This window comes from Sorex fumeus, unplaced genomic scaffold (genome assembly GCF_029834395.1).
Source record: "Sorex fumeus unplaced genomic scaffold, SorFum_2.1 ptg000098l, whole genome shotgun sequence".
NCBI lineage: Eukaryota > Metazoa > Chordata > Mammalia > Eulipotyphla > Soricidae > Sorex > Sorex fumeus.
The window spans coordinates 18,398,077-18,538,160 of NW_026606155.1; the positions used below are offsets into that span (position 1 = coordinate 18,398,077).

General features: G+C 51.7%; 2 protein-coding genes and 1 non-coding gene across 3 annotated transcripts; 2 read left to right on the forward strand and 1 right to left on the reverse strand.

Moving 5' to 3' along the window:
• The first annotated feature begins 317 nt into the window (after positions 1 to 317).
• LOC130042132 (U6 spliceosomal RNA) lies at positions 318 to 424 on the forward strand. The gene has a single exon (XR_008795107.1). It is a non-coding gene; the product is annotated as a U6 spliceosomal RNA (small nuclear RNA).
• Positions 425 to 7,122: 6,698 nt separating this feature from the next.
• On the reverse strand, positions 7,123 to 101,150 carry ADCK1 (aarF domain containing kinase 1). Its single transcript, XM_056133723.1, has 11 exons — positions 101,036 to 101,150; positions 96,217 to 96,362; positions 93,724 to 93,807; positions 64,553 to 64,756; positions 40,757 to 40,915; positions 25,499 to 25,657; positions 23,361 to 23,477; positions 13,075 to 13,224; positions 12,222 to 12,419; positions 10,269 to 10,462; positions 7,123 to 8,621 (listed from the first exon to the last, which is right to left on the reverse strand). The coding sequence occupies exons 2-11, from the start codon at positions 96,349 to 96,351 to the stop codon at positions 8,450 to 8,452; spliced, it is 1,572 nt and encodes a 523-aa protein (XP_055989698.1). The 5' UTR covers positions 96,352 to 96,362; positions 101,036 to 101,150; the 3' UTR covers positions 7,123 to 8,449.
• A 36,232-nt stretch (positions 101,151 to 137,382) lies between these two features.
• Positions 137,383 to 137,617, forward strand: LOC130042044 (ubiquitin-like protein 5). Its single transcript, XM_056134388.1, has one exon. The coding sequence runs from the start codon at positions 137,396 to 137,398 to the stop codon at positions 137,615 to 137,617; it is 222 nt and encodes a 73-aa protein (XP_055990363.1). The 5' UTR covers positions 137,383 to 137,395.
• Positions 137,618 to 140,084: the final 2,467 nt, after the last annotated feature.

Consider the following 140,084-nt stretch of genomic DNA (forward strand, 5'->3'; position numbering starts at 1 on the left):
ATCACGTAAACCCAATGGGCAGATGCCCTATGACAGACAAAGCCAATCAGTACTTTCCAAAGTGTCAAGATCTGGGCAAATAAGGAATGTCTGAGCCTCCTTCCGGAGCCCAGTTGACTCAGGGGCTGTGTAGAGTGGGATACAGCCCCTGGAGAACAGGAAGGACATGGGGGTAGGGAGGGAGCAGACACAGGCAGTGGGGAAATGTGCAGTTAACAGAATTGGATATAACAGGGAGGAGCACGAGATGTACTCTCCATGGGAGAGCACGCACCTTGCATGTGTGTGCCTTAAAGTCTTAAAAATAAACAGCACTAGTGCTAGCTTCGGCAGCACATATACTAAAATTGGAACGATACAGAGAAGATTAGCATGGCCCCTGCACAAGTATGACACGCAAATTCGTGAAGCGTTCCATATTTTTTAACAAAGTAGAAGACTAACACCCAAGAATAGCCAAGATAAGTACCAGGAGGATTACTCTATGGCTTGAAGGCCAGCCGTACACGCTAGGGGAAAAGGCAGCTCAGATAGAGAAGGAAGCACCAAATACAAGGTGTTGGGAGGTTCCTCCCAGGATGGGAGATGCGTGATGAGAGTAGACCATAGACTGAACATGATTGCCACTCAATGCCTCTTTTGCAAACCACAGCACCCAAAAGGAGAGAGAGAACAAAAAGGAATGCCCTGCCACAGAGGCAGGGTGGGATGGGGGGGATGGGGGTGGGAGGGCTACTGGGATCCATAGTGGTGAAAAATGGGCACTGGTGGAGGGATGGGTATTTGATCATTGTATAACTGAAATCCAAGCACAAAAATTTGTAAGTCTACAACTGTACCTCATAGTGTTTCACTAATAAAAATCTAAAAATAAATAAAAAGAAAACAATTTAACAAAAAATTTAAAAAAAATAAACAGCATTGTGCTAATGTTGCTTTTGAGTATAGGCAAGGTCCCACCATCACATAAGATATAAACGTTAGAAAAAGACAGGCTGAAGCGATAGCACATCAGGTGGGCGTTTGCCTTGCACGCAGCCGACCCGGGTTCAATTCCCAGTATCCCATATGGTTCCCCAAGCACTGCCAGGAGTAATTCCTGAGTACAGAGCCAGGAGTTAACCCCTGTGCATTGCCAGTATGACCAAAAAGAAAAAACAAATTAGAAAAAGTGAGATAAAGGGTGTTTGGGCGACTCCCCATATACTACCTTTGCAACTCAAATACAAATCTAAAGCCATGTCAAAATAAACCGTTCAAAATGAAACAAAAATAACTATTTCAGGATCAAAGAGAGTATGGTTAAGTAAGCACTTGCTATGCACAAGGCTGGCCTGAGTCTGATCCCCGGCCCCACATATGGTCCTCCGAGCATCACTAGGAGTGATCTCTGAGTACCAAGTAGGGCCCCAACACCCTGGTCCTTAAGAAGACCCCAAGAATTTCCCATGCCAGCACTCACTCACTGGAACCCTGAGGTCAGACTCTGGCATCAGAAGCGCTCCTGGTGATTACCGCGTGCAGGAAGGGTCAGAAGCAGAAGGCAGGGATGTCAGCTGCAAGGGAGACACTGCAGGGCTCATCCAAACCGGTCCTCTGCCCCCCAACTGCCGAGACTACAGAGCTTCAGGAAGCCTGGGGCCAGGCACAGCCCATGGTGCTCAGAGCTTCCTCCTGGCTGGGCTCCAGGGCCCATATGGGAAGTGATGCTGGAGATCTAATTTAGGTCAGATGTGTGCAAGGCAAGTGCCCCACCTGCTAAACTATCTCCCTGTCCTGAGATCTGCATTTATTATTATTATTATTATTATTATTTGCTTTCTGGGTCACACCCGGCGATGCACAGGGGTTACTCCTGGCTCTGCACTCAGGAGTTACTCCTGGCGGTGCCCAGGGGGCCATATGGGATGCTGGGAATTGAACCCGGATCGGCCGCGTACAAGGCAAATGCCCTACCCGCTGTGCTATTGCTCCAGCCCCGATCTGCATTTTTTAAAGATAATTTTTAAATTGTATTCTATTGAATCACAGTGAGATAGTTACAAATCTTTCCTGATCGCGTTTCAGTCATACAATGATTGAACACCCATCCCTCCACCAGTGCAGCTTTCCCAACACCAATGTCCCCAGTATCCCTTCTACCACCCCCACCCTCGCCAACTCCCTGCCTCTGTGGCAGGCAGTTTCCTTCTTTCTACTTTGAGACGTTATGGTTTACATACTGTGAGACCATCATGTTTGGTCCTTTGTCTACTTTCATCAAACATCTCCCATCCCAAGCAGAGATGTGCATTTCTAACCAGGTGCTGAGTGATGGCTCATGAAGCACCCTTCTAGACCCTTGCAGACCCCCAACACCGGCACTCCCTGGGGGCTTGTGAGAGGAAGAATCTCTGAGACCCTGAGTCTGTGTGGGGGTCTGACTCGCACCCAGGTTATTCCCTGAGACAGGAAAGGTTGAGAAGCGCTCTCCTGGAGTGTGAGAGCTGAACTGGGAGGGAGGGGGGGCTGGGCAGGGGGCTTCACACCCACCTCTTCATCCCTGCTCCAGCCCTGCCCGCCCTCTCCCACGGGGAAGGAAAACCCCAGGAGAAGCAACAGAAGATGCTTCTATGAATGTGCTGGGAAACTCTTGAGCTGGCAGCAGAACTGGGCACAGAGAGTCCTGGCCTGGCAGGGCTGGCCAGGGAAGGGGGGAGCAGCCTGGAAGTGCAGCCAACAGCAGACGCGCAGCCAACCGGGTCCCGGTGGGGGGGACCACAGCGGGGACCAGCTCCAGAGGTTTCAGATTCACGCTGCTGCAGGCCTGGGGCCAAGCCAGTCTGGGCAGCTCCACAACACATTCTACGGGAAGGAGGGAAGCGAGAAGGGGGGGGCGAGATGGGACCCGTGAGACAGTACAGCGGGTAGGCACTTGCCATGCACACGGCGGGCTTGGCACCCCACAGGGTACCCCCAGCCCTGCCAGGAGTTATCCCTAAGCACAGAGCTAGGAGAAAGCCCTGAGCACTGTGGGGTGTGGCTCTCCCGCAACGAAAAAAAAAAAAAAAAAAAAGAGGGGAAAAAAGGCAAGTCTTTCTAAACCAGCTATCTTCTGTAAAAATGTGTGCAGGCTTGGGGCTGGAGAGATAGCACACCAGGTAGGGCGTTTGCCTTGCACACGGCCAACCTGGGTTCGATTCCCAGCATCCCATATTCCCAGTTATCCCCTGAGCACCGCCAGGAGTAACTCCTGAGTGCAGAGCCAGGAGTAACCCCTGTGCATCGCCAGGTGTGACCCAAAAAAGTCTGCAGGCTTAAACTTAGACTTTAAAATGTCTGCAGGCTTAAACTTAGACTTTAGCTAGCACTGTTCCAGGGAGTCAGTTTCCTCGGGGGCCCGTGGGAGACCCCTCATTAACTGCAAGCCCTCCCCTCTTTTTTTTTAATTTTCAGAAAGTTGTTCACAATAATGGATTATATTCAGTATTTCACCACGAGTCCCACCACCATTACACCTTCCTTCCCACCGCCATGATTTTGAATTTTCCCATCACTACCCAAACCTGCAGAAAAGGCAGATGCTAGATAATTTATTTTCTATTGCTTGTTATGACTAGCATAAGACATAGCTCTTGCAGCCACGCACTCTCAGAATTCTAAAATTTTAGATAATTACGGTCTGGAGACATCTCTGCAGCAAGCTGCTCGGTTTGGAGATTCTTTTGTGTGTCTCTGGATCGTGGCCATTAAGGAGCAGTTTGTGGGCATGACCTCCAGGGTCCCATGGGGATGGGGGGCGGGGGCTTGAGAGGGACCAGCCCATCCCCTATCGCTTGAGGCCTGGAGTTTGTCGTCGCTGAACCCACGTACTGGCGTTTCTCATTGGGTTCTGGAAGTTGGCGGCTGCCAGGATTTTTTGGGGGAGGTAGAGGAATAAAGCCTGCTCCCGTCTGAGGCACCCTGGTGAAGGCGGCCTAGGCCCTCCCCTTCCAATCCAACACACAGCCCAGCTGCCCACCAGTGCCAGGAACATGCCATCTCTGTAGCCCACTAGGACACGCCAACACCAGGCCAGATGGGGACTCTGGACTCATAGGCTCGGTGTGTTTCACCCAAGCCCCACCCTGAGGCTGTGTGGGTGCCTTGTGGAGTCACACCTGTTTCCAGAGATGCACTGAGGTGCTCACCTGTGGGAGGAGGGTCTGGGATCTCTGCTGACACTTACCTAGCAGATCAGGTGGTCGTCCTTGCTAGAACACCAGGGCTAGCCTTAAAAACTCAGATTTCAATACCCCATTGAAGACACCTGACAGGATAGATAGATAGATAGATAGATAGATAGATAGATAGATAGATAGATAGACAGATAGATATATAGATATATATGTGTGTGTGGATGCTCACTGAGCACTTATCACATGGCCAAGGCAACTCCCAGGGAGCGGAACAGGCCCCTGGCACAATTTGGACTCTTCCTTCTCCCTCCCTCAGCACTGTAGCACTGTCCTCCCACTGTTCATCGATTTGCTCGAGCGGGCCCAGTAATGTCTCCATAGTGAGACTTGTTGTTACTGTGTTTGGCATATTGAATACGTCATGAGGAGCTTGCCAGGTTTTGGCATGCGGGCAAGATACTCTCGGTAGCTTGCTGGGCTCTCTGAGAGGGGTGGAAGAATCGAACCCGGCTCGGCCGGGTCGGCCACGCGCAAGGCAAATACCTTACCTGCTGTGCTATCTCTCCAGAGGGAAAAAAATTGATCACAGCACCCAAAGAACCAACTGAGTAAGTATGCAAGTGCTATATGAAGAAACCATCTTCAGGATATGGTGGGGCACCTTCTGGACACACAGCTACAAGCGGGATTTTAAAAAGGCCCAGGATTCTCTGGGGAGTGGGTGTGACAACACACTGAGGTTCTCAGGAGTGGCCCCCAGGGGTGCCCCCAGGAGCACAGGGCCTCTGCACCCAGGCCTTCGGCCTCTCCTGGCCCAGGGCCAGAGTTTGATGGAGAAGCACAAGCCCAGAGCAGAAAAGGGGCCGGAGGCGGAGGCTGGATCACGGCTAAGGCTGTGGAGACACTCAACAGAGCAACCACTTCCCAGGGGTGTGTGTGTGTGTGTGTGTGTGTGTGTGTGTGTGTGTGTGTGTGTGTGTGTGTGTGTGTGTTGGGTGTTTCTCCAGTGGAAATCAGAGAGGAGAGGAAAGAGGCAAATACGGCTTCAAATAAAGCTCCGGTTCCCCATGCCGGATGGAGGAAGCTCTCCTGCTGCACCCCTCCAGGAAGCACAGAAGGAGGAGGATCAGGAGCAGAGAAGGGAGGGGAGGGGGGATACGGTATCTTCTTTCCACACAAGCTCAGGACAAATTCACACCCTGCCATGGGTCACCGGTTCCATCAGAGGTAAAAGCTTCATCCTTGGGTGTGGTTTCCAGTATTACAGTGAGAATACATATGTGGGATACAAAGAAACTTTGTAGAGGAATATCGAGGACCTGATGGCAACAGAAATGAGGAGCTGGAAAGGAGTCTTCAGCAGGAAGCCTGGCGCTGAGGCAGGGGTGAGGGGGTAAGTCAGGGAAACAGACACCAGGACAATGAGGGAGAGGGGGGGTGGGAGGGAAAGTGGGGACACTGGTGGAGGGTAGTGGGCACTGGTGAAGAGACTGGTGTTGGAACAATGTACACTCTAAAAACCAATCATAAATATCTTTGTAACTTTGTAATTCAGTGACTCAATTAAATAATAAGAATGGAACAAATGAAAAAAATGTTTTAGAGAGGTCAACATGAGATCGGTGGAGGCATAAGCTGGTTCCGTCAGGTTTCTTTCCTGAACTCCCTCTCACTAGGAGCAACCCCACCACCACCCCAGTCTGTGAGACCCACCCCCCAGGGGTACAGGTTATTGGTGTTTCGCGGATAAGAAGGGGCTGGTTCACTTTCCCCAGCAGCTGGGAGGGAAGGGTGTCTCCAACCCAGATGGCTGCACTTGGGGTGCCGCCCAGGTCAAGGACAGGTACAGGTCAGTGGCAGGAGTTAGGACACACCTTCTGGTGTGACTGAGAAGACCCCAGGGCAACTGTCGTACCATAAAGAATCTGTCTGGTCACTGTGGACATTCCAGGGGGAGCTGAGCATCTCGGTGACTCCTGAGCTGCACCTGAGTTCACCACGACTCAGGACAGCCTGACATCCGGCCCACTTTCCCCGGGGATGGGGATGCTCCTGGAGCCGGACTTCAAGCATACGGTCCCTGTGTCCGTAGACCAAGATCTATCCAAGCTGGTACTGGGACAGTGGGGGTCCTGGCGGACCCGAGGACCCTGGAGCTCAGGCCTGACCCTGCGTCGCTCCTCTTGGTGAGATCTGATCTGTGTCCTTTACAATGAATAACTGTCATGGGGAGAGTAGTGGCCCCCTGAGTTCTGGGACAATGTTATCATAGCAAATGAATCTACGGGAACTGCAAACTCCCCCCCATCCCACATACACCACCAAATCTGGAATTGGTTAGTGAGAAATGCAATGGGCCCGGGGACCCCCTGCATTGAGAACTGCATGCCTATACAATGATGTTGCGTCTACACCATCTCCGGCCTATGGCCCTGCACTCCCCAGGGCTTTCCATCTCCTTTACCTGGCCTCTCCCCATGTCCACTTACAGCCCAATTTCCTCTAAAGTCAGGGGGGTGGTGACAGCCAATCCAGGCACACAGAAACTGCCCAAGGAACATACTCAATCTGGAGCTACAGCCCTGCGAAATCGAGGCAAAGCAGGACCACTCTCTGGTGGGTGTGTGGCTTCAGGCAAGTTCCCACTCCTCTCTGAGTGCCCATCACTTGGGGGAAGGGCACTGCCTGGCCCCCTAGAGCCCACAGGACAATTCACTTATGTGACCCTATTTTATTTACAAATAGCCTCGTGTGGCCTCTTGCTTCGGGCAGGCATCAGGACACAGCCTACACCCTCCCGTCATCACACTTCCCTGGTACCCCCTCCCCAATCTCTGTTCTCCCTGGGGAACTGCTCTGGGTGCTGACCACCTCCCCCCCGACCCCCGCTGGCGACATGCTGATGATCCCAGAGAGGCAGGAAATCAACCGTTACACCCCAAGTGAAAAGCACGCAACCATTACCTTGAACCAAAAGGACATTTATATTTACTCTGTTGGCTATAAAAGACACCATAAAATAGAATATGCAGCAGGCATTTTCATGATTAATAACAGATCTTGAAAATCACTCTCTCGGGTCCCCGGGTGCCTCTGACTGGTCACTAAGAACCAAGAATTCTTTCAGGAAATAACGGAAGTGCAAATCATCTCTGGGCAGTGGGAAATCTGCCTCCTGTGTTAGGAACAGGTGTGGGGGGGGGAGGGGAGGGAGGAGTGCGGAGGGGGGACACAGGAAGATCAGAGAGACTCAAATATAATGACTGCCTGCGAGCACAAGGCGAGTGCCGGAACCTGCCAAATCTAGGGTGTGGGGGACCTGGAGAGGGCACGGGCACAGGAGTGTCCCGAGTCAGGAGCAGATGACGAAGTGGAAAGGGGCGGTGTGGGCAGGGGAAGGACAGTCAGTAAGAAGCCAGACTCAGATCCCTGAACCAACAACAACCACAGTCTCCTGGGTTGGGGTCACCAGCTAACCCTGGGAGCAAGGAGTAGAACAAGGCGGGTGCCAGATCATTCCCAAGATGAGCACCGGGCGTTAGCGCTCAGGGTCTTTGGCGCCGCATCACTGAATTCCTGGTCTCGGGCTCCCTGACTCCTCCAACCCAGGTCGGAGCCTTTGGAAGCAGGAAGCGGCTGCCCCGTGGAAAGGGGCGAGGTTTAGGGCACAAGAAGTCAGGCAGATGACAGTGGCAAACGGCAATCAGGTCCCTTTGCAGCTAGTAGCCAAAGGAAGGCTCCTGCCAAGAACAAAAATTCCACCAACCAAGCTCTGCTCGGCGACCCAGAAGGAGTTTCCATTAAAACACAGAACAAGTAACATCAATGGGGTCACCGTGATTGCAGTGATGGCGCAGCTGCTGCCCCTGTTGCCAAATCAGCCCTGCGGGTGGTGAGGGAGGGACACTGCCAGGGAGGGACAGAGCAAGTGGAGGCGCAGGTCATCAGTGAAAGTTACACCATGCTCCCCCGCAAGAGAACCAAACTTTTGATCCTTCCAAAGTACCTACAAAGGGGCTTGTGGATGGTTCTTGGTGCTGGGGGGGGGGGGGGTCACCCAGCCCAAAGGCACACCTGGGAGTGAGCAAACCCATCTCGCCTTCTCCCCCAGTGAGGGGAGAAACCAAGGGCTTGGGAAGACTGGTGGGGTGAGACCCCAGCTGTCCTGTGGGAGGGGAGTCTTGGGGGTGCAGCTTCAGAGCACCACCTGGCCCCAGGCCTCCAGGTCACCGGGGGAGAGTTGGGGACGCAGGAGTGAGGCGAGGAAAGAATCCGGGGGCCAGCAAGCCCACTCAGTGGGGTGCAGGACGTAGCCAGGAAAGCAGAGCCCGGAGGCAGCTGGCCAGCCTCAGCCCCTTCACATGCAGGACGAGTTCGTGGAGGCTGATCTGCCACAGGTGGAAGGCCTCGCTGAGGGAGATCTGGGCCCGCCTGAGGAGGGAACGGGCAGTCTTCATCCTGTGTCTACAGCAGGGGCAGGAAGGAGAGAAAGAGACAAGAAACGCTCAGCATCATTTAGGGAAGACGGAGAAAGTAGACACAAGCCACGTTACCCGGCCACACCACGGCCCCATCGGGGACCACGGATCTCAACTGTGACCGAGGAATTCTCCAAGGACGTGGGAAAGGCTGAGGGTCCCACTGGGCAGAATGTTCCAATGTTTCTCTTCTTCCCAAAGCCTAGGGTGTCTATACCAGTCCTACCAGTCCCAGTCCGGGATCCACAGAACTTTACATAGGGAAAGCCATCTCCAAACGTTGAGAGAGACAGTCACCCAGAAACCTGGCCAGGGGGTTCCAGGAGTTCAGTTCAGCTCAATCCCTCTTTTTTTTTTTGTAAATTTTTGCCTTTTGGGTCACACCCAGCTATGCACAGGGCTTACTCCTGGCTCATGCACTCAGGAATTATTCCTGGCAGTGCACAGGGGACCATATATGGGATGCTGGGAATCAAACCCGGGTTGGCCACATGCAAGGCAAATGCCCTACCTGCTGTGCTATCGCTCCAGCCCCTCAATTCCTCTTGCACCAACAAAAGGCCATGATGAAAGATGGTGTCTTGGTTTCTTGGGCCAGAACAACAGTACAGAAGGTAGGACACTTGTCTAGTATGTGGCTGACCTGGGTTCAATCCCCATTTACCCCATATGGTCCCCTAAGCCAGCCTGGAGTGATCCCTGAGCACAGAACCTAGGGTAAGCCCTGAGCACAGCTGGGCTGCTTTCTTTCATGTTGAACTGTTTGAAACTTCACTTCCTGCCCCCACCAGGGAAGAAGCAATCGTGCTGCATCCTGTCTGGGAGAGTGGAGGCCTGCCATATATACAGAATCGAACCTATTCAGAATCAAATGGGGAAGTGCCCGTTCCCTGTCTAGGACGGATGGGCCCAGTCCAGGGCAGAAGTCCCCAAACCTGATTTGACCTACCATCCCCTTCTGAAGGAAAATCCTTCGGTGCTCTGGAAATCTACCTTCTTTCAAAGAACAGAGACAAAGGACCCCCATTTGCACCGAGGGTACTCTGACCCCTGCTCATTCCCGTGTTCCTCCGAGGGGGCAGCATCGCCCCCTTTGAGGATGCCAGTGTGGGAGGAGAGTGTGCGTGCAGAGTGTGTGTCTGCCATGCAGGAGTCACCCTCAGGCTGAAGGGCCTAGAACCCTGCTCCTCCGTCCTACCTCCACGCATAGGGGCGACCTTGCCTTCCTCACCACCACCCAGGGGTGCAGAGGCAGCAAGAAGAGACCTGACCCCCTTTTTCGGCACTTGTCCTGAGGTCAGAGAGAAGACAGGCATCGGTTCCCGGCCTGGCCCTGAGACACGGGCGTACAGATGACTGTGCTGGGGGTCTCCGGGGACCTCTGAGACAGGGCTGAGACTCTAAGAAACATCTCAGACTTCACTGAGGCTCAGAAGGCCCGGATGGGGCACAGAGGACCGAGAATCCACTGTTTGACCAAACAGAGGTAACTCGTGGGAAGGCCCCACCACACTGTCCCAAAGCCCCCAGTGGCCCCAAGCATCAGAGTCCAGGATGCGTTCTGCCCTAAACTTCCTGCAGAGGCGCTAGTGCCCCTGGGAACTGGAGGGAGAGGGCGGAGGCCCACACTCACCTGGTCAACGCCCTCACGCAGCAGCGCGACATGTTCAGGAAGGAGCTGGCACTGGCACGGGTGCCCAGAGAGGCCTCAATGCCACGCAGCAAGTCGTTGGTCTTGAAGATGAGCAGCATCTGGCGTGGCACGTGGTTGAGCAGCTGGCTGATCTGGGGGAGGTAGTTGGCCGCGTGGCTGCGGATCTCCAAGTCCTGGAGCACAAGGAAGGAGAGAAGCGGGTGGTGGGTGCAGAGGGAAGGCTGGGGGTGTCCAGGCTGCCTGTGACCTGGGTGGGGGGAGCCTGCAAGGAACCCTGGGGGTGGGGGAGATCCTGGCTTGGCTGCCTCAATGCTACCAAAAAGAAGGGGGGTACCCGAGGTTTTGTAAAACCAAGTGTAGGACCAAAGCACATCCGCGGGGACCGGGACCGCCCCTGCCATCCCAGCTCAAGTTCAAGGACACCCAAAGCGGGACGACTGGGGCACACAGTGTCCCTCCCACCTGCCCACTACTGAGGCTAGTGCCCACCGGTACCTTAGCCCAGGGGTCTGCCCTCGTGTTACTCTCCAAAGCTTTTCATCCTCTGCCCACTCCCGGGCAGAAGCAGCTGAGGGCCTGGGAGCTCATGCTCGTTCCTGCATCCCTTCAGCCAAGCTCAGAGGGGTAAGAGACAGGTCAGAGCTCCTGAGACTCACCCAGCCTCAAAGTCCAGACCCTATTCCCACCAGGGTTAGCTATAGCCCCTGCTGAGTGGAAAACATCCTCCCTGAGACACAGCGGGCAGGTGAAGGACGAGGGCTGAGAATGGGTGGGCCTGGAGGGGCTAATTTATCCAGCTTGTTCAAGATGACCACATCATTTAGGGCCTCCAGAACCTAGTGAGAAAGCCTCTTCCTGGGTCCAGTCCTAGAACAGCGATGAGCCTTATAGAAAAGATGCACAGGAAGGCAGGAGCCGGAGCAGGTAGGGCGTTTGCCTTGCATGCAGCCGACCCACGTTCCGTCTCCAGCATCCTATACAGTCCCAAGCACCGTACAGAGCCAAGAGTAACCCTCTGAGCGTTGCTAGGTGTAGCCCCCCAAAAACAACAACAACAACAACAAAAAGATGAATAGGGTAGGCCCTGCCCAGGCATCACCATCCAGTGACGCAATGAAGACCACAGGCTGGGTCACCAAGAACTCTGGGCCCAGCCACTCTGCTGGAACAGCCCAGGAGGTAGGGAAGCCGAGTAGGAAAGAAGGGAAGGTTCGTTCATGCTTTTTTTTTTTCTGTCACACTCAGCGATGCACAGAGGTTACTCCTGGCTCTGCACTCAGGATTATCTCTGGTGGTGCTCAGGGGACTATATGGGATGCTGGGAATCGAACCCGGGTTGGCCGCAGACAAGGCAAACGCCCTACCCACTGTGCTATTGCTCCAGCCCCAGGTTCCTTCTTTCTTGGTGTGGGTGACCAGGGGCCCTCCCACTGATTTCTCGGCAAACCAGGTGAAAGGTGCACTGCAGTTCGGGTCCTGCAGTACCGGGGGTTACTCAGAACGTCTTCCAGGACCACCCCAGTGGCGCTCAGGGATCAAACCAGGACCGGCGCATGCAAGGCAAGCACCTCCATCCTGGGGCTATCTCTAGCCCTGGAAGTTGAGTGTTCTTTAGTTGAACGTTCTTTTGAGTCAAGGGAAACAGTTTCTCTGCCAGGCTGGTAAGGCTAGCCCAAGCAGTGGGATGGGGTTGACCAGGCTTCTCCTCAGAACAGTGCCGGCCAGAAGGGGCCCGGTGGGGTACGCCTCCCACTTTTCCTCCTTCCTTCTGGCGACACAGTTTCTCCTCCCTCCCAGCTTTCATCTCCTTTCCAGTTCTGCCTTCTAGCCCACCCACAGCCCACCTGTCACGCCTCTCAAACCCAGACCGTCATCCCTGGCCTGGTCCTTTGCACCTGGGAGCCAACGGGGTCCAGGAGGAGGAGCACCTACCTCCGAGGCAGTGACCGGAGCTTGGCCGATGCCCCTCTTGACCGAGTGCCAGGAGCGGGCCGTCAGCATGCAGGCGAAGAGCGGGTAGAGGTCACCGGCGCCCAGGCGCTGGCTGTACTCCTTCACCCCCTTCATGTCCCTCCAGATGAGCGCCTGCCATAGGTGGCAGTAATCGAGGCGGAACTCCTCGGAGAGCACCTAGGACGGGCGGCCACAGCACCACTGAGCCTCCTCTCCAAAGGGAAGGCCCGGCCCAGGGTGCGGCTGGGGGGTTCCTGCACAGCCGACCTGGGAGGGCCAAGTTCAAGCCACTCACCGGTCAGCCTGAGGCCCGAGGTGCAGAGGTCACCCAGCTGCCCACCAACATCTCCCGTGGCCTCTCCCCATCCAGACCCTTTCCAGGCCTCCCTCCTCACGCGATGCAGCCCTTGGTCCACTCTCAGGCTGGCCCAAGATGTATGCTCCCAGCCCCCACCAGAGCTGGCAGAGGGCGCGACTCTTCCCCCCCACCCAGAGGGGTCAGAGAACAGAACCTGGTCAGCCCCCAGCCTATGGACTCTGGGTCCACCTTCTACCTGAGAACTCAGACTGTGCCAGAGTCTCGGCCACTGTCCCCCCTGGGGTGCTGCAGACGACAGCAGTGAGCCGACCTTCCAGTTCACTGAGGTGCCCAAGGGAAGCCGAGGTTTGGGGGCGTGGGGTCAGAGAGCTGAGAAGGGGCCACTGTGGAAACCTCAGGAGGGGAGGTCCTGCAGCCCGGGTGCCTATGTCTGCAACCCGTGGGGGAGTTGCACGGCTCTGTGCCCAGCAGGATCCGACCCCGGGGCTGGCTCCCGGGAAAGGCCTCTCCTACCTGGTAGAGTCCGTGGTCCAGCAGGACCACTTCGGCCTTCCCCGTGTCGGGGCACTTCCGCACCAGCACGTTGCCCGGGTGGGGGTCGCAGTGCACAAAGCCGTTGACGAAGATCATCTCGCTGTAGATCCTGCCCAGGTGCCGTGAGATCTGTAGGGCCAAGAGGTGCCTGTGAGGTCTGGTGTGGAGACTGGGGCTCTGGGGACTCCAGCGGGAAGGCTCAAGGGACCAGGGGTCATGGCCTGAGATGTTCAGCCCCCACTCCAACCCCGTGCTCTATCTTTCCTTTCTGAGGGAGCATGGCCTGTGGTGCTCAGGGATTACTCTTGGTATGGTGCTCAGGGGACCATGTGATGCTGGGAATTTTTTTTTCCTCTGCTTTTTGGATCACACCTGGCGATGTGCAGGGGTTACTCCTGGCTCTGCACTCAGGAGTTACTCCTGGCAGTGCTCAAGGGACCATATGGGATGCTGGAAATCGAACCCGGGTTGGCCACATGCAAGGCAAATGCCCTACCTGCTGTACTATAGCTCTGGTCCCCAATTCTGGGGGTTTTTAAATCAGGATTCTGCCCAGCGCAGATGCCCCAACCCCATGAGGCGTCTTCTCAGCCCTCTCATCCGGTCTTCAGGGATTCTGATTTTTTCATTTGGAGGTTTTATGTTTTCAGGCTCAGGGAACCATGTATGGTGCTGGGTATCACACCGGGGAGAGCTGCACGCAAGGCAACAGCCTTAGCCACTCATCTTACCTGGTTCTTAATCTGAGCTGCAGGTGAGAGTCACCTGGGACTCAGGTGAGGCGGGACCCAGGTGTCCTGAGGTGGTTTTACTCCCACACAGGAGGCTGGGACCAGCTCAGCCACCAGCTTTCCCCAACCCTTCCCCCACTTCTCGCTCCTAGTTTCTTTATGGCTCCCTCTTGGGTCCCTGCCCCCCCCCAAAGCAGATGATGAGCTGGAAAGCAGAGGTGGCAGTAGGGATCCCACAGCCCACCCCAAGGAGGCCCCTGCAGCTCCAGACCAGTCCTGGGGGGGGTACACAAGAGTCACAGTCCTTTCTCCTGGCCCTGCAGGCCGGCCACTATCCCGACTCCCGGCCTGCCAGCGCCCAGTACTAATCTGATTTATGATGTCTGCGCGGAGAAATGACACTGGAGAGGCCGCTTAAATCACCCTGTCAGGGAGCCTCTCCCCGTCTTATCGCGCCTGTTTATTAAAGCTAAACGCCTCTGCCTGGCTCGGGTGCAGCTGCTGCAGCACAGACCTTGGACTGTCAAAGGGAGGCTTCCGGGGGACAGCGGACACCCCAGGACACACTCTCCCCTCAGCCTTCCCCCCAGCACAGCAGCAGAGCTGCCCCCCGGGGGGTCAGGTGCAGGGCTCCTGGGGTGGGGAACACAGAATTGGGACCTGGAGAGAAAGCTCCAACTCCAGGGGCTAGAGAGAGGGTCCAGCAGGCAGGGCGCTTGCTTTGCATGGGACCAACCCATCGAGTCTGATCCCTGACACCCCACCAACCCCAGGCCAGAAGAGATTCCATTATTCCCGGCAGGGGACCATATGGGATGCCTGGGTAGGCCGCGTGCAAGGCAAACGCCCTATCCACTGTGCTATCACTCCAGCCCAGCCAGGAGAGATTCTTCAGCCAGAGTCCGGAGTAAACCCTGAGCATCGCCGGGGGTCGCACAAAAAGCAAACAAAAACACCCAACTCTAGGGGCTGGAGCTATAGCACAGCGGGTAGGGTGTTTGCCTTGCACGCAGCTGACCCAGGTTCGATTCCCAGCATCCCATATGGTCCTCCCGAGAATTGCCAGGAGTAAGTCCTGAGTGAAGAGCCAGGAGTAATCCCTGTGCATCACCGGGTGTGACCCAAAAAGCAAAAATAAATTAAAAAAAAATAAAAAACAAAAAACCTAACTCATTTCTGGGGACTGGGGATAAGGTGCTGGCCTTGCCTGCTACAGGCCCTGGTTCAATTCCCAGCCTCACATATGGCCCCCCAAACACAGGGCTAGGAGTAGCCCTTGAGCACGCCTGGGTATAATCTCAAATCAAACAAACAAATCAATTCCTTCCTGCGTGCCCCTGCAGGGCTGGGCCCCAGCCTGGAGAGGCGCTGGTTCCCACCGGTGCTAACTCTCAACCCGTCTACCCCTCTGGACCCCCACCTGCACCCTTCATTGAGGCCTCCTGGTCAATCATCAGTAGGCAACGGAATTCCTAATCCCAGCTCCGAGAGCGGGTCCAACTCGGATGCCCACTGTACAGAGGAGGAAGCGGGACTCGAGGAGGTTAACCTGCTTGGAGCGGTCTGTTGGGAAGGGATGGAGGCAGGATTCGGACCCCGTGTGCCCCCTACAGCCGCTCTCCTCTGCTCTGCCCACGGCAGTGCCTCTGTGGTAGCTGATGGGCCCAGCTCCAAAGACAAGAACTAACGCCAGGGACATGCTTAAGGGACCGAGGGTAGGCACGGGTCACAACTCTTCCAATAGGCCACAGAGATTCTGCTGCACCTGGCAAAGAGGCGAAGACACAGGGGCCAGGGCGGGGATAGGGGGGTGGGGGAGCTGTGGAAACCTGTGTTCCTCAACCCTCTCACGCCGGCTGTCCGGCACCTATGGTTAAAGAATGCTGTCCCTGGGGCTGGAGCAATAGCACTGCGGGTAGGGCATTTGCCTTGCATGCAGCCAACCTGGGTTCGATTCTCAGCATCCCATATGGTCCCCGCAGCACCGCCAGGAGTGACTCCTGAGTGCATGAGCCAGGAGGAACCCCTGTGCATCGCCAGGTGTGGCCCAAAAAAAAAAAAAAAGCTGTCCGTGCTCCACTCCACTCTTGCCTCTGGGAAACAGTGCTCAGCGTCAGCATGAGGAGCCCGTGTCCAGCTCTGATTCAGGCGGGGAGGTCCAGGGTCCCCACTGTTTCCCATTTCCTTGGACAGGGTCCCCGACGGGAGCTATTTCTGAGTGAGCCAGCAAGTCCTCATCCCTGTGCCACCACGAACCCCTTTCATGAGGTTCCCGGGTGCTCCCAGGGTTGGGGGGAGGGGGAGGATGGGCAATGCTCCGCAGACCGGTGTTTGCCCAGCCAATTGCCTTTATTAAGCAATAACTCATTGTTATTTGTCAAGGAGGCTTATCGGGGCCAATCAGGGTCCCCCCGATCGGCCTACGATAAGCAGAGCGGCCAGACAGAGCCGACAGAATTCCAGGCCGAAGCAGAGAAATGACATTTCATTTAGTCTGGGCAGACCTGTCAGGGGGAGATGGATGGTCTCCTGGAAGCTTTCTGAAATATTGCTGATTGCTCTGGGCCCCCGTGACTCCGCTGAAAGATGGCCCCCCGGGGGCCCGGGCACTCGGGACAGGGGAGCCCTTGCCCACGGAAGCGAGCAGCTGCCGTCAGAAGAGGAAGGTGGAGGTGGCGGTGCTGCCCACAACCAGACAGAGACTTCAGCAAAGCCACGAGCAAGCTCTCAGTTCCCCGGCCTGCTGCCCCTCCTTGGGGGTCCTGGCAGCTGGGGACTCTCCTGTCACCAGCCTTAACTAGATTTCACCCTGACAGGTAAGGGAGGCAGAGATAGGAGAGAGAAGCAGCCTCTGCCACCAGTTCTGGACGGGTACTACCTGGTACTGCCACATGGAGTAAGACAAGGCAGATGACAGGTACCCACTTGCCTCTGCCCGGTTCTAAGTTCCTTCTGCTGTCGAGGACAATCCCCACCCACTCGTCTTTCTCACAGAGCCACATCACAGAGACTCAAGGGCAGAAAGGAATCCCCCTGTGGCAAGTTCTTATGCATCAGACAAGACCCACAGATGTGGTCAGTGACTGTACGTGCCATGGTTGCTCACGGCATCATGTGCCTCTTTCCCACACTTCTGGGGAATACTCCTGTTATCACCGTCAAAGGAAAGTGTTAGCAAAGTTAAACGCACAATCCTCAAGCCAGTATAGAATGGTCACACATCAAAAACTGTCAAAACCATCAGTGGAGGAGCAAGAGAAAAAAAGGGTGGGCTGGCTCAAAGGGAACTTTCAATTTTTGAGGGGCAGCATATATACGATATTTAAAAAAAAAAAAAGATTCCTGGATTAGCGGGCCAGAGCAATAGTACAGCAGGTAGGGCAGTTTTGCTTTCACATGGCTGACTCAGGTTTCATCCCCAGCATCCCATTCGTTCCTCCGAGCATCACTAGGAGTAATTTCTGAGTGCAGAGCCAGGAGTAACCCCTGAGCATCACCTGGTGTGACCCAAAAATTTTTTTAAAAAAAATCCTGGATTAAATACCAAACTGACTGTTGTGATGACTGGTTAAAGAAACATTGGTACGTCTACACAATGGAATACTATGCAGCTATCAGGAGAGATGAAGTCATGAACTTTTCTTAAAAATGGATAGACATGGAGAGTATCATGCTCAACGAAATGAGTCAGAAAGAGAGAGACAGACATAGAAGGACTGCACTCATTTGTGGAATATAAAACAACAAACCATGAGGCTGACACCTAAGGATAGTAGTTATACAGGACAGATAGATTACTCTATAACTGGAAGCCTGCCTCATGAGCAAAGGTGAAAAGGCATCTGGAATAGAGAAGGGATCACTAAGAAAAAGATGGCTGGAGGAATCGGTCGGGATGGGAGATGTGTGCAGAAAGTGGATAAAGGACCAAACATGATAACCTCTCAGGGTCTGTATTGCAAACCATAATGCCCAAAAGTAGAGAGAGATTATGGGCAATCATGTCTGCCATGGAGGCAGGAGGAGGGTGGGAAGGGGGGGGCAGTTACCGGGGATATTGGTGGTGGGGAATGTGCACTGGTGGAGGGGTGTGTGTTTGATCATTGTGTGATTGTAATTCAAACATGAAAGCTTGTAACTATCTCACGGTGATTCAATAAAATTTAAAAAAAAAACTGACTGTTGACTGCTGTCCTACGGGGCCAGAAGGAAAGCATAACCATAGGGTTATTTTTCCCTCTGGGAAGAAACTATTTGCCTGCCAGATGAGATGTACAGGCTGACCCATGATATACCTGTGTTAATGACAAAATCCAAGAAAAGTGCATTTCCCCAGATGCTGACACATCCTCAGTGGGCCCAGCCCAACAGTGCCCAAAGAGGGCTTTGAAAGGGCACACTGGATACTACCGGCCTTATGTCTTACGTCTAATTTGGGTCATTTTTCTTGCTTATCATCAGAGGGGAATTAAATAGCATCTGGGAAGCTATTTCATTGAGGGAGAGGGTGCAAACTCAGTTGTTCTCAGGGATTACTCCTGGCTCTGCACTAAGAGATCATTCCTGGTGGGCTCAGGGGACCCTGTAGGGTGCTGGGGGTTGAACCTGGCAGGCTCAGAAGGCAGCCGTCAGACCCCCTTACTCCCGGAGGAAAAGAGAGCCCAGAAAAAAAACAAACCAGCACTAGGCACACCCCAGCTCTTCCCTGCCCTCCACCCCCACATTGGAGCTATGCCCCTGCTTAGGAATAAATGTTCAACAGAGGGCTAAGTAAACACATGGGAGCAGGTATCCCTTTGAATATTGGTTCCATTTCCCTTGGATAAATACCCAGAAGTGGAATTACAGGATCACATGAAAACTTACATTAAAAAAAAAAAATTGTGGGGGAGGGTACAAACTCAGTTGTGTTCAGGGCTTCCTCCTGGGCTCTGCACTAAGAGATCACTCCCTGGTGGGCTCAGGGGACCCTGTGGAGTGCTGTGGGTTGAACCCGGGTGGGCTGCATGCAAGAAAAGCACCCCACCTACTGTATTATTTCTCCAGCCTGGGAGTTTTATTCTTAGTTGGGGGGGGGGGGGGGGAGCTGGGGGAAAGGGGTTAGGATACACCCAGAGGTACACAGGGGTGACTCCTGGCTCAACGCTCAGGAATGACCCCTGGCGGTGCTCAGGGGACCATCTATGGGTGCCAGGGATCTGAGCCAGGGTCAGGGCAGCTGCAGCGCATGCAAAGCCAGGGCCTCTCCCGTCCTGTCTCTCCCACCCTGTTACTCAGCACCCCGTGAGGAGGCACCAACTGTTGGCCACACTCAGTTATGCTGATTTCCTGTACTGCGTTACATCGCCAGCGGCAGTGCACAAGGGAGTCCTTCGTGGTTGTCATCTCCTGCCTTCTGGACCACAGCTGTCCTCTGGGCACACAGGGGAATTGCCACATGGTTCTTGACAGGCTAGGGCCCAGTGACCTGGGATGGCTGACTGCTGGTCATCTATATGGGAGGAAGAGCAAAAGTCTCCTGGGGGCGAAATAGTCAGTTCCTCTATGGCTACCCCTAGCCCCACTGGCTCTGGCACCTGCCTGAAGACAGGAAGTGCCAATTTCTGGGAAGGGCAAGTGCAGGGACCATCCCAGGTAACTCAGAGGCATCCAGGATTCTGCAAGGAGCAAGTTGGGAGACAGGAAGAGGCAGCTCACCAGGCTGGGAGTAAGGGAGCAGGGCCCAGCCTGCAGGCCTCCACGGCTGTCAGCCTGTCTCTGGGCAGGGCCGGGCTGGAGAGTCCCCGGGGCACCCAGAAACTGTTGCACTGGGAGAAATGTTCCTGGACAGGCCAGCGCCATCCCAGCTGGGGACCAGGTGCGCCGGCAGCAAGGTCAGTAGTCACACCAGGCCTCGGCGCTATCCCGGGAGGGAAGGGGAGCGAGGACCAGCCAACTATCGAAAGGCTGGGGAGAGAATTAATTTGGTAAATAATATTTAAATCAAGGCGTTATTTTTAGATTTTTTTTCCTCCAAACTCAAATTGGCTGAAAGTACTTTAATTATTCCATAATTGCCTGGATTCGTGTAGTCCTGTCCCTAAGGGAAAGCCTATTTATATGTTCTGGTGGGTGGGGCGGGCGATTTTAGGGAAGGCCAAGATCCCGCAGAAGCGGGAGATGGGCATGGCCAGGTACTAAGAACCAGGTAAGTGAGGCTGGAGTGACAGTACCAAGGGCGTGGCCTCTGCCTCGAATGCAACCGACCGGGGTTCAATCCCCGGCATCCCATATGGTCCATGAGCACTGCCAGGAGGGATTCCTGTGTGCAGAGTCAGGAGTAACACCTGAGCATCACTGGATATAGCCCCCCACCAAACAAACAACAACATCAACAAAAAGAATCACTTAAGTGGCCCGCCAGGAAGACTAAAAAGGGTTAAGGATTCACACTCTCTTCAGCCTTCCCGGTTCCCACCCAGGCTTCTGCAGGCAAAACAACAATCTGGAAGACAGACAGGCACCAAAGCGAGCTCCTCCAGTAGACACAAGGGCCAGGAATATTGCCCCATAGCTGGAAGCCTGCCTCATGAACTGGGAGAGAAGGCAGCTAGAATAGAGAAGGGATCACTAAGACAATGATGGTTGGAGGAATCTTTCAGGATGGGAGATGTGTGCTGAAAGTAGATAAAGGACCAAACGTGATAGCCTCTCAGTATCTGTATTGCAAACCATGATGCCCCAAAGTAGAGAGAGAGTATGGGGGAAACTATCTGCCATAGAGTCAGGGGGAGGGTTGGGAAGGATGGGGGGGAGGGAGATATTGGTCACATTGGTGGTGGAGAACGTGCACTGGTGGAGGGATGGGTGTTTGATCATTGTATGAATTAAACCCAAACATAAAAGCTTGTAACTGCATCTCATGGTGATTCAAAAAAAAAAAAAGAAGAAAAGAAAATTTAAGTGAAGCTGGAAAAAAAAACCAATTAAGTAGACTCCTCACATACCCCCAAACCAGGAGCTGCGTGAGGGGTGCAGCCAGCTGAGCAGGAAGGAGCAAGTGCTGAACTCCAACCCCAGGAGGGCTGGGGGAGGAGGGAGAGAGGGAGAGAGAGAATGAGAGAGAGAGAGAGAGAGAGAGAGAGAGGGAAAGGGAGAGAGGAGAGAGGGAGGGAGAGAGGGAGAGGGAGAGAGGAGAGGAGAGAAGAAAAGAGAGAGGGAGAGAGAGGGATGGAGGAGAGGGAGAGAGGGAAAGGGAGAGGGAGAGAGGAAGAGGGAGAGAGAGAGGAGAGAGGGAGAGAGGGAGTGAGGGACAGAGGGACAGAGAGGGAGAGAGGGAGGAAGGGAGAGAGGGAGGGAAGGAGAGAGGGAGGGAGAGAGGGAGAGAAGGAGAGAGGGAGGAAAGAGGGGCTGGACTAAGTCCCGGATGCAGCAGGGAGCATGCTGGCTGCAGTGCTCCTGGGCCCTCGGAGTAAGTGTCTCCAGCTTTGTCCGGCTTCAACTATTCATCCCCACGAGAGCCGGGACAGGGGCACAGCCAAGGTCCCTGGGGAATGAGCGGGTCCAGGAGGCCAGCTGTGGGACCTTCTCCACCGGGCCTGTCACCGTCCCGCCTCCCTGAACCGGACAGCCTCTGTCACCTTTCTCCCAGTTAATTTCACGCAAATTCAATTGGGCCTGGGCGCGGGCGGGGTCCGAGACACACACTCGCCAGAATCCAATTAACCTCCGAGAAAGGTCCCGAGTCACGGGGAGGCGTGCGGCTGGCGGGCTGCCCAAGCCACATGACCTTTCCCGCTAATGAAATCAATGGCCGTCACTGCTGCTGCCAGCTCGACAGCGACTGGCAAACACACCCGCCTGCCGAGGCCATTGGTTTGGTCGTTAAAGTCCAAGCCCGGTAGGGAGGAGCAGCCCTGGGCAGGCCCCCTGGGCAGGTGGCTGCTGGGAATGTCTGTGCCCCTCTGTGCATTGTTTGAAATGCAGAGTCGCACACCCACACACCGGCCTCCAGGGGTCCCACAGGCTACTCCCAGCATCACCAAGGCAGCACAGCAGAGCCTCTGTCCCTGGCCCACTGTCCAGCCTGGAGTCCCCACAGCGGGAACCCAAAGAGCTTCCTGTGCAGGCTGACCCTGGAAGTCAACAGCCAGGAACCAAGCAAGGGGTTAAAGAATTTAGACTGGGGCCAAGCAATAGTGCAGCGGGGAGGGGGCCTGCCTTGCACACAGCCGACCTGGGTTCGATCTCCAGCATCTCATGTGGTCCCCTGAGTCAGGAGTGATCCCTGACCACTGCTGGGTATGGATCCCCCCAAAAACAAACAAAAATAGAATGACTGGACTCATTTGTGGGATATAAAAGACAGCATAGTATGAGACTAATACCCAAGGGCAGTACAAAGAGGCGCGAAGAGAACTGGTCCATGGTTGGAAACTTGCCACGGGGCGGGGCGGGGGGGTTAGCTAGGATAGAAAAGGGACCACTATGACAATGATAGCTGGAAATGATCACTTTGGACAAGAACTGAGTGCTGAAAGTGATAAAGGGACAAACAACATTTCAGTACCTGTATTGCAAAGCCTAATGCCCAAAAGGAGAGAGACAGAGACACAGAGACAGAGACAGAGAGAGAGAAGGAAAATGCCTGCCATAGAGGCAGGCAGCAGGCAGGAAGGGGACATTGGTGGTGGGAAATGTGCACTAGTGAAGAGACAGGTTGGGGAACATTATAGGACTGAAACCCAACCATGAACAGCTTTATAACTGTGTTTCTCATGGCGATTCAATTAAAAAAAAAAAAACAGAAGAGAACTCTGTGTGGAGCCCCCCAATCTCCCACGGCGAGTGGACACAGAACTACAAACACGGTGAGTATGGGACTGCAGCCCCAAGGCCGAGCCACACGCTTTGCCTGTGGGAGGCTCAGATTCGACCCCCAACACCACACGGTGCCCTGAGCACTGCCACAAGTGACCCCGAAACCAGCAAATGGACTTGGCTTTTAAAAAAAAAAGTACAAATCCACCTCTATCTGTGAGGCCCTGGGAATGAAAATGGGGTTCAGGTAGCCCCCCGTGACAGGTTTTCTCCATGACCACTGGGGTGGGAACCCCGAGACAGGAGCTGCCCCCCCTTCCCCATCTGTGTGAACTCGATGGTGGGCAACAATGGCTGGAACCCCCGCATTCTGCAGAGTGACCAAGACAGAGGGGAGCAGGCAGGAGGCCACATCCCTACCCTGCAGGGCAGGACAAGTTTCCCACTGTGGCACCACCAACCCCGTGGCAGCTCTGCACGATGGGGCTAGGAGGATGTAGAAGGCGACGGCCGTGGCCCCCTACTTGCCAGGAGGAGCTGCGGGGAGACAGTCTGCATTTGTCTCCTAGGTAAGCTCAGACCCACTGTCCAAGAGGGGACAGACGGTCATGCTAGCCTGGGCAGGACCCTCTGTGTCGGAGACTGGAGGAGTCTCTGGTTGGGGCTGGGTGGGTGGGTGGACAGCAGGACCCCTGCCTGTGCGGGCAGCACCGGCCGGCCTAGGCTGGCCCTCACCTCGTTGACGTCGATCTTGTTCCTCTCCATGTAGTCCCGGTCGTTGACCTGCCCGCCATCCACAAACTCCATCAGCAGTACCCGCTTGGTGGACAGCTCCCAGTAGATCCGGGGCACCTGTGGTGGGACAGTGGGGTGGACGTGGGGAGGTAGGATGGGGACAGAGAGCAGCATACACCCTCTCCAGCAAGGGAGGTGCACGGCCCAGGGCCCCTCTTGCTCACCAGCCAGAGGCGAGCTCCCTGCGCCGAGTGCTGCCTCCACATACAGTGAAGGGGGCGGCGGGGGGGGGGGGGGGGGGGGGGGGAGGGTGCGGGAATCAGGACTAGGGGGTGAAGTGCACAGAACCACTTTGAAAGGCATCCCCTACCCTGAGAAGCAGACCCTTCGCTGAGGCTTAATCACGCACAGGCACTGGAAGTGGCACCGGTGTGCAGAGACGGTAACTCCATTTCCAGAGTTACGAGCGCAACTGGGTGCATGGTGCAAAATTCGCTTGCCACATGGTCTGTGTTCGGGCAGAATTACTTACTCGGGAGCCTGAACCCCACCGTTGTCTAGGGAAACGGTGCGTGGGCTTGTGAGCAACGGGTCAAATCGTTCCATTAATTATTTACCCATTTGGCATCCTCATTTCCAAATCGTGTCTGGTTATTATTACTATTACATGTCTTGGTCTGGCAGATGCTAGCTGGCCCCAGCCAGGGGACCATTCTGCTGTTGCCATGGGAACGAACAGTGGAGATGCTGGTTCTGTTTGCCTGGCTCATGGCTCTGGCTCGAGGAGCACCCCAGCCTGGGAAGAGGCAGCAGAACCTTCGCAGACGAGCGTCGGGTGTCACGAAAAGTCTGGGTGCCAAAACCAGGGCCCACACAGAAGGTACCAGGGGAGACAGAGCATGACTGTGGCATTCGACATGTGTAGGGAGGGCTTGACCCCAACAGGAAGGGAAACGAAAGCAGAGATAAACAAGAGAGACCTACATTAAATTGAAATGCCTTTAGCTTAGCTCAAGAAAATATCTAAAGAATGGAACGACAGCTGACTGAATGGAAGTAAATATATGCACACCCTAGATCCAGGAAGGGGTTAACAACCAAAGTATATAAAGAACTCATAAAAGTTAATAAGAAAACACACCAATCCACCTTCCCCCCAAAATGGGCAAAAGTTCTCTCTCTCTCTCTCTCTCTCTCTTTCTCTCTCTCTCATATACCCTGGTGATGTAATTAAAAGTCTTGGGAGCTTAACCCCATTTCCCCACATTCCCTGTCATGTCTACTGCACACAGGTACACACGGTGACGATTTCTCAGACACGGCAGAACCAACTGCATATTAATTGAGCTGACAGAGTGGGAGGAGCCAGAGTAACAGCCGTGTTAGCTGTTTGTGCTGGCGTCCAGGCGTCAGAGCCAGAGACCTTGGCATGATGCTGTTGGGGAGGGCCCAGTGTCCTGCGACTGGAGATCATTTAATAAACCTCCACTCAGTTGAATGGACGGAGAAACTGTGGTATGTATGCACAAGGGAATTCTACGCAGCCTTAACAGATGATAATGTCATGCAATTTGCTGCAACATGGACGGCTCTGGAGAGTGTCATGTTGACTGAAAGTAGTCAGAGGGAGAGGAACAGGCTCAGAAGGATCGCTCTCGTGTGTGGGATGGAAAGAAACCTCCTAAGGGAGTATGAGATGCCCAATGGCAATAGAAACAAAGAGCTGGAGAACTGGTCTCCAGTAGGAAGCTTGGCACTGGGGCAGGGGTGATGGGGGTAGGGGGCGGATAAGTTAGGGAAGGGAACAATGGGGGAGGGGAAAGTGCCTGCCACAGAGGCAGGCTGGGGAGTGGAAGGGAAACTGAGGACACTGGACACTGGCAAGGGGTAGTGGGTACTGGTGAAGGGACTGGTGTTGAAACAATATACACCTAAAACTAGAAAAAAAAAAAAAAACAGAAAACCTCTGCCCAGTTTGACTGTCAGGCCAACCATAACACCCGCATTTCTTTATAACTCACACTGACCGGTCACGTGACCTCAGAAAGCAGATCCAGGAAGTCACTGGCCTCGTGGGTGCTGAGGGGGTCCTGTACTCCTGCACCCAGCGCCCAGCGCCAGCACCCTGCCCCGCTTACCTTCAAGAAGTCGAAGTGCTTGAGCATCTGGGCCACTTTCTCTGCATTCCTCCCTTCGTTGAGGAAGTCCAGCTCCAAAGGCAGGTTCTTCTTAGCTTCGTCCACCAGCCACATGAACTCAAAGTCGGGGAATAGCTTCTTCACAGCCAGGACGAGCATCTGCAAACCCACCAAGTCCCCTATTCTGTTGGTTCATCCGACATCCCCAGCACCCCACCACCAAGGCAGGGAGTACGAACCCCACCGTCCCACCCACGGCTCCCCGGGAGTGGGCTGGGTGGGAAGCAACACTCGCAGGGCCCGTGTCTGTAGTCAGGTTCAAGGGTGACAAATGCTGCCCACCAACTGCAGAAGGAACAGTGACCACCTTTGAGCACGCCCAGGGTCCAGCACCTCTTCAGCTTCCCAGCTGGTCCTCACAGAACCTCAATTTCCTGATGGTCATGTTGGAAGAACGCGAACGATCAATGCACACCTGGCAGGGTCCACGGTCTATTTGGGGTCTGCGGGTGTCAGCCTACTGCCCACCAAAGTGCCAAAACTGTCCACAGGGGGCAAGCATGGATGTGACTACAAAGTGAGGCCAGCAATGGAAGGACAACCGGGTCCCAGCTGTCCCCCGCCTCGTACCCTCCCTGCCAGGGCAGACTCTGGCGTTGGGCCCTATTCTGGAAACGAATGAACAGACACCAAGTGTCAAGTTTGGGGTCCTTAGAAGTCCGGTGAGGTGCCTGGGCGCACAGGCATACCGCAGGGACCTCGCTCTTGCTTATTCCAATCTGTACCTGGTCAAGCCGGTTCTCTCCTCCCATTTCATGGGAACTGGAAGTTCCCTGTCCGCTAGTTTGGTGAGGACTTGGATCAGCCCCCTGTCCTTCCAGCAAGTTCCATCTGACAGATGTGGCAGTGGAGACGCTAACACAGTGTGTGAAGTCCCTGACTTTGCCCGGCAAGGCAGCACTGAGCTGGAACCCCGAGACCTTGGCTCTGCAGCGCCAGGTTGAGAAACTAGAGGCGGGCAGGAGGGCACTGCCCCACAACAGCTTCCCAGAAGCTATTTCTTTTTTAGGGAGTACATCTGGCAGTGCTCAAGTCTTACTCCTGGCTCTACATTCAGGGAGTCACTTCCTGGCATGGCTCTGGGGACCAAATGGGGTGCTGGAAATCGAACCTGAATTGGCCGTGTGCAAAGCAAGCCCCCCGTCCACCGAACCATCCCTCTGGCCTCTCCGATGGCTAAGTGCTAAGCTGTGTACTTAGCACCTGAACATTCACGACACTTATGCTATTCCCCACACATTTTTGTACTTCTGGAATCTTCCAGGATGGGAGAACTCTAATGAGAGGACAAAGCAAAGTTGGAGAAGAGAACTGGCATCAGGCCTGGGGCATTTACACAGCTGCACAAGAAGCTCAGACACTCCACAGACTCATTGAGTGAGGCCGAGAGAAGGGCTGTTTTGAAGACTTTTCTGGTCGTTTAGGGTCAGTTTCATGGTGAGAGATCAGGGACATCAGAGCTAGTGTTGGGAGGTAAAGGTGTCTCTCTTCCATGGGGTTGCTTCAGTCAAACCTTAGTTCAATTCCCATATATAGCCTGGAGTGGTCCCTGAGCACCCCTGGGTGTGGCCCCCCCAAAAAAACAAATAATTAATAATTACTATTTGCCTTGTATGCAGCCGACCCAGGTTCAATTCCTTTCCTCCCTCTCAGAGAGCCCGGCAAGCTACTGAGAGTATCCTGCCCGCATGGCAGAGCCTGGCAAGCTCCCCATGCGTATTCAATATGCCAAAAACAGTAACAGCAAATCTCACAATGGAGACGTTACTGGTGCCTGCTCGAGCAAATTGATGAACAACAGGAGGACAGTGCTACTATAATAATTAACAATTGGTGTGAGACCCTACATGGGAGCAGAGAGCAGGAGCCCTGTGGCATCTGCAGAGCACGTTGCAGAGCCCTCAGAGGCCAAAGACTCAGGGCGCAGCTGGGTGCAGGTTCCAAGTCAGTGGTCAGGGGCTCAGGAGGGGGAGCAAGGCGGACATGGGCCACGGAACAGCATCCTCGCAGGGGAGCACAGAAGGCAGCGCCCCCCCCCCCCCCCGAAAGTGCTGGTGCTGGTCTGTCCCAGGGGGAACCAACCTGCCCCGCAGTTGTTCTCTGTAATATGCATAGTCCCAGAGCTCCACGAACCACCACTCCCACCCGTGCCAACAGCAGCAGAGCAATCTGCAAGAGTTCAAGAAGCGGGAGGCTGCTGATGCCGGGAGACAGTCACCCCCTCCTATGATGGACTGAGCCCCTGCTGCCTCCTCACCGACTCTTCCGCTGCAGGGTGGGGTCTTCAGAAGGGACTGGGGGTGGCAATGAGATTTATATGAGGTCAGGGAGGGCTGGGGATACAGTCCAGTGGCAGGGCACTTGCCTTGTGAGATCTTCAGTTCAGCCCAAACATGGAAAACCATGAAAGAATGAATGAATGAGTGAATGAATGAATGGGATCGGGCCCAGAGACATAGTACCATGGGTAGGGCACCTGCCTTGTATGCTGTTGACCCAGATTCCATCCCCAGCACCAGCGCCCCTTATGGGGTGCCCTGAGCACAGTCAGGGGTGATCCCAGGGAATAGAAATAAGCCCTGAGCACCTCCGTGTGTCACTCGACCCCCCCAAAAAATAAACAAATATAGGACTGGAACAACAATGCAGTGGGTAGGGTGCTTGCCTTGCACACTGGGTCACAGCTGACCCAGATTCAGTCCTCCACATCCCCAGCCCAACACAAGAGACCCCTGAGTGCAGAGTCAGGAGGAAGCCCTGAGCACTGCCAAGTGTGGCCCCAAAGCAAAACCAAACAAATGAATAAGGCATGAATGCAGGACCCCAGTGACAAGACTTCTCGGGAGAAGAAGAGAGGACAAGAAGGCTGAGCTCGCTCTGGGCAGTACCAGAGGTGGAGGGAAGGAAGCTATCTCTGACGCAGGGAGAAAGTCCCCATCAGGAACTGGGGGGTCGGCACCACGCTGAGAAACAAGTATCTGCTGGGTCAGTGTCCTCCTGGCCACCCCCCTACCACCCCCACACACACCCCATCTATAGCACAGTAGTTTCAGCAGCCTGAGCCCTAAATTCCTGCTCCCCCCAGCTGGCAGCCCTGCCCTCTGCTGCTCTCTGCCCTGCCGATGGTTAGCATGCCCCACGCTGTTAGGCATGTTCCATCGAAAGAAATAAATCTAAAGCAGGGCCATTAACTACAAGGCATTTACAGCTTTGTTTTCAAACCCTGTGTCCTCGGCAATGTACCAGACGCCATTCTGAAAGAATCATCACATGGGGTTATTATACTCAATTTCTCCCCAAACCCATTTTAATCACCTTCGGCGGCAGTCTAATTTCTTTTAAGTCTTGTCGAGCCCTTCATGGGTTGGACCTGGGACCTTGTGATAATCAATTTCGCTTACATTTTGCTTCTGGTCCAGTCACATGGAACTGGAGGGGGGGAAGTGGTGACCGCCAGGTCCAGGTGTGTGGGGTCAGTATCTCCCGGCCCTGCCTCTGCCTCATGTCCTCAGGTGGACTTCCCGGGGATGCAGGGCAAACGCCCAGCAGACAGAAGGACCTTCCTGAGCTGACCCGAGCATCCGGGAGATCCAAGGTACCCACATTCCACTCCCTGGGTGCCAAGGCCAGGACAGTGACTGCTATGGACTATGGCCCTGCTAAATGCCAGAAGTACAGAAGTTCTCAGTGAAGAGGGTCAAGGGCGGGTCTACAGCGAGGGTCACTCACATGCTCCCTCAGGAGTGACCACCCACCTTCATGTAATCTCCTTCAGCCACCTCTGGGTACCACCAGGCAGACAAGCAGAGCCTGTGCGAGGGGATGTGGCTTCTGTCCAAACAATAAGCCCTCATCATCAATTGTCTGGTCACGACTAATTGTGAAGATTTTAATGATCATAAATGTCCGAAGAGTACTGACAGATATTGTAAAGATTTTTCTGTTACTCATCAGTGATAAGTCATTGTGGATACCTAATGTCATTAATCATAAAAGCAACGATTTTATTGACTTATACTAGTTTTAATAACCAATTCCTAAACTAATTCATAACCACTAAGCCTTGACTTCACTTGTCCAAGTAGGTTTCCGCAGCACTCGGGTGAGTGGGTGCAAGTGGGTCTCTTTCAAATGTAAGGGGCCGGAGAAAAAATACATCAGTAAGGGCATCTGCCTGGCACACCGCCGACCCAGATTCAGTTCCTGGCACGCCATATTTCCCCCGAGCCCTTCAGGAGTGACCCCTGAGCACAGAGCCGAGAGTAAACCCTAAGCACAGCCAGGTGTGGCCTCCAAACAAACAAATATATCATATGCAAGGCTATGTCTGAATGGGATCTTTATAGGGCACTGCCAACTGGATATTCTGATGCCAGCTATGAAGCCCAAAAAATGCACATCAGTTCACCAATAATTCAGGAGGTGTACAATCCCTAGAATTTCAAAGGGGTAGGAAGAAGGGCAGAAAAGATTTGCCAAGTCTAAGTCAAAAACGGTTTGTCTGGACCGAGAGTTAGTCCAGTGGTCAGGGGGTAGGTTTGCCAAGCTCTGGACACAGGCTCAACTGACCTCCTGAGAACCCCTGGGTGTAGCCATAGGGTTACCCAGCCCTGCCAGTGTGCCCCGGTGGTCCCTGCACCTCAGGCTTAAAGCAGCCCTGCCTCCTTGGTCCCCAACACTGAACCACTGCTGGGTTGGCTGAGTATCCAAGAGCGGCCTTGTAGCCCTGGAGCACTTGTTGGGAGGTCCCACAAATTTTTTAATTAAAAGAAAATTTAAAATGGGTTAGAGTCTAGTACAGCAGATAAGGCACTTGCCTTGTACATGGTTGGTACAGGTTCGATCCCCAGTATCCATTATGGTCCCCCAACCCCCACCAGGAGTGATTCGTGAGCACAGACCCAGAAGTAAGCCCTGAGCATCACTGGATTTAGTCAATAAATAAATAAATAAATAAATAAATAAAATGCTCTGAGCTTTTTGCCATGTGCTATGTCTTTTGGCTAAGGCAATGGAAATAAAGCTCAAGCTACCTTCTGTTCTCAGTTAATTCTCTCTTTAAGAAATCCTTCCCTAAACTGATCAGCTATATGCAGAATGATGAACTCAGACCTCTGTCTAATGCCAGGCACAAAAGTCAGATCAAAATGGATTAAAAGATCTCAATATCAGACCTGAATCCATAATGTGCATGGAGAAAAATATAGGCACAACCCTCCAGCACACTGAAGCTAAAGGCATCTTTAAGGATGAAACACCACTGTCCAAGCACGATCACGCTCACAATCACGATCATCCTGTTGTTCGTCAATTGCCTCGAGCAGGCACCAGTGATGTCTCCTTCGTCCTAGCCCTGAGATTTTAAAAAGTGCCATATTCAAGGCTCTTTCAGGGTTAGGAGAATGAGACCCAACAAATTGAATGAGTAACAACAAACTGTTACTGGTATTTGGCATATTGGGTACACCACGGGGAGTTTGCCAGACTCTGCTGTGTGGGCAAGTTACATTTGGTAGCCTGCCCTGTTGTCCAAAGTAAGAATGAGATAGTAAGATGTCACACGGACACAAATGCAGTCTCACGCTTCCGGGAGCTGGGTTTTATAGTCTCTGGGTCTTGGCCGTTGATGGGATAACATGGCACAGGGGGCCAGTTGGTGGGTGTGACCCTGGTCTACTGGAAGATGGAGGATCTGGGTGGAAGATACTCAGCCCCGATCCTAGCAGGCTTGGAGATCTCAGCCCCAGGACCCGCATGCCTTGTTCCTCTGCCAGTACCTTCATGCGTGTGGAGAGTGGTCTCAGCATGGTAGTGGCTGGTTCTGGAGGTCTTCGGCTGCCGGAGCTCTGCTCGGGGCGGGGAGGGAAACTCAACCCACCCCCCTCCAAGGGGCCCCAGTGAGAACAGCCAGGCGCGGGAGCAGGAGACTCTGTTGAGTTTCCCTCCCTGCTCCGAGCAGAGCTCTGGCAGCCAAAGACCTCCAGAACCAGCCACAACCATGCTGAGATCACTCTCCACATGCATGAAGGTACTGGCAGAGGAACAAAGGCATGCGGGTCCTGGGGCTGAGATCTCCAAGCCTTCTCGGATCGGGGCTGAGCATCCTCCGCCCAGATCCTCCATCTTCCAGTAGGCCGGGGTCACACCTACCAACTGGCCCCCTATGCCGTGTTATCCCATCAACGGCCAAGACCCAGAGACTATAAAACCCAACTCCCGGAAGAGAACTGTCGAAGCAATTGGAAACAAATATAAACAAATGGGACTACATTAAACTAAGAAGCTTCTGCACCTCAAAAGAAACAGTGACCAAGATACAGAGAGAGCCCACAGAATGGGAAAAAATATTTACCCAATATCCATCAGATAAGGGGTTAATATCCAGGAGATATAAGATACTGGTAGAACTTTACAAGGAAAAAAGAAAACTCCCAATCCCATCAAAAAATGGGGAGAGGAAATGAACAAAAACTTCAAGAAAGAAAGAAAGAAAGAAAGAAAGAAAGAAAGAAAGAAAGAAAGAAAGAGAGGCAAAAGGTCAAAAGCACATGAAAAAATGCTCTATGTTGCTAATCATCAAGGAGATGCAAATCAAAACAACACTGAGAAATCTCACACCACAGAGATTGGCATACATCAAGAAGAACAAGAATAAGTGCTGGCGTGGATGCGGGGAGAAAAGGACTCTCCTTCATTGCTGCTGGGAATAATGAATGGTCCAGCCATTTTGGAAAACAATATGAATCTTCCTCAAAAAACTAGAAACTGAGTTTCCATATGACCCAGCAATACCACTTCTGGGAATATCTCCTGGCAGTACAAAAAAGCACAGTAGAAATGACATCTGTACCTGTATGTTCACTGCAGCACTGTTCACAACAGCCAGAATCCGGAAACAACCTGAGTGCCCGAGAACAGATGACTGGTTAAAGAAACAATGGTACATGTACACAACAGAATACTATGCAGCTGTTAGGAAAGGTGAAGTCATGAAATTTGCTTATAAGTGGATGGACATGGAGAATATCATGCTAAAGTGAAATGAGTCAGAAAGAGAGGAACAAACATAGAAGGACTGCAATCATTTGTGGAATATAAAATAATATGGGACTAACACCCAAAGATGGTAGAGATAAGAGATAGGAGGATTGCTCCACAGTTGGAATCCTACCTCATGAGCTGGGGATAGAGAAGGGACCACTACGTCAATGATGGTCAGAGGAATCACTCAGGATGGGAGATGTGTGCTGAAAGTAGACATAGGACAAAACATGATGGCCTCTCATCTGTACTGCAAACCATAATGCCCAAAAGTAGAGAGAGAGTGAAAAGGAAAGTGCCAGCCATAAAGGCAGGGGTGAGATGGGGTGGGGTGGCGGGAGGGAAACTGGGGATATTGGTGGTATAAAATGTACACTGGCGGAGGGATGGGTATTTGATTATTATATGACTGAAACTCAATCATGAAAACTTTGTAACTGTATCTAACGGTGATTCAATTTAAAAAATAATTAATTTTTAAAAACCAAATAAAAGGAAATTCCTGGGGGTCAGTAACAATTGCATGGCATCACGGAGCCCCGGGGCACTGCACATCCATGCTCTGGTCTCATCCCAAACCCCCAACCCCCACCCAGTTCCAGGAGGAAAAACACTTGCCAAGGTCACGTACTTGTCCTTTCAAAATGCAGGACTGGGCCCAGGGTTGGGGTTGATTTTCTTTACTCGGCTCTATCTAACTTGTGCAATACATTACAGGACAATACAACAGGAAGCTTGAGATAAGGCAGAGAAAGAGCTTTGTAAACTACAAAATGCACCTGAAATGCAAGAGACTGTTATCGAGTTATTACATGTTATAAAAGAAATAATGTTCTATGAGGAAACAGCAGCCTAAATAGAAGGTCTGCATGGATCCATACTAGTGAAAATGGGGTTCGACAATGATCGAAAATCAATTCCAAATGATGTAAATAGCTTGGCTTTCACAGACTTATCTCTGTTCAGATGCATTATTAAGGGTCACACTTTTTAGAAAACAGAGAGAGAGAGAGAGAGTGAGAAAAGTTTCCTTGGAATGGTTTACATTGATGGGATTTTTTAAAAGTATATTTTAAAAACTAAAATCAGTTTTCGGCGTCTGTGCCAACACAAACATTACCTAGCCACCCACTGTTCAATCAACACATTCAGAAAAGAAACAAGATGACAGACAGCAACGCACTGAAATTTTTGCTCAAACGAGTCAGAAACACAACCGTCACAGGTCTTTATTTTTAGAGCTTCTTGGGAGGAAATCAAAGGGTGGCCCGGATTCTGGTGCTTGGACTGGAAACTCCCCAGTTCTTCAGAGCACCCTGGGGACAGGCAGGTGAGGCTTCTGGCCCTGAGACTGAGTGGCCAGAGAGGGGCAGCGGGTCGCTGATGCGGGAGGGGTGCTGGTCCGTGGGGACTGAGCTGGACTTCTCACTCCTTGGCCAGTGGAGTCCTGGGCTCCCGAATAACCTAACAGATGCAGCTCACTCAGCCTGCTGCGAGGTCAGCCTGCCAGCAAACGGACAGACTGCCTGTCTGTTCCCACCCTCCTCCGGAATCACTGTTCCCATCTCAAGGCCCAATTACCCTGGATAGCCGCTCAGATCAATAAAAGTCACTGGCTGTGCACTGAGGAGCAGAGTTGCCCAGCTATTAAAGGGACACTATCAGGTGATAATGACAAAGCTAAAAAAATGCCCTTCGCTGTGCCCTTTCTCTTTCATGCAAAGCTTCCAATGCCAACAGGTTCACCCAAACAACCAACACCGGTCACAAATAGGCGGTCTCGTTAATCTGCAGCAACCTCCAGCCTGCCCTAGAGATGGCTGCCCTGCCCTCAGCACGGCTGGGTGAGCAGATGGCATCAAGCCCTACGGTAATACTTACCTAGGAGCCACTGTCCCTCATGCCCCCTCCCGGGCTAGCAGAATACTGACTTTGGGTACCTCCCCTATCCTTCAAAAAATACCTCAGCCCGAGAAGATGAGTCACGGTTTGTCTAAACCAAACATATTTCATTTTTCACACACCAAGACTGATGAAAGCTTGGGAATGCAGCTTATTCTGGTCCATGAGAAGTGATGGGAATTCTCCTGGGGCATTCCATTCTGACAAGGAGGTGAGGGAAGAAATCGGTCCTCTCTGGCATCTGGGTACCACATCTACCTATGACAGCAGGAGGGCGGCAGCTATTTGGGGCCTAGGAGGGGCGGCTACCTTGGAAAGAGACATTAGGAAGTCAAAAGGAACCTATATCCTTAAAAAGAAGCAAAAAGAAAATCAAGGGCCAAAGAGATAGTACAGCAAGGAGGGCATTTGCCTTGCACACGGTCAAACCAGCTCCAATCCCCAGCACCCCATATGGTCCCCTGACCCCACCAGGAGGGATCCCTGGGTGGAGAGTCAGGACTAAGTCCCGAGCACCACTAGGTGAGGTTCCAAAACAAACAAAATTTAAAGGCAACCAACGGGCTTGGAATGTGACCCAAGTGGGCGAACACATGCTTGTATGAGGCCCTGGGTCTGACCATAGCAAATCAGCAAACCCAGAAAACAAAAAAACACCATCAAGTGATGAGACAGTCGCTGCTACTGTCAGCTGTTTCAAAATGTGAGTTAATAAGGGTTACAGCTATTTATATCCCTTGAAATTGGATTGTGTGCTCCCTGCAGCCAAAAGCATCTAACTGATACAACCAACCAACTGCCCATACCTGAGTCTCCGTCACATAAACAGCCCAGCTTCACAATTTCACAAATAATCTCCAAAGAGACATCAAGCCGCTGAAATTCACAGGTACACTGGTCTTCAGGCGGAAAATTCTGAAACCTCGGAGTGGAGGCAAGCAGCCTGCCCTCCTTCTCTTGCATCCTACCAGAGACCCCAGGAGCCACACCCACACCCTCCACCATGTAAACGTTCCGGCTTCACAGCTTCACGACTAGTCTCTAGCGATGCCAAGGCAAAGAGTCATCAGAGTTCTACAGCTCCTGAACACATGGCTGTGTATGCAGCCATACGACACCTCCCAGTCCTGCGGTACTGACAGCCCAGTGGGAGCATAGCAAATTGGATGGCACAGTAGCACAGAAGCCACGTCAGCCCAATAAACAGAAACAACAGCACAGAAGGCTCAACGGGCAACGGACAGTTCAGTGACTCCTCAGACAGGGACCCTAATAACACCATTGTGAGATATCACAATTTCCACACATTTCCTTTTACTAAACTTTTTTTTTTTTATAATTCCACTTGCCATTTTGTTGTAACAAGCAACATTAAATGAACTGTTTTGTGCCTGCTAAGGCTTGGGGGCAGGGGATGGAGGGTAGGAAACCGGGGAGAATGGTGGAGGGGAGGTCACACTAGTTGGGGGATTGCTGCTGGAATGCCCGAAGCAACTATATTATGAATCACTTTATAAACGGTGGTGTTTAAATAAAGTTAAAAAATATTCATACAGCCACAAGTGGTTCTTTAGGACTCCTGACGGAATTATTCACTCTTAGAAGAATGTTTTCTGTGTCACCGTATGTATGACTATGTAGTTTCATTAAATATTACCTAGTTCCCCTCAAAATAAATAGTTCATGCCTGCTCACCCTCAAAAGTCTCCCACTGGTCTACAGCGGGTAAGTGTCTGGCCTTACATATGCCTCTTTTTTATTACTGAATCACCATGACTTACAAAGTTATTCATGACTGAGTCTCAGGCAATGTTCCAACATCTCTCCCTACACCAATGTCTCCAGTTTCCCTCCCATCCCCCAGCCTACCAGACAATATTTTCTTTTTCTTTTTTTCCTTCCACCCCCCAAGTGATAGCACAGCGGGTAGGGCGTTTGCCTTGCAAGCGGCCAACATGGCCTACCCAAGTTCGATTCCTCCGCCCCCTCGGAGAGCCCAACAAGCTACTGAGAGTATCTCGCCCGCACGGCAGAGCCTGGCAAGCTCCCCGTGATGTATTAGATATGCCAAACACAGTAACAAGTGTCACAATGGAGACGCTACTGGGCCCACTCGAGCAAATCGATGAACAACGAGAGAACAGTGACAGTGACAGTGACAGTGACTGTCCACCCACTTTTGGACACTTTGCTTTACCATACTATTACTGAGAGAGTATCATGCATCCCACTTTAACCCACCCCCCCGCCCGCAGCATCTTATCCTGGTCGAAAGTGACCACTTCCCTCTATCACCGTCACTGTGGTTCCTTCCCTGACCTAATCCACCTCCCTCTACCCACCCCACACCAAGTGGCAAACTTCCCACTAAGGAACAGTTCTCCTGCTCTTCGACAAACGCCTCTTAAGCTGCAACTACCCTGAGGTGAAATCTATTGGTCACTCTCTCCTTGATATAAATTATTCCAACCAAACTATCTTCCTCACAAGCCCATGCTGTGCCCACCGGCAGGGTCAGAGAGGAAAGAGGCAGAGTGGGCAGTGGGGGAGCCTGGGGTCATCACTACCTGGAACAGGCATGGACAGCAGCACTGCAGGCCATGAAGAAAGTGGCTTTCCCTCCCTCTGTCTCCAAGCTTATGGTAGATGTGGTAATACCAACACCCCCACAAAATTGTTCTTTTCCTGCCAACCAGGCCTGGGCACTCTTTTGGGGCTGTTATTCCTAAAACCAAGCCACCTTCAGGTAAGTCTAGACTAAAAAAGAAAAAAATGGAAAGAAAAATACATTTCAAATATGAACTCTGAGGGGCTGTCTGTGCTATCTGAGCAATAGCACAGCAGGTAGGGTGTTTGCCTTGCATGCGGCCGACCCGGGTTCAATTCCGGGCATTCCACCCCTGAGCACCACCAGGAGTGATTCCTGGCAGAGCCAGGAGTAACCCCTGAGCATCACCGCGTGTGACCCAAAAAGAAAAAAAAATATGAACTCTGAGCTTTCCCAGTTGGGTTACTAGTTATGGATCAGAAAAGGGAGGATGGAGACTAGGCAGACCAGAAAACCCAGAGAGCAGGAGAGGAAGACCAGGTAAACAGGAGACCAGGCAGAGCAGGTAGACTAGGTGTAGGATAACATTGGTTTTTCCCTTCTGCCTTGCCACAAGGGAGCTTAGGTTTATTGGGTTACTCTCTTTCACGGTACTCCTCTGTGTTTACCTTATTCTTTGTGCTCTGCTTCCTCAACTGGTCAATCAGCTTTATCTCCTAATGAGACTCTGTTAACTAGTAAATACTGCTTTTCTCTTCTCCTTATGTCCTTTGCATAGTTAATTCAGAGGAGTGTCCTTTTTTGTATAGACACAAAAAGACAGTTAATGCTATGCTTTTGTAACTTGGGAGTTAATTGACTCAGAGTAATATTCACTCCTGGGCGTCTTTTTCTCGACTTAAGCCTCAGTTGCCCTTACTTCCTAGCACCCCAAAAGCAGGGTCCCGACGAGGGACTGGATGAACCCAGGGCATTGAAATGGGCAAGACCAAGGACCATAATACTAAACTATAAGAGCATGGTCATGGACAAATTCTGCCATGATCCAAAAAGTAACAACTAGATTTGGACCCTGCGAGAGTTAGGAAAGACTAATCTGGCCTGAGCACTGTAGTCTGGGATCTATAACGAGATGTCCCCAGGAGAGCTACCCTATAAGCTTAATGTATCTTTTACTGTGTCCATACAAAATGACTAATATTAAAAGGTAGAATTGGGGACTGGAGCGATAGCAGAGCGGGTAGGGCGTTAGACTTGCATGCAGCCAACCAGGGTTCGATTCCCAGCATCCCATATGGTCCCTCAAGTACCGCCAGGAGTAATTCCTGAGTACAGGAGTAACCCCTGTGCATCGCAGAGTATGACCTCAAAACAAACCAAACAAACAAAAAGTAGAATTAAAATGAATGTTTAAATGGTTATTGAATTAAGGAAAGAAGGAAAAAACCTTCGATGGCATTTCACCCTTGACTTGATCTCCTGGCTGCAGGAAGGGCTTTCATCTGTTGATTGTGCTACAGGACCTGAGTGTGGTTGCTACCACCAAGGTTTGGAGTGTGAGCAAGACTAGAGAGAAGAATCAGAGCACAGGCAGACTAACAAGGGAGTGCAGAGAGACTAGCAAGGGGGACAGAAGGAGACAGGAATGAGGAGCTTAGTGAGACTGGAACAGGCGCGTGGGGAGAATGGAATGAACGGCAACTGATCACCAACCAGCCTGGCCCTCGTTTTCTCCTTCGTCTGCCTTTGGCATCGACCAACCCAGGTATAGAAGCACCCGAGACCACCATATGCAGGTGGCGAGAGACAGCCGTGGGCTTCTTATTCATTTTATGAACACACACTAAGGAGATCAGGTCGAGCAGGCAGACTGGAGACCAGGAGGCCAGGCGAACCAGAGAGACCAGGTCAAGCAGGTAAACCAGTAGACTGGGAGGCCAGGTAGCATAGGAAGCCAGGTGGCCCTGGGGACAGGACATCCATGCTCCCGCTCCCAGAAGACAGTGCCACCCCTGTTCACGCAGCTGTTCATGCAGAGAGCCCACAGAGGGGGAGCACCCTAGCTCCTTCCAGGGCTCCTCCTGAAGGCCGTGAACGCAGGTCTCTGCTCGGAGCCGCCCCCGCCCCAGCTCTGCCTGATCCACTGCCAAGAAGCCACTGCGGACTCTGCCTGCAGCCACAGACTGACCCACCCAGAAAAAGCCAAGTCCTGGTTATGGCAATCACTGCTGGGGACCTGGAGGCCACCTGGGGGTCAGCTGTCGGGCCCGGAGGTCCTGCAAGCAGGGGCTGGGCAGAGAAAGGCTCCCCCATCTCTGAGACTTCGGGTGCACACGCATGCCCAGACTCAGCCAGAGGTCCTAAGAGCGCTGGCTGCCGGCTGGAGGTCTGGCCTGAGTCCCTTCCCACCGCAGACAGCAGCAACTCCAAACCCTCGCCCCACCCCCACCAGCCTCCGGTACCACCTCCTACCCCCTCACTCTCTCTCGGCAGATGGGCCTGCCTCCTACTTCAGAGAAAAAATAGAGGCGATCAGGCTGGTAGGACACAGCTGCCCACTCTCCCTCCCCCTATCTCCCCCCCACTGCCCCCCACACTCCCCAAGCCTTACCTCCTTCCCCCACACTCCAAAGAAAGGCTGGTCAAGGCCTGACACCCACCGGGGGTCCTCCCTCCCCCGGAACCCAAGCCCTCCTGCTGGGCCCGCCCCCCCGCACTTCTCCCCCCTGGACCCCCACCCACTCGCTCAGTCTCGCTGGCCCGGCACAGGACCACCCCGGTGTCCCCCTCTCCGCTCTGACCCTGGGCTCCACTCTAACCACTACCCAAAGTCCCCATCAGGGAAAAGAGAAGGATATTCTATTCAGGACTGCCACCTCAATTCCCTTTCTCCTCCCCCTTCTCTCTCTCTCTCTCTCTCTCTCTCTCTCTCTCTCTCTCTCTCTCTGTGTCTCTCTCTCTGTGTCTCTGTGTCTCTGTCTGTGTCTCTGTCTCTCTCTCTCTCCCCCTCCCTCACTCCCCCTCATTCCCAGAGCCCCCATTTCTAAACCCTACATATTCCTTTCAGCATTACAAACTCACTCTCCTACCGCAAAGTACTGGTGGCTCTGTGTGCTCCAAGGGCTCCAATCTACTCCTGCCCCGAGGGGTGGGCTCCCCTACCGCAGTCAGCAGGAGGTCTCGGTGCCAGGGCCCCAAGGCCGCCCTAAACCTGCGGTGGATTCCCATCGCTCTCCCTGGACACCTGTGCTTCGACCCTGGCTGCCACGTTGTGGGCACAGCCCCACGGAAAGCTCCCAACGTCGGCTGGCACCGGGTGCCAAGCCCCCTTGAGGCGGGTCTTGGGTTCCAGGCAGCCCCCTCAGGCCCAGCCCTTCCCTGAGCACCCCCCAGGTGTATTCTGGGCCCCGACATCATTATCCCTCCCTCAGACCGAAGCAAAGAGCCCGCCATGAGCCCACAGTGGCAGGCCTTCAGCCCGCAGACGGATTCTGACGCGCGTCTGACCGTGACACTCCTGAGTGGCATTCTCCGGGGGTCCTACATGGGAGCAGAGCACAGCAGTGGTACCCAGCTCCCCTCGGACATGCAACGCGGCCCCAACCGGCCCCACACCCAGCGTCCACTGCCCACCCCTGCTGGGTCACTCATGCCACAACGAACGTCCCTTGGAATCCCTTACAGCCCGGGATGGGGAAGGCGCTCACCTCCATCAACAGGATGTCCGTCAGGCTCTGCGTCTGCACCTTCGGGTGCTGCACTTTCACGGCCACCGTCCGCCCATCATGCATCACCGCCTTGTGGACCTGTGCCAGCGAGGCCGCCCCCAGCGGGGTGTCATCGAAGCTCACGAACAAATCGTGGATCTGTGGAGAGCAGAGAGGGGACAGAGCAGCTGAGATGGCAGCATAGACGGGCAGGGAGGAGCCGGGAGGATGGTCCCAGGCGCACCGGCGGGGGGGGGGGGCGATTTTTGGCTTCCTTAGCTGGACACATCCCCCTTTCAACTGGCCCCTGCAGCCTTGGAGATTCAAGGGCATCTGAGGGGATATGTGTGGATGCCCAGGCGGGCCTCAAGCCCCTCCACGTCAGAGCAAGCGAGCGAATCCCAAGGCGGAGCCCCCTAAAGGCTCGCAACCAGGCAGTGCGAGTGTGCAAGGGGCTCACGGGCAGACGTGTCTCAGGTGCTCACATAAGCACGTCCCTTTCTGCACCTGCAGAGTCCAGGAGCTCGGGCTGCCGGCTCTGAATGCCAAGACCTTCCGCTCCCTCATTCCCGCTCAGCAACAGCGGCCTTGGTGAAGAATCCCAAGCCCCACCCTGGCCCCGGCCTCACCCGAGAGGAGGCCCGTAGAGACCCCCACCACCCTGCCAGGCTTTGCTTGCTTCCCCTGAGAAACAGCCAGCGTACCTTGCTCTTCTCATGCTCTTGTCCCACCCTCCTGAAATGCCACACACCCACCACGCCCAGCAGAGACGCTTTGTCACTCAAGTAGCCACACCTGTGGGGTCCAGCTAGCGTCCAGCAGATGAGGAGGCCCTCAGCTGCCTTTAACAAGACTGGCCAAGGCTGAGATTCTCACCCCAACGTTTCCAAAAGCCCCAGGATGCAGACTGACACACACACACACACACACACACACACATTCTCTCTCTCTCTCTCTCTCTCTCTCTCTCTCTCTCTCTCTCTCTCATGCAAATACACATACATTCACGCAGGGTTCACTGGTTCACGGGCCTCTACTCCCCTGTCCCCCCACTTCCTCCTTTTGCCCCCCTTGGCTGCCCCTCTCTGGCCGCTCCTCCTTTCCATGGTCACGTGACCCCCGCCCGGGTGTGCGTGGCTGGCGGCCACCGCTCGGCTAATCACATCCCATAAATCACTCCCCCCAGCCCTGTCGTCATTTTTGCAGCTTCCACCTAAATTCCATCTCATTTATCAACACCCTTCGCGGGCCGCAGCCTAGGCAGCACGGCAGGGCTCTGTGTCCCTGCCCAGAAGGAAGCAGCCGGGTCCCATGTCCTCCTTCCTGGCTGAATGGCCCCGTGCCCCTCCCCACACCAACACTCCTTTCCCACAATGGCACACGGCCTTTCTCTCTCTTTCTCTCTCTCTCTCTCTCTCTCTCTCTCTCTCTCTCTCTGAGCTCTGGGCTCCCTGGGGGGACAGCTTCTGCACCATTCGACCCCACCCCCGTGTCCCTGGGCACACGCCCTTTCCGCTGGACCTGGGAAGAGGCAGGAGAACGTAGCCCCAGGACTCCTGGACCCTCGGGAACAGCGGCGCCAAGTGGGCACAGAGTTCTGTGCGTTGGGTGCTGCCGACCCTGAACCCAGAACAGGGCTGGGGTGAGTCGCTGCTAGAGACTTGGGGAAGAGCTGATTCCACTGTCCCTGCCACAACTCCAACTTCCCTGGAAATCCTCTGGCCTTTCCTCCTTGCAAACTCCTAATTCAAAGGACTCAGACGGGAAAGCGTAAGTCATGGGAAGGATAGATCCCTCCCACCACCATGAGGCCCTAGCCTGGCCCACCAAAATGCCAGAAACAGGGTCAGAGTGATAGTACTGGGCACTAGCCTTGCCCATGGCCTCTGGGTTCGATCCCCAGCACCACAGATGGTCCTCTGAGCACTGCCAAGAGAACACTGAGCACAGGGCCAGCAGTGAACCCTGAACACACACGTACACACACACACACACACACACACACACACACACACATCCCTCTGTCTTTGATTCCCTCAAAGACAGAGGTGTGACCCAACTGGTCTAATGAGATACAAATGCCTGACTTTGGGGGGTGAGAGGCGTGGAAGCGGGGGGGTTTGTTGGGGCCACACCCAGTGATGCTCGGAGGCTACTTCTGTGCTCATTCCTGGCATGCTCATGGGACCATATATACTGCCAGGGATCAAACCAGTGTTGCCCACATACAGGACAAGCCCCTTAATCCCTGTACTAACTCTCCTACCCTTGCCCTTACAGTTGTTTCACTTTGGGGAATCACAGGAGAAGGAATTGTTTCTGCTCAACCTGAAGCTGAAACTTGAACCTAGCCCCACAGCAGAGAAAGAGAGAGAGAAAAAAAAAGAGAGGGGGAGAGAGAGGAGAGAGAGGAGAGAAAGAGGTCACAATGTTGAGATCAAGCCATGTCTGAACGACCTCCCTATAATTCCTTTACTTGTTAAAGTCAGTCTGGATTGTTTCCTGTCATCTGCAACTGAAGGACTGCTCACCAATATTGCATATTCTTGGGTAACCAGTTGGGATATGGGCAGGGGGGTCCACACCACCATAAACGCAACTTCTAACTCCACCCCACCTCCTGGCTGGGACAGAAATCCAGGCACAGAAGGAAGAGTTTCTGTAGCATTCCCAGTCGCTCCACAATGAGATCAACACCAAGTCCTTTGGAGGCTGCAGGGGCTTCCAGAAGGAGCTGTGAGAAGAATGCTTTTCAGAGCCGTGCTAGGGAGCTAGATCAACTCTTCCAGGGAGCTAAAAGGGCCCCACCACCTTGGCTAGCGGTCATCAGACTGCACTTCCGGTCCCCACTCCCCAGAGGGCTGGCTCCCTGCAGAGAGCAGCAGAGCTGGGGAGTAGAGGCCAGCAGGGTGCCCAGGGGGCAGTGCGGAGAGCACAGCAGCCAAGGCTGAGGAGAGGGAGAGAAAGGAAATGCCCAAGGGCCCCACCAACCTCTGGGGTGAAAGGAAGCCAGGTGCCACACTCCCAGGGAGCAGGAGAGGGGCTTCCCCCAGCAGCCGGCGTCCCCCAGGGAACCTGCGCCACTAGCCAGGGGGCCAGGCGGTGAGCTGCGCGGATCCCTAATCCAGCTGCAGTTACCCACCCATGGTGCCCTGGCAGCCACCCATCCCCTTCAAGAGGCCAGTCACATACCCACACCCTCCTGTGCTCCTCACTCACATGCTCACATACACACACACACACACACACACACACACACACACACCCTCGGAAACTGACTGCCACTGACGCTTCGAGCTGGCTTATGAAGAAGGTAATTAAAGAGAGGAGCCGCAGCCGGTAATCAAATATGAGCAGAGCATCTCCGAATGGAGCCCAGCATCACCGTGTGCAGTGAAGGGACTTTCTGCTGACAAGGACGGAAAAACAGGCCCGTCCTCCAAGCAGGAGAACCCCCATCCCCATCCCCCACCCCCACCCCCCATGCAGCGGAAACAAGAGCCAGCCCCCAGCCCATTGGGCGGGTTTAGAACAGGAAAGCCGGGCTGCAGCCGCCCACCCGCGCCAGGCAGGGCTCTCGGCGGCTCTCGGACCCCTTCTGAGGCTCCCCTTGCTGCCCCCCTCATGCCCTCCGGGGCGAGCAGCAAAATCAATTAAGTAAAACAACTGCGTTTTCAAATGACTAGTTATGTGCTTTTTAATTACTGTCGGCCCATGATTCAACTATATCGATGTCCTTGTCCAGGAAAAAAGGAAAATACTTGGGAAAAGAAGTTTCTCTGGGTCTGTAAGTTCTGGGAGGGAGATGGGCTGTGGGTGTGGAGGGGTGTGGGTGTGGGTGCGTGCGCACCTGTGTTACTGTGTGTGGCAGCAGAGTGTGTTGGTGTTAGCGTGTGTGTTAATACGTGTTAGCGTGAGGCGTGCTGGTGAGGGTGCCGCCCTCTGAGGCCGCGCTGGACTCCTGCCCTTGGCCAGCGCCCCTGCTAGCACCCGACTGCTGCCATGCCTGCCGGCATCCCGCCCTGCAGGGTGGCCCCTGGATACACCAGTGCCCCACCCCCAAGCTGGGTGTGGGGGGTGTGTACAGGCTCTTGTTTTGGGGGTGTCAGGAGTGTCAGGAGACGAAACCCAGGGCCACCCGCGGGTGACACAGGCACGTCCCAGGGCTGCACCTCTCGGAGGCAGATGGCAAAGGAGGAAGTGGGAGCCCCTCGCCGCCCCTCTGGCGCGTCCCTGCCCTCCGGGGTGGCGGCTCAGCAGCACAGGAGTTGCTGCATCAGGAGGCCCATCCAGGCTTCTTCCACTCAGGCCTTCATGTCCCACAACCACGAGAAACTCTGGACTGGACCCATCCCTGATGCCCACCACCTGCACCCAGAAACTGCTCCGGGGTGACTGGCCAGGCAGCCGCAGCCAACGCCCCTGCACAGTCACGCCAGACCTCACTGATCAATGTCGGCAGCCCCGGCCATGCGGCCTCAGAGGCTGTCAGCGCAGGCTGGCCAGGCTCAGTACAGGAGACAGCATCCCTCTCCCGGCCACCGAAACAGCACTGCAGGCTCCTGGCCTGGCAGGGACCATGCTGGGCTCATGGGCATACAGAGGCACAGAAGGTCTGTGTTGTGTGTATGAGCGCTTGTGTGTTCATGTGTGTGTGCGTGCGTGTCTGTACGTGTGCATGTGTGTATTCATGCATGTGTGTGCATGCATGTGGGTGTGAGTGTACACATGGGTGTGTCTGTGTGTGCATGGACAAGTGTATGTGTGCATATGTGTGCATGTTCCTGTGTGCGTGCGTATGTGTCCATGCCTGTGTGTGTCTGTGTGTGCGTGTGTATATGTGTATGTGTGTGCATGTACATTTGTGTGCATGTGTGTACACGTGTACGTGTGTGTGCATGTGTGTGTGATGGGGAAAAAGGGGGGGTGGAGCAGGTGTTCAGGGTTACTCTGGCTCAGTGCTGGGGGACCCTCCTGGAGGGGACCAGTGTGGTGGCTGGCATCACATCAGCCCCTGCAGAGTTGTGTTCACCCCACAGAAGTCTCCAGACAGCTGCAGATAGCCTGAACGTAACAAGACAACAGCCTTGGGCCGGAGCAACGGTACAGTGGGGAGGGCACTTGCCTTGCACGCAGCCGACCCATGGTAGATCCCGGCATCCCATATGGTTCCCAGAGCACTGCCAGGAGTAATCCCTGAGTGCAGAACCAGGAGGAAGCCCTGAAGGTGTGGCCCCCAAACAAAAGCAAGCACACACAACAAAGACCCTTTCATTAGGGCTCAAGGGAGACAGGCACCCTCCCTGCTCAGTGCTCCTTCCCCACTCCTAAGGGCCCCAAGGTAAAAAGAAGAGGCCCCGAAGTGTCCCTTGGGGCCCCGGGGAGCCAGGAAAGGGCCTCCCCCTCCCTCTCTGCACCCCACAGCTGCCCCGTCTCAAGGCTGGAGTCCCCCACCCCTGGCCCTCTACTTGGGATTTATTACAATAAAATACAATGACAATAATTATGTCAATAGTAGGCAAAAAAATCATAGAGAATATATATATGTATATATATATGCCTCTTGAAGAGCCTGGCAAGCTACCTAGAGTGTCCTGCCCACACGGCAGAGTCTGACAAGCTACCCGTGGCATATTCAATATGCCAAAAGCAGTAACAATAACGGGTCTCATTCCTCTGACCATGAAAGAGCCCCCAATATGGCAGCGTTGGGAAAGACGAGTAAGGAGAGGCTGCTAAAATCTCAAGGCTGGGATGAATGGAGACATTACTGGCGCCTGCTCTAGTAAATCAATGAACAACAGGATGACAGTGATATAGTGATACAGTGAATGGCAATAATGGCTCAAGGATGCAGAGACCCCCATCCCTGTTCCGGGGGGAGGAGGGGGGCTGTGTTCTCTTTGAGGTCGGGTCCACAGAGTCATCGTTAGTGCTCTGCCAAGCCGGGAGTTGGGAACGGGAAGTCCACAGCAGATCCCGAGGCCCCGTGTCACCCCGCAGCGGGCCTGGCTGGACACATCCACTCAGCCACAGCAGCCTTTTCCCCTCAGCCTGTGGACGACCCGCTGAGAGGATCCAGAGCTGGGAGAGCGGCCCGGGACACACTCACCAGCCCTGAGAGGCAAGCTCTGCGCTGCAGCTTCCGGATTTGCACCACGGGAATGTCAGCGCCCACCTCACGGGAGCTGTTACAGAAACCCGCCTCCGAGCCCACCGACGCTTCTTCGGGGGCAGAAGCCAGGTCATGCGATGCGCAGGACTCACTCCTGGCTCTGCTCTCAGGAACTGGTCCTGGCGGGGCCCGGGGAACCCTGTGGGATGCTGGGGGATCCAGCCCAGGTTGGCCGGATGCCAGGCAAACATCCTATATGCGGTACATGCCGTATGACTGCCCCTCACAGGCCCTTTCTGGCTGCAGTTGACATGCAGTTGACGTGCCCCCCTTCGTCGAACAGCCCCAGCAGAACAGGTGGGGCCCGAGCGGTGCAGAGCCGGGGGCGCTGACAGTCTGCATCCGAGGCTCTCAGGTCAGTTCTGCCTGCAAGCGACCGTCCACCTCCACCTCCACCTCCACCTCCGACTCCGCACAGGCACGGGCAAGGGACATGCAGGGCCTCCCAGCTGGCCGCCCACTGACCTTCCTTCCTCCTCCCAACCAGCGGCAGTGGGGGCAGAACTTGCCAAACATGCTTCATTGCCTGCACCACCCCTCTCAGCTTTTCCGGGGTCCAAATCCTGGGATTGACCCGGCTCCCTTCTGCCCATCTCCTCCTTCTGCCTGATCACAGGGCCTCGTTCCGTGGCCAGCACGTCCCTCTCTGCCTGCCGCAGGGACTTTGCACATGCCGCTGCCCAGAGGGCTCCCTGGCCTCTCCACATCCTTCAATGCCCAGTCCAGCTGCCACCTCTCAGGGCAGCTTCTCTCTGCCCTCCTGCGGCCAAATTTCAGCCACGGTTCACACCTGCCTTCTTCTCAATTATACCATTTAGGGTGCGAGGGTTGGAACAATAGTATATAGCAGGTAGGGAGAAGAGGGGACGGAAGGGGAGGGGAAAGGAGAGGACAGGGGAGAGGGGAGGGGAGGGAGAGGAGAGTTCATTTGGGTTCAGCACCATATCAAAGGCACCTGACTCACAGTGGCATATGGCAAAGCACTTCCTAAGGAGTGAATGTGGGGAGCCCTATCCACTTGGGAGGAAACTGGGCCTTCCAGTTGATCTGGAGTCACTGAACGCCATGCAGATGGGGCTCTGGCCCCTTCAAGGTGGCCCCTTGGTGCTGGGCCCTTTTCAGCAGTGGGTGGGTGGGTGGAGGGACCGCGCGGAAGTGTTGTGATAATAATGATTAATAAAAGCAGATAAACACCCAGTGTGGCCGGCCGGCCGGGGAAGCCATCCATCAGAGGTGCCATTCATTAGCGGTGGGGGAGGGCTGGGCCAATCAGATCCCTTCGGCTTAAGCAAACCTTCTGTAAATTGTAGGCTGCAGGCGCTGACACTTGATAAATTATTCTTCATAATCCACCGTTGACTGTCATAAATCTAATCTTTCAACGTCCCCATCTTAATAATGCAGGCAGGCTCACGGGTGAGGCGCCGGTCTCTGCCTGGGACCGAGATCTCTGGGGTAGGAGAGACCAGAGGCCCTGCGCGCCGTGCAACAGGAGCCCAGGGACCCAGACAGGCCGGGCCCAGGCAGTAGCCCTCGGGTGAGGGTGTCAGAGTGGAACGAGGTGCCCTTAAAGTGGCAGCGGCGTGGGGTGGGGGGCTCACCCCTATCCCAGGGCCAGGAGACTCGTGGTGGTAAAAACTCAGGCCCAGATAGAAGAGTCTGGTGGGAGAGCAGGTGTGGGCTGATGGAAGGGCTGTGGAAGGCTGGCAGAGACTTTCCTCTGGCCCACGGAATCCTCAAGCCCAGACTGTCCCTCAAGTCTGCATACTGCTTTTTGCCTTCCAAAGGCCCTCCTGCCATTCTCAACCCTCCGCTGATTGCTTCATTATAGAGGAGAAGGCGGCAAAAGCAACTTGAGTATTCCCTGCAGGGCACCACAGCAGCAACCCGGACCAAGCCCTCACGGGGTGCAGCCACCCGGCGCCAGTCTGGCGAGGAGGCCGCGATTAAGCAAGAGATCACGGTCACGGGAGGGGATCCACTCTGAGCCACACGACGGGCAAGGGCGGCTGGTGCCGGTCAGAGTCTGTGGCCCGGGATGGGAAGACGGGGCAAAGGGGACGTGGTTAGCATGTGGGAGAGCCCAGGGCTTCATCCCGGGCACAACATGGTCCCCCAAGCACCACCCTGTCCCAAGCACTGAGCCCTAGAACATCATAGGGTGTGTCTCTGAAGAGAGAGAGAGAGAGAGAGAGAGAGAGAGAGAGAGAGAGACAGAGACAGAGACAGAGACACAGAGACACAGAGACAGAGGGGAGGGTCAGTGTTAAATGTCCCTCGGTAAACCCTGCACCTCACTTACCAATGACATTCTCAGGGGTGGTGACAGGAAGCCAGTGTATCGCTAGAGAAAGGAAGGACAGGCCACAGGAGCCACAAGCAGGGGGGTTAAGGCACAATGTCAGGCAAGAGGAGAGAAGAAGAGGCCGGCAATGCCCAGCAGGTACTCAGGTAGGCTCAGGCCCCCGGATGTGCACACACGCACACACATACACACACACACACACACACACACACACCACACACACACACACACACACACACACACACACACACACACTGCCTGGTGGCAGAGGAGAAAGCCAGGGTAGGCCCAGGAACTCGAAACACAGAAGGGGAGACACCCCAAACTCTCCCTAGCAACCGTCAGAGTCCAGCTTCTAGAATGCAAGGGCAAGCGAGGGCGAGCAGACACGTCCTCAGCCTGTAGCAGCCACTGTGCAGGACACCCCCCGTCCTCTGGACAGGGCACCTGGCCTCGCCTGCGCCCCTAAGGGAGAGTCCAGGCGGCACAGTCCCATCCCCCTCCCAGGCCCCAGAGCAGCAGGAGAGCTGGTAAAGTACCAGCCCTGCGGTCCTGCTCTCTGCAGCATCCGGCCCGGGGTTCAGGGCCAGCTGCTCTGCTGCACGCGCACGCTCACCTGGGCCCACGTGACAGGAGCGCGCCACCTGACAGAGGCCACCCTGACCACAGAGCCTGCCACCTGACAGGAATGGGCAGAGCAGAGGCCAACTCTAGCCCGGGGCACAGATTGGGCCACCAAAGGCAGGCCACTGCCTGATTCTAGGCAACTCAGTGGCTCAGAATGATTTGAGATTGGCAAATGTCTGAGATAGAAGGAAGGGAAGGGGGAGGAGGAAGAAGAGGAGGGAGAGGGGGAGGTTGGGGAGGAGGGGGAGGAGGGGGGTGGAGGGGGAGGAGGAGAAAGAAAATGAGGAGGAGGAGGAGGAGAAAGTGGAGGAGGAAGAACAGGAGGAGAAACAGAAGGAGGAGGAAAAAGAGAAAAGGAGGAAGAGGAAGAGGAGAAGTAGGAGGTAGAAGAGGAGCAGGAGGAGGAAGAACAGGAGGAGGCCATACAAAAGCTGCTTTTCCGGGTCCACTCAGCCTCCCAGTGACGCAGCAGGCCTGGCACCAACAGCAGCTTCTCCAGCTGCACTGCAGTGAGGCAGATGCAACAGAGAAGGGCCAGCTACAGAGGCAGAGCCCATGAGCCCATGACCATGAGGTCCCATGAAGACAGAAAATACACCCCCCCACACACACGCACATACACGCAAGCACAAGCGCACATGCGCACACACACACACACACACACACACACACACACACACGGAGGTCATGTCCAGTCCCCAAAGGAACATGATGGCTCATGCCATCCTGGATGCCACCGTGGGCCAAGTCATCACAAAGGGCAGGAGAGGGGCAGTGGCAGGCCAGGAGTGAGGAGCAGGGAGGGGGGCTTGCTGCTGGCTGTGACCATGGAGAAGGGGCCACAGGTGGCCTTTGGGACAGGCCAGGACAGAGTCCCCGGGAGAGAGCAGTCCAGCCCGACTATCAGGCACTGACTTATGGCCACCACAACATCTCCGGCCATTTGCTGCAGCAGCACCGGGGCTGACCCAGGGCCCAGCCCGGGAGAGTCTGTGGTTCCGGGGTCACTGGCTGAGGCACGGAGGAGCGTGTCTGACCCACTCGGCAGGTGTCTGTGTTGGGTGCCCGTCCCAGGGCGGAGATGCCGGAGACACACACAGGCTGCATTGCCTGACGGGGAACAAAGCAGGCGTCAGCCCCAGGAGTACCTGTGGCTTCCAGGTTAGGGGAGGCCACCCAGAGCCAGTCCTGACACCTCCCGCCTGCCCCCACTCCCAGGTGACATTCTGAACGGTTCCCGGAAAGGCCCGGAGAGGCATGGGACTTCCTGCTCGGCTCACACCCCAGGAGGGCAGGGCGCTGGCACCGGGGCCATCACAAGGATGAGCCCGGAAGGCATGAGCAGCTGCTGCTGCCCACAGACTGATCACAGGAGACACACACCACATATACCACTGACACACATACACACCAACAACACACAAGCCACCCATACACATAATGCACACCAACACACACCTTAACAATACATACACTGGCACATACCAATATACACACCAACACACACAACATATACCACCAACACACAACACACATGTCAACAATGCACACACTAACACATACCGATATACACACCAACACACACAACGTATACCACCAACACACAACACACATGTCAACAATGCACACACTAACACATACCGATATACACACCAACACACACAACGTATACCACCAACATACAACACACGCCTCAACAACTCACACACCAACACATACCAATATACACAACAACACACACAACATTTACCATCAACACACACCAACACACAACACACACCTTAACAACCCACACACCAACACATACCAATATATACAACAACACACACCAACACACAAATCACATATCACCAACACCTACCTAACACACACCAACACACACAACATCACAACATACACCACCATCAATACAACACAACAGACACGTACACACGCACACACACACAGAGGTCATGTCCAGTCCCCACACACTGACACCAACACACACAACACACAATGTACTTTGCCACCACACACACCAATAACACACACCATGATACACATACACAACACACCAGCACACAGCATCAATACTCACGAACTCACGCAAACCAACACAGCTCCACACACGTCCACATAACACACACCCGGCCCTGGATCTCCCGGGCACTAGGGAGCTGATGGGTTTTCGTGGTACATGGGCCTGGAAACTCAAGGCAGGTCCCCAGCTCTTAGGGCAGGAACCAAGGTGCTCAGCCCTCTGGCCAACAGCCAACCCAGCCCAGAAGTGGGGGGCCCACTGTGAGCCCCAACTGCCAGTGGGAAGCCAAGCAAGCACCCCACCCGCCCCCTGCACGCTGCCCACCTCAGGCTGCAGGTGTCCTGAGGGCTCCCCTAGGCTCAGACTGGAGCCTCCAGTCTGGAGTCTGGCAGATTAGCTCCAAAATCCTTCACCCACTCCCCACCAAGCCACCTGCGCCTCTGACTCAGAAACCCATGGGAGCCCCCCACCCAACGGTCCTGACCCGGCCCCCCACCATACCAGGGCCCCTCTCCCACCTCCACCACGTCCGTCCTTCCTGTCCCTGTCCGCCCAGGCCCTGTGTGTCCTCTCCGACCTTCGCCCTGGCCTCCGCTCTCACAGGCCTGCCTTATAGAGGCCCAGGGGCTCCCTAAACAGAGCCCCACCCTCCTTACAGGTGAGATTCTCATCTTTCAGGCTGCTGTGTGACCTCAGCCACTGCCCCCAGTGAGAAGACAACAGGCAGCAAGGCTGGGAAGCTACTGAGGGCCAGAGGCACACGAGCCCGGCCTGTGCCAAACCCAGGCCTGCAGCTCCAAGCCGGGGGCCACGGAGGCACCGACCTGCCCTGGGTCAGCTTGGGACCCTCCCAAGCGCTGGTGCCCCTCCAGGCCTCTCACCACCCAGCGTGTGACCTTAGGGCAACTGCCTCATGTTGTCTCTAATACTCAGGTGTAAAGGAGATTGTTAAGGCCCTGAATCAGTTATTGGGAGGAGGGAGCACTCCCCAGAAGTGCTCAGGGTCCTCCTCCTAGTGATGCTGGGGCCCACAGCGCGGGCCCGATGGGGACAGTGAAGTCTGAGGCATGAACTGCATGCAAGGAGCCATAGCCGGGCCCCAGCGCTTGATTCTCGGCAGCCTCTGACCGACCCCACAACTCCTACTGGCTGCCAACAACCCCACTAATCAAGCTCCAGCCCCAGTACTTCACACATACAAAAACACACACGCAAACATGCAGGCACACATATGCACACATGCAAATGCACACACGTGTGCATGTGCGCACACACGTGTTCACACATGCACATGTGTGCTCATACATTCACACACATGTATGCAAGCACACATGCACACACCTGAACACACACGGACACACACCAGCAGTCGCCTCCAAAGTGGCACAGACTAGGCCACCAAGGGGGTCTCCCTGAATCAGGCAGAGCTGCACGGGGGCCTGGCCGGGGATGGGGGGGGGGCGGCACGCACCCGGAGCTCCGTGAATAAAGAAGCAGGCACAGCTGGCCTTTTCATAATCAGCATAAAAAATTGATTAGCCCTTTCCAGATTAAACATTATTGTTTCGACGATGAACATAAATCAGTGCGATGGGGAGGGCCTGCCTCCCTCGGCTGCCGAGGCACAGCCCAGGTTGACGGGGAGTGGGGAAGGGAAGGGAGGGGGCAGTGAGGGAGGGGGAGGCTCTTGCCCTGGAGCGGTGGGGGGGGACCCCGCCCCCCATCAGCAGCTCTCACCTGCCAGTCTAGTGCCTCCCCACAAGGTGAGCTGGAAGAGGAGAATCTGACAAGGTCACTGCTAGTGTCTCGAGACCTCAGAGGTCCAGGGACAGCCAGAAGCAGAAGGCCAGAGAGTCACGGGCACGCTCCGGGCAAAAGCGTGGTCCCCTGGGTCTCCGTGGCCCAGTTCACGGCCTTCCAGCCAGGCCCAGTGTCCGTGAGCCTGCCCACGAGTGAGTGAGTCTGCTGAGCCCCAGCAGTTGTGCATCCCCCGGCTGTCCACTGGCCATCCTGTGTTGGGTTCTAGGTATCTCGAATCTGCTTCTCCCCAGAGGAAACAGGACGGGGTAGCAGGGAGCTGAACTGCTCCCAGCCCTGAACGTCCCTGAACGTCAATGCTGAGCGCTGCCCGGAACAGCCAAGCTGTACACCCCCGTCCCTCACCTCCAGGGGCCACCGTCCACTCAGGAACACCCACAGACACCACCACCAGCAGGGCATGGGGCTATTCCAGGCTCCTGCCTCACACTCCCTGCGGGACCTCAGCCACGTGCCAGCCTCCTCCAGCTGGGGCCATGGCTCTCTCCTCTGAGTGGGATGGAATGGGACTGCTCCTGGGGGCAGCAGTGAGGCCCAGGGGAGACGCCAGCTGCGACTCCTGGGGTCTGCATGGGCCTGCCCCACCCACCCACGACAAGTGCAGCCCGGGCTGGCATGATCCGAGGCCAGTCTGGCGCCACCCCAGTCTCCCCACAGGGTCCACCTCTGCCCCCAGGGTGTTGAGAGTGCAGACACAGGCACCCACGGCACCCACAGTCCCACCCACAGCTAGGACTGGGTGGGCTTCTGGGCGGCCTGGGCAGGGCCAGGCTGGGAGTCCTGATCACAGCCAGAGGGGCTACTGGGAGCCTCCAAAGCACTTCCGCTCCGCTCTGCTCGTTACAGAGAAGCCAAATCCTGCTCGCCATGCGGGAGGTCTCGGCACTGCTGACCACACATGCACCTGCATGCCTACCTGCAATGAGGAACTGTTCAGCCTACCTACACACTCACACCTGCATGCCCACCTGCACACACACACCTGTCCTGCTCACCTGCACACACACAATGCCCCACCCACCTGCACTCGCACCTGCCCTGCCCACCTGTACACACACCTACATGCCACCTGCACACTCGCAACTGCACACACACAATGCCCCACCCACCTGCACACTCGCACCTGCACATACACAACACCCGGTCCTGCCACACTTGCACCTGCCCTTCCCACCTGCATGCACGCACCTGACCATGCTCACCTGCACACATACAATGCCCCACCCCCCCACACACACACTTGCATGCCCACCTGCACACACACACACACACACACACACACACACACACCTGCCTGTACCCACTGGTCACCCTCTCCTCCTGGCGCACTCTCTGGAGAGGGAAGCAGGCCAGGCTCTCCACATTCCACTAACAAAGCCAGGGAGCCCGAACCATGCAGGCTCAGGGCTCAGGGTCAGCCGCCCTTCGGGAGAGGAGGTCAGAGCTTCCTGCCTCTGGCCTCTTGGATCACTGCCCAGTGCCAGGCTGCAGGGGATGGAGAGGAGAGAAAACGCAGCCAGACCCAGGTAGGGCACTTGCCTTGACATGGTCTGCCAGGGTTCAATCCCCAGCACCACACATGGTTCCCCAAGGCCCACCAGGAGGGATCCCTGAACACAGAGACAGGGGTCAGCCCTGAGCACCACCGGCGGTGGCCAGAAAACACCAACTGTCTTAGTCACGGTGCCTCAGTAAAAACTGAGCAAACAAACAAAGACCTGCAGCCTACGATGACTCCCCAGACCCTGGCATCAAGGCCCACCCCTGTCCCCCACCCTTGACCCAGAGCTCAGCCCCTCGCAGAGCAGCTCAGGCCCCAGGCTGACTGCGGCTCTCACGCCCGCCACTAGAGCCGGCTCTGTGCTTGGTACTCAGGGGAACATGTGTGGTGCCAGGGATTCGAACCGGGGGCAGTGGGATGCTAGGCCAATGCCTTAATCCCTGGACAGTCTCCAGCACTGCTGTCACGTTGTGGGGGCTTGTTTGTTTTGTTCTGTTTTTGGTGTAGGAGGAGGGGATTGGGGTTCACACCTGACTGTGCTCAAGGATCACTCCTGGGGTTGCTCAGGGCGCCTGACGGGGTGCCAGGGCCTGAACCCGGAGGGCACGCACAAAGAGGTCGCCCTCCCTGCTGGACTACCAAGACAGACATGCAGAGAAAAGACGAGAGTTGCGGAGGAGACCCTGTTTACAAGCCATGGAGAGGGGCTGCACCCACTGCTCTGTGCTCGGGCCACAGGAGCGGGTACCGAGGCTCCACTCCCAGGGGCCCGCTCTCCACGGGTGGGCGGCCCGAGGCCCACCTCCCCCCACCTTCTCCTGGCACCCTTTCCTGCATTTCCCCTAACCCGGCTGCCTGCACCTGCAGCTGAGTGCTTAATAGCTCCCTAATGATTCCCTCGATGCATTGTTCTGGCCAGCGGCTCTGGGGGAGGGCCGAGCGCTGAAATTTCCCATGTCCCCCCACAGTGCGCGCGCGAGGAGAGGGGGGATCATCAGCTACCCCACCAATCCCCGGGTTCCGGGAGCACAGAGTAGACAGTGGTGGGCCGTCCCCCTCTTCCCGAGAGGGGCCCAGGTGCCAACATCAAGACTGGGTACTGGCGGGTCTGACAGGAGCACAGATACAGCAGGTCCCAAAGGGGGAGTGTGCCAAGGGAGGCCAGCAGGATGCTGATGGGCTGGTGAGCACCTGAGGGTCTTCGCCCAGACCAGTGGGGCGAGGAAGGAGGCTGGCTGGGGGAGCCCAAGAATGGCCGCCCTCGAATCCCGAGCCCGTAAGGGAGGAAATGAATTCAAGACAGCTTTCTCAAAGCCGCCAAGACTGGGAGGTCCCAGGAGGCGCGCACACACACACACACACACACACACACACACACACACACATGCATGCACACACATGCATACAACACGCAAACACGCACACACACATGCTCACACACACGCACACAAACATACACACACGCATGCATGCACACACATGCATACACACACGCAAGCACGCACACACACATGCTCACACACACGCACACAAACATACACACATGCATGCATGCACACACACGCACACACACACGCAAGCACGCACACACACGCACACAAACATACACACATGCATGCATGCACACACACATGCACACACACACGCACACAAGCACCACACACATGCACACACACGCACACACACACACACAGCTGGCAGGACGAGCACTGGATCCGGAGTCAGGGCCCTGCTATGCCTCTCTAAGCAAGCAACTCCTCTCTGGAAGAACCCCCGGGGTGGGGAGAGCTGTTTTCTGGAAGCCCTGGGAAGGCGCCCATCTCCAGCATGCGCCAGGGCACAAAAACTGAAACACGGGGTCTGCAGTCACACCCGGGGGGCTGTGGGGCTGGATACAACCCGAGGGTCCAGCTTACCACCCTCCCCCCCTCCAGGCTTCTCAGGCCCAGCACCATCCTCACCCCGCTTCAGGACTGAGCAGTCTGCCCACTGCACTTCGACCCTGTTAACACAAAGGCTGCGAGCCCATCCCTGCTGGGGAGGAAGGCCCCAGAGCTATAATCCGGGGGCGCAGGGCGTGTGCAGGGCCTCTGCCGGCCAAGCCCTCTGCTCGAACCTTTAGGTCATTCCCTTGAGAGCCTCTGGCTGCGCCTGGACCCCACTCCCTCCGCCTCTACTGGCCATGGAGGGGGGAGGGGGATTGCATGCACCGCTCTGCCAGGGTTCGTGGCTGCAAGCTGCAAGCTGCAAGCTGCAAGCTGCAAGCCCCCCTCCTACTCTCAGGCTGCTATGGCCGGTGTCAGGGAATAAGGACGGGATCAGCACTCAGCACCCCAGAACTGTGTCGGGGACAGAGACAGAGATGGTGCAGCCCCAGTGAGGTGAGAGGGAAGGCACTGGGCAGTGGGGGCGGGGGGGGGGGGGCGGGGGGGCGGGGGGGAGCAGAGGCTCGCTGGAGTCTCCATATCATGGACAGGAGAAGGTGTGGCCCAAGGCGGGAAAGAGTCACTTGGTAATGCCAGAATAACCAGCCCAAGGGGTCTCGGGATCCGGGGAGCTGTCCAGGGGGCAGCACACAGACTCACAGCCGGGTGACACCCCGTCCCAGCCCACGGACAGGCCTGCTTCCGGCCCTCCGTCTCCCTCTGGTTGAAGCTCTCTCGGAATTGAGAAAAATCTCCCTTTGACGGGCTGAAGCGATAGCACAGCGGGTAGGGCGTTTGCCTTGCACGCGGCCGACCAGGGTTCAATTCCTCCTCGGAGAGCCCAGCAAGCTACCGAGAGTATCTCACCCGCATGGCAAAGCCTGGCAAGCTACCCCTGAGGTATTCGATATGCCAAACACAGTAACAACGAAGTCTCACAATGGAATTGTTATTGGTGCCTGCTCCAGCAAATCGATGAGCTACAGGAGGACAGTGCTACAGTGTTTCCTTTGACATTCAGCATTAAGGGGGGGGGGGGGAGGAGAGGGGGCGGTGCTCTTCATAACATCTTTAGTATAAATGTCTTTTTCATCGGGAGATGCAGGGAAGGCTGGAAGGGGAACAGGGCCGAGGCATATGGAGGGGTGGAGCTCTCTCAGCCCGACACCCCGAGGCGCGCTCCCCACGCCCCGCTCTGCGGCCGTGGGTGACATGTCCATGCCAACCCCACAGCCTCCTGGGCCCGTGGCAGAGACAAGCACGCGGACGCCAGCGCAAACAAAGGCGGGGCTGAGGACCGAGAGAAGCGAGTGCACGGAGAGTGGACACCTGCCAAGGGGGACCGTGGCCACCGGCCAGAGCACCGGCAAAGCTCACGCCTCATCCACCTTAGGCCTAGGTTTCCAGCCCCGGCACGTCAGAGCAAACAGAAAAACCCAACAACAAAGCAAAATGCAGGGACAGGCCGGGGGCACTCAAACCAGGACCCGGCGCGGGGGCAGGGGGCGGGAGGCGGCGGCCCCGGAGACTGGCACGGAGCAGCGGTCAGGCAGTGGTCAGTCCCACGGGCAGACAAGCAGGCAGCAGTTGGGGTCACGCATAGAGCCAAGGCACCAGGCTCCAAAGAAACCCGTCTTCCCGCGTCTCCGCTGACCCCTGACACCGGGCGCCCCCCAGGAGGGAAATCCAGCTTGCGAGAGTGGGGATGCGGGGCGGGTCCTGCACACAGCACAGCCAACCAGCTGGGGGCACCTGGGCCCACCCCTGGTCAGACCTGCCGCCCCACTGCCATCTCTATAGCTGCCCCCTGGGTGCGCCCACCTCTAAGAACCCCCGAGCTCACCACTGCCTTCCACAGTTACCCCTGCTGCCCTGTTCTCGGCCATCCCCACTGAGCTGGAAGACCACCAGTGTTCCTGGCGGGAAAGCTGCTTTATCTTTCTGAACCTCCCCTGAGACCCAGAGTGGAGCCAGAGGGGGGGGGGGGGGAGGAAGGTCAGGCTCCGCCTACAACCATGGGGGAAGGGGCTATGTTTCATACCGAACGGGGTGGGAGTATCCTGCAGGCCCCCCCATTCCTGGAACTATGCAAAAGACACGGCCAAGTTCAAGTTCAAACTCACCCCACCCCAACCCCGCCGCGGGAGTTCAGGTGAAAGACCAATCAAACCTGTATCAGGTGCATTCATTTGTGGGATATGTAAGAAAAAAAATAGCATGAAACTAATATCCAAAGCCAGGGAAAGCGAGCCAGAAGGACTGGTCAGTGGTTGGGAATTACCACAAGGGTATGTGGCGGGGAGGGTGGAGGAGGGTAGAGGAAGGTCCATTACGACAATGTCCACTGTCCACTGTCCTTCCATTGTTCATCGATTTATCAATTTTGCTCAAGCAGGCCCAGTATCGTCTCCATTTTGAGACTTGTTACTGTGTTTGGCATATTGAATACATCGCGGGTAGCTTGCCAGACTTTGTTGTGAAGGCAAGATACTCTCGGAAGCTTGCCAGGCTCTCCGAGAGGGGCAGAGGAATCAAACCTGGCTCTGCAGGGCCGGCTGCACGTAAGGCAAACACTCTACTGCTGCTTTATTGCTCCAGCCCATTATGACAATATTAGCTGGAAATGATCACTCTGGACAAGAACTGAGGGGTGAACGTAGGTAAAGGGATACATGTAACCTTTCAGCATCTGCATTGTAAACCATAATGCCTAAAATGAGAAAGAGAAAAAGAGAGAGAGACAGAGACAGAGACAGAGACAGAGACAGAGACAGAGACAGAGACAGAGACAGAGAGAGAAAAGTACTTGCCATAGAAGGCAGGCTGAGGTGAGGGGTTGTTTGGGGGATTTGAAGGGAAACTGGGGACACATGTGAGTATGTGCATGCATGCGTGTGTGCATGTGTGTACTGTGTGTGTGTGTGTGTGTGTGTGCTGAGGTCACTGGGCTGATACAGGTGAAAATTCCCCATGCTCAGCCCTCTCTAGCTCCTACCCCACCTGCAGACAACAAGCTCGCCTGCCCACTTCCTGAGATCATCCTGCCCCCCTCTGAGTCCTCTCACTCCCTGGAGGGAGAACAGTCAAGACGCTTCACAGTGTGGGCACAGCCCCAACCCCACGGCCACTCTCGCCACGTTCTGCGCCTTCCTGCACCTGCTGGACGCGTCCCACTGACCCCTGGCCCTCCTCCTCCCCCCCCCCCCCCCACTCAGGCAGGAGCCTGGACCAGAAACCGCTGTCTCCGCCTCGAGGCCATATTCCCTCTCTCACCCCCACCTCTCTCCATACCTCCTCAATGAGTCCACGAACACTACAAGGCCATCCACGATGGGCCCCCCTCCCCCCACAGTGACCCAGATATTACTCTCGGGGGCAGGCAAGCAAGAGAGGGATGTGATGAAAGAAGGAAGGAAGGAGGGGCTGGAGCGATAGCACAGCGGGTAGGGTGTTTGCCTTGCACGCGGTCAACCCAGGTTCATTTCCCAGCATCCCATATGGTCCCCCGGGCACTGCCAGGAGTAATTTCTGAGTACAGAGTCAGGAGTAACCCCTGAGCATCTCCGGGTGTTACCCAAACAGCAAAAATAAAAAAATAAAATAAAATAAAAAAAGAAGGAAGGAAGGAGGATGCAGCACAGTCCGAGGGACAGAGAGGGCCCCAGCTTGGATGAGGAGGGGGCAGGGCGGTGCCAGTGGTCAGTGGCGACAACCCAGCCAGGCCCGCCCGCGTGAAGCGAAGTCCATGGGGCCTGGGGTGGTCAGCAGTCTCAGTGCTGCACGTAGAGGGGCCAGTCCAGGCTCCTTCCACAGCCCAGGCCAAGCCCACCCGGCACGCCTCCCAGGACCCTCCCAGACACGTGAGCTCCAGCGCCATCTGCTGGCCGAGATCATCACTACATCTGGACCCACAGCCCCCAGGAGCAGCAAGGGGGACCCAGATGGAGATCTTCCCCAGGTGGCTCTGGTGGCTGCAGGGAAGGACACAGTTCCCAAGAGCTCAGGCTTGTGCTTGCCTCCTGGAAGCTGTCCTTCAGAATCTCCCGGGTTCCAAAAGCATTTCCAGCAAATAGGAACTGCTGAGCATGGTCCTCAGCCCTGTGGGCCGTCCAGCCCCCAAGAGGGGACAGTCACATAAACGGGGCAGCATGAGTCTAGGGTGCCAACTGTAAGTGGGCGGGGGGGCAGGGGGCACAAGAAGGAAACAAGGTCAGAAGGTGGCGAGAGCCAGGAAAAGGTGCACAGACACTCCCGCAGAGAACAAGACAACCCCCCACCCCCACCCGCCCAGAGAAGCCGGAGAAAGAGGCAGATGGGAGGTGACACCGCAGACATGCTGGCCATGAAGAGCTGTGGGACACCTGCGGATCTGAGCCACAGAACCCACAGCACGGACCGCGGCAAACCCAACGTCTGCAACCAAACTGAAAACTGCACAGAGCAGAGAGGACAGCGGGGAGGGCACTTGCCTTGCACACAGCTGACACAGGTTCAATCCCCGGCAACACGCTCAGGGTTCCCCGAGCCCTGCCAGGAGTCAGCCCTATGTACCTCTGGGTGTGGCTCAAAAATAAATATAGTGCCTGCTGAGGAGGTAGGAGTACTCCTACATTAAAAAAGAAAGAAAGACAGGAGGCAGGCTACAGGGTGGCGGAGGAAAGCGCCACACGGGCAGAGGGCGCTGACACTGGTGCTGGGAAGCTGCACCGCCCAAAACTCAGAGATGAGTAACTCTGTAGATCACGCAGCCTCAATTGGGGGGAAAAAATGACAAAGAAAATCAGGGTCTGGGGCCAGAGCAATGGTACAGCGGGCAGGGCGTTTGCCTTGCACATGGCCGACCTGGGTTCAATCCTGTGCATCCCATATGGTCCCGCAAGTACCGCCAGGAGTAATTCCTGAGTGCAGAGCTGAGCATAGCTGAGTGGGGGAAAGAAAGAAAGAAAGAAAGAAAGAAAGAAAGAAAGAAAGAAAGAAAGAAAGAAAGGAAGGAAGGAAGGAAGGAAGGAGAGAGAGGAGGAGGAGGAGGGGAGGGAGGGAGAGAAAGAGAGGGAGGAAGAAAAAAAAAGAGAATGAAGGAAGGAAGGAAGGAAGGAAAGAAAGAAAGAAAGAAAGAAAGAAAGAAAGAAAGAAAGAAAGAAAGAGTAGACTTGAGGCTGCTTCTTGCCACTGTGTGTCCCTTCCTCACCCGCCCCCCCACACACCCCACCAGGGAACCCTTCCTACTCGCCCACACACTGGCAGCCCCAGAACCCAAGCACATTAGGAGAGGGGGGTAAGTTAAGGACCCGCAACCTCATTTTCACCACCCCCATCAGGGACACCCCCAGAACAGCCCCCTCTTCCAGGGAACACAGATAGGGTCTCAAGACACCAGAGACCCTCCCGGGCCTCTGCTGCCTGATGCCAGGTCCCAGGGAGGCACCCCCAGGAGACACAGATGCGGTGTCCCCCCCCCGCCCCCAGGACAGGACAGCCCAGCACCCAGCTCCTCCGGCCGGTTCCCCCCAGTCAGTCTGCCATTCGGGGATGGAACAGGCCCTGGAGGTCCCCAAGGATGAGAACTGGGAAAGAGGAGGCGGCGATGAGGGGAGATGTGGGCGTGACAGGAAGTGGGCTGGGGGAGGAGAGAGAGGGACTCTCTCTGCCTGGGCCCACCCTAACTCCCACTCAGCCCCAGGCCCGCACTGCACCCACAGCCCTGAGTGTCACAGGGACAGACACGGCTCCTCCCCAAGGGGTCCAGGGAACTCCGGGTGGGAAACGGCAGCTGCAGGAAGCCCCCACAGCTAGCCCCCCCTTTGGCCCCACTCCCCTTCTCCTAGGCCCCCCCGGGTGACTGTGTGGGGAAGAGGCGGCCCTGAAGCCACAGACCTGCCTGCCTTCCCACCCCACCCTCACCCCCCACTCCTGCTCCACCCTGACTCAGGGCGCCCACTGGGCTAAGCAGCCACCGCCCTCCGATACGTTCCACACTGGAATTACAGTGACTTATCTCATTTGAATCTAGGGGAGAATCTCGTGCCGCAGGAAGCCCGGGGCCAAGAGTCTTGACAAGAAGCAAAGCTTCCTGCCAGGCCCAGGCCGTGCCCAGCCCCATCACCCCGCACGCCCTGGGGTCCTCACGCCCTGCTCCTGGCTCAGGGCCTGTGCCCGATGTGGCATTTGCAGTTTGCTCCATCTCTCCCACTTGTGAGCTGGTCCCGGGGTAGGGGGTGGGGGGGGCGGAGGCGGTAGAGGTGCCTCTGGGGGATTTCTGGGCTCACCTCCTGGGCAGGGGACAGGATCCAGGTCCCCCCCCCCCCCACCCAGGTTAGGGGATCTCTGAGGAGCGGTGGCATTGCTGCACGCAAATGTCTGTCTGTGCAAGGCCATCTATCTGCAAGCCGCTCCAGTCAGGGAACAAGCCTGGGCCGGCTCCGCACAGACAGACAGGCCTCCCTGCCCCTCCGTGCCTGGGCAACCCACGGTCACGGTCCCTCATTCATCCCCGGCTCTGAACCGACTCCGAGCCTCTCCCTCCCCAGCACCCCAAAAAGCCCCCCTGCTCGACGGACAGTGAAACCCAGCTTAGCCTTCGGCCCCCAGCGTCATGGGGCTGTGGGGACACCACCCAGACCAATGCCTGTGCCCGACAGAGCCCAGCCAGGGGAGCCACAGCCACCCCGGAGAGACTTCCAGAAGAGTGGGGGAGCGGCCGATGCCCTGCCCCTCACACAGCACCCGGACCCTGGCGAGAGCGGAGTGTCACACTCATGGGGACAAATGGCCGAGCCAACCAAAGAATCACTCAACACAGAAGAGCGGGACTCAGGCAATGCGGGCACGCGCGTGGGGGAGCACGATGGGTGCCAGGACCCTGAGTCTGAGTGGGTGTCCCCGACAGACACAGCCATCAGGTGGGCGGCTGCAGAGGGCCTCGGGAGCCTCCGCTCAGAGCAGGTTCTGCAGGAAGAACCTCCTCGCCTATCGTTCTCTAAGCTTGAAAGGGGGGAGCGCCACCATCCTATAAGACCAGCACAGGGGGGAGGGGAACAAGAGCACAGATCAGGGTGGGACACGGCCCAGAGTCCACAGTGCAGTGAGAGTCGGTGGCGGTGGAGCATGAACAGGGGTCACCGAGCCGAGGATCTGGAGGCCCTCAGAGGCTGCAAACTTGCCTCGGGCAAAGGCTTCTGCTGCTCGAAGCTTCACTGGAAGATGATTCTGTTTGGGAAAAACTCTAGAGGATGCAGAAGGTTCTCCAAGAGGAGAACAGTCTCCCACTAAGTGACGGGGAAAGGGTGGCAGGGACCTAGAACGGCAGCCCCCTCAGCATGAGGCTCTGCCGGTCGCCCACGCACACTCACAGCCTCCCTACCCCCTGGGAGCAAGGGGGCCTGGCCCGAGCCCTCCCCAGCAGCCTCCCCCACTCCAGGTGGCTACCTCTTTGCCCAGCTCCTCGCGGATGACCTGGCAGACCTCGCGCAGGCTGCTCTGCGGGGCCTGGCTGTGCAGCACCCGCAGCGTGCTGGTGTACTCCTCGGGCAGCAGGTAGTCCAGGGAGCCCAGGTGCTGGCCCACCTTGATGAAGGTGCCCCGGTTGGCACAGCAGAGCTCGCGCAGGCGCCGGGCAGAGCGCAGGTGCACCTGCAGGAGACAAGGGGGCGGCCACGAGGGTGAGCGCCGGGCCCCGTTCCCGGGCCCTTGGTCTGAGAGTGCCGGGCGCACGCACAGATACACACACACACACACTCAGACACATGCTCACGCTCACACACGCAGACCCACACTTGCACTCACACACACTCAGACCCACGCCTGCACTCACACACACTCAGACCCAAACTTTCTCTCACACACACACTCAGACCCACACTTACATTCAAACCCATGCTCACACACACTCAGACCCATGCTCACACACAAACACTCAGACCCACACTCACACACTCAGACCCACACTCACACACACACCCACACTCACGCTCACACTCACACACTCAGACCCACAGTCATGCTCACACACACACACTCAGACCCACACTCATGCTCACACACACTCAGACCCACGCTCGCACACACACACACACACACACTCAGACCCACAGTCATGCTCACAACACACACTCAGATCCACACTCATGCTCACACACACTCAGACCCACGCTCGCACACACACACTCAGACCCACGCCCAGCTCACACATGGGCCTGTCTATCTGTCTGCCCAACCGTCTGTCCCCCCACCCTTCCTGCCTTTGGGCCCTGAGCATGAAGCCACCCTGCCTGTCCGTGGCCACACTCCCTCAAGGCTCCTAACGCAGGACAGACCCACTTGCTCAGGAAGCATCCCGGGCTCAACACAGCCACCCCGCCCCCTCAAGGCCAGCGCTGCACAGGGCTGCCGAGTTGAAAAACACAGTGACACATGTGGCTTGTTCCTCCCAACAGCAGCTTGGGGGGGGCAGGTCCAGGGGATCTTTAGCAAGGAGACACTCGGATGTTCTGCTGAGAGAAACATCTAATAAATAGCACAGGGCCATGTGGGAAGCGCTGCGCTGCTGTCCTGGCTGCAGGCTCGCTGCCCCTGGGAGGGGGTCTGTGTGCACCGGGCAGGGCCAGATGCCTGCCAGTCCCTTACTGCTGGGTGGTGGGCCCCGCCCACTCCCCTCCCCACCCCTGCAGCAAGCCACCCCAGCTGCCAGACACCATTCAGCCTGAGAGCTCTGGGGGTCCTGCCCTCCTGGAGTCTCAACTTCTGCAGCAGGATGGGGTCAAGGGGACACGCAGGAGCAAGGGAGCCCAGAGCTGGGCCAGACAGACAGTACAGCAGGTAGCGCGGCCTGGGCCTAATCCCCAGCACCCCATACAGTCCCCCAAGCACTGCCAGGAGTGATCCCTGAGCATCTCTGGGTGTGGAGAGAGAGAAAGACAGAGACAGTGACAGAGACAGAGAGACAGAGAGAGAGTAGGCTCAGAGCTCCAGCTGCCCATGGAGTTGATCAGGAGCAGGTGGGAATCTCTGGCACAACCTCCAGGACACCCCCAAGGCTGTGGCCATGGCAAAGACCAACGTGGAAGCAACAAGTCTTGTGACAAATTCAGTGGTGATGGAGGGATGGTTGTTGGAACACTATGACTGAAAACCAACAGTGAACAGCTTGCTCACTGTGTATCTCACAGTGATTCCATTAAAAAGAAAATTTAAAAAACAGTGGCGGTGGGCATCAAAAAGAGAGGATGTATTTAAGGAGCTGCCCTTCTCAGCAGCCAGGTAAGGCCCTGAGAAAGCCATCACCTGAGAAATGGTGGAGGGGCGATGGAGAGTGACCTTAGTACAGTTTTCGCATGCAGGGTGTCCACTGTCATCCTGGCACCAAAGGGTCTCCCAAGCAACCCCGGGAGTGACCCCCCCCAAGCACAGAGCCAGGGTAGGCCCTGGGCACCACAGGATTTAGACTCCAAGAAGGCAGAGGGGAAGAGAAAGTGATCCAAAAGTCAACTACAGTCCTGCACCCCGCATGCCGGCAACCAGGACCCACTGCCCCTACCTCCACCGAAAGGGCATCCGACTCCGGCTCTAGCAGGCTGTCCCCTAGGGCAGCCACCCCTCTGCCTCCCACCCTCCGGTGGGAACTGAGGTCCAGACAACCCTGCCCTGCTGAGCTCAGACCTCCAACTACCAGGACAAACACCCATACAGCTCAGGTGATCACCCCCCCACCCCAATTCCAGCCATGTGGAGCAGACACCAAGCACCCCAAGAACCATGAGGGCACCAGATGGTCAGTCCATGTCCAGCAGTCCAAGGACCCACCCCCTGGTACTAAGGTCCAGCCAGTGCTCCAGGGAGGTCCTCGAGGGTCAGGAGACATACCCGCTTTCTCTCACGCCCCACCCGGGGCTGCCCCGGGTCCTCCCGCACCCTCCGAGCCATCAGGAAATGTGACAGGGTCACTCTCAGCTCTGCACCCTGAGCACTGGGGAGACCACAATGGAGGAAATCGGGGGCTCCAACTGAGCAGGGCCTTGGCTCTTGGGTCCCAGCGACTCCCTGTCTGCTCTGGGGCGATCCTGGAGCCGCACCCGGGGCTAGTGGCTCCTCCACCAGGAATGTGTCCCCTGCAGGGGACGGACAGGGCAGAAGCAAGCCCAGCACGCAGTGTGCCTTTCCTTAGTATTTTTCTCTATGGGACAACTTTGGGCCTGCAGTGCTGGGGACCCCTGGAGCCATGCCTGGCATCCAGTCCAGCTGGGATTGAAGGCCCTGGGCCTGGTGGAGCTAGAGAGCCACCAAAGCCACATCCAGCAATGGGTGGGTGCCACCAGGGCTACCCCAGCAATGCCATGGCAAAGGGTACTGGGGCTCAGAGGCAGGGCCTCACAGATGCTCAATCACTCAACCTAACCCAGAGCCCAGCCCAGGCCTGCCTGCGACACCATTTTCAGCAGTGGCTTGAGGATGCCTCGACCCTCACTCAATTTCCCCACTGCCTAGTGGGCCCCCAAAGTGACAGCTCCAATCCACTCTTCTGTTGTGATCAGCTTGCTGGCCACCCCTGCACACAACCCACCACCAGCGGCACAGCACTTAATAAGACGCCCGGCCCCAAGAAGGGATAGGTTTTTGTACTCACCGCTTCTGTGCCCCCAAGAATCTTATGCCACTGAGAGGTTCACCTACTGCACGAGCTGATGAGGCTCCTAATGTAGTGTCCCCCTTTCAAATCACAGGCAGACTGGCCTCTGCTGACCCTGCCCGCCCCTGGGGCTGCCGGTGGACAGAGAGGAGAAAAAGGGCCGTTGCAGCACCCAGAGCAGGCATCCACTGCTGAGGGCACCCACTATTTCTGCGCGCTGGACTTAGGGCTGTCCCCAGAAGTCATCAGAAGACACCTCCTTCCCCTGCAGAGTGCCCGCAGCAGGGAGCAGCCAGGCTGGGCGGTCCCCACCCATCCGGACCCTCAGGACACCCTGATGGAGCCACAGGGTGGCCCTCTCTGGCCACACAGGACCACGAAGCCTGGCGTGCCCTGCTCCCAGCTAGGTGGCACATGGGCCCCAGGGATGGAGAATGTGTCCCCGTATGCTCTAGGGCTCTCGGGATAACAGAGTCATCCGCCATAAATGTAGATTGATGACAACCACTGGCTCTACACTCACAGACCGTCCGTCACCCATGAGACTGAGTCAGCAGCTACTGCAAATGGCACCGACACTTCCACAAAGGAAGCCCCAGAGTCACCTTGAAGCAGCTTCCAGATCAACACCCAGCCATGCTCACGCACTCCATCACATGCTCAGACACTTGCACTCTCCAGGAGCTGCCCAGGTGGTACCCAGGAGGCCCGGGGGTCTTCCTGCTGACTCCCAGCCACTGCTCAGCCTAGTCCAAGGTTCTGGTGCTGCTCTGGCCCTGAGGCCCTCGGGATGGCTCAGGTGCCCCCAGCAGTGCTCAGGGGTCTCCAGAGAGGTGACAGCAGAGGTCTGCTGCATCAGCCACCTGCATGACCTGGCCCTGAGCCCCTGCACTCTCTCCCCAGCCCCTCAAAGGCTCTTTTAAGGAGAAAAGGTCCAGATGCTGGGTAACAGAACACCTGACCTGAGGGTCTTTTCCCTGGCCCACCACACAGTCCTTGGGGATCAGAAGGCAAATCTCACTCACGACTTCAAAGACTACTGGCTTAGTAGAAATTCCCTTTCTGAGAGAGAGAGAGAAAGAGAGAGAGAGAGAGAAGAGAGGGAGAGAGGGAGGGAGGGAGGGAGGGACACAGAGAGAAAGAGAGAGGGAGGGAGGGAAGGAGGGAGGGAGGGAGGGAGGGAGGGAGGGACACAGAGAGAAAGAGGGAGGGAGGGAGGGAGGGAGGGAGGGAGGGAGGGAGGGAGGGAGGGAGGGAGATTGAGAAAGAAAGAGAGAGAGGGAGGAAGGAGAGGTGCCTGCCACTGAGGCATGCTGGGGTGGGTGGCTTGAAGGGATAGGAGGGAAACTAGAGATACTGGTGCTGGGAAATAATATTGGCGGAGGGATGGGTGTTAGAACACTGTACGACTGAAACCCAATCATGAACAGCTTTGTAATGCTCTATCTCATGGCGATTCAAGAAAAAAAAGAAAAGAAATTCCCTTTGCACGCTTACTTCCTTAACTCAGTTGCAGGGGTCATGCCTAATGGCGCCAGAGAACACACACAGGGACACACACATCCTCCCTCCTATCCAGAACCGTTCCTCGACCACCCCATGCACAATGAAACTGGGCAGTTTCTAGACCCTCCCAACCTCTGCGCTTCCCTGAGCTGAGTGCTTCAGAGTGACCAGGAAGGCCTCGCTAGAAAGTGAGAGTGTTTGTCACAGTGTCCCCTACAGCATTTTCCGCGGCCACGTTTCGTTACCACCAGCCATGCTAAAGGATACCATGACCAGCACTCCACCGTCAGGGGCTGGAGAAAGAGTACAGGGATCAAAGCTCTTACCTTGCATGCAGCAGACCCTGAATCTGTAATTCAGGGTAGTCTGGTAATCCCCAGCATTACCAGAGGTGATTTCCGAGCACAGAACCAGGTATTTGTCCCTGAGCAACCCTGGATGTGGCCCAAAATACAAAAACAAATTTTTTTCATCTTCCTTTTAGATTTTTTTCCTTCCAATGGCCACATGTGGCTAGCAGCTACCATACTGGACAGTTGGGGTTTAGGAGCGACCACTATCCAGGGGTGGGTGAGCCCAGCACCTGTCCCAAAAGAGCCCTGGCAGCCAAAAAGTTCCAGAAACCAATCGCTGCCATGTTCACAGCCAATCTCCACAGGCTCAGACTGAGCCTCAGGCATGAGAATGAATCTGCTGAAAAACCCAGGTGTGGGGGATTTGTGACTGAAATCTCCAGGCTCGCATGGAGTCAGGAATGGGCCACCTCCTCCCATCTCCCTGTGCTTCCAGGAGCCTGGCAGTCATGCCCAAGAACTGCCTCTGGCGCCATGGAAGCCCATAAATGGCCATGACCCAGAGACTCACAAATAAATCTCGGAAGAGAGCAACACGCTGCAGAGATGCCTCTCGACCCCAGAGTCACGATCCAGTTAAAAATTTAACTCCAGCTCTATCACCCATTTAAAATTTTAGAATGCCTGGAGTGACATCTCTTTCTCTCAGCCACTGATGTACCAGGACTAGCACACCACATTTGACGGGGTCAAAAGTAAGAAGGCACAAATCTCAATCAAAAACAACACATTAGCATATGAGACTCAACCTGTCACAACATGTTAGTAATCTCTTAGAGAAAGGCTTAATATCTCCAGGGTCAGATACAACAATCTTCACACACTTTCCTCTAAGGAAAGTTTTTCTGGATCATTTTTAGCAGGTTATTTCATAACAAGCAACACAAAATCAATGAGTTAGGATCTGCCTTTGGGGCATGCTTGGATGGTGGTGGGAAAATGTGAAATAATGGTGGTGGGAAGTGTAACAGTGGTAGGAATGGTGTTGGAATATTGAATGTAATGAATTATTGTGAACAACTCTACAAAAAAATTTTTTAAATAATAAGGGGCTGGAGAGATAGTACAGTAGGTAGGGCGTTTGCCTTGCACGCGGTCGACCCGGGTTTGATTCCTGGCATCCCATATGGTCCCCTGAGCACCGCCAGGAGTAATTCCTGAGTGTATGAGCCAGAAATAACCCCTGTGCATCGCCAGGTATGATCTAAAAAGCAAACAATAATAATAATAAATAATAGAAGCAACCGCTGTAACCAATGATTGCTTATTTAGTGGCTGGCATTCACAGTCTCCTGTGGTACTAACAGAGGCACAGGGCGTGCAATCTTGGTGCAAGACAGCTGCAACGGGGGTGAGCAGCGGGCACTTGGGACTAGACTTTGGTTGGCAGGCAGGGAAGTGCCCTGTCACACCCAGGGGTGCACTGTGGGAGAAAGGTCACCCAGCTGGGCCATGGGGGTGACCTGGGTAGTTTCCAAGTGTGTACCTCTCCAAAGTGAGCAGTGGCGGCCTTGAATGTAAGGGGCCAGGTGCACAGAGGTCAGCAGCAGTGGCTTTGCCACCAGAGACCTAGGTTCAAGGACTCTAGTTTTTTTGTCCTGAAGCCGTGGCCAAGCCAATGGGCTTCGGCGCCTCTGTTGGCTCAGCGGTGAAACAAAGATAGAGGACCCTGGTCGCTGGGACACTCCAGTGAAGCCATGTGAAACAGAAGCGCCGAGGATAGGGCCTGGAGTCGAATTGGAGCTCAGCAAACAAGCAGGGCAGGTGAGAATCAGACCATCTAGACCAGCGAGACCAAAAACAAGCCACTCCAAGCACATCTGCTCCTTACACAGCAGTTGACCCAACAGGTGGGGGCCACAATCGAACAGGCAAAAACAAAAGCTGACTCCAAGATCCATCATTGAAATTGGAAAGTACCCACGTGTGAGAAACCCAAGGTGCCACAGAACCTGAATTCTAAACACGGGACTTCGGGGGCCCTTTCCCAGAGTCCTCCCCTAGGGCCTGAACACCCAGGGGGGCTCCCTGGAGCCAAGTCCCGCCCACTTCCTGGCTGCGATGGCACTGTAGAGTGCCCTCCCCATGGAGCCCTCCTCACCCCTCCCCATGCCCAATAACAGCCAGCATGGCCTCCTGCCCGGCCCCCCGCACCCTCCCTCACTCCCAGCTCCATCACTTGCCTTTTGATGGTCTCATTACCAATAACCTTGCTGTAATGAGTTTTAATCTGCCTCATAATAATTAAAAACACAGTCATTAGCCTGGGGAGGGGGTAGTGAATAGCTAACAAGATCAACTCCAGGCTGATTACTTATTGATCGAGGAGGATGGAACGGGGGCCAAGGAGGGTCGTTCTTCACTCGAGTCCAAGTTCCCACGCATGGGAGGGGCCTGACCCTTCTCTCTCAGCAGAAAGTCTCCCAATCCAACTGAGCCATCAGGGCCTCTCAGAACCCCATGACCAGGGCCCGACCTTCTCTGAGGCCTGGGGAAGGGAAGAGAGGGGGAGGGCGTCAGGCAGGTAGAGAGGGAAGAGACAGAGACACAGACACACCCCCACCTAACCTGGGCTCGCTCTCTTAGACAGTGAAAGAGGACCAACACAGATTCCAGAACAGAGTCCAAAACTCTTCAAGTGTCCCTTGGAGGTAGACAGTAGAACGGGGGTTACTGGAGCAGGTGCAGATACCATGGGTGGGCAGGGCTTCTGTATATAGCCAGGGTGGGGGGCAGGGGGACACAACTTGCTTTGGAGGTGTGAGAAGTTCTCCAAAAATACACGATGATCGGCACCAATTTTTTCCTGGGGTTGAGGGCCACACCTGGCGGCGCTCAGGAAGCACTCCTGGCAGGGCTAGGGTTCCAGGAATGGAAACTCTGTCGACAGAATGCAAGGCCCCCCTGCCCCATCTCTCTGGCCCCCAGGGAGACACCAGTGCCGCCTCCCTCAATCCCACCCCGACTCTACTAGCCAGAACCTCGGGCCCCCACGGAAACACAGCTCTCTGCTCTGTCAGATGCGGAGTATTCCTCTTTTTAAATGTTTCTGCATTTTTTTCAAATGTCCTAAAACTGACACCTGAAGGGCTGGAGCAAAGTGGGCACTTGTCTTGCATGCAGCTGACCCAGGTTCAGTCCCTGGCATATTTGTGATCCCCTGAGCCCACCAGTGGTGAGCCCTGAGCCCACAGAGAGCCCTGAGCCCCAATGAGTGTGGCCCCAAAGTGAAGACAAACAAAACCAGAAAACAGATCTAGGCCTTGCCTCTGTGGCCACACTGCCGGTGCCACGCACTGCTCTACTTCAGAGGACACTTCCCCGCCCTGGGGAAATGGCCCGCACATCTCTGCTTATGATGTACTATTTGCGTCTTTCCCCACTCCAGGGAAGTCCGTGTTCTCTCTAAGCAGTCTCTTTATCTGCCTCCCGCCTTTCTTCTCTTTATTTCCTGAATAAATGTGGTTCACTCAAAAAACCACGTTGGTGGGAATGCCAACTGGCTCAGCGCTTTTGGAAAATAGTATGAATTATTCTCAAAAAATTAGAAATTAAGTTCCCATTTGATGCAGCAATACCACTCCTGGGAATATATCTTGGAGAGGCAAAAAAGCACAGTCAAAATGAGATCTGCACTTCTATGTTCATTGCTGCACTACTCACAATAGCCAAAATCTGGAAAAACCTGAGTGCCCGAGAACAGATGACTGGTTACAGAAACTTTAGTACATCTACACAATGGAGTACTATGCAGCTGTTAGAAAAGATGAAGTCATGAAATTTACATACAAGTGGTACTACATGGAAAGTATCACGCTAAGCGAAATGAGTCACAAAGAGAGGGACAGACATAGAAACATTGCATTCATCTGGAGAACATAAAGTAACAAAATAGGAGACTAACACCCAGAAATAGCCGAGATAAGTACCAGGAGGTTCAATCCATGGCTTGGAGGCCAGCCGCACATGTTGGGAGAAACTGCACATGCTGGGGGAAAAGGCAGCTCAGATAGAGAAGGGAGCACCAAGTAAAGGGAGTTGGGAGGATCCTCCCAGGATGGGAGATGCATGCTGAAAGCAGACTATAGACCAAACATGATTGCCACTCAATCCCTCTTTTGCAAACCACAGCACCCAAAAGGAGAGAACAAAAGGGGGTTTTTTTGCTGGTTTTTTTTTTGTTTGTTTTTTTAGTGAAGCAAAATAGTTTTTATTGAAAGAAATTCAGGGGAAATAAGAGAGAAGAGAAGTGAGGGGAAAGAGAAGAATCAGGAATACGAGTCTAAGAGAGAACACAGCAAAGAGCGACACCAATCATGATGACTGTGGGAGAAGTTTCATTCGTCCTTTAGAAAACGGGGGCCATGCAGTGGATTTGCTACCCCATCTAAAGCATGCAAAACTCTGAGCCCAGACAGATGGGCCTGGGTGTGGAGGTGGGGGGAGGGGACGCACCTTCCCTCCTGCACAGGGCACAGTCCAGCCATGGGGGTTTCCTCTGCAAAAACAGGATAGCAAGACTCCCCTTCTGTCCTAAGGCATCAGCTCCCCCAAAAAATTATTCAAAATCAGGTATAAAGAGAAAAATCGGGGGGGGGGGGCAGAGATAGGACAAGGGTCGGGTGCTTGCCTTGCATGGCACCAACTCGGGTTCAATCCCTGACACCCTATATAGACCCCTGAGCCCATCAGAAGTGATTCCTGAGCACAGAACCGCTTACTACATTGCTGGGTTAAGGGCGGGGGGGGGGGGAGGAGAGAGGTGGGGGGGGAGAGAGAGAGAGAGAGAGATCTTTGTACTACTCAAAGGGAAAAAAACACATTATGGACAGAAGAATAAAGGAGAGAATGATGGTTGAGAGCCCCACTGGGAGTGGTCCTGGGGCACACCACCCAGCATGACCCGAAGCACTGCCAAGAGAGGGAGGCGGGAGGTGGGAGGGAGGTGGGAGAGGGGAGGAAAGAGGGAGGGAAGATGGAAGGGAGGGAGAAGGGAGACAGGGAGATAGGAGGGAAGGAAATGGGAGGGAGAAGGGAGGGAGGAGAAGGGAAGAATAAAGGAAGGAGAAGAGGGAGGAAGAAGAGAAGGAAGGTTGGAAGGAAAAGGGAGGGATGGAAGGATATGGGGGGAGGAGAGAGGGAGGGAAAGAGGGAAAGAGGGAGAAGAGAGGAAGGGAGGTGGGAGGGGGAGAAAGGGAGGAATGAGGGAAAGAGAAGGGAGGGAGAAGGGGGAGAGAGAAGAGAAGGAAGGTCAGAAGGAAAAAAAAGAGAGGGAGGAGGGAGGGAGGGACATCCCGAAAATCATCAAAAGAAAACCTATACCCAGCAAAAAGAGCTTTCAAAAATAATGGAGAGAGAGGGGCTGGAGCAATAGTATAGCCGGTAGGGAATTTGCCTTGCACATGGCCGAGCAGGGTTCAATTCCCAGCATCCCATATGGTCTCCTGAGCACCGCCAGGAGTAATTCCTGAGTACAAAGCCAGGAGTAACCCCTGTGCATCACTGGGTGTGGCCCAAAAATTTTTAAAAAATGAAGAAAGAAAAAGCACTAGCTCTTTTTCAGACCGTTAGGGCCAAGAGACACTCAGGTGGCAGAGCCCATACCTGACCAATACCTGAGTTCAGATGCAGCCCTTGGCCCCTGCGTCCAGGTATGGCATGATGCTCCCAGCAAGGCCAGCACTGCAAGAGGGTATGGGGCAATTCGGTATCAAGAATCATTGAAGGGTGCTCGCAGGGCAGAAGTCAAACGAAACCAGATGGAAATGTCCATACACAGAAATGAAGAAATGTGATGGAGTAACTACAGTAAACAAAAAAATGTTTCTTCTGTCCTGTACCTCTTTGGAAGTGGCTGCTTAAACAAAAATAACGCAGAGTTTCTAACAACTGTGAAAGTGAAAACACTCTCAAATTCCTTAAACTGGAGTGGTATACTGTCACCTGAACACAAACTCTATCAAGGCAAATATGGATGCCAGGAACTGAAGCAATGACAAAAAAAAAAAAAATGGTAGTTCCTAACTCAGCAATAACGGTCAAATGAGTCATCAAATAATCGATCCCGAGGTCAGAGATGTGGCCCCAGGGGTGGAGTCTCGCCATGCCCACCCCAGGTCTCAATCCCCAGCACCTCTGGCCCCAAGTTCTGGCCAAGCATGGGTAGGGTCCAAGCACCACCAGTTGTAGCCTCAACCATTTTTTTCCTCAAAGTTTTAAAGGTCAACAACCTTATGAATCTAATTGTTCCAGTACTTTTTCTGAAAACATACACCTTTCTGTCTTGAAATCCCTTTTTACTGTTAAAAATTAACTGCCCCTGTGCCTGGGGTCTATTTCTGGAATTTCTAATCCGCTCGGAGATCAGTTTGTCTCTCCTTATGCCAATATCATACTGTCTTGACACCGGTTTTATTTAGTAATTGGAATAATTTTCTAATTACATGCTTTATAATAAATCTTGAAACCCAGTACTTACTGTTTCTACATCTTTTTATTTTCCCCCCCATTTTAAGTGTTATTTTCTAGGCCCTCTGCATTCCCAAATGGATTTTAGAATCAGCATGTCAGTGTGTACAAAAGAGCCCACTGGGAATTTGATTGGGATTGCCATGAATCTAGCTATCTATTTGGGAAGAACAAAGATCTGAACAATATTGAGTCTCTGAATCTATGAACATGGGAGATCTCTCCGCTGACGGGGTCTTCTTTAATTTCTCGCAGCAATGTTTTGTTCAGATGTATAATGCCACCTTTGGAAATGGCTCCTAAGGAAATAAATTCAAAAACCTTGCAAAAGCCCTATCTATAAATAAAGTTAGATGTGAAATAAAGCCTGTGTTCGACCCAGTTTCAGCTGTAATACAAAAACGGATGGGAAGCTGCACCCCAGAAGTGGAGAGAGGAAGGAGTTAATGAATCAGGAGGGAAAGCACACAGTGGAGTAATTTTTTTTCAATATTTATTAGTGAAACACCATGAGGTACAGTTGTAGACTTACAAGTTTTTGTGCCTGAGTTTTAGTTATACAACAATCAAATACCTAACCCTTCACCAGTGCCCATTCTCCACCACCAATGATCCCAGTATCCCTCCCATCCCCTCATTCCCCCCCATTCCATCCAGCCTCTGTGGCAGGGCATTCCCTTTTGTTCTCTCTCTCCTTTTGGGTGTTGAGGTTTGCAAAAGAGGCATTGTGTGGCAATCATGTTCGGTCTATAGTCTACTTTCAGCATGCATCTCCCATCCTGGAAGGATCCTCCCAACACCCTTTATTTGGTGCTCCCTTCTCTATCTGAGCTGCCTTTTCCCCTAGCAACACAGTGAGTATTAAGTAATCATTTTAAGTGACAATGGTGCACCAACAGTGAAAAACGCTCAAGATCTCAAGTGAGGAAAACAACTCATTAGACTGATAGACTAGTACAGGTAAAACAGGAAAGGCGTTCCTCAAAGGGGAACCAAAACCACAGCGCGTTTGAGTTGCAGAAATTGTAAGGTGATTTTTGACTCTCCGCATTGCTCTCTTAGGTGCGATTCTTCAGTGGGGACCTCCAGCTGGTGCTCAGGAAGACCCAGGGCCCTTCCTGGCAATTCTGTGACTCAAGGCAGGGCCGGGGATGCGATGCCACGTGGGCCCTGGTGTTCCAGGATTCCCCGGGGATACCCTGGCAGTGCTTAGGGCCTCTGGGGACCACGTGGTGCCAGGTACCAAAGGAGGGTCAGCAGGAAGCAAAGGCGTGCACTTTGGTAAGGCTGAACTTACCCAGAGCTCCAGCCCCGGTCACTGCTCCGAGCTTCCTCCCCAGAGGCGAGGAGCAGGCATGCAACCCCTGGAGTGGCCAGGCTGCCCCCCAGCTAGGATGCACCCCCCCCCTACCCAACGCGAAAGGTCCAGACCACAGAACTCCCAAATACTAGGGACAAAGGTGCAAACATCTTCCCGCTCCTCCCTCTCTGCAGGGAACCCCAAGAAGGCCTCTCTAAGGGAGGGCTGGGGCACTGTCCCCACTCCTGGACCTGTCACCTGCCAAGGCCACCTGGCTGCAGGAAGAGGGGGAAGACCCGGGCTTGGGGTTGGGCTCTGGGTGCAAGGGAGACACATTGGCCGGGAAAAGCAGCAGAGCTGGTGGGGGAACCGCCAGGCTTGGTCAGAAACAGCGCAGGCCCTATGGCCTCGCGGGATACCAGGGCTGAGACCCAGGGCCCAGGGCCCCTAGACAAAAGGAACCGGAACCAGAAGCACCCCTAGAGACTGAACCACATCACGGGGTCATCAAGTGCTGGGGGTTTCCCTCCCACGTCACACATTTAGGGAGCACTTCGAAGTCTGGAGATACCAGAGTCTCTAGCCAGAGAAGGAAGAGAGAAGCATCCCGGTGGGATAGTTTTGTGTCCAGAGAGCATCTAGGATGGGGAGAGAGTAAATTGAACATTTCAGGTCTGAGAGGAAAACTGGGGACACTGGTAGAGGGAAGTGAACACTGGAAGTGGGATTGGTGTTGAAACATTTTATGTATGAAACTATGAGTAACTTTCTAAATCATGATGTCACAGTTAAAAAAAATTAATGAAACAAAATCATAAAATGGAGCATTTTAATGGACAGGAGAGAGTGTGAGTAGCAGAGCCCAGGCCTGAGTCCTCTCCCGTGGATGCCCCAACGATGCCCATCATGGCCAGCTCACCCGGGCCCACCTCTGCTAGGAAGGGACTTGGGCAACCCCTCCCATTTTCTTAGATGTGGCCCCTAAAAAACCCTAAATCACATTTAGCTGAAGTAGCACTGTAGCACAGTCCTCCCATTGTTCACGGATTTGTGTGAGCGAGCACCAGTAACGTCTCCATTTTGAGACTTGCTACTGGTTTTGGCATATCGAATACACCACAGAGAGCTTGCCAGGCTCTGCCGTGTAGGCAGGATAATCTTGGTAGCTTGCCAGGCTCTCTGAAAGGGGCAGAGGAATTGAACCCGGGTCAGTCACATCACATGCAGGGCAAAGGCCCTACCCACTGTGCTGAAGTACAAATATCAAATATTTACACTGTTGGACCCTTACCAAAACCCTCAGGACGTTATCTTCCTGTCCACTCCCTGGCCACCCTCGTTCCTCCTATTTGAAGAAACCGTGGCTTAGAGTGGTTCAATAGCTTGGCCAAGGGCACATGGCTAATTAGAGGCCGAGCTCCTGGCGCAGCATCCAGCGAGTGGATACTTCTTAGAAGACCTAGATAATCCAAAGCAAAGGCAGAGAACCCACAAGAGACCAAGATTCTGGGCCAGGTCAGCCTAAACTTCCTGCCTCATGAAATCCCAAGCAAATCGTCTGAACCTTCCAAACCTCAAGGGGCTGGGCAGATGCAGGAAGAGAAAGAGAGAGAGAAAGAGAGAGAGAGAGAGAGAGAGAGAGAGAGAGAGAGAAAGAGAGAGAGAATGCATGTGCATGCCTGCCCTCCCCTCACAACTCAAGTCTCAGGAAGAGCTAGTGTGTGTGTTGAATGTGTCTGTGCACACTTGTGTGTGTGAGAGAGAGGAAAGAGAGAAAGAGAAAGAAAGAAAGAGAGAGAGAGAGAGAGAGAGAGAGAGAGAAAATGCATGTATGTGCCTGCCCTCTCCTTACTACTCAAGACTCAAGAAAAGTCGAGTGTGGGTATACGTGTGTGTGTGTGTGTGTGTGTGTGTGTGTGTGTGTGTGTATGCGCGCTCACTTCCAGCCTGAGGCCCCATCTGGCTTCGCAACTCAACCACAACTTGCCCTGCTCATATCAGGACAACCACCCCCCTTCTCACCCCTGCACCAGGACAGACTCCACTTACCCACTGGGACTGAGAACCAACAGGGCATCCGCCTTCCCAGAGCCCAGCCACTGCATTTGATTCTCCAAGTGCACCGCTGTGCCCCTGAGGCTTGGCGCACAGAGCTCTCAATCTAATCCTGCTCCAGCTGAACCTGTGTCCTCACACTTCAACAGTCCTTCCACGACATGGGCATTAGGCCCCTCGCGGTCAGCGCCATGAGAAGCCCCACTCAAACCCAAGCCCAGTCTGAGATGTCCAAACTGGATCTGCTCTACCCATGGATGGCCCTGCTTGGTCCTCTCCTCTGCGGAGAACGCAAAGGGAACCCAACACAGAGAGACCTAAGGCCGGAGAGACTGGCAGGAAGGGAGGAAGGAAGAAAAGGAGGGAAGGAGGGAGTGAATAAAGAAGGGAAGAAAGGAGGTAGGAAGGGGGAAAGAAGGGAGAGAGGGAGGGAGGGAGGAAAGGAGGGAAGAAAGAGGAGGATAAGGAGAAGGAGAAGAAGAAAAAGGAGGGAAGAAGGGAAAGAGGGGAGGGAGGGAGGGAGGGAGGGAGGGAGGGAGGGAGGAGCACGGGTATTCTTAGAAAGTTCCAGTTAAGATGCAGGCTCTCCCCAGAAGCAGGAACACAGGAAACAATCATCAGTCACTGACACCTGGCCAGGAGGCACCTGTGTTCCTCCTGTGTTCTTGAGCTGTTTTTCTAGCCTCAGTCATGAGCTGCTGAGAGGCGAGTTCTGTGGAATGGGACGGGTTCCAAATACGGGGTCTGTTTCAGAGCAGGCTGTCCGACAAAGAAAGCTGCAAGAGAGGGCATTTGGGGAGGGCAGCTGCTGGTGGCTGAGAAAGCGTCTGAATAAAACATGCCGTGCAGCTGCCAAGGATACTTGCATTTTAATAGGGCACAGGGTTGCAGGCCAAGGGAACTCATTGCTAATGGTGGAATTACAAACACCAGCAATGATTGAAGAAGGTATTGAAGATGAGCAAGAATAGAGGTAGGCTCAAGGGGAGGGTGGGAAAATTGGAAATAATGGTGGTGAGAGTGACATTAGAATACTGAATCTAACAAATCATCATGAACAACTTTATTTAAAAAGTAATTCATTCATCAATTAAAGTCAAGCAAGTTACTTGGACATCCCTGAAATCCCAGCACGGGAGCAAATAGGCATGCACAGGCCCCCAGCAAATGGTCTGGACCATGCCAATGTAAAGGTTCCTCCTATGCTCACGGCCACTACACGCAAAGCCCAGATGCCCATTGTGAGCGGGGACGTGCAGTCTTGGGTCTGGAAGGCATCCATTCGGGGAGTTCGCTGCCAGAAAAACCAAAGAGACCCCTTCCCTCCATCTGCCCCGTAATCACACACACTGCGAAGACGCGTAATTAATTTGTTCTCAACAGTTGCTCTGTGGCCGCGAGAGGGAGGGCAGTTCTGGAATGACAATGACAGAGACGGAACGCCATGGTCAGGCCCCCACGCGCAGCCCTGCTCCGAGGGGACACCACCCTCCAGCTGGGTGTGGAACAGAGCCCTTTTCCTTCTCTCCCTGCCCTGGGATCTGAGGGTTGGGGGAGGGAGCCTGGAGGGAACACAGAAAGGGGTGCAAGCTTCAGAGAAGAGGGGCTCCTGCTTACCTTGGAGAGAAAACTATTTTCACCACATCGACACATCCCATTTTGTTTTGATGTTGTTCCAGTAGAACCAGCACGATTTTCTTAGAGATTCACATAACAGCCATACCCTAGGTTTTTGCCCCCCAAAAAAGGTTGGCATGAAATCTGTGATGATTATGCAGTGAATTACGGTAACCACAAAGCTCAGCGGCAGGATGACAGTCGGCAGGAGGGGACTTGGGGGACTATTGGCCCCAGGCAGGAAGCAGACCAAGAACAAGAACTCAGGCTAACGTCACTTGTGTCAGTTCTGGAAGATGCACACTGCAGCAACAGGTGGAAGGCCACGCTGCCCATCATCTCAGATTCCTCAGCAAAAGGAAGACAGGAAAGAAAGAATTATGGCAACATAGTTCAGTTGGAGGTGCCAGGTATAGAAGATTCATCAGATCAGTCTACTTTTTCACTGCATGAGAAAATTTTGATATTGTACACTTTTTACTTTTTTATTTTATTAAGAGTGGGGGAATGGGACTTCAAACTGTACTACAAAGCAGTAGTAATTAAGACAGCATGGTACTGGGCTAGAAACAGACCTGCAGACCAATGGAACAGAGTTGAATATTCTGTCACAGACCCCCAAATATATGACCACTTAATCTTTGACAAAGGAGCAAGAAACGTGAAGTGGAACAAGGAAAGCCTCTTCAACAGGTGTGCTGGGAAAACTGGATAGCTACCTGCAAAAAAAAATGAACTCTAACCTCTGTCTAATGCCAGGCACAAAAGCCAGATCAAAGTGGATTAAAGACCTCAATATAAGACATGAATCCATAAGGTACATAGAGGAAAATGTAGACAGAACTCTCCACGACATTGAAGCTAAAAACATCTTTAAGGATGAAACAGCGCTGACCATGCAAGTGGAAGCAAACACAAACAAATGGGACTACATCAAACTAAGAAGCTTCTGCACTTCAAAAGAAATAGTGACCAAAGAATGGGAAACAATAATCATCTGATAAGGGATTAATAGCCCAGGGTATACAAGACACTAGTAGAACTGTACAAGAAAAAAACTTCCAACCCCATCAAAAAATGGGGAGAAGAAATGAACAGAAGTTCCCTCAAAAAAGAAATACAAATGGCCAAAAGGCACATAAAAAATGCTCCACATCGCTAGCCATCAGGGAGATGCAAATCAAAACAACAATGAGATATCATCTCAGACCACAGAGACTGGCACAGATTCAAAAAGAACAAAAGCAACCAGTGCTGGCGTGGATGTGAGAAAAAAGGGACACTCTTTCACTGCTGGTGAAAAGGCCCACTTCTCCAGCCTTTCTGGAAAACATTATGGACAGTCCTTCAAAAACTAGAAATTGAGCTTCCATATGACCCTCGCAACACCACTTCTGGGAATATATCCCGAGGATGCAAAAAAGCACAGTAGAAATGACGTCTGTACCTATATGTTCATTGCAGCACTGTTCACAATAGCCAAAATCTGGAAACAACCCAAGTGCCCTAGAACAGATGACTGGTTAAAGAAACTTTGGTACATCTACACAATGGAATACTATGCAGCTGTCAGGAAAGATGAAGTCATGAACTTTGCTTATAAATGGATAGACATGGAGAGTATAATGCTAAGTGAAATGAGTCAAAAGAAAGGGACAGACATAGAAGGACAGCACTCATTTGTGGAGTATAAAACAACATAACATGAGGCTGACACCTAACTACAGTAGATACCCAGGACAGAGAAACTGCTCCATAGCTGGAAGCCTGCCTCATGAGCAAAGGGGAGAAGGCAGCTGGAATAGAGAAGGGATCACTAAGAAAAAGATGGTTGGAGGAATCGGTTGGGATGGGACATGTGTGCAGAAAGTAGATAAAGGACCAAACGATAACCTCTCAGGGTCTGTATTGCAAACCATAATGCCCAAAAGTAATGAGAGATTATGGGGAATCATGTCTGCCATGGAGGCAGGAGGAGGGTAGGAAGGGGGGGGGGTGGCATATCGGGGATATTGATGGTGGGGAATGTGCACCTGGAATAACCCCTGTGCATAGCCGGGTGTAACCCAAGAAAAGAGTATGGGGGAGAACGGTGCAGAGGATCAAACCAGTGCCTCACACTTGCCAAGCAAGAGCTCTGTCACTGAGGGACATTTCAGACTAGAGCTTTCCTCAAACATTCAAAGGCCCAGGGCCCAGAGAGATAGTCTAGCAGGTAAGGTGCTTGCCTTGCATACAACCCACCTAGGTTCTATCCCTGGCATCCCTTATGGTTCCTTGTGCCCCGCTGAGAGTGATCCATGAGTGCAGAGCCAGAAGTAAGCCCAGAGCACTGTAGCGTGACCCCCCCCACACACACACACAGTTACTCTCACTCTCCTCCCATTGTTCATCAATTTGCTCTAGTGGGCCCAGCAATACTGTGAGACTTGTTACTGTGTTTAGCATACTGAATACATCACGAAGAGCTTGCCAGGCTTTGCCGTGCAGGTGAGATAGTCTCGGTAGCTTGCCGGGGTCTCCAAGAGGGGCAGAGGAATCAAACTCGGGTCAGCCGGGTCGGCCACGTGGAAGGCAAACGCCCTACCTCTGTGCTATCGCTCCAGCATAAATTTTTGTTTGTTTTGTTTTAGAGGTGATCACGGTGTACCCATGGCTCTGCACTGAGGGATCACTCCTGGAAGTGCTTAGGGAACCCTGAAACCATGACCATGAAAGTGCAGTGTTGGGCATCCAACACACACACACACACACAAACACACACACACACACACACACACACACACACACACGGGGAAAAAAAAAGATTCAAAGGTCCAGGCTGCTGCTCCCAAACCTCCACCATGGCCTGGAAGGCCTGGACCAGCCTCTCTGGCCACACTCTGTGCCACATGCCTGGCTGTTCAGGATTCCCTGGGCTGTGTCACACGGGATGGGCCTCCTCTCACCAAGAACAGGCTCCCCGTCTCAGGCATCCCGGCCTTTCCTCCTCCCAGACCCAACCGGTGGCCTTGTGTCCAGTGTGGTCACTCCGTGGGGCCAGAACACTACCCCATCAAGTGTGGGATACAGAACAATGTACCCCGTCCTGCCCACAAGGATGCCCCCTGCACCTCCTCCCTGCAGCCTGAGCCTGGTTACCACCCACAAGTCCAGCTGCAAACTGAATGAAATTGGGCTGCAGAGCCGCCTGGAGACGGAGAGAGTGTGGGCCTCCCAAGGCCGGCCCTGTGGAACTCACTGGAACGCTGCCTTTCAGCCTTCTTACACCTGGAGATCCAAGGCCGAAAGCCACATGGCTGCGCTTTTTCTCAGACTGGCCGGAAATTTCCACAGATCAGGCTTGCTGAGGGCCAGGAGCAGCCCTGAGCACCGCCAGGCACAGCTGCCAATACTCCCACCCCCACCAGTAAGAAAAAAAAAATTAAGATTATTAAGAATTAGGGGTTGCAAGAATAGTAGAGATAAGTACCAGGAGGATTAGTCCACAGCTTAGAAACCAGGCTCACATGCCAGGGGAAAAGGCAGCTCAGATAGAGAAGGGACCAGCAAGTAAAGGGTGCTAGGAGGACCCACTCGGGATGGGAGATGCAGGCTGAAAGTAGGCTATAGACCAAACACGATGGCCACTTAATACCTCTATTGCAAACCACAACACCCAGAAGGAAACTGAGAGAGCAAAAGGGAATGCCCTGCCACAGAGGCAGGGCTGGCCCGGGGTTGGGGGGGGGGGGGGGGAGGTGGGGGGGGGGAACAGGGTGGGGGTGGTGGGAGGGATGCTGGGACCATTGGTGGTGGAGAATGGGCACTGGTGGAGGGATGGGTACTCGACCATTGTATGACTGAAATGCAAGCACGGAAGTTTGTAAATCTGTAACAGTACCTCATGGTGGTTCACTAATAAAAATAAATTTAAAAAAAAAAAAAGAATTAGGGGTTGGAGAAATAGTACCACAGGTACTTGCCCTGCATAAGGCTGACCCGCACCAACTCTCCCAAGTCCCAAGTCACACCAGGAGTGATCCCTGAACACCACTGGGTGTGGCCTAAACACCAAAATATTTATTTCCAATAGTATGAAGGGCCAGAGAGACAGTCCAGCAAGCGGAGCATTGCCTTGGAAGCAGTGATCCCAGGCTGGATCCCTGGCACCACACACACCCCCAGAGCACAGAGGCAGGAGTGGCCCAGGGTACCCACAGTCAGGCCTGTTGCTACCGCCTGAGACACATCTCCAGGCCCTGTCTTAAAATTCTTTTCTTTCCTTTTTCTTTCTTTTTTTTGGGGGGGGGGGGGGTGGAGGCAGCATACCTGAGTGCATCTCTGCACTCACACTCAGGCAAGTGTTCCGGAAGAACAAAGGAAAGGAAAGCAGTAAAGGGAGGGGGTCTAGGGAAAATGCCAGCGAGAGCCTTAAAACTGGCTACTCAGGCTCCATTGAGGCTCCGTTAGGAGACACGGCTGGGGGTTGCTGCTCTCAGGAGCCAGAGGAGGAAGAGGGACAAACCGATTTTTCTGCCACCGTCGTTGTCCCACTGGACTGTGAGTGGTGGGAGGGCAGAGGTCGAGTCTAACTTCAAGGCTAGCATCAGGCATGATCTCTGAGCACAGACGGGGGAGGGGGGTGGGGGGAAGGAGAGAGGAAGAGAGGGAGAAAGAAGGAGAAAAAGAGAGATGAGAGAGGGGGAAAGAGGGAGGGAGGGATGGAGGGAGGGAGGAGAGAGGAAGAGGGAGAAGAGAGGAAGAAGGGAGAGAGAGAGAGAGAGAGAGAGAGAGAAAGAGAGAGAGAGAAGGGGGGGGTAACTGCAACCCTTTCCCAAAATCAACAGCTACATCTCCAATTCCCCTGGAGGGGTGCAAACTCCGAACAGCTGTTGAATTTGCTGCTGCTGCAGTGTTTGGTCCATTGATTCAACGAGTAAAGGAATTCCAGGGACAAGTCTGTTTCCCTCCTCCTCCTCCCCTGGGCTCCCCTCCACGGCCCAGCCATGCCAGGAGCTCAGGGAGTATGAGCAGACCAGGAGGAGGAGCAACGGGAGCCGCGGCAGCAGCTGGCACCTCAGGAACCACTTGGTATTCTTGGCAGCAAGACCAGCGAGCGCAAAATGCCCAGAGCACGAGAGGGGGTAATTGGTGGGTATCCAGGACCAAGTCCACGGTCTGCCACCGACCTGAGGCATTGTGGGCGGAGCAGCTAAGCCTGCTGCCTTCCCTGCCCGCAGTCCTGGGGCTGCAGCTCTGCGTGGGGGACTGGCCAGGTGCTGCCCAGAATGTCTTTCTCAAATCCAGTGGCGGCAGGTTAATGGAGCCATGACCCGACTTCACCCCTTTCTCTCCCTGACCAACATCCAGTGAGCACAAACAAAGTCCTGTCCCCACCAAAACGCCTCACCATCCGCCCTGGTTCAAAAGGGTGCCAGTAAGTGACTCCATCTCCCTCGAAGAGCATTTCAAGAAAAAAAAAAAAAAAGCCCGACTGGGATTCTGTCATCTTGTCTGGAGCCGCCTGTGTCCCTACCACAGTTCTTAGGCTACACAGGCAGGCGGGAAGGCTAGAAGGAATCCTCGATGGAACTGGAGACAGCACGTGGAAAGGGCAGGAGCCCCGACTGGGCGCAGAAAGCTCCCAAGGCAGTTACCGCCACTCCACCTGAGCATCAGCACGGCGGTGAACACCCCACCCTGCAATCTCAGGCCCCCTGGCAGAGGGACCCATCAGAGGTCCAAAAGCCCTGATGCAACACCTCCCCTTCCTCCACGGCTGCCTGTCAGAGAGAGAATCACCAGCGAGTGGGTGGGCTTCAGAGAAGAGACCTGGACCTTTCTCTGCTCCCATAAGGACGAGGGGAGGTGCTTGCCCGGCATGATGCCAACCCCAGCACCAGCCCGGGCAATGCCCCCACCACCCCCAGAGCACTGAAGACCCTGTGCTGAAGCGCCTGAGCTCCACAGGGTGTGACCCAAACCTACCCCCACCCACCCACCCAAAATGAAAAATGCAAGGAAGGAAAAGAAACTTAGCACACTCAGCTCACCCCTTCAGCACTGCTCCCTTCTGAGATCTGCGCACCCACAGCAGACTAGAATCAGTTCCTCCTTGCCGGGAGAGATATACCCCCATGGAGAGAGCCATCCTGCATGTCTATGACTGGGCAGTTCTCAGATTCAGAGGGGAAGAGTCACAAGCCCCCAGCTCACGCACCCGAGTGGCAGCAGTCCAGTCCTGGGGAGATCTCCACCAGGGCCAGGAAGGAAACCCCCTCCCTGCTCCCGTTCCCCACCCACCCCAAGGTCTGACTCCAGGTGGAGACTCAAAACAGAGGAAGTGACCCGCTGCAGCGTTCTCATCTGTGGCTCCCTGCTGCCGCTGACTTAAAACCGCGGTTTTGAGTGCCTCCGTGACCCAGCTCTCATTCTACCTGCCACCACGCCCCATCACGTACCCACATCTGAGTCTTTAACAACACAGAATGAACCAGCCTCGGACAGACTGGTCGTCAAATTTTACCCACCAACCTTGGCCAAAATCACCTGTCGGGGTTGGAGTAATAGCACAGCTTTTGCCTTGCACACAGCCAGCCCAGGTTCGATTCCCAACAGCCCAGGTTCGATTCCCAACATCCCAGATGGTCCCCCGAGCACCACCAGGAGTAATTCCTGAGTGCAGAGTCAGGAGTAACCCCTGTGCATCGCCAGGTGTGACCCAAAAAGAAAAAAAATTAAAAATCAAAATCACCTGTCCCCACCATCCACCACTCCATGTTTCCATCTGACCCAGACATCCAAATCCAATCCAGATCATCTTACGCTCTCTGCTCCTAAACAGCTCAGGGAAACCCAATTGGGTGAGTTGGCCGAGGGGGGGATGGGCGGGTTGCACCAAGGTTGAACAAATAAATGTATAAGGCAGGTTTCTTTTCTTTTTTTTTTTTAATTTTTGGGTCACACTCAGCAATGAACAGAGGTTACTCCTGGCTCATGTACTCAGGAATTACTCCTGGTGGTGCTCGAGGGACCATATAGGATGCTGGGAATCAAACCCGGGTCAGCCATGTGCAAGGCAAATGTCCAACCCACTGTGCTATCACTCCAGCCCCATGAAGCAGGCTTCTCACTGTCAGAGATAATGGTTACCTCTAAGGAATGAGAGAAAGGCAAGAGCGAACTGTTAAATTAGACTGTAATCAGAGAGAGCAGTACGAAATCATGGATTTTTAGTGGATAGAAAAGTATGCATGAATAACGAGACATGCAGAATTTCCCATGTGCTCTCCAGCAAGGACCTGGAACAAGGGGCACATGCAGTACCTACATCTTGGTTTCTAATTACCATTGTCCAGTGAAAAGAACCAAGACTCCTAGGAGGAGATATTGATTCCAAGGTTATGGGCAAAAGAAACAAAAATGAATCTGAATCATCTTCTTAACATTAACCTGTCCTCCCGTTGTTCATCAATTTGCTCGAGCGGGCCCAGTAACATCTCCATCGTGAGACTTCTTGTTACTGTGTTTGGCATACTGAATACGTCACAGGTAGTTTGCCAGGCTCTGCCATGCGGGCGAGATACTCTCGGTAGCTTGTTGGGCTCTCCGAGAGGGGCGGAGGAATCAAACTCGGGTCGGCCATGTTGGCCGCTTATAAGGCAAACGCCCTACAGCTGTGCTATCGCTCCAGCCCCTGAATCATCTTATGGTTCCCTAAAGTTAAAATAGACTCAAACACTGGGAAGGAAATATCAAAGAGTCACAAGCAGTCAACCTGAAGGCACTCCCCATGGACAGGGTTGGAAGAATTTAAGCAACAGAAAAAAAATAGAGAGGCAGGGAGACAATACATGTCTGGGTACGTGCCTTGCATGCATGGAACCCCAGTATGATGACCAGCACAGGGTGCTCCCTCAATGCACTGGGTGTAGCAGTGGAGGCCCCAAGTACTGGCTAATAGAGGCAAGGGTGGGAAGGGAAACTGAGGACATTGGTGGTGGTAAATGCACACTGGTGAAGAGACCAGTATTTGAACACTGTAAGACTGAAACCCAATCATGAACAACATTGTAACTGTGTATCTCATGGTGAGTCAATATTTTTTTTCTTTTTGGGTAACACCCAGCAATGCACAGGGGTTACTCCTGGCTCATGCGCTCAGGAATTACTCCTGGCGGTGCTTGGGGGACCATGTGGGATGCTGGGAATCGAACCTGGGTTGGCAATGTTCAAAGCAAATGCCCTACCCACTGTGCTATCGCTCCAGCCCCGTGAGTCAATTTTTAAAAATTAAAAGATTTTTTAAAAAAGAATAACGATTGGCTAAAATACAAATCCACTGAGTTCATCCTCATAAAATAAATAACCAAAGGAAAAGAAATAGTTTTTTTTTTAAACTTATTTGGAGGGAGTGTAAAGGGGAGGTGTTTGGACCACACCCAACAGTCCTCAGGGCTTACTCCTGGCTCTGGCTCAGGGCTCATGGGGGGAGTGAGGGGAACAGGGATCATATGCAGGGTCAGCTACTTGCAACTCAAGTACCTCACCTGCTATACTACCTCTTTGGCTCCGGTACAGCTAGCTCTTACTGAAGAGTACCAACTAGTAAATGCAGATATAAGGGAAACAGAAAATATTAACTTGCTTGTTCAGACAATAAAAGCTGGCCTACAATGAGGGTCAGTGGTAGAGGACAATCCTCAGGTATGTGCAGCCCGAGATCAATCCCCAGCTCTTAAAAAGGATAAGAGGCTTGCCTGGGCAAGCACTGCGCTTCCAGATCCCTGGCTGTGTTAAAGGACCCGCGCGGTCTCACTAAATAAAGCTGCTCCTCTCTGCTTGCACAGACGCCACTGGGGCAAAGGCCACAGCCACTTCCCAACCGGAAGAGGAGGAGCTCAGCAGAGTGGAGGCCGGCTCAGGATCTGGCTCCCAGGGCAGAACCATCCAAACTGCACCTCGCTCTCTTTAAGCCTTAGAATTTCTGGGTTTCAGTTCTTCCCCTGATTGGCCAGAGCCCTTGAAAAGAATTATTAAAACTCCAATTACACTTCAAGCTCCAAAGTCCGGAGTACCAGCGCTCATTTGATCTCACGAGAGAACTGGACTGAAACCCATCTGGGGGGGGGGGGGGGGGGGGAGAAAGAGGCACTCCTGCTCATGTAATTCCTGAAAAGCCTGGTGGTGGTCTAACTCCAAGCTCAGCTCAATCACGGCCCTCAAGCCAATGATACATCCCTCCATGCTGCTAACTCCATTCACAGATGGAATCCCCCTCGGGAGGGCAAGATAGCTGCCACCTGCTCAAAGCCATCATCCCACACTGTCAGTTATTGCAGCAGAAAAGACAAAGCTACCATCGCCCCCGCCCCCCAAGTCCTGGGTGTGATATTCACTTGGCCAGTACGAGCTTGAGCACACACCCCTGAACTGATCTCAAGGGCCAGAATAAGGAACTCCAGTGAGGGTCCCAGAACCACGTCCACCCTCCAAGCTGGAAACTGGGGGTGAGTCTCGCTCAGGTGCCATGGTATGTATGCAAGATAGGGGTGCTTCCAAGAAAGGGCAGTCTGGGATGCTGTACCCCAAAGCAAGACTGGTGTCTGCACTGCAAATTTTCTGGACTCTCCTGAGAGAGAGCTCAAGTGACTGAGTGCATGCTGGAGGCCCAGGTTCGATCCCTGGTCCCTGAGCACCTGTGGGGAGTGACCTGGAGCCCTGAGCTGAAGTTAGCTCAAAAGAAAGCCAGAAAGCTCATGTATGTCTACATACATGTACGTCTCACGTGTGTCTACATACATGTATGTCTCACACATGTCTACATGCATGTATATCCCGTGTGTGTCTACATGTATGTACACATGTCTACATGAATGTGTGTCTCACGCATGTCTACATGCATGTATGTCTCATGTATGTTGATCCTCCATGGGAATCAATGCTGAGCACTGCCTGATGCCTATATTATCCAAGACTTCTTTGCATGTTATAAACAAGCCAGTTCTCACCTGCCTGTTTGTAAGTATCCTGGGAACCAGATATCTGGTTCTCTAACCCATCTGGACCACCCCACCCTCCTGAATAAGCCAGTCAAGTGCCAGTGGGACCCTACTATGCACTCCTTCCCTCCTTCCCCCTGGAGCCCACATTGCACTCAAGGTAGAAGGGGGGGGGGGGGGAGGGAATGTCCACAGGAAATCCAATCCTGACATAATGGCATCGACAGTCTACAGAGAGAGAAAGACATGCATCCAACCATCATTTATGGCAAGAATAAAGATGAGTGATTAAATCAAATAGGAAGCTATCTCTAGAAGCAAACAAGAAATAATGATCTCCTCCAGGCAGGAAAATTGGGTGCCTGAGAAACAGAGAGGGGAGGTCCCAGCTGTACGTTCAGATATTACATATTTTGAATTGTGGACCATGTGAATCAATTTCCCATTAAATGACACTCTGAGGATGCAATCAGCCAAATCCTGAACGTGGTAAATTCTACAGGGTAAATGAGCCAGTTTCTTCAACAAGCAAACAGCTTTGAGAGGAAAAAAAAAAAAAAACAGAGGCAAGTAGGGGGAAGTGTGAGATATTTTTCAAAGATTTAGGACATGTTAACTAAAGACAGGGTTTGTGCTCTATTTGGATCCATATTTGAACAAGTAACTGTAAAAAGGTATTTTTCAGAAAATAAGGGAAATCTGAATATTGGCGTTGCTATTAGAGATTAACTAAGGAATTTTAGCTAGTCTGGCAAAGAATCATCACAGTAGACCAACAGAGAGCGAGCTGAACGGGCTGAACCCATGCTTTGCATGATGGAAACCCAGGTGCAATCCCCAGGAACACACATGTCCCAGGACACACAGAGCCAGGAGTAGCCCCCAAGCACCAGCAACTGTGGCCCCCAAAGAAAACAACAGAACCGTAAGCACTGCCCTCCCATTGCTCATTAATTTGCTCGAGCAGGCACCAGTAATGGCTCCATTGTGAGACTTGTTGTTAACTGTGTTTGGCATATCGAATACGCCACGGAGAGCTTGCCAGGCTCTGCTGTGCAGACGAGATACCCTCAGTAGCTTGCCGGACTCTCTGAGAGAGATGGACAAATCAAACACGGGTCTGCCGTGTGCAGGGCAAACGCCCCACCCACTGTGCTACCCCAAACAAGGACGGGAGAAACAAAACAGTAACAAAAAAATCATGGCAGAGCCAGGGGTGTGGGCAAAGTAGTCAAGTACATGCCACACATGTGCAAGACCCTGGGTTTCATCCCCAGAAAGTGTGGTCCTGGAGATCCCCGAGAATCACCAGGAATGGTCCCCACACAAGAGGGGGGGCGGGGGGAGAAGAAGAACAGTATTGTAGTTACATTCCTTGTAAGGGTCAATATTTGTTAGTGACACAGACTCAGGTCTTTGCTGTGATGCATAAGATTTGCTTTGAAGTATTCTGGCACGAAATAAATTAAGATAAAATAAATGAAGGAAGGAAACGGAGGAGCAGAGGAAGCGAGAGTGGCGGTCTGGATACATTTCCGAAGCTGCGAGACAGCTCCAGAGGGGCTCGTCAGACTACTCTCTCTCTCCCTGCTAATGGGCGAGATTTCAATCAGGAAAAGTTTAAATAAGAGTTTGGAAATTAATTATCCCACCCGCAGAGGATGATGGAGGAGAACATGGCTGGATAGGGGGAGATATGTGGGCTGAGGGCAGGAAGGCAACCAGGAGTTTTCTTCCTTCCGTTGCTTTTGTGGAGGGGCCATCCCTGGCAGAACTGGACCCAATGTGAGCTGGGGAGCTCCCGCTCTGGGGGCCAACAGGGCTGTACTGGGCAGCGCAAGGACACAGAGGGTCACACAGTGTCTGGATGAGAACGCGGGTACAAGCTCTAACACAAATCATCTCCCACCGCCCTAGGGCTGGGAATTATCTCAGAGGCCAAGAAAACTCCAAACTGAGAGCAAACACCCTAGATGCATCTCCGGAGAAACCCAAGGTCGCCAGACCCGACACCACTGGCATGGAACAAAAAATGCCCTGTGGATGTGTCCACTCACCAGGATCATGGCATCAGAATCAAGCACTGTGTTGAGGGTGAGGACAGGGTGTTGGGCCAGTGGCTCTGTGCAAGGCTCTACTCAGCCTTCAGGACAGGAAAGCAATGAGGCTCTTCCCATTGGGCTGTCTGTGGGGTTCAGCCTGACATGGCAGCCTGGAAGCCAACCTTGTTCTCTCAAGCACACAATCTCCTCTCTTGAGGCCTCCCAAATGCTTGCAAACACCCCCCACACACACACACCCACACACAACACACCAGCCTCCCCAGCCATGTCCTGCAGAGGCCCAGGACCTCAGGGCCCCAGGATCCAGCCTGATGTCAGCCTCACAGCCCAGCCCCCCTGCAGGAAAACTGCAAGTGGTGGAGGAGAGGCACACGGCGTGTGTACATACACACACACACACACACACACACACACACACACATACACAGAGCAAATAGTAGAGGAAAGGCACATGGCACACACACACACACACACACACACACACACACACACACTTTACACAAGCCCGGCCCAGCTGGTTCCCGGCAAATGGTACGGTAGAGGCACATGGTGTGTGCACATGCGCACACACGCATACGCATACACACATACACACACACACAGCCCAGCTGGTTTCCACCAGTCCCTTACCTGGGATCGCAGCTGCTCGTACTCCTCAGAGCCATAGGGGACGCTCCTCAGGGAGGTAAGGTAGTCGTAACTGATGACAGCTGTCTGTGAGCCAAGGAAGATAGGGGTTTAGCACCAGACAAGGGAATCTGCGCCCAAGGCCCCCCTGCCCGGGACATGTCTACTAAGGGGAGGGTCCATCCTGAGGGGACTCTGCCTCCTTCTCGGCCTGGCTGGCTTCTTCCTGGCCATCGGGGCTTTGGAAATGCCACCGAAGACAGTCCCTCTCGAGTTGCCCCATGCCAAAAACTCTCAGTTGTCAAGATGAGCCGGACACCACCTCATTCATTTGCTGAGGGATGGTCTCCACTCGGCTAGAATTTCCACAGGACCAGGTCCTTCCTGCTTCTCCTCACAGCAGATACTCAGTACCGGGATGGACGCTGCAGGGTGAACCGATGCTCCCTCCCATATCACCAGTAAATGTGGGACAGGCCTGTTTCCTCTAAGAGCATAGGTTTTGGTCCTCTCCTTGGAGAAGCCTCGGGGATGAACTAGTCCGAACCTTCCTTTGTTAATAACCGAACAACTGAGGCCCCTATAAGTTGAAGGTACACTACAACCTACAGATACAGGGAGAGAAGTCCCTTCCCGACCTCTGCCCCAAGAGCATCATTCCATCTGACAGATTCTCGCCTGACGCCATTCACAGATCATGGGTCTGGCCCCTAGCCACAAGCAAGGCCTGGTCACTGAGCAGTGTCCGGCCCAGAAGAACACGAGCCTAGTGCTCGCTGGGAAGCAGTGATTATGACATCCAGAGCTCCAGCACCCATGGCCACTTCTCACAGGGCTTCTTCTGCCGAGGTCCCCCAGTCACCTGAGTCATACAGTAGCCAGCTTGAAATATTCTTCAGGAGCTAGAGAGAACGGCAGATCAAGTGTTTGCCTTGCACATGGCTGACCCCAGACTGAAACCTGGTACCCCAGATGGTCTCCAGAGAGCTGCCAGGAGTAATCTCTGAGCACAGAGCCAGAAAGAAGGCTTGAGCACTACTCAAAAAAAAAAAAAAAGCTAAAAAAAAAATTTTAACAAGAACAATAATAGATTGCTTTCTGACCAAGGATGCAGACACGACTCCATTAAAGATGAATTCAGGTGGGTCTAATCAATTCTACTCCCAAAGCATAGAAGACCACAGGGCCATACTGGACCTTTCCGAAAGTCCTCAGTCAATACTTGAGAATCCTGCTCTGATGCCTGTTCACCTACTTGTCAGCCGTGGGTGTCTACTCAGAGTACCCTAAAGGTTCAGGTAACACGCACAGGCCTCCCCTCTGGGCCAGACTTGACAACACCAAGGAAATGGTTAGGGAACCATCCCACAGACTGCCATCTAGGTACCTCTACCTAGGGGGAGAATGGATGAGCTCATCCCACACACAAAGGCGAGGGGAAGGGGCCAGAGAGATAGATCAGGCAGGAGGCCCGGGATCAATCACCTGCACTGCGTGGTCCCCCAAGCACAGTAGGTGTGATCGAAAGAAAAAACAGACTAAAAAAAAATAAAATGCAGAGGGGAAGCCTGTGACCATCTACCCACCAAAAGGCCATTATATGGGAATGTCTGGGGCCACCACTGTCGGCAAAATTAAAGGAGAGGGACTGGAGTGATAGTACAGCGGATAAGGCTCTTGCCTTGCACAAGGCCGACACGGGTTCGATTCCCTGCATCCCATATGGTCTCCCCAGCACTGCCAGGAGTGATTCCTGAGTGCAGAGCCAGGAGTAACCCCTGAGCATCGCTGGGTGTGACCCAGAAAGCAGATAAATAAATAAATAAATAAATAAATAAATAAAAATTAAAGGAGAGGGCCAGGATATGGGATGCAACTCTAGTGGCAAAACACGTGCCAGGCTCCAGGTTCAGTCCCCGGCACTGCAAGTCTCCCACCCGCCTCCCCCACCAGGTACTGTCCAGGTGGCCCCTGAGGACCAACTGGTATAACACTCTCACATATAACAATCCAAAAAAAAGAAAAACGATCACACCCAACAATGTTCATGAGTCACAGAGGAAAAAGAAAAACTCAAAGGATCAAATATTCAGCTCAGGTTCTTAGTTCAGGAGAAGGCTGAAGCAACCCCCAAAATTCCCAAAGCCCCTGATGCTCTGAGTATGGGCCAGGCAGAAACGGTTCACCCCAGTTCCCAGGGCAGGCAGAGCCCAGGTGCTGGGGCAGAATCAAGCCAAGCTGGACCATGGCCTCTGCTTGGCGCCCGGGGTTGGGGGTCTGTTGCTGGAATCTGCAGTGGACCCTGACCCCTGACAGCATGGGGAGCCTGCACACAGCGTCCCCACCATCTCTACCAGAAACGCCCCAACGGGAAGTGTGGCACGTGGGTCTGCAGTGCAGGTCACGTGGGGTCATGGCGCATCCAGCCATCAGGTGTCTGAACACTGCACACAACCAGCAGTTTCTCTGATGCCCCCAGATGAGAGGGATACCTACCGTGGCCACGGCCCTGCCCACCCTGACAGCGCCAAAGTCGTTAGGGTCCAAGTATTTGTTGCCGTAGTAGTAGAAGCCAGAGGTGGCAAGAGCCACGCCGGTCCATGAAGCGAGCTTGACGGCCCTTCTGGCCATGTCCCCAGCCCCTGCGGCAGGACAGAAGAGAGGAAGAGTTAGGCGTGTCCAGAGGAGTACCTGCCTCCCAGGAAGGAGGCCTGGGGGGATCATGAGCACTGCATGGCCCCCTCACTCCCGGAGCACCACCAGAGTGACCCCTTGAGCACTGAGTGAGGAACAGCCCTTAGCCCTGTCAGCGGCAGCCCCAAACATGAAACAAACAACAGAGAAAGAACTACCTTCCTGTCAGGGCCCAGGCAGGAGCCTGTGTCTAAGATGCCTGAGTTTGATGCCTGGCCCTTCAACACTGCTGCAGGCGATCCTAGTGGGTCCCTATGTAGTGGGCCCAAGCACGGAACTGCTGGCCAGGCCCAAAGAAAACTCACTTTAACCAGAGCAGCTCAAGCTGGAGAGAGTGAGTGTACAGGGGTTGTGGCAGGTGTCTTGGAAGCTGCAGACCCTGCCCACCTGTACCATATGGTCCCCTGAGCCCCACCAGGGGTCACTCTGAACAGAGAGCCAGCAACAGCCACTGAGCGGCAGCAAATGTGACCCGCATCCCCGCCCCCAAAACAGTTTCCTCGTTAGAACAATAAATAGAGCTTCAGACCCCAATTCTGCCGCTTAATAAATTGTCTGATCCTGGGCCATTTTCTGAACCTCGTGTGCCTCAGTTTCCTCATTTGGAAAACTAGGTGATTCTTCGAACACTGCTGGAATAAAATGAAATCAGTTCTCAAGAACGCTTAGCGCACTCCAGCTCTCAAGATGTTCATTCTCCAACAGTGACAGGCACTGTTGTAGGAACAGGGGAGAAAGGGAACCGAACCGGGTCCTGCCAAATGCTACTTAACACTCCAGAAGACAAGACAGGTCCTAAGCAAACAGATAATTCACAACAGCACTGGAGGGGAGGTGCTGGATCGAGCCCAGTGACTTTAACATGTGAAGCACGCATTAAAGTGATGTACTAACTTAGATTCTATTTTACCGTTTTCTATACTTTCTATTTTTCCCATCTGTTCAGCTTCTTTCTCCCTTTCTTTCTGGACTTGGTACTTCTTTCCCTTCTTTCCCTAATCCAGGATTTTTTCTTTCTTTCTTTTTTTTTTTTTAGTGGAGGGGGGCACAACTATTGTGATCACTCAACCATCACAGCACAAAGCCAGAAGCAACCACAGATGATACCTAAAGTGAATGGTGGGGGGAAGAGGGCCCCCAGAAAGATAGTACAGCAGGTAGGACCTTTGCCCCGCATGCAGCTGACCCAGATTCTATCCCCAGCACCCCACATGGTTCCCCCGAGCACCACTAGGAGTAACCCCTCAGTACCATGGGTGTGACCAGAAACAAAAGTAAATAAATAAATAAAGTGAATGTTGGGGCCACGTTCGGCTGAACCCTGGCTGAACACAGGCAGGTACTCCTCAAGCATTTACTGAATAATATAAACTCTACCTCACAGGTACCCAGGAGAGAATCACATGCCCAAGCCAACGGTTCTCTGGCCATCCTTGCCCCATCACTGCCCCCCAGCCCCGCTGTCCCTGAACCCCATCCTCCCGAGGCACCATCTTCAAGACCAGAGGTCCCCAAACTATGGCCCCCTTTTCAGAAAATCACTCAGCTCCCCTGGAAATCGAACAGAAAGTGCCTTGGACCAACTGCACCTGAGGTCACCCCTGTACCCCTGGAACTGATCTAGCCCCCTGAGCGAGGGAGGCACTGGCCACTCTGGGAAATGCTGCTCCAGACCCTTCCCTGGAGGCTCTGAGGTTACCCAGGCCCCTGAGACCACCTCACGAGAGGAAGTGGCCCAGCTAGGCAGGCACCTCCCAGTCTGGGTATTTCGCGCACATGTCCTCAGTACTAAAAGCGGTGGATACTGAAGAACCTCAAGTAGATGATAGAGAAGCCAAATGGTGTCTAAACAGAGCTGGAGCTTTCCATAAGGTGTCCAGGCATCTTTAACATGCAAATGAGGCGCTTCCCTGGGTATTTTAAGAGACCCTGTCAGCTGTGAAACATGTCTGTCAATGAAAAACACCTTCCATGATGAATGAATGAATGAATCCCTAGAGCGCTGTCCCCGCCTCCACCGCTTTCCACACAGCCCACTGCGGGGAGCTCTGGGAGGGGAGCAGAGCTCAGGGCACCAGCACCTGGCAACAGGATCACTAGGTCAAAAGCCCTTTGCACTCAGAGCCTGAGTCCACACAACCCAGGGAGACTCGACCTGTTCCCCCAACAAGGAAGGGAGACCATGAGTCACCTGACCCCGGCCGCTCAGCCTTTACAGGACAGAGGAAGAACTTGAACCCAGCCCTCCTAAACAGGGACTCTGGCCCCTGTTCACAAGGAACCACAGCGATGCCTGTCAGCAGACTCCTTCATCTCTAAACAGTCCCAGGCACGAAGACCCTGCTCAGAGCCCAGCAAATCAGCCACATGTCCCAAGGTGCCAGAAACAAGGGGTTTGGGGACTGGAGTGATAGCACAGCAGGCAGGGCGTTTGTTTGCCTTGCATGTGGCTGACCCAGGTTCGATTCCCAGCATCCCATAGGGTCCTCCCCCCACCCCCCAGCACCGCCAGGAGTAATTCCTGAGTACATGAGCCAGAAGTAACCCCTGTACATCGCCAGGTGTGACCCAAAAAGAAAAAAGAAGAAAAAAAAACAAGGGGTTTGGATGAGTGAGCCATGCAGGAGGGCTCTGACTGTCAAGTTACTAAGAAGGCTGGAATGGTCTCCCTCGACCAAAGAGAATGCACGGCAGGTCATGAAACAAGGTGCCAGGGAAGTCTGGGAGTTCTACCCACAGGGAAGTGATGGCCAAGTGATGTGTCCATCCCATGCACAGGGAAGGACGGGGCGGGGGGAGGAACAAAACCTCACTGCTAATGAATAGCCCTGCCATATACCCTTCACCTGTTGCCTCTCCATCCCCGCTCCCCCAGCTGACTCCACTGAGCTGGGGGTCCCTGAAACTGCAGAGTGAGCACAAACACCGCCCTTCTCCTCCAGACTATTAGGCAAATGGGCATGGATGCCCCTGCTCCTAAAACTGGCACAGACTCAACAATGGGGATGGAGACAGTGATTGGGTTTTCAGGGAAACCTGGTGACTGACATGGATTGAACAAAAAACACAGAAGAGGGCCAGAGAGACAATACAAAGCACATGCCTTACATGCAACTGTCAGGTTCGATCTGAGCACTACACATAGGGCCAGGAGTGATGATCCCTGAGCACAGAACCAGGAGAAAGCCCTGAGCACCACCAGATATAGACCCCCCCCACCCCCCACCCCTGGACTAAAAACCAATCTAGAGAACACAGAGCAAAAAATATTGGATACACTGGGCCCTCAGCTGGGTCACCAGAGTCCCAAGAGGTTGGAGTCCCAGGAGGAAATGCCCAAAGCAAAAACTATTAGCTTCTGAGTCCCCTGTACAACAAGAAAATCAGTGTGAATCAGAAAAACACGAAAGACAAAAAGTCAACTCTCCCAACAGAGCTCAAGTCAGATCCGTTTGAGAAATGGTCAAGTGACTGGGACACAACATAGAATGTGTTATCACCCAAGAAAAGGGTTATGTATAGACAACACACAGACCTACAGAAGGGACAGGAAGGCGCAGGCTGAACCAAACCATGAAACAAACAAGCTGACACAACCAGGGAAGAGTTGGTGCTTTAAGTTCACAGAATGTTTTCCTGTAAAACAGTAACACTCATCTGTCCAGCCGCTATCATAAGGCCTCAGAGCAAGGCAGACGCGCAGCCTTGCTCCCCACCACATCCCTCTTTATTAGCAAACTTGGAGGGTGGGGTTCAAGGAGTGTATAAAGCACCTGCTGTTGGATGCTGCCTCTGAAAAACTTTGAGAACTACTGTGATGAGAAACTGCTTAAAGATAGCGTGTAAAGGGCCAGAGAGAAAGAGAGAGAGAGAGAGCGTGCACAGGAGATTCAATCCCTGGCATCATATTAAGCACTGCCAGGTATGGTTTGGGCATGCCCCAGTTCCCCCTGGAGAAGCCCAAAATGCAAGAATGTGTGAAGGCACATGTGAAGCGGGAAATTCACTTCAACACAGCAAAGATTTCTCAGCACCCACCAAAGCAAGCGCCAAGCCTCGGGGACGTGGGCAAGGAAATCCGGAGAGTGAAAGGACTACCCACCTTGTTAGAAAGGGAATGCCACTGAACCTGGGGGCAGAGAGCTGTACAGGTGCGATCTGAAGGCTGCGGGAGAGAGGAGAGAGAGACAGAGAGGGAGGGACAGAGACAGAGAGAGACGGAGAGACAGAGGAGAGAGGAGAGACCGAGACAGAGAACAGTGCCAGCAGGAAGTGGAGCTGGGTGCAGAGTCCTACCAGGTGCGGACACCCCCCAAACGCAGGCAGAGGACAAGAGAGGTGATCGGTGGTCCCCTGGTCTGGCCCAGACCACGACCCCGCCCCGGCCGCCCCTCCGGGGGCGCTTCTGCAGAGCTCCCCTGCTGCCCTCCTCTAGGTCCAGCTGCACCGGCCGGCCGGTGAGCGCGGAGGGGGCGGGGCACTGCCCGCCGGCGGAACACGTGCGGGGTGACAAGGTCGCCAGGTCACAGGCCGGCAAGGGGCAGGGGCCGGCGGGGGGCCCCCCAGCGTCTACACGGAGCGCCCAGGCCGGCTCCCTCCGCGCCGCGGCCACCCTACTCACCCCGAGGCCGGCCGGGCAGCCGGGGATTCGCCGGGAACTCGGCTCGTCGCCACCCGTGAGGCCGGGGCGGGGCCGGGCGCCGCGGGGGCTGCCGGGACTTGTAGTCCAGCCCGGCTCCCCGCCCCCACCCCGGGGCTGGGACGCTGGTACTTTCGGCCCAGCACCACCACCTGCCCCCCAGCACACCCCACCCTCGGCGTCCTGGAGGGGCTTGTTTCTCTGCAGGGGCTGCGGATACCGGGCTTTTCATGACATTGACTTCAGGAGGCTTTCGAAACGGGGTCAGTTGGGTGGGAGAGTTGTAGGTGTGCGTGCTTTAAAGAACAGCAATGGCACAGAAGAGAAGAAAAAAAACTTACTGACGGCTCTCGGTCATTATTGCAGGAGAAGAAAACTGGTAGAGGAGTGGCCGGGGTCATGGACAGTACGTGGGTAGGGCGTTTGCCTTGCACGCCCCAGACCCAGGCTCCATCCCTGGCATCCCATATGGTCCCTGAGTGCAGAGCCAGGAATAGCCCTGGTGCGTTGCGTTGCTGGGTGTGGCCCAGAATCACAAAAATAACAACAAGAACTACTGGACAAAACAAATTTAAATTTATTTATTTATTTATTTAAATGAATAAATAAAAACTAATTGGGCATAACCTCCTAAGTGGTTAGGAGGAGGGGAAATGTGCTAAGTGGCATCGTGGGAAATGTGTGTGTGCAAAAGATACGCAGGTTGGCTTCATCTTAGAACGTACTCCAGTAAAGACAGCATGAATTTAAAATACCTTAAGTTGAAAACACATTTAATACACTTCAACTACCGAACAGCATAGCTTCAGCCTTACCTTCCTAAAATGTGTAAATACAGAACCCTTGCTACCTTCCTTAAATGTGAAAATACAGAACCCTTATATTAGCCTACCGCTAGGAGAAAGCACGTACCATAAAGCTTTCTTTAATATAATAATATGTTAATTAATTAATATGTAAATAGATATTATTAATATCACAAAATATTGACTAGCTCATGTAATTTTCTCTCTGGTCTCCCAGTATAGTCTGTTCTCCAGTAACAGTAAAAGTGTGCTAATTAGTCAAAGGGATAGTACAGCAGGTGAGTTGCTTGGCATCCATATAGCTGACCCACGTTTGATTCTTAGCACTGGATCTGATCCTCCAAAGACTGCAAGAAATGATGCCTGAGCATCAGGAATAAGCCCTGGACTCGTCGTATGTCCCTCTGTCTCCCCCAAAGCAAGATACCAATGTGCTGATATGTTAGTCTTACTTGTCTTCTACATTCATTCATTGACCTTTTGATCGCAGATTAGTTCTTACCAAATGACATATAAACTGTGTGAAAATTCATAAAAAGAAGCCAGAGAGACAGTATAGTGTGTAAAGCTCTTACTTTGCATGCAGCTGGTGTGGAATAGATCTCCAGTTCCACATGTGTTCCCCTAGCACCACCAGAAATAATCCCTGAGCACAAAGTCAAAAGTAGGCCCTGAACACTGCCAGGTGTGACCTAAAAATTTTAAAATTAAATTTTAAAATTAACTTTCAAACTTTGATAAGTCTGGGGAAAAACTTTGAAAAAATTGGACAGTATTAAATTTAAGAGTTTCTTTTCACTAAAAACTGTTTAAAACAAAGACAGGTCCACAAACTGAGATTTCTAAGGCAGGACAAAGGAAACAGTTGTCCAGAGTTTAATCACAGCCCACACCGTCTACAACATGCAACTTATAGGTGTCAAGATTTGTAAAGACTGAATAACTTCCAAATAGTGTGAGAAGCATTATAAGAGGTCTGAACAGAAAAGGAACATAAATATATATAGAAACATAAATATAAAAACATAAATATAAATCTAATATAAATATAAAACATAAATATAAATCTAATATAAATATAAAACAAATATAAAAATGTCTATAGGAACATAAATATAAAAGCAGAATATTAACACAAACATAAAAACAATATTAATTTTGCACAGAAGATTTTGAGATGTTATATAAACCAGAAATTGACTTGGAGGAAAATAATTAAAGGCTGTATAGGGATCTTCAGAATGGAGTTGGTGAATAGCCTGGGCACAGGGAAAGTCATAGAAAAAAAAAAGCTTAAAGTTGCATGAAAAGACAGTAACAAATAAAGACATACTAATTAAAACTGGGAAATGGATAAAGTGCTTGTCTTGATTGCAGTCAACCTGGTTCAAATCCCCAGCAGCACCACATGTGGTTCCCAGGAGCACTGTCAGAGATTGCTTCTGTGCATAGAGCCAGGAACAGCCCCTGTGCAACATCAGGTGTGGTCCCACAGCACCTCCCAAAATGAACAGTATAAAACCACAGAGAAATGCCAGAATGAGGGGCTGGAGTGAGAGTACCGTGGGTAAGGTGTTTACCTGCACGTGGTTGACCTGGGTTCAATCCCGGCATCCTATACGGTCCCCTGAGCACCGCCAGGAGTAATTCCTGAGTGCAGAGGCAGGAGTAATACCTGAGCATTTCCAGCTGTGACCCAAAAAGCAAAAAAAAAAAAAAAAAAAGAATGAATATATTAAAACCACAATATCTTTTTTCACAATTGAACCCTTAAATTAAACTATAAATGTGTTGCTAGCAGTTAACCTTCAGGATAGGAAGAGGGTGGGGTATGGTTAGAGTATTTTACTCTACTCCTAATGCCCTGATGTAGTATTTGATCTTTTACTGTATCACTGCCATCCTGTTGTTCATCGATTGCCTCGAGCAGGCCCCAGTAACGTCTCCTTCATCCTAGCCCTGGGATTTTAAAAAGTGCCACATTCGAGCCTCTTTCAGGGTCAGGAGAATGAGACTCATCATTGTTACTGGTGTTTGGCATATTGAGTACACCACGGGGAGTTTGCCAGACTCTGCCGTGTGGGTAGGATACTTTTGGTAGCCTGCCAGGTTCCCCAGAGTAAAAACTAGATAATAAGATGTCTTTTTGATCTTTTACAATAAATATATATCATTTTATAATTTTTAAGTGATTCTTTAAAAACCTTTTGCAGACTTTTGGGTTTACATGGTATGTTGTATAGGTTCATTTAAATTCATTCTTTCCTGAAATCTCAAGAAACTGACAGAAAAGAAATGAAAAAGGAGATATAATCCAAAGGGCAGAAGAGAGTAGATAACAATCTATAAGAAGAATCAAAAGGTAACTATGGGATGCTCCAAGAGAGATCAGTGAAGTCAGTGCCTGCAGCCCAGTGTCAGAAAGTCTGATTTCAGAGTCGAGGGGGGGACCCAAGAGGAGATCTGACCTCCCTAGTTCCACAGGTGCCCTGTGGTTAACAGCTAGCACCAAGAAGCTGTTCATAGTGAGCCCAGATTCTGTCAGAATCACCTGCTGGACTTTAACAAGCCTCCTGGGCCACACCTGGACCTTCCAGACCCTTTTCTGGGTTTCCCACACGGTGGTTTTTGATAGAACTCTCCAGGGTATCGCAATGCACACTGAAGGTAAAAGGTCTGATATAACAGTTCAGGAACCATATTTGAACAGTATGACTCACTGCAAATGTTTTAACTTGGCAGAATTTTTCATCCTGATGGAGAGTTAATATTGATAAGATGGGTGCCGGAGCTATAGTATAGCAGGCAGGGCACTTGTCTTGCAATGCAGCCAACCTGGGTTTAATCCCTTGTATATGCCTCCCCCTTCCTCCCCGCCCCAACCCCACCAGGAGTGATCCCAGAGCCAAAAGTAAGCCCTGAGCTCCACCAGGTGTGGCCAAAATAAAAACATTAGAAGATGGTGATTGTGCTTTGGCAGCTGAAAATTACTGAGCAAATGTTTCACTTAAAACCTGGACGAACCTAGGGGCTGGAGCAATAGCACAGTGGGTAGGGCATTTGCCTTGCACACGGCTGACCCGGGTTCGATTCCCAGCATCCCATATGGTCCCCTAAGCATCTCGCCAGGTGTGACCAAAAAAAAAGAAAAAACTTGAGTCAGCCCAGGAATTGGGGTTTGGGATGGAAACATCCCAAATATGGTGGTGGGAAGATGTAATGGTGGGATTGGTGTTTGAATATTAAATGAACTACCTTATAAAATAAAAACATTAATTTAAAAAATAATTTTTAAAAAAAACTGGACCGACCTAAGGACAGTAAAGATAAGGACCAGGAGTAACATGCCACATGCTGGGGGGAAAGGCAGTTGGGATGGAGAAGGGACCACTAAGTAAATGATGATTGGAGGGCTCAACCGGATGGGAGATATGTGCTAAAAGTAGACCAACAACCAAATATGATTTCCTCTTAGTATCTGTATTGCAAATCATAATGCCCAACATTAGAGAGAAAGAAGGATTGTACCTGTCCTTGGGAGGCAGCGAGTTGGGATGGGGTGGGGGTGGCAGGAGAAACGCTGGGAATAATGGTGGTGGAAAATGTGCACTGGTAGAGGGATGGGTACTGAGCATTGTATGACTGAAACATAATCTTGAAAGTTTGTAACTGTATCTCATGGAGCAGGGAGGGCATTTGCATTGCATGTGGTCAATCCAGGTTCAACCTGTGCTGACTCGGATGTGGCGAGAAAGGGACCCTCCTTCACTGCTGGTGGGAATGCCGACTGGTTCAGCCCTTTTGGAAAACAGTATGACCGATTCTCAAAAAATTAGAAATTGAGCTCCCATTTGACCCAGCAATACCACTCTTGGGAATATATTCCAGAGAGGCAAAATAGTATAGTCAAAGTGACATCTGCACTTGTTTGTTCATTAGAGCACTGCATACAACAGCCAGAATCTGGGAAAAAATCCGAGTGCCTGAGAACAGATGACTGGTTAAAGAAACTTTGGTACATCTACACAATGGAGTACTGTGTAGCTGTTAGAAAAGATGAAGTCCAGAGGTATGGTGCGGCCAGCAGGTCAATCTGTACCTGTGAGGCGAGTGCATCAGCAGCCTGATGACACCGTCAAACTTTCAGATACCCCAAAATTGCTGCTGTGCCTTTTGCCAGACCCCAAAAACTTGGGGCAAAGTTTACCAAGAAAGTAAAAGGCCAAAAGTTAGGTATGTGGGAGACACACCTAAAAACCACCTCTGGCTTAACTGTATAATTGGAAGCATGGCCTCTCTGGTTCCTGATCAAACTGCTTAACAGCCATGATCCCAGAGACTCAGAAACGAATCTCAGAACCTAAGGCAGAAACGTGTCCTGTTCCTGCAGTAGGTTACTGGCGCTGGGCCACTCCAGGTGGAAATAGGTTTCGTGCTTGGGTCTGTTCCCCCTGGCGACCCAGTGACCACCATCCTCCAGGGGCCACTGGACAGTCAGGTTTGGGCCTGCAGTGACGAGACATGCGGGGCCTCACCAGATGCGGGTGGAACCGGCCCTTTCCTCCCCATCTGAACAAGACCCTGAGTCACCGCCTACAAACGACCTCTCTGGTGCCTGATCAAGCTGATTAATGGTCATGATTCCAGAGACTCAGAAACAAATCTCGAAACCCAGCGGCTTTTGGCAGAAATACGTCTGGACTGCATACAAGATGGCTGCCGCCTCAGAGCTTATAGGAAAGCCAGGTAGAAAAGATGAAATCATGAAATTTACATACAAGTGGGACTACATGGAAAGTATCATGCTAAGCAAAATGAGTCAGAAATAGAGGGACAGACATAGATTGCATTCATCTGAGGAACATAAAGTAACAAAATAGGAGACTAGCTCCCAAGAATAGCAGAGATGAAAGAAGAAAACCGGCTGGAGGGCCCCACAGCTCCTGGAGAATGCTCTAGGCTCCAAACAGAGCTGATATCACCGGGAGGTCCCAGATGGGGTAGGTGCTGCCGTCCCACCTTCTCCAGATGGAATCCCAGTGACCATGAGCTTCTACAAGCATGGCTCTGGCATGCGGGTACCAGGACATTTTTTCCGAACTGCACAGCCACTTACACGGCCACATAACGTTTCCTTATATGCAAAGAGATCAATGGAAAGTAAATGACCCTGCCACAGAGGCAGGATGGGACGAGGGGATGAGGGGCAGGAGGAATACTGGGACCCGTGGTGGTGGAAAATGGGCACTGGTGGAGGGATGAGTGTTTGATCATTGTACAATTGAAACCCAAGCACAAAAAATTGTAAATCTACAACTGTACCTCATGGTGTTTCGCTAACAACAATTTTTTTAAAAATGTAAATGATGGAGAATGGGCACTGGTGGAGGGATGGGTATTGGATCATTGTATAACTGAAACCCAAGCACAAAAATTTGTAAGTCTACAATTGTACCTCATGGTGTTTCACTAATAAAATTTTTTTTAAAAAATACCAAAAAAAGAATAGCCGAGATAAGAACCAGGAGGTTTATTCCATGGCTTGGAGGTCAGCCACACATGCTAGGGGAAAAGGCAGCCTCAGGCAGAGAAGGGAGCACCAAATAAAGGGTGTTGGGAGGATCGTCCCAGGATGGGAGAAGCATACTGAAAGTAGACTATAGACCGAACATGGTTGCCACTCAGTGCCTCTTTTGCAAACCACAGCACCCAAAAGGAGAGAGAAAACAAAAGAACAAAAGGAAATGCCCTCCCACAGAGGCAGGGTGGGGGGGATGAGGGGAGTGATACTGGGATCCGTGGTGGTGGAAAATGGGCACTGGTGGAGGGATGGGTACTTGACCATTGTATAATTGAAACCCAAGCACAAAAATTTGTAAGTCTACAACTGTACCTCATGGTGTTTCACTAATAAAATTTTTTTAAAAATCCAGGTTCAATTTCCAACATCCCTTATGATCCCCTGAACATTGCCAGGAGTGATTCCTGAGTTCGTAGCTAGGAGTAACCCTTGAGCATTGCCAGGAGAAAGAAAGAAAGAAAGAAAGAAAGAAAGAAAGAAAGAAAGAAAGAAAGAAAGAAAGAAAGAAAGAAGGAAGAGAGAGAAAGAAAAAGAGGAAGGAAGGAAGGAAGGAAGGAAGGAAGGAAGGAAGGAAGCCCAAGGGTGACTCAGTGGCCAAAAGCTCCTGTCTCTCTAATGTGAAGCCATGAGTTATGTCTCCTGTACTCCTCACATGCCCAGAGTGTTCCCAAAGCTCTGCTGTCCACAATCCATGTGGCCTCAACAGTGGGTGATGCCTGGTGCCAGTGAAGTGCATTCCAGCACAGCAACCAAAGAAATCCAGACGAGAGCTTTGGCCAGGACCATGCCCTCCAGAGGTGTGAGCAGGTGTGAGCACACCACAGTGGCCCTCAGAACTAGACTGGGTGCCAGCACTGCAACTAAAATGGCCCCTGGAGAGTACCGTGACCAACTGGGCAAGCACCCCAACCAGATCAGCAGACCCAGCAAACAAATACATGCAGCCCCTGTCATTGCCACAACAAAGGAAAAAGGAGACAGCCCCCAAGATCGAAAATACAAACTCTTCCCTTGACCCCACCCCACCTCTGCTCCCTCGTGTCGGCCCCAAACCCTCTCTTTCCAACCTCGTCTCCCACTCTCCCCACCACAACCTTCACTCTCCCCCAGCAGTACCCCCTGAATCTGCCAGACCGGCCCCTCTCTCAAGAGCCTTACACTTGCTACGTCCCCATATTTTCAAAGGTCTACTCTGTTCCATATCTGGTTGCAACGTCACCCCTCCAGAGAGGCCATCCCTGCTCTCCCTCATCGAACCATCTCCCTCCACATTCCCAAGATTCACCATCCCCTTCTACTGCTTTATTCATCAGTACTTCCCATCACCCATTCATTTGATTTGATGACTTACATCTGTCTCTGACACTCAGCATGAAGTGCCACGAGAACAGGGATGCAGAGCGCCTGGCACACAGGAGGTGCTGAAGGTGAGAAAACAGGTGAGGTCTTTACCCTTGCACCCGCTGTCCCTCGGGAGAAAGAGGCAGACCATAAACCCTCAGAGCACCAGCAAGAAAGTTGTATGACACAGTAAACTCTGAGGGAAAGCAGCACGGGATGTATGTCAGAGCAACTGGACAGTGGCCAGAAATAATGTCCAGCAAATTCTCCTTGAAGGAGCTGTAACATGCTGGAAGAGGTAGTCAGGCTGGGGAAGAAAAGGAAGAGTGTTCCCAGCAGAGGGAACTCTGGGCGCAAACACCCAGGGCTAGGAAAGAGTTTGACACATTTGTGGAAGAGAAAAGTCCCTTGGTTGGTACTGAGAGATGGTGTGGGAGGAGGTAGGAGCCGTAGGTGGAACTGGACCATACGGCCCTGAAGGGCTCATCAATTTGGATTTCAGTACCGGTGCACTGGAAACCACTGACAGGGTTTAAACAGGGACAGGCTATAACCAGAGAAATGAAACTGATGAAGAGAGCTCCAGTGTGATGCATCCTCTTGACAACTCTCAGCCTAAGCTGAGATATTTTGATATAGAAAGAAACAAGCAGGGTATTGGAGCTGGAACGATAGCACAACAAGTAAGGTACTGGCCTTGCATGCAGCTGACCCAGGTTCAATCCCTGGCACCCCAGATAGTCCCCTGAGCAGGAGTGATTCCTGAGTGCAGAGCCAAGAGTAATCCCTGAGCATCGCTAGGTGTGGCCCAAAAAGAAAAAAGAAAAAGAAAGGGTATAAAATCTACTCACTAAGGACCATGAACACTTGGCTGTAGAGAAACCCACACCCAACTCTAGGAGTGAATGTCTCCTTGACTGCATTTTCCTCTGGAGTTTTCCACATCCTTCTTGCAAATGTATCTTTATGTGAAGGGCTGGGGGACAGGGCGGTCTCTCTTCTCTCTCACTTTTCCTTAACTAAAGGTTTTTACTTCTCTGTCCATCTTCTCTAGAAATTCTTTTCAGCAACAAGAATCTGAAAAGGGTGGAACTGGGCCTGCCTCCTTCTGCCATTCTGAGCCCCCCAGGGAATCTCACCCCACCACCTACCCCCATACACGTGGCTGCACTGAGGCTTGGACCGTTCTCCCTCCACAGAATTCTCTTTTGCAAAGTAAAGGTACAGTGTGGACAGAACTGGTAAGCAAAGGTATAGACATTGGACGTTCCCAGTCTGTGGTTCTCAGATCTGTCGGTACCATCTCATAGACTGAGGGAACACTCACAAATTACTTCTTTTGAGGGGTCTCCTGTCACCCGAGGCCTGTCCAGCCCTCCCCTGACTCCTGTCTCCATGACGAAGAAGTGGGCCACGAACAAGGGGTCAGGATATGGCTAATGGTCCAGCGACTGCCTTGTAGGCATGAGGCTGGCCATTTGGTCCCTGGTATCACCTCACATGCCAGGTGCTATTTGTTGGCACTGTCACTTGGTATCTCCAGTGAACCACCCTGGCTATGTGAGCTCTAGTCAAAACAACAAAGGAGAAGAAAGTAAAAGCAGATGGGAAGGCAGAGGAGACAGGCACAGACTTTGCCCTGTGTGCATCTGTCTGTCATGTGGGGGACAAGACTTGGTGCCTCTCTGGCCACAGCTCCTGTTGGGGCACTTGGGGGGGAGGAAAGGGGAGGATTTGTACTTGGAGGGGCTCTGGAGCCACATCTGGCAGTGCTAAGGAATCACGGGGAGCCAGAAACCAAGCCTAGAGCTCCCAGAGACTATTTACAGCCCAGCCCTTTGTACCATCTTCCTGGTCTCTACTGGGTCTCTTTGTCCTGCCACCAGCTCCCAGTGGGCTATAGGTCTCCACCACCCTGAAGCCAGATTTTCCTTAGAAGTAGAGTTGAGGATGCTTTTGGCTATGCCAGTGCCTGGGAACTTGCACTCATTCTGGTTCAATGAATGGCCCTAACTCTTCTAAGTAGTGCCCCATCGTTCAGTGGCCAAGAGTTGCCTCCCCAGGCCAGCCGACAGTAATGGATGGATGAAGACACGGAGAAATGGGGAAATGGAGGAACCAGTCCCCAGGCTGGTTGGTAGTCAGTGGCCATTTATTTCATTCTCATCCTCATCCTTAAAGTTTCATTCTCTAAATGAGTCAGAAAGAAGGGGATAGACATAGAAAGATTGCATTCATCTGAGGAACATAAAGTATCAAAATAGGAGACTAACACCCAAGAATGACCGAGATTAGTACCAGGAATTTTACTCCATGGCTTGAAGGCCAGCCACACATGCTAGGGGAAAAGGGAGCTCGGATAGAGAAGGGAGCACCAAATAAAGGGTGTTGGGAGGATCCTCCCAGGATGGGAGGAGCATGCTGAAAGTAGACTATAGACCGAACATGATTGCCACCCATTGCCTCTTTTGCAAACCACAAAACCCAATAGGAGAGAGAGAACAAAAGGGAATGTCCTGCCACAGAGGCAGGGTGGGATGGGAGGCATGGGGGGTGGGAGGGATACTGGGATCTGTGGTGGTGGGAAATGGGCACTGGTGGAGGGATGGGTATTCGATCATTGTATAATTGAAACCCAAGCACAAAAATTTGTAAGTCTACAACTGTACCTTATGGTGTCTCACTAATAAAAATTTTTTTAAAAATTTTAAAAAATTTTTTAAAATATCGTCAGGAAAAAAAAAGTTTCATTCTCTATACTTCTCTCTTACAACGTAATTATTTTCCTTTCCTCCTCTTCTCCCTACTTCTCTCTTACGGTGTAGTTATTTCTCCTTTCTACCACCACAGTTTTCGTGTGTGTGTGTGTGTGTGTGTGTGTGTGTGTGTGTGTGGTTTTTAAGCTACATCTGGCAGTGCTCAGGGCTTACTCCTGGCTCTATGCTCAGGGATCACTCCTGCTGGTAGGGCTCGGGAAACCATATTGGGGGTACCAGGCATTGAACCTGGGTAGGTCATGTGCAAGACTAACACCCTACCTGCTGTACTATTACTCCAGCCCCCATGTCCGCAGTTTCCTGTGTGCTCTGCCTGCTTCAATTCTCTGTTGTCAGGGTCCCCTTCCTTCTGCCCCTGCTACTGGGCACTGGAAACCCCTCCACATGCCCTGAGCCAACACAGGAATCCTCCCCTCCTTTCAGAGTTCCATGGGGCAATCCAACCAGTCCTAGACTAGCAGGAAACACAGAAGGAGGCACTTTCCAATGAAGGAGCAGGAATCCAGAATCCTCCTGTATGAAGGCAGTAGCAATGCTCACGTTCTTTGAGCCAAACTTCTATTTAAAGAAAGCAAACTAACTCTTGGGCTCTTCTGAGAGAACCGACAAGGATTTAGATGGAGTTTGAATCCAGGAGTTAAAGTTTGAATCCTGGTTCGGGGATCCTGGTTCAGGCACAGTAAATATCTATAAGGGCTTCCTGCGCCTTGGACCTCTCACCTGTCTTTGGGGATAATCTTGTAGCTGCTATGTGAGGATACATCTGCCTCTGGGACACAGTGCAGCAGAGATCAAGGAAAACAACCAGGTGAGGGCTGGTACAAAGTAATACATGTGTTAAATAGGTGTTCAGTAAATCCACATTAGTTCCCTTTTAGGTCTTTTAGGTCAATGGAAAAGCAGAAGGCTTGAGATGGTAAAAGGCTTCTCTTGAAATGCCATAGCGCCTCCTTTAGCTCTTCAATGGAACAGCCATGGGCTGGTATGGCATTGGACCAAGACAGGCAGAAAAGAAAAGAACAATTCATCAGAAACCAAGGCTTTTGTCAAAAAAGAAAAAAAGCAAACAAACCAAAAAAAAAAAAAATCCACAATGCTCAGGCCCAACTGCAGCAAGCAATTAGGGAACAATAGCTCAATAGTCTCTATAATTAGAACGAGAACCATTGCAAGTGATCAGAGAGCTTTTGTCTGCACTGACCCTCAGCACCCAGAGAACTTGGCTCAACGTGAGATGGAGACTGAGGGCTTTTGTCTTTTTTAATTTTCTTGAGAAATTAAGTCTTACCCCACCCTTCTGTTGCCAGGAAAGGGGGACAAAGGAGGCGGAGAGAACCCTCTCACCCAAAAAGAAAAGCAATTGGAATTGTGGCTCATAAGGACCAATGGACTCCCCCAAAAGAGCGGGTTGCCCAGCTTCCCCAAGAGCTACTGACAATATTAGGCCAATGCCTGATGAGAGGCTGGTGGGTGGTTAGCATTTCTGTAGGAAAAAGAAACGGTGTGCATTGATATCACTGGTCAGACCCCTTTTGCTAAAATCTGAGCAACAAATATCTTTAACAATGAAGCTTCCAGGCTGGAGCAATAGCACCATGAGTAAGGCTCCTACCTTGCACACAGTCAACCTGGGTCCTATCCCTGGCATCCCTTCGACCGTGCCAGAAATAATTCCTGAATACAGAGTTAGGAGTAACCCCTGAGCATTGCCAGGTGTGACCCCACCCCCAGGGAAAAAAAGAAAAACAAAAACATGAAGTTTCCAGGAAAAAATGCAGAGTGTGTTTGTTCCCACAAAAACATTCCTGTCAGACTTTTGGTCTTTGATGTAGGCAGGCAGCTAGACAGGGAAGGGGCCCATGATAATGGTATTCCTGAGAAGTAATAAAGTCACTAGTCCTAAGGCTGCCCAGACCACCTTGTAGATATTGGAATCAAGACCTAACAAGACCTTCACCAGCAGCAAACCTTGAAGAGGCTGGAGTCCTTCCTATGGAAAGTACAAACTTCAGCAGAGACAAAGACTATGAGAAGGACCTGAAGAAGGACCTGAAGAAAATTTCTCCAGAGCTCCCAATTACTTCCTTTAATTAGATTAACCCTCCCATCCCAGCCCACAGATAACTCTAGGCCGAGGCAACCTGAAGAGTTTATTCACATAAAATCCTATTTTAAAAGCCACTCAGGACTCTGCCTGTGGAGTAGCCCACATTTTCTCTTGAGCATGTTGCTCTCTCTTTCTCTCCCTCCATCTCCTTCCTTAAAAACCTCCAAATAAAATCTGTTTTTACTTCACTGCTCGCCTCCTCCTAAAATTCTTTTCTGTGATAAGGACAAGGACCTGGAAGCCCTCGGTAAGGCCTAGGACTGGCTTTTTTCCCTGCACAGAGCAATTCCTTGCTCCAGCCTGCATCCATGGCTTCCCAAGAAATTGAGTGGTGGGGATTAACTCCTATGCCGAGCAGACCAAGTTGATGTCAGGTGTGGCTTGACAGCTGCCACATGGGACTGGCGGAACTCAAGGCCCATGCCAGTCAGGGTCTCATGGCAGACTTTACCAGTCTTAGCCTTCCCAGGGAGTCCCAGGGAGGCAAAGGTGAATTGGGAGAAAGTGACCGTCTCTCTCCTCTTACCGCACATCTGCCACCAGCCACAGGGCCCACCGACTTCAGTCCTGACAGCAAGATCAAGCCAACTTCCTACCCCAAATCTCAGTGCTTGCCCAAATGCCTTATTTCAGGCTCCAGTCACATCCCCAGGCCACCCCTTTTTCTTCTTTTTACCTCATCCCACATCACTCAGTTTTGGGGTGATTTCCCACAGATTTGGGTCTGGTCCTCCCCTGTGTCCTCTTCCTGTCCCACAGCCCAGTCAAGCACCCCGACATGGATGTCTACACTTCTCCAGTCTTCCATCGGGTGTCTTGTTTGAATTCCTCCCCTCACCGACATTTCCTCTAGCCCCACCTGACACTCTCCACTCTCAATACCATTCTACACAAGGACTTGGGAGTGGTGGTAAGTGCCGCTGGTCGTGGATTAGGTCACTGGGTCTGTGTTCCTCCTCGTTCCCCTTCCCTGAACCAGAACCCACATCCCTCAGCTTCCCTGAAGACTGGCTGCTCACAGCTCCCCTAGTCTGGGAAGGGGATGGAGCCACTAGAGGTTACCTCACCTGGAAACATCTGGAAGGCAACACCCTTGCACATTCCCACAACTGCTTTTTGGAAGAGATTCTGTTTCTGGCAATTTGGACTTTTTTTTTTCTGGAGAACAGGATTGCTTGCAGGTGGTTTTAATTATCTTCTGTTTGCGTTTCTATTTGTTTAATTTTCCACAGGAAAAAAATTACAGAAGCCTTTAGAAATCAGAAGAAGATAATCACTAAAATTTAAAGCGTGGGTTAATTTTCACAAGTATGCTCCAAGGTATACTCTGGAGACTAGTCGCTCTCCCCCTCCTCTCCCCAACCCTGCTTTGTCTATCTGTCTATCACATGGCAGTGATCTTCACAGGGTCATTTCGATTACCACCTGCTTCAAATCACTCCAAAGGCTTACTAAAATATAAAAACTAACCCCTACACCCAAATTCAGAGCATCTGAAATGGGGTCCAGCATGTATGTTTTTTTTCCCTTTTTGGGTCACACCCGACAATGCTCTGGGGTTACTCCTGGCTCTGCACTCAGGAATTACTCTTGGCGGTGCTTGGCAGACTATATGGGATGCTGGGAATCAAACCTGGGTCGACCACGTGCAAGACAAATGCCCTACCCGCTGTACAATCGCTCCAGCCCCGCGTGTATGTTTTTTAATAAGGGTCATTCCTCCACCAGTGGTGCTCAGTAGGATTCAGGAACCATCCTGCATTTCTTGGGGAGCTGCGTGGTACCAGAAATGGAATTCAGGGTCTCATAAATTCTAGAAAGGTGCTCTACCATCTGAGCTAGTTTTGTAACACCTTAGGGTTATTTTAGACAAGATCCTCAAATGATTCTTTTGAGCACCATAGGTCTGAGATTTACAGCTATGGTAAATTATCATTATATTTACATTAATTTTCCAGATAACAAGTGTGAGTTCAAAATGCGTAACCATGCAGGACACATGTGTTCAGTGGCCTTCCCAGGCCAGCTGACAGTGATAATGAAGAAATGGAGGAATGGGGAAATAGGGGAACCGGTCCCCAGGCTAGTTGATAGTCACCATTTATTTCATTCTCATCCTCATCTTTAAAACTTCATTCTCTCTACTTCTCTCTTACAGCATAATTATTTCTCTTTCCTCTTCTCCTTCCTACTTCTCTCTTACAGAGTAGTTATTTCCCCTTTCTCCTCTTCCCCCTCCTTCTCTCTTACAGTATAATTATATAGAAATCATGAAGGGAGGGGTACACATAGGTGGGGTTGAACAGTATCATAACAATAAACAGACGTAAAGCCCCTTCTTCAGGGGAAGTTCTTCCAGGAGATTAACTCAAAGACATAATCTCATCTAGGGATTCAGCACTCCAGGTTACCAGGAGATCTGCTCAAGGATGGGATCCCATCTAGGGCGTATTGCTTTCTCCTTTCCTTAGCTAATAAATCATTTAAACAACAATAGTAAATTTCTTACTGATAGTACAGCAGGTAGGCATTTGCCTTGCATGTGGCCGAAGTGAGTTCAATCCCCAGCATTCCATATGTTGCCCCAAGTACTGTCAGGAGTGATTCCTGAGTGCAGAGCCAAAAGTAACCCCTGAGCATTGCTGGGTGTGACCCAAAAAGAAAAAAATATTTTCTTCTTACTAATATTTCTTGTCATTTTATATGAACACTGTAAGAGATATATTTAGCTTAAAGAGTGGCCAGAGACATAACAGCAGGTAAGTCACTCAGGATTCAGTTCTGGCACTGCATGTGGTCCACAAACCTTGCCTGGAGTAAGCCCTGAGTATGGTCAGGTGTGCCCCCCCCCACTAAAATATTTAAACATATAATAAAATATTCACATTTATTGACATATAAATAAATATAAAACATTAAAAATGTTAAGGCAGGGGGATGGAGTGATAGCACAGAGGGTAGGGTGTTTGCCTTGCATGCGGCCAACCCGGGGTTCAATTCTCAGCATCCCTTATGGTTCCCTGAGCACTGCCAGGAATAGTTACTGAGTGCAGAGCCAGGAGAAAACACTGTGCATTGCCAGGTGTGACCCAAAAAGTGGGGGGGAAAAAGTTAGGACTATGAAGAAAATAAAATATCAATACCAAAATAATATCTGAAGAATGTCTTGAAGGAAGATATCTGAAGGAGGGGAGCTTGTTTAACTTTATATGGTAATATCATTGCTTGGTTTTTAAATAGGAGTTCTTTTAAAAAAAAAAGAAAAAAGAAAAATGCACAAATCCTGACAAATGTACTATAAAGTTGGATATTTGCTTTAAATGATCTGAGAGGGAGTGGGTTAAATCAGTAAGTATGAGGTCCCTCGGTATCTTTTTCTTTTTTCCCTGCTCTTGAATAGTTTTGAAATTTTTAGAAACAAGATGATCTGCAAGTTCATGGTTGAAAGTTGAAATTTTCAGAAAAGAAAGAAAAATTCAATTATCCATAATCTTACCCTGAAGAGATAATCACCACTATCATTTTATAGTATATTGTTCTAGCCTTTTTAAAAAATACATATCACAGAACTCCTGCTGTGAATATTATTTTGGATTCTGCTTTTTAATTTAAGATCATATGTTTTCCTTGTTATTAAAAATTCCAAAACATTACTCTCAACAGTAGCAATTTTAGTTCCCCATATTAATTTAATCAGAACTCTCTTTGTGATGCTAGGATCACCTTTGAGAATCTTTCTTTCGAGATTTCAGTTTTTAATATTTATCATGGGTTTATGTACTTATTCTATCCCTCCCCACCCTTTCACATGCCTGGCTGAAGAGCTCACATGTTGTTAGCCACAGTGCTCCCCGGGGGTGTACATCAGCCTATGGTGCTCACAGTACTTGACTGTGAACCTCACTGAAGTTTTTGACTGATGTAATTGTTTGTTGGTTTTTAATGTTTTCTATTTGGAGATCACACCCAGCAGTGCTCAGGGCTTACTCCTGGCTCGGCACTCAGGGGTCACTCCTGACAAGCTAGGAGAACCCTATGTGGTGCTGGGCATAGAACCCAGGTCACCTGCATGGAAGGCAAGCATCCTACCCAGTATACTATCTCTCTGGCCCCTGATGCCACTATTTCAAGAAACTAAAATCAAGACTGGGGAGATGGTTCATAGGGATGGAGCAGAGGCTTTATCAGCTGGATTTGATTACCAGTACTGCAGAGTTCCCCAGTACCACCAGGAGTGACCCCCAAGCATGAACCTAGAGTAGCCCCTAAGCACTGCAAAATGAGGCCCAAAGCCAAACCTCACCTCATAAGAAGTAGAAATTTGTAGTTTAGCTTATCTAATTCTTTTGAGTTTCTAAGAAGTCTGTCAAACTGTTCTTGATGTAGGGTATATCCATTTTTGTCCCCAGCAATAATGAAGCCAAATTACCCTTTTTCCTAAAAGCTTGTTCTTCTGATGCATTTTTTTCTTATTTTTTTATTAATTTTTATTAGTGAAACACCCAAAAGGAGAGAGAGAACAAAAGGGAATGCCCTGCCACAGAGGAAGGGTGGGATGGGGGGATGGGGTGGGAGGGATACTGGGGTCCGTGGTGGTGGGAAATGGGCACTGGTGGAGGGATGGCTATTTGATCATTGTATAATTGAAACCCAAGCACAAAAATTTGTAAGTCTTTTTTTCTTATTTTACAGAGACTTCTTAGTTAAAAAAAAAAACAAAACAAAACTATTTGCAAGTGTGCTGCAGCCACAGAGATTTAAAGGCTTGGCTTTTAAATCTGGATTTAAAGCCACGCCTTTAAATCCCAGTGACAACATGCCTTTGTGACAGTCACCAGACACGTCAGGTCTGGAGAAAGACAAACGCTGGGAAGGAGAGACACTGAGTATTCAAGAACATAAATATAAGGCTGTCGTAAACCTCTAAGCACAGTGTCTGGCTCAGCAAACATCCGCTCTAACTATCCTCATTATCATCATTATTATTATTTCCTATTGCTTTCCTAAAAACTAAAATGCATAGTTCATGAGATGGCTATTTTTTTCCCACAAATAACCTTTTTAGCTGCATTTGCAGTCAACTCTGTGTTTATTACAGCTTTTGGATAAGTCAGGATGCTCTTGGTTGCCAAAAGAAACCCCAAATCTGTCTTCTCAGAATGGGGGGAAGGCAACCTCCTTCACCCCACCCCATCACACCCCACCCCCCTACTGCTAGAAGCCTCAGCAACCACTCCCACGGTTGCTTCAATGTAAACAACCACCCAGCTTCACAGTTTGGCCACTAATCTCAGAAGAGGTACAACCAAAGCCAAGCCTCTTAAGGTCACCTGCCCAGTTCTACAGATCCTGGAGTTCCAGGCCACTTCCAGATGCCACAATACTGACAGCCCAGTAGAAGCACACCGAATTAGGTGAGAAAATAGCATAGATGCCAACTAAGCTTTAAAAAAAAAAGCCCACACTAATACAGAAGGCTCACCTAGCAACAAATAGCCTAAGTAAACCCTCAGACATACGCCAAACACAGTAACAACAAGTCTCACGATGGAGACGTTACTGGGCCCGCTCAAGCAAATCGATGAACAACGGGAGGACCGTGACCGTGAAACCCTCAGACAATGAGTTTAAATGACCCCATTGTGTGACATAAAAATTTTCACAAAATTTCCTTTACTGGAGTACTTTTTTATAATTCCATTAGCCATTTTGTTGTAATAAGAGATATAAAATAAATTATTTTGTGCCTGCTAAGGGGACAGGCTTGGGGGATAGGTGGAAAACTAGAGACAATGACGAAGGGAAGTCACTCTAGTGGTGGGATTAGTGTTGGAAAATTGAACACCTAAAACAACTGTATTATGAACAACTTTGTAAACCATGGTGTTTTTAAAAATATCAAATAAAGGTTTTTTTTTATTTTTTTTTTTAAAAAGGTCCAGAGCTATAGTACAGTAGGTAGGGCTTTTGCCTTACACATGACTGAACCTGATTGAATCCCCATGCACAATATATGGTCGCCCAAGCCAGCCAGGAGTGATCCCTGAGTGCAGAGCCAGGACTAACCCCTGAGCACTGCTGGGTGTGAGCCCAAATTCCAGAATAAATTTTTTTAAAAACAAACTCCAAGTCAAACCACTAGCATGGTGGCAGCCAGAGAAAAAGGTTCAGAGAACTGATCTGACTATGTTCTCAGTGATTTCCCTAACTCTTTTGTTTTCTACCCTATACTAAGCCGCCCCCCCCCACCCCCGGGCTGGAGTGATAGCACAGTAGGTAAGGCGTTTGCCAGAGAGCCCGGCAAGCTACCGAGAGTATCTCGCCCGCGCGGCAGAGCCTGGCAAGCTCCCCGTGATGTATTTGATATGCCAGACACAGTAACAACAAAGTCTCTCGGGGCTGGAGAGATAGCACAGCGGGTAAGGCGTTTGCCTTGCATGCGGCCGACCCGGGTTCGATTCCCAGCATCCCACATGGTTTCCTGAGCACCGCCAGGAGTATCTTCTGAGTGCAGAGCCAGGGGTAACCCCCGTGCATCACCGAGTGTGACCCCCCCCCCCCAAAAAAAAAACCAAAAAAAAAAAAAACAACAAAGTCTCATGATGGAGACGTTACTGGGCCCACTCGAGAAAATCGATGAACAATGGGAGGACAGTGACTAAGGCCTCTAGACTAAAGCAGCTGACAAAGAAAAGAAGATGCAACTAAAAATACATACTTCTTTGTTTATGGATAGAAAAAGAAATAGTTCCTGGACCAGAGAGATAATAGAAAGGTTATGGAGCTTGCCTAGCATGAACCTAGAAGGGAGGGAAGGAAGGAGGATTGGGGAAAGAAAAGGAAGAAGAAAGGAAGTAAGGAAGGGAGGAAAGAAGATTGCTGGTTTGTGGTTCTTGTTCACAACCACCCAACTTATTGTGTATAGTGACTCATTTCACTTAGCATGATACTTTCCATGTAGAACTACTTGTATGTAAATTTCATGACTTCATCTTTTCTAATAACTGCATAGTATTCCATTGTGTAGATGTACCAAAGTTTCTTTAACCAGTCATCTGTAATTGGGCACTCGGGTTTTTTCCAGATTCTAGCAATTGTAAAGAGTGCTGCAATGAACAAACAAGTGCAGATGTCACTTCGACTATAGTTTTTTGCATTTCTGGGATATATTCCCAGGCGTGGTATTGCTGGGTCAAATGGGAGCTCAATTTCTAATTTTTTGAGAATCATTTTGTGGGGTTTTTTTCCTGCATTTTGGGTCACACTCGGCAATATTCGGGGGTTACACCTAGCTCTGCACTCGGTTCATGTTTATGTCAATCATACCTTTGTGTAACTGCTGTCCCCCGACCCTCCACAATTTCTCTATACTAATCCTGACTGACTTGAATAAAGTTGAAGTGGTCACCAGCCTGTGACCATTCCTTCATCCATCAGCCGGGGGAGTAACTGATGGCTATCAGTTCCAAATACACAAGGACACCCCAGTAACTGCTAGACGGTGGTCAAACAACAAATGATAACACATTTCCAAACATTTTATTCATGATTAAATAAAAAGTACTGTCATTGACCAGGCTAGAGCCTGAGCACCAGACCAGGAGTAGCTCCTGAGCAGAACAAGCCGTGGCCCCTTAACCAAACAAATAAATAACAAATATTACTATTATATTTGGCACTGTCACTGTCACTGTCCTCCCATTGTTCATCTGTTTGCTCGAGTGGGCCCAGTAACATTGTAAGACTTGTTACTGTGTTTGGCATATCGAATACGTCACAGGTAGCTTGCCAGGCTTTGCCGTGCAGGTGAGATACTCTCGGTAGCTTACCAGGCTCTCTGAAAGGGGCAGAGGAATCGAACTCAGGTCGGCCATGTTGGCTGCATGCAAAGCAAACGGCCTACCCACTGTGCTATCGCTCCAGGCAAATAATATAAAAATAGAGAGTCCGGCAAGCTACCAAGAGTATCTCGCCCACACGGCAAAGCCTGACAAGCTCCCCGTGATGTATTCGATATGCCAAAAACAGTAACAACAAGTCTCACAATTTGTTGTGAGACATTACTGGTGCCCACTCGAGCAAATCGATGAACAATGGGAGGACAGTGATAGTGACAGTGATAAAAATAGAGATTGCATTTCTGACAGCAAAGGAATTAAATACCTAAAAATCAACATTTCAAAAGAATCCCTGTGCCCATTAGCAAGCTTTTACCTCTCTCATCCCCACCCAACCAACCCCTAGCTAAATATTAATGCATTTTTCTCTCTATGGATTTGTCTCTTCTGAAAGCTTTATAGAAATGGAATCATATAGTATCTGGCCTTTTGCCACTGGTTTCTTCCACTCTCTTCATGCTTTCAAGTCTCTGTAGTAAAGAATTTAACCTTCCCCCAACAGAGATCTGGCCTTTAGCCTTCGCTTTGGGGAGATAAGCTCCAAAATGTCATCACTAATAGGAATATGTGTTTGCCTTGAAGCCTGAACTAACCAGATAGTTTAACAGCATGATTTAGGGTGGGAGCTAGCTACATCAAAGAGTGTGCAGGTGGGCCTGGCTGGAAAGACCAACAATGTGATTTTTGTGTAGGGTCTTTAAGGACAATCAGGAGTCATAGACGTCAGGATGGGCTAGGGACTGAATGGGCCATACAGACAACCAGGCAGACCATGACAGAGAGCCAGTAAAGACTCTGGACACAAGGTCCCATGCACATCCCTGGTAGACAATAGCCCTATACATTGCCATACTCTGATACTGGGGACACAATGCTGTCCTCTCATTTGTATCAGGAGAGGAAACTGGCCACTTCATGTAGGGTTTTCTCCTGGACTCAGTCTGTGTAACTCATCCCTTGGCTTGCTCTCAATTTTTATATGTTCATATTTATTATTTATTCTGTCGAGGACTCATCCTGTGTTTCTGGGGGTTGCGGGGTGGCCAGTGCCACTCCCAGCTTGGCACAGCTGTGCAGGCTTCAAGGTTTCATCCTTCAGCCTGTGACATGGGGGAAGAGAAGGACCAGAGACATACCCAGTGGGGCAGGGAGGGCCATGCAGTGCCATGGACGGAATCCAGGGTCTCACACATGCAAAGCATGTGCTCCATCGCTGAGCTTTATCCCTGCCCTCCTCTCTCCAATGACTTGTTTTAATCTATATCCTTTTTCTATGATAGTCCACATCTAGGAATATAACCCGTTTCAATGAGTTGTGTGTCCTTCAAATGAATTCTCAAGCCTGAGAGTGGTTTTAGAAGGAATCTCCAGGGCTGGAGCAACAGAACAGTGGGCATCCCATATGGTCCCTTGAGCACCACCAGGAGTGATTCCTGAATGCAGAGACAGGAGTAACCCCTGAGCATCGCCAGGCAAGACCCAAAAAGAAAAAAAAAAGATTCTCCAAACTTATAATTAGTATTAGAGTGAAGGTAATCACTATGGGCTGTGCTCTTACTTTGCAAGTTGGCTCAGCTCACTTAGGGTTCATTCATATAGCATGAGTCCAGATTACATTCCTTTTTTTATGGATATCTACTTTTTGGGTGGGTTTGGTGAGAGATACTACTCTCAGCTCTGTGCCAGGAAGGGGAGAGGGGTGTGTTACTCTTGGCAGTGCTTATAGCATCACATGGCATGTGGTATTAGGAATTAAATCCAGGTGTCTTGCATGCAAAATATGTGCTCAGTCCATTGAACTATGTTTCTGGCCCTCACTTTTGTTCTGTTTTGTTATGGGGCCACACATGGCAGTGCTCAGGGTTTATTCTTGGGTTTTTTGGTGTTTTTCTGTTTTTGTTTTTTTGCTTTCTGGGTCACACCCAGAGATACACAGAGGTTACTCCTGGCTCATGCACTCAGGAATTACTCCTGGTGGTGCTTGAGGGACCATATGGGATGCTGGGAATCCATCCCGGGTCAGTCCTACCTGCTGTACTATTGCTCCAGCCCCTCAGAGCTTACTCTTGGTTCTGCACTCAAGGGTCACTCCTGATGGGGCTCGAGGAATCACATGGGATGCAAAGGTTTGAACCTGGGTTGGCCGAGTGCAAGGCAAGTGCCCTATTCACTGTGCTATCAATTCAGCCACCCTCAGTTGCTTTTTCATCCATCTATCAGTTGTTGAAAATTTGGGTTGTCCCTACTTTCAGGTTATTGTAAATAATGCTGTCATAAATATTTGCATACAAGTTTTGTGTTCAAATGTCTTCAGTTTTCTTATGCATACTTTGTAGAAGTTCTGGGCTATAATATAACTCTGTCTTTAACTTTTTGTTTGTTTGTTTGTTTGTTTGTTTTTTGGGGGGTCACACCCAGCAATGCACAGGGGTTACTCCTGGCTCTGCACTCAGGAATTACTCCTGGCAGTGCTCGGGGGACAATATGGGATGCTGGGAATAGAACCCATCTCGGCCGCATGCAAGGCAAATGCCCTACCCACTGTGCTATAAACCCCTGTCTTTAACTTTTTGAGGAAGTGCCAGCTTCCTCAATTTTCCATTTTACATTATCACCAGCAACATATCAGGGTTCTAATTTCTCTACATGCTCATTAGTATTTGCTATTGTTTTTCATTTTAGTCATCCTTGCAAATATGAATTGATATCTCATTCTAGTTCTTTGTTTTGCTTTTTGAGCTGCACCATCTGGTGCTCAGAATTTACTTCTGGTGATGTCTAAAAAACCATATGCAATTCTGAGATTCAAACCAGGTCATAGCCATAGCCTTGCAAGGCAAGTGCCTTAACCTTTGTACTATCTCTCTGACCACCTCTCCTGCTAATTTTGATTTGCACTTCTCTATTTATGACAATGAGCAACTTTTCATGTTGTAGTCAGCCATTGAAGAAATGCTTATTTTCATTGAATAATTTATTTTTCTAATGCTGACTTGTAAGAACTCTTTAAATGTCATCTGTAATTTCTTATGTGATATATGTACATATTTTAAATTTTGCATGCATAGTGTGTAGGGGCCCCAGGACCATTCCTAAGGATGCAGGTGTTATGGTTCAGTGCTCAGGTCTAGCAATGTGATACTGCCCAAGCCCATCAGTGCTGGGAGCTTCCAAGGCTGGCCCATAAGTCTGGGGTCTTTTGCATGCAAAGATAGCATTCTACCCCCCCTTTTTTTCCTTTTTTTGTAGGAGTACTGCTATTTATTCAGTAACTGATTAGCTGATTGAATTGTGCATGAACTCCACCTTACTTTTTTTTCTTTTTCCATTTTTTATAATTTTATTTATTGAATCACCGTGAGAGCAGTTACAAAGCTTTTGGGTCTAAGTCTCAGTCATACAATGAAACACCCGTACCTTCACCAGTGCCCATTCTCCACCACCAAAAATCCCAGTATACCCCCATCCCACACCCTCCCCCTGCCTGTGGGGCAGATGATCTCCACATTACTCTCTCTCTCTCTACTTTGATCACATTCAATATTTCGACACCAGGCCCACCATTATTATTTGAGATTTACCCCAACACTCAGATCTGCTGAAAAGGCAACAGTAGACAATTTGTGTTCTATTGCTGGTTATGACTAACATATGATGTCGTGTGGCTGCAGTAGGGCCATGTGGTTTTGAAATTCTGAAATTTTAACACTTAAATCTGGAGGGATTTCTGCCAAAAGCCACTGGGTTTAGAGATCTGCTCCTGAGTCTCTGGGATCATGGCCGTTGAGCAGCTTGATGAGGAGCCAAAGAGGCCATTCGCGGGTGATGACTTGGGGTCTCATTGGGGTGGGGAAGACAGGCCCGGCTCCACCTCCCCCCCCCCCCATCCCGTGAGACCCAACAAGTTTTGTCACTGCGGGCCCAAGCCTGACTGTCCAATGGCTTCTGGAGGATGACAGCCACCAAGTCGCCAAGAGGGAGCAGGCGGAGGGACAGCACCCATTCCCCCCTGGGGTGGTCCGGTGACAGTAACCTACTGCGGGGTCATTTCTGCCAAAAGCCGCTGGGTTTCGAGATTTGTTTCTGAGTCTCTGGGATCAAGGCCGTTTAGCAACTTGATGAGGAGCCAGAGAGGCCGTTTGAGGGCAATGACTTGGGGTCTCGTTAGGGTGGGGAGGACAGGCCCGGCTCCACCTCCCCCCTCCCATCCTGTGAGACCCAACAAGTTTCATCACTGCAGGCCCAAACCTGACTGTCCAATGGCCTCTGGAGGATGACAGCCACCAAGTCGCCAAGAGGGAGCAGGTGGAGGGACAGCACCCATTCCCCCCTGGGGTGGCCCAGTGACAGTAACCTACTGCGGGGTCCGGACACATTTCTGACAAAACACTGGGTTTCAAGATTTGTTTCTGAGTCTCTGGGATCAAGGCCATTGAGCAGCTTGATCAGGAGCCAGAGAGGCCATTCGTGGGCGATGACTTTGGGTCTTGTTGGGGTGGGGAGGACAAGCCCGGCTCCACCCTCATCCCGTGAGGCCCTGTGTGTCTTGTCACTGGGGGCCGAAATGTGACTATCCAGTGGCCTCAGACGGATGGCGGCCACTGGGCCGCCAGGGGGAATAGGCCAAGGCACGAAACCTATTCCCACCTGGGTTGGCCCAGCACCGGTAGCCTACTGCAGAGACCAGACGCATTTCTACCTAAAGCCACTGGGTTCTGAGATTCCTTTCTGAGTCTCTGGGATCATGTCCATTAAGCAGTTCAATCAGGAACCAAAGAGGCCTTGCCTCCAATTATATAGCTGAGCCAGAGGTGGTTTGTGGGTGTGTTTCCCACATACCTAAATTTTGGCTGTTTACTTTCTTGGTAAACTTTGCCCCAAGTTTTTGGGGTCTGGCCAAAGGCACAGCAGCAATTTTGGGGTATCTGGAAGTCTGAAGGCGCCATGAGGCTGCTGATGCACTTGCCTCACAGGTACAGATTGACCTGCTGGCGGCACCATACCCCCGCATTCTACCCCTTTAAACTGTCCCAGCTTCTGGCATATATTTTTGCTCATGCCTTTAATGTCATAAGTATCCTATGTTAAATTCATATACCATTTTTCTTTTAAGACTTTTAATGTTTTACGTAAAAGTTTTATCTTCTAAGACTTCTGTGGTTTTACATAAAAATTTATATTTCAGTCTATTTTAATCTGTTTTGCATTCATTTTCATACGTGGTATAAAGTAGTGTTTTCCAAAGTGGCAGATACCACACCCTCACGAGGAGGAACACTGGAATGATCCAGAAGGTGCAGTAAAAATCTTGGATGTTGGACTGGAAAGATAGTACAGTGGGTAGGGCACTTGCCTTGGATGCAATCAACAAAGATTCAATCCCCGACATCCTATATGGTCCCCTGAGCACCACCAGGAGTGACTCCTGAGTGCTGAACCTGGAGTAACCCTTAAGCATCACCACCTGTGACCCCCAAACAAAAATAAACAAAAACCCTGAGGTGCAACTGGAGTGGGAGTGAATGTGTGATTTCTGTTAGTTTCCTTAAAGAAGGTAAGTTTTCAGAAGATAGGGGAGTGAAGAAAAAAACATTTTTTATGAAAATGAAGAAGTAAGCCGAATAAATTTGGAAGCCTCTGGTAGAGAGTAAGGATCAACTCAATCTTTGGCATAAAGCTCCTAATACTATTCGATGAAAAGATCACTCTTTTTCCACAGAATGATCCCAGCACCCTTCTTAGTCCATTAGTGTTATAAAAAATATCATAAACTAGAGGTAGTTTCTAAGCAACAGAACTCATTCACAGTTCTGGGAACCAGGAAAGTCAAGATTAAGACAGAAGCTGACCCAACAATTTTTTTTATGTGGGGTGGTCACACCCAGTGATGCTCAGGGCTTACTTACTCTTGGCTCTGCATTCAGAAATTACTCCTGGCAGTGCTAGGGGACCCATATGGGATGCTAGGGATCAAACCCAGGTCGGCCACATGCAAGGCAAACACCCTCCCCATTGTACTATTGCTCTGTCCCCTCGACATCTTTTTGATTGACAGGTGGCACCTCCTAGCCTCACGTGGTAGGAAGGGCAAGAATTCTGTGGTGTCTGATATAAGAACTTGAACCCTCCTGAAATAATAAGCTTGCAAAGGCCTCCTGTCTAAACTGTGGGTCAGATTTCAATATGAAAATTTTGGGGATACCCATTCATACCACAGCAGTATCCTTACCCAAAAGCCACTGGACCACAGACATGTATCCATCTACACCCCCTCAATTTTATTGCATATATCTCTATGTCTATTGGTATAGAACTGCATTGCCATGATTACTGTGGCTTTGCAGCAGTCTCTAAATTTGAGAAATGTTAGTTCCCTCACTTTGTGATTCACTCCTAAAGTTTTATTGTAAAAAAATTTATACATGTATACAAAAGTTGAAACCTGGTTCAGTAAAACACCTATATAGCTCCCCTGCCCCTAATCATTTTTTAAAAATTGGGGGGTCACACCCAGTGATATTCAGGGGTCCTCCTGGATCTACACTCAGAAACCACTCCTGGCAGTGCTGGGGGACCATATGGACTGCCAGGGGTTGAACCCAGGTCAGCCGCATGCAAGGCAAATGCCCAACCCACTGTATTGTTCCAGCCCTCATTTTTTAAATTTTTAAATATAATTACATTTTTATCTAATTCAAATTTTTAACATTTGAGTGACCTGATCTTCTTTTTTTCTTTTTGGGTCACACCTGGCAATGCACAGTGTTTACTCCTGGTTCTGCACTCAGGAATCACCCCTTGTGGTGCTCAGGGGACCGTATGGGATGCTGGGAATCGAACCTGGGCTGGCCGCGTGCAAGGCAAACGCCCTACTCGCTGTGCTATTGCTCCAGCCCCTGGGTGACCTGATCTAGTGCAGGAGCTAAAGCACTTGCCAACCCCAGTTCAATTGCTGATACTACTTGTGAGTATCCCCTGAGCCCCACCAAGTCTGACGGAGCCAGGATTAAGCCTTAAGGACTTGTGGATGTCACCCTCAAACCAACAAAAACATAAAAAAACAAAACAAGCGACATTTTCCTACATTTGCTTGTCCTGTCTCTGTCCCTCTGTGTCTTCTTCCCCGTGTGTGGGAAGGGAAGAAATAAATTTTCTCACTTTACATGCAGACCATGACACTTAAGCAGCTGAATGAATATGTTCACCAGTGACACTAAGAGCAGAACATAATAATTATTTGATGATGCTACTCAACGCTAGACAATGTGACATTCTTGCAAGCACTTTACCTGATTAAAGCATTTCGTTATCCAATAGTCTTAGGTTAATACTTACTTCCTCACTTTGGGGGCCTTGGGAAAAACTGACCCAGAGAAAAGAGATTTGCCCAGGATTCTCAGCTAGTAAACTTGGGAGCTGGGACAGGAAACAGCCAGGAAGACTAATGTCAGCTAGCACATTACTACACCACAACACCACTTCACAAGTTCCGCCACTTGTGGTCAGGGAGTCACTAGTAATTAAGAATCAAGTTAGCTGCTAGGATGTCTGAGGATGATGCTGCCCTCCCTCTCATAAACCAAGAAGAGTGCTAGGAGTTGACAGTTGCTTGCAACCAAAACTGCCTACACTGGGCTCTCTACTGGGAACAGGCAGGTATTACTTGCTGTAATAGAGGCTGCATGGAAGCCCCCAGCACAGCTGTATCCCATCCCCAACACAACTGAATAAAGCACCAAGGCTAGAAGTGCAACAGTGGTTATTTATGCAGTTGATTTTCCTTTTTGTTTTGTTTTGCAGCTACAACAGGCAGTGCTTAAGGCTTACTTCTGGCTCTGCACACAAGGATCTCTCCTGGGAGGGCTGGCAGGACCATATGGGATGCAGGGGATCAAACCTTCATGCAAGGCACTCAGGCCCCTAGATTTGCATTCTTAATTATGCTATGCTAATATTGCTATTTGGGACTCCCTGCCAGACTGTTTTCACTCAGTGCACCCCAGAGGGGGGCGGGCAAGAGCCCTCCCCGCCCCAAGGGGCCCAGTCCGGCAGCAGACCTCCACTACCCAACCGCCGCCATGCTCCTACCCATTTTCCATACCACACCATGTTTGATGGAGTTCAGACAGTAGGCAACAAATCATAAAGAGAAATATATATATGCACATATATATATTATGTATATATATATATATATGCCCCTCGGAGAGCCCGGAAAGTTACCGAGAGTATCCCGCCCACACAGGCAGAGCCTGGCAAACTCCCCGTGGCATATTTGATATGCCAAAAACAGGTCTCATTCCCCTGACCCTGAAAAAACCTCCAATCGTTGGGAAAGACGAGTAAGGAGAGGCTATTAAAATCTCAGGGCTGGGACAAATAGAGATGTTAGTGGCTCCCACTCGAGTAAATCAATGAACAATGGGATTACAGTGACATTGACAGTGAATATTGCTATAAAGTCAGTTGTTATTCACAACACACTCCAGGGCCATGGGGAACCAGGACTGGCAGAAATGCTTGGCAGGGATATGCCTCCATGAAAAATTAGAGTGCACTGTAAAAGCATTTCTCTACCTCTCTCAGGCCCATCCCACATCCACGTCTTGGTCTGTTATCTTACGACTTCCCCATGTTAATTATTGTAACCTTGCTTTCTGTGGCCTCCTTTGTGTCTCATTGCCATGGAAACCCATGCCCCTTGAAGAACTGTCTTTCTAGCCTGTTCCTTCAACTCAGGCCCTCTGTTTATGTCTGCCTTTAGTTGCAAATCACCTGCCGAATTAAATCTAAGTTCCCTGATCAAGGTTGTCAAAGTCTTCCCTAATTGCTCCTTTTTTTTATAAATAATATATTCCTAGGTCACAGTTAAAACAGATCACTTTCAACCAAAATATTAATCGTAAAGACAAATATATTTATGTAGAGCTTTAAATCCAAGGTCAACATCCTCATCTGGCTTGCTCTTTTAAGCCCTGTTCTCCCTTCAACATGCGTCTCTTTTCCTGTTTGTTACCACACTAGAGAAGCCCGTGTTCACACTTGAATACATATATATTCTGCTCTTGCCCTCCCCTTACACCTAAGTAAATTTTGTTCAATAAAAACTATCTTGTGTCTAGGGCATTGGCTAGTACTAAAACGTCTGTTGCATTTGTGACTAGGTACCCTGTTAGCCATTGACTTTCAGAGGCCACTGACCATTCACTGCCCAGCATTATTTCAGATTTCCATTCCCATCTTCACATTTGTTATGCTTGGGGAGAAAAATCGTCTAAGCCCTTTGATGTCTAAATTATAAATACCCTCACTTCACTGGGTATGGACCTTGACCCCACCAGGTATTACTGACAGGGCTGGGATATCATTGGATTTGGCCCCAACAAAAATAAAAATAGTCAGTGAAACCAAATGCATTATAAGTAAGTAAAGGCCCTCCCGTTGATTATTGATTTGCTCGAGCGGGCCCAGTGATGTCTCCATCGGAGACTTTGTTGTTGCTGTGTCTGGCATATCGGGTGCTCTCGGTAGCTTGCCGGGCTCTCCGAGAGGGGCGGAGGAATCGAACTCGGGTCGGCCATGTTGGCTGCGTGCAAGGCAGACGCCCTACCCGCTGTGCTATAGATGCCTATTTTATAGAGAGCATCTGGGATCAAAGCCCTAAGAACTTTAGGTGAAAAAAAAAATAGTCATGTGACACTGCTCCTATTTGCCTTTCTTGTATCATAGTTCTACACATAAACTCAGTTAAAAGAAAAAAAAAAAAAAAAAAAAACTATCTTGTGTCATGAAAAAAAAAAAGAAAATCCTCAGTAAAGTCTGACCATTATTCTCTCCCTCTCTCTCTCTATATATATGTATATATGTATGCATATAGAGATGTATACATGTAAAGGTAAAAAGGTAAAGGCCCTCCCGTTGATCATCGATTTGCTCGAGCGGGTCCAGTAACGTCTCCATTGGAGACTTTGCTGTTACTGTGTCTGGCATATCAAATACGTCACGGGGAGCTTGCCAGGCTCTGCCGTGCAGGCGAGATACTCTTGGTAGCTTGCCGGGCTCTCCGAGAGGGGCGGAGGAATCGAACTCGGGTCGGCCATGTTGGCCACTTGTAAGGCAAACGCGCTACCCGCTGTGCTATCGCTCCAGCCCATGTATACATGTATATACATCTATATATAGATACATCTATATATGTATATATAGAGAGAAGATATAGATATCAGACCAGTGCAGTCTCCTGCACCTGCACCTGGCTGTTCCTCACCGGGGTCCCTTGGAGGGGAGCGGGTTGAGCTTTCCTCCCCGCCCCGACCAGGGCTCCGGCAGCCGAAGACCTCCAGGACCAGCCACCACCATGCTGAGACCACTCTCCGCACACATGAAGGTACTGGCAGAGGGACAAAGCCACGTGGGTTCCGGGGCCGAGATCTCCAAGCCTACTCGGATTGGAGTTGAGCATCCTCCACCCAGATCCTCCAAATTCCAGTAGGCGGGGGTCACACCCACCACCTGGCCCCCTGGTGCCGTGTAATCCCATCAGCGGCCAAGACTCAGAGACTATAAAATCCAGCTCCCGGAACCGCGCGGCCGCGAACATCTTTTTATGACATCTTATTGTCTCATTCCTACTTTGGACAAACTTGCAGGCTATTGAATGTAGCCTGCCCACAGGGCAGAGTCTGGCAAACTCCCCGTGGCGTACCAAATATGCCAAATACCAGTAACAATGATGGATCTCATTCTCCTAAAGAGCCTTGAATATAATCTCAGGGCTAGGATGAAAGAGACATTACTGGGGCCTGCTCGAGGCAATCGACGAATAACAGGATGATGAATGAATGAATGTATGAATATGAAGCAGGTAACATGTTCAAACTTTTAAGTTAGATAAAATTGGAAACTAGCGAAGTTAAGTATCTTCACCTTGATAGCACAGCTCATGGGTGGTGAAATCACAACTTGAATTTAAATTGCTAGACTACCCAAGAAGCAAAATTAGCTGTTACATTCCACATTGCAATCGGGGCTGGAGAATAGCTATTAGGGCATATATCTCACATGTGGGCTAGAGCGATAGCACAGCGGGTAGGGTGTTTGCCTTGCACGCAGCCAATGTGGCCGACCCAAGTTCGATTCCTCTGCCCTTCTCAGAGTGCCCGGTAAGCTACCGAGAGTATCTCGACCCCAGGGCAAAGCCTGGCAAGCTATCCGTGACATATTCAATATGCCAAAACATAGTAACAAGTCTCACAATGTTACTGGACCCGCTCGAGCAAATCCATTAACAATGGGAGGACCCTGACCGTGATCTCACATGTTCCCTAACTGAATTTGATTTCTAGCACTTTCTCTCTCCAGTCCCAAGCCCCCCAAATTTTTTACACTGGTTACTTCTTTAGCACTTCTAATCCCTGGCAACTACTACTCTGTTCTCAGTCACTGTTGCTTTACCTTTTTTCTCTCTTTTTGAGTCACACTCAGAGATGCTCAGGGATTACTCCTGGGTCTGCACTCAGGAATTACTCTTGGTGGTGCTCAGGGGACCATATAGGATGCCGGGGATCAAATCCGGGTCAGTTGCGTCCAAGATACCCTACTCACTGTACTATCGACCTGGCCCCACATTGCTTTACCTTTTCATCTTTTCAAAAAATACCATCAGTGAAATCATATAATCCTTTGACATTGGCATCTGTCACTCAGCCTGATTTTGGTGACATGCCATCTAAGTTGCTGCTTTTACCTATGGATAGTTTGTAGAGTGGAAATTGTTTACACCTCCTTACCTACAAGTTTAAAACCTAAAAAACTGTGCCAATAACAGGGGATGGAGAGGTAGTCTAGGAAGTTAGGCATAGGCTTTTCATGTAGTCAACCCTAGTTCAGTTCCTCAGAAGCAATATGATCTCCAAGATCCACCAGGACTGGCCCCAGAACACAGAGCAAGGAGTAGGCGCTGAGCACGGCCAGGTGTGGCCCAAAAAGAAAAAAAATAATAAAAGAAGGAGGAGCAAAAGCTATGAAAAGAGGGGTTGGAGAAATATTACCATGGGTAAGGTGTTTGTCTTGCACACAGCCAACCTGGGCTTGTCGTCTACACTCAGTCCCATATTGTTTCCAACCCCTGCCAGAAGTGATCCCTGCGGTCATAATCAGGAGTAAGCCTGTAGTAAACTGAGTGTGCCCCCCCCAATCCTCAAAAAAAAAAAATGACGGAAAGAACAGGTAAAGGTTCTAGACTTCTCAAAATGTATTACCTGCTTGGCAAATTTTTAGTTTGAAATCACGTGACTATCGTAAAAATGCTTTTTTAAAAAAATTCCTTGTATAACTGAAACCCAAGCACAAAAATTTGTAAGTCTACAACGGTACCTCATGGTGTTTCACTAATAAAAATTTAAAATAAATAAATAAATAAATAAAGTCTAATGTCAAGGAACAAAGTCTTCTAATTTCTCTGCGTGTGAAAAGTTAACTGAAAAAATAAATAAATAAATAAATAAATTCCTAAAAGTCCAAAGCAAAATTAAATAAACCTAATTGGATATCAAGTTACTACCATAATCACAAGAAGTCACTTGAACCAACATAATTTGACTATAAAGTTGGAGAGAAAATCGGTGGGCTTTCACGGGTGGCTTATGTGAGGCAGAGAGGAGAGAGGTGGTCACTTTCTCCAGTTCCGCCTCTGCCAACCCGGTACCAGCTGGGAAGTATAGGACAAAGTCTGCAAATGAGCCCCCTGCATGGCTGGGGCTAAATAAAGCCCAGACAGCTCCACCAGGTGGCTGTCAAGCCACACCTGAGTTAATCCCTTACCACCTAATCTCTCCAGGAGCCAGATTTAAACTCACAATCACAATCACAACCATCCTGTTATTCGTCGATTGCCTAGAGGAGGCCCCAGTAACGTCTCCTTCGTCCTAGTCCTGAGATTTTTTTTTAAAAAGTGCCATATTCAAGGCTCTTTCAGAGTTAGGAAAATGAGACCCTTCATTGTTACTGGTATTTGGCATATTGGGTACGCCACGGGGAGTTTGCCAGACTCTGCCGTGTGGGCAGGTTACATTCGGTAGCCTGCCAGTTTGTCCAAAGTAGGAATGAGATAATACGATGTCACGATGTCACGCAGCCGCGAATGCGGCTGTGCGCTTCCAGGAGCTGGGTTTTATAGTCTCTGAGTCTTGGCCGTTGATGGGATTACACGGCGCCAGGGGGCCAGTTGGTGGGTGTGACCCCCGCCTACTGGAATTTGGAGGAGCTGGGTGGAGGATGTTCAGCCCCGATCCAAGTAGGCTTGGAGATCTCAGCCCCGGGACCCGCCAGCCTTTGTTCCTCTGCCAGTACCTTCATGTGTGCGCGGAGAGTGGTCACAGCATGGTGGTGGCTGGTTCTGGAGGTCTTCGGCTGCCGGAGCTCTGGTCGGGGTGGGGAGGAAAACTCAACCCGCTCCCCTCTAAGGGGTCCCGGCGAGGACAGCCAGGTGCGGGGGGGCAGGAGACTCAGATTTAAACTGGATCGAGGAATTGCCCTTCCAGGAAAGGAAAGTCAGTCCTAGACTTTACTCTGGCCTTATAGGTTCTGGTCCTCTCACAGAAAGGAATTTCAGGAGTAGACAGTGAAGTAAAAACAGATTTTATTTGGAGGATTTGAGAAAGGGAAAGGAGGGAGAGAAAGTGGGAGAGTAACACATTCAAGAGTAAACAGGGGCTTCTTCAAAGACAAAGAGAGCCCCAGAGCACATCTCAAGAGGGGAGAGGCCGGGGACACTTGTGCTCAGGCATCACAGATGTTCGGCCACATGGGGACAAGCAGCACATGGGCTCGGACGTCATATGCGCACCCTTCCTTTGTTCAAGGCGGCTTTTCTAGAGTTTCTCCAACTTGCCTCCACATGGAACTTCTACCTAGATAAAATTCCATTGCTAGGGTGGTTGCCAAGGGATTAGAGTTGGAAGTGGTTGATGATTCTCTTTGAAATTCCTTTCCTGGCCATTGTTTCTGTTGGAGCTTCTTGGAGGAGCATCCAGTTTTCTCTGGGTCTGTGGGGACAGGTGAAAATCTTTTCAGGACCCTTAGTTCACCAGGTGGGTCCTGACGGCATTAGGACTAGGTGGTTTTATTACTCCCTAAGAACCCCATCACCAAGGGGACCCTTCCCATCTAACTGCCTACATCAAAGAGATTCAGCTACCAAGTCACTGTAGACCCAGGTTGATAGATCAGGAGTCTTCTTTTTTCTTTTTATTTCTCTCTTTTTTTTTTAGAGAGGGAAAGGTGTCATACCCATTGGTGCTCAGAGTTTACTCCTGACTCTACAGTCCGGGATCACTCCAGGAGGTGCTTGGGGGACCATATGGGATGCCTGGGATCAAATCCAGGTCTGACATTTTCAAGGCAAATGCACTACCCATTATACTATCTTATTATCGTACTATTTCTTGGTCCCTGAGATCTCTGGAGCCTTCTCAGGATGAGGATTGGGATGGTAGCGAGGAGTTTGATAAGGTGGTTCACTTCAGCTTCCAGTTCCCAGCTGTTAGGTAACACTTTGCTGCTCCCACAGGGAGCTTAAGGTTTATTGAGTCACTCCTACAACAAACAGAGCAACTGAGGCACATCTAATAATCTTATATTGCTTTTCTCTTTCCCTTACGTCATTTGTATGGTTTACTTAGTAATGTCCTTTTTGTATAGACACAGGAAGACAATTGATGCTATATTATGTAACATGTGGGTTAATTGACTCCAAAATAATATTTACTCCTGGGCATCCATATTTACTTAAGCTTCAATTGCCCTTATTTCCTAGCACTCCAAGATCAGGGTCCTGACAAGGGACTGATGGACCCAGGACAAGCTGTGAGCTACCCTGGCATTGAAATGTGCCAGGCCAAGTGCCATAATACTTAACTATAAGTTAAGAGCATGGTCATGGACAAACTCTGTCATGACCCAAAAGAAGTAACTGAATAAGGACCCGCTGGGGTTAGGAAGACTAACCTGGACTGAGGACTGTGGTCTGTAATATATAGTGAGATGTCCTCAAGGAGAAACAATCTTTAAGCTAAATATATATCTTACTGTGCTCATAGAAAATGACATTGCTGAAAATATTATAAGCAGTAAATTTACTACAAATATTTAAGTGGATTACTAGCTGAGGAAAGAAGAAAGCAACACACCCTGGATGGAATCCCACCCTTGAGCGGATCTCCTAGTAATCTGGAGTAATCTCCTTAGATGAGATTTTGTCCTGGAGGAGTGGCCTTACCTCTCTATTGATTTGTTAATGTTCAACCCCACCTTTGTATCTCCACCTTACAAGACAGAGGATTTAAGAGAAAAGCACAAAGGAAGAAGATGAAAAGAGAGCACAGCAACAAAGACAAGACAACAAGAAGACAAGGAGGAAAACTGAGATTTTGAGGTTCGCCTAGGATGATGGAACCCTGATGACTGAAACTACAGCCTTAACGACAACTGAGACTGTGCATTAAAGGGAGAGATCAGACGACACCAGGGAGTCTGCTCATCGCCCACCTTCCATCCGTTGTCCCAGAAGAGCCTGGGGAGGCTGCTGACAGTCCACCGAGTGCCACCCCCACGTCCTGCCCTCATCCTGCCTGCACTCGGCCTGCAAGGGGGCCTGCCTTTGCTACAGCCCACCATTTCTCACTTCTTATGTATCTATCCCGTGTTGAGTTGAGGTTGAGGAGACACACACACACAAAAAAAAAACACCCAGCACCGTCTTTAATCTGGGCTCCACGCTCTGCCTTTGTGGTTGTGTTTTCGGCAGATTCCCTGGATTTGAGCTCAGTACAGAATGATCGAGGTTGTGTGTAATGACCGCCTGGGCAAAAAAGTCCGCGTTAAGTGCAACACAGATGACACCATCGGGGACCTCAAGAAGCTGATCGCGGCCCAGACAGGTACCCGTTGGAACAAGATCGTGCTGAAGAAATGGTACACAGCTTTCAAAGACCACGTGTCTCTGGGGGACTTTGAAATTCACAATGGGATGAACTTGGAGCTTTATTACCAATAGAGCAGAATGGGCCAGTCCCGGGCATTGTTACCATAGAGAACCTGCACTAGGGGCTCCCCACGGCCCACGGAAAGGGATAGGGGGAACTAGGGACTCGGAGGAAGGGAAACGCATACTGGTGGTGGGATTTGGTGTTGGAACACTGAATACCTGAAACAACTCTATTATGGACAATTTTGTAAATCAGTGTTTAGAGTTTCAAACTGTCACTCACTGTCACTGTCCTCCCGTTGTTCATCGATTTGCTCGAGCGGGTCCAGTAACATCTCCATTGTGACAATTGTTACTGTGTTTGGCTTATCAAATACATCACGGGTAGCTTGCCAGGCTTTGCCATGCGGGTGAGATACTCTGGGTAGCTTGCCGGGCTCTCCAAGAGGGGCGGAGGAGTCAAACGGGTCAGCCATGTTGGCCACTTGCAAGGCAAACGCCCTACCCTCTGTGCAATCGCAATTGACTATACATCCCTAGAGAAGGACACCGTAAGGACAAAAAGTATTCTACACAAAAACATAAGCCATTTTTATTAAGCATATGCAATCGTACTACTAATGTTATTCTGAAACCATTTTACATATATGGCAGAATCAAGCAGTAAATAATGACAAGTACCAAGATTTTTAGAAGAGATGCACTTATAAAATAAAAAAATAAAATCTATGGAATCTTAAGTTTGTGCTGAAAATATTAATATGAACATAATTCATTTTATTTTTTAAAAGTCATGTATTTGAGCTGTATTACGGATTCACTACCGGAATCTCACCATTCTACAAGAAAGTGATCATTGATGTCAAGAGAGGGGTTCGACAGGGTGATACCATTTCACCGAAACTCTTCAGTACCACCCTTGAGAACGTCTTGCGACAACTGGAATGGGAAGGAATGGGAGTGAAGATAGACGGTCGGCAACTACACCACTTCCGCTTCGCTGATGACACTGTTCTAATAACACCAAACATTAGCCAAGCAGCACAAATGCTGGCCTGTTTCAACAGTGAATGTGGAAAGTTGGACTGCAGCAGAATCTCACGAAGACAATGTTTATGAGAGACGGACTCGTTCCTGACATTCCATTCGCTCTCAATGAAATGACCATCTCCGAATGCAACAATTAAGTGTACCTAGATCAAGAACTCAACATGACAAATGACCTGGCACCTGAGTTGCGCAGGAGGAAGAGAGCAGCTTGGAACGCCTTCAAGAGCGTCGAAGAAATAACTAAGAGGATGAAGAACCTCTGGCTCCGGGCACAGCTCTTTAATTCCACTGTTCTTCCTGCATATGGCTCAGAAACCTGGGCCCTACAAAAACAGGATGAGAATGCTATTTGGGTCTCCCAAAGAGGAATAGAAAGAGCTATGCTTGGAATATCACGCTTCACTCAAGTGAGAGAAAGAATCTGGAGTTCCGACCTTCATCAACGATCAAGAATCAGGGATGCTGTCTCGTTTGCCAAGGCGTCGAAAATCAGATGGACTGGACTCATAATGCAATTTGGAGATGACTGCTGGACTAGAGCCGTTACTGACTGGATTCCATAGGACGTCAAAAGATCGTGTGGTTGCCCACCTACGAGATGGTCAGATTTCTTCATCAAGACCCTGAACGAACGGTTTGAGGCTCTTTGTATTCCTGGAGCAAACAGACGCCATTGGGCTACACTAGCATGTGACAGGGACGAATGGAGATGTTACTAGCGCCCGTTCAAGGAAATCAATGAGTAACAGGATGTCAAGTGATCAAACGATATTTTAATTTTAAGCTCAGTTTTAAAAGACAAACGACAGGGGCCAGAGTGATAGCACAGCGGGTAGGGTGTTTGCCTTGCATGCGGCCAACAGGGTTCGATCCCCAACATCCCATGTGGTCCCCTGAGCACTGCCAGGAGTAACCCCTGAGCATTGCTGAGTGTAACCCAAAAAGGAAAAAAAAAAAAAGAAGACAAATGACAGCCCAGTAACAAGGAGCCGTTGAAGCATCCAGATTTTGTCTAATGTCTAAATAAGACATTCTGACTTGAAGGCAGGCTTGTTGAGAAAAAGACTGATTCTAAGAAACTGTATGAAATGAGTGTAGAACACTGAATTACAACAGAATTCTAGTGATCTCAGGTGGGGAATGCTTCTCATGCTCAGTCTAGCGGGAAATTGAAAGAGTTTTAGAGTTTACTTAGGAGAACATGCAACTCTTGCACTTTTGCTATATTGTAATTATATTGTAGAAATTAAGAGTTAATTTCTACTCTTCATCATGGAAAAATCTTAAATGCATAGAAAAGTAAAAAAGAATAATATCAGGAACATACACTTCCCCATTATCCAGCTTCAACAGTGATCAAAACTCACCACTTTTTTTCCATCCATTTTCCACCTAATTACCTCTCCCCACATTTTCAAGCTGATTAAATTTTTCTCATCCCTTCATCAAAGACTATGTTTAATCCATAATCTATGTGTACCTAAAA

What these genes read in the sequence shown, in the direction of transcription:
- ADCK1 (XM_056133723.1), bottom strand. Translation starts at nt 96,351, where the DNA reads ATGGCCAGAAGGGCCGTCAAGCTCGCTTCATGGACCGGCGTGGCTCTT. An exon ending in TGGGCAGGGCCGTGGCCACG is followed by an intron (nt 93,808 to 96,216) that starts GTAGGTATCCCT and finishes CTTGGCTCACAG; the next exon opens with ACAGCTGTCATCAGTTACGA. An exon ending in TGCGTGAGGGCGTTGACCAG is followed by an intron (nt 8,622 to 10,268) that starts GTGAGTGTGGGC and finishes CCCCTGCTGTAG; the next exon opens with ACACAGGATGAAGACTGCCC.
- LOC130042044 (XM_056134388.1), top strand. Translation starts at nt 137,396, where the DNA reads ATGATCGAGGTTGTGTGTAATGACCGCCTGGGCAAAAAAGTCCGCGTT.